The following is a 131,389-nucleotide window of genomic DNA, read 5'->3' on the forward strand; positions in this document are numbered from 1 at the left end:
ACCTTCGGGTCTCATGCGGGTGCTAGTCCCTTCCGGGCTGGTACGACCATGGCGGGCTCTATGCCCAACATGAATGGTGGGGGCTCTATGCCCAACCATGTTGTTGGCTCCTTCGGGGGCAACGGAATTGGTTCCTTCCAAGGACCAACTGCGGCACCTTTGGCACCAAGAATGATGCCACCTGCCGAGAAACCACCAAAGTTTGGAGGATCTGACTTCAAGCGGTGGTACCAGAAGATGTTGTTCTACTTGACAACATTGGGCGTCGCCAACTTCCTCACGGAGAACGAGCCGCCCGCACCAAGCGACCAAGAGACTAGGCTCGAAGTCATGGCAGATTATGAAGCTTGGAGGAAAGGAGATTACCTTTGTAAAAATTTCATTCTAAGTGCTTTAGATGATAGTTTGTACAATGTATACTCCAATGTAACCACATCTAAACAAATGTGGGAAAACCTAGAAAAGAAGTATAGCATAGATAATGCTGCTGGGACGGAACAAGTTGTAGCATCCAAGTTTATGGACTACAAAATGGTCGACTCTCGACCCGTCATGGAGCAAGTCCAAGAGCTCCAAATGATCATCCACTCATTAGTGGCTGAAGGGATGACCTTGCCCGATAAATTCCTAAGGTGCACGATCATTGACAAGCTCCCTCCAAGTTGGAAGGACTTCAAGAGTTATCTCAAGCACAAGCGAAAGTAGATGACCCTTGAAGACTTGATCGTGAAGTTGCGCATTGAGGCCGACGTGCGCAAAAGTGATCAAAAGGCTAAGGGTTTCACCCCAAATGAAGCCAAAGCCAACCTGTTGGAGCGGGGCGGTCCCTCCAACAAACGCCCTCGCCCAAACCGTCCAAACGACAAAGGGAAGGGAAAGCAGCCTTCAAAGAAGTTTGAAGGCGACTGCTACAAGTGTGGCAAACCAGGCCACTTTGCTAAAGACTGCCGCAGCAAGAAGAAGAAGCCGGCAGCCCACGTCGTTGAGAAGGAGTTCAAGGACTGGGATGAGAACGACCTCATTGCAGTGGTCACTGAAGAGGTTAACCTTGTTGATAACAAGGGAGGCTGGTACATCGACACCGGCGCTACTGCTCATGTTTGCTCCGACAGGAGCAAGTTTGCCTCCTACACTGCTGTTGAAGGGAGGAAGATCAACATGGGGAATCAAGCATCGTCCGAAGTCCTCGGCGTTGGCAACGTGATTCTCATGATGACGTCTGGCCTAACTATCACTTTGAAGGATGTGCTGCATGTCCCGGACATCCGCAAGAACCTAGTGTCAGGATCAATACTAGTTAATAAAGGGTTTAAACTTGTATTTGAGTCCGATAGGTTTGTCTTGTATAAGTTTGGAAAATCCATCGGAAAAGGTTATGTAACCGATGGGCTTTTCAAGCTTAGTGTAGCAACTCGAAGTGTTGCGAAGCCATTGGCCAATAAGAATAAAGCATCTACTTCCTCTTATTTGATTGAGTCTTCAAATTTGTGGCATTGTAGATTGGGACATGTAAATTCAAAAGCCATTAAAAGATTAGTAAATTTAGATTTACTAAAGGCTAATGAATTGGATATCCAAGATAAATGTGAAATTTGTCTTGAAGCAAAAATGACTAAGTTGTCGTTTCACTCGGTTGAACGAAGCACAAAACCCCTTGAATTAATTCACACGGATGTATGTGATTTAAAGATGGTGCAAACTAGAGGTGGTAAAAAGTACTTTATCACTTTCATAGATGATTGCACAAGATATTGCTACATTTATCTTTTAAGAAGCAAAGATGAAGCAATAGAGGCGTTCAAAAATTATAAGAACGAAGTTGAGTATCAACTTGGTTGTAAAATCAAAATGATTCGAAGCAATAGAGGAGGCGAATATGTAGCCCCGTTTGAGGAGTTATGCAACGCAAGTGGTATAATTCATCAAACAACTGCTCCATATTCACCACAATCTAATGGTGTTGCAGAACGCAAGAATCGAACTCTAAAAGAGATGATGAATGCACTGCTACTCAGTTCAGGATTACCACATAACATGTGGGGGGAAGCTGTTTTGACAGCAAACTATATCTTGAATAAAATCCCTCTCAAAGGAAAAGATGTTACTCCTTATGAGTTGTGGAAGGGAAGGAAGCCATCCTACAAATACCTCAAAGTGTGGGGGTGTTTGGCAAAGGTGATGGTTCCTCCGCCCAAAGAAGTTACAATCGGACCTAAGACGGTTGATTGCATCTTCATTGGATATGCACTTAACAGTAGTGCATATCGATTTGTTGTTCACAAGTCTGAAATATCGACTATCACAGTAGGAACAACAATTGAGTCGAGGAATGCTGTATTTCTCGAAAATACCTTTCCTTGCAAAGATAAGGAAAAGGTATCAACCAATTCTGAGACAAGAATTGAAGAAGCCACTAGTTCTAAACAAGTGGAAGAAGAAGCCACTAGTTCTAAATCAACAGATGCGGAACCTGAATCGCGCAAGCGTGCAAGGCCCGATCCAAAAGATACAGTACTAAGACGTGGTAATAGAGTCAGAACACCAAAAACTTTTGGTCCTGACTACATTGCTTTCATGTTGGATGAAGAACCAACATCGATAAAAGTAGCCTTTGCTGGCCCAGACGGGCTGCATTGGAGAGAAGCTGTTCAAAGCGAAATTGATTCAATTTTGCTAAACCACACATGGGTGTTGGTTGATTTGCCCGAAGGTGCTAAACCTTTAGGATGCAAATGGGTTCTTAAAAGAAAGTTTAAGGCCGATGGAACAGTTGATAAGTATAAAGCCCGATTAGTAGTAAAGGGTTTTAAACAAAAAGAAGGACATGACTTCTTCGATACCTATTCACCTGTAACAAGGATTACATCTATCCGGGTGCTTCTCGCTATTGCTGCATTGCACAATCTCGAGATTCATCAAATGGATGTAAAGACCGCGTTTCTGAATGGTGAACTAGAAGACGAAATCTACATGGAACAACCCGAAGGGTTTGTAGTACCTGGACAAGAGAAAAAGGTATGCAAGCTCGTGAAATCCCTATATGGATTGAAACAAGCGCCATTGCAATGGCACTTGAAGTTTGATAATGTGATGTTATCAAATGGGTTTAAAATCAACGAGTGCGACAAATGTGTCTACATCAAGAGCACTAATAACGGTCATGTTATAGTGTGTCTCTACGTTGATGATATGTTAATCTTGGGTAGCAACACTCAAGTAATTAACGATACAAAGGCCATGTTAAAGAGAAACTTTGACATGAAAGACATGGGTCTAGCCGATGTAATTCTTGGAATGAAGATTCTAAGAACGAATGATGGAATCATCTTAACACAATCACATTATGTTGAGAAGATATTGAATAAATTCAAAGCCTATGATGGCGCGCCGGTTAAGACTCCAATTGAACTCGACGTTCACTTGAGCAAAAACAAAGGCGAGCCCGTTGCACAAGAAGAGTATGCACGGGTCATCGGGTGCATTATGTACTTGACTAATTGCACTCGACCTGACATTGCTTGTGCCGTGAACAAGTTAAGTCGTTACACGAGCAATCCAAGCAAAGAGCATTGGAGAGCTCTTGTGAGGGTTTTGAGATATTTAAAACACACTCAAAATCTTGGGCTACACTTCTCGAGATACCCCCCGGTGCTTGAAGGGTACTGTGATGCCAATTGGATATCCGATAATAGAGACTCACTTTCAACAAGTGGATATGTCTTTACTATTGGGGGTGGTGCTGTATCGTGGAAATCCACAAAACAGACCTGTATAGCCCGATCAACAATGGAATCGGAGTTCATTGCCTTGGATAAGGCTGGTGAGGAAGCCGAGTGGCTTAAGAACTTCCTTGAAGACATTCCATGTTGGTCTAAGCCAGTGCCACCAGTGCTGATTCACTGCGATAGCCAAGCGGCTATTGGAAGGGCAAACAATGGTTTCTATAACGGTAAGTCTCGACATATACGTCGACGACATAACACCGTGAGACATTTGATCACAACAGGGGTGATTACAATTGACTATGTGAAGTCAATAGATAATCTAGCGGATCCGCTAACCAAAGGGTTAAACCGTGATCAAATGAATAAGTTGCTAGAGGGAATGGGTTTGAAATCCACAAACTAAAGAATTGTCATAGTGGTAACCCAACCATGATGACTGGAGATCCCAAGAACTTGGTTCAAAGGGACAACTAAGCTATGAGAGTTCATGGAAAAACACTCAAACTATATCTATTCCCTAGAGAGCAATAGAGTGTTGGAGAACTTGCCTCGTGGTAAAGGCTAAGTCTATGACTTTTAATGGTTCTTAAGGATCTCAAAGAGATGGAATTCTCAAATAGACCAAGTATGGCAAGGTACTTGACTAAGAATCACCTACGTAAGTGCGAAGTGTGGTCGCTTCATAAAAAACGCACTTATGAATCCAAAGTGGTGTCCAAGACCGCAATGGACACAAAACGTGAGAACGGATGAGGTTGAGGTGTTTAAGTGTTAACACCATTGTCTCGGTGCACGCCGTGGGGGATTAGTTCAAAGCATCGCGCTACTAAGCCGCCTGTGTATCCGATGGTGTCGACTATGGAGGGTTCAAAGTCAACAACTACCTATCCTTATGCTTATATACCTCGCGAGGGTTGAGCTTGTGTCTGCATGCATATGCATTCGGCTATTTCCACTCATGTGGGGGATTGTAAAAAATCATGGATTAAATATGCCCGGTCAATGGATTTTGACCAAATAATAAATGTGACGAGACATTTAATTTTGTGAAATTAAATGACATAGCGTCGATCTACATTTTACGTAGGTAAATGTAATATATTCACTTTCTCAAATCCGATTTCCGGTGAGTGAGAAATAGTGGATTAAAGTTGGGCATAATTAGCTTTTAATTAAAGCTTGGAGATGGAGCTTAGGGAATAATTAACTAGTGTTAATTATCCCACATTGGAGGATTAACACATCTTTAATGTGTATAAATTAAGTGACTTTATGTTACTTAATAATTATAGTGGACCAAGATGGGTGAAAGAGCCCACACGCGCGCACACGCGCGCGCCGCCGCCGCCGCCCGCCCGCCCGAGCCCGAGCCCGTGCCCGTGCTCGCGCTCGCGCTCGCGGGCCTCGGGCCTCGGGCCCGATCCCGATCCCGATCCCGATCTTGATCTTGATCTTGATCTTGGACTTGGATCTTGGATCTTGGTCTTTGGGTGGTCTTTGGGCTTGGTGCTTGGCCCAAACTATTCTTTTTGGACCACCAAGCGAGGCACAGTCACGGGTGCCACGTGAGAAATCCACACGCTCCACACACGGATGGCACACTCCTGCCACACGTCTGTAACCGACGTCGGTTACGAATTGCCATGATGACAGCCATCATGGCTGTTGACCCCCTGCAGTGGACTGAGCCTATAAATAGGCCAGCCATTCCATGCATCACTACACAATTCAAAAAGCATTCTGCATCATAAGCTCTCTCCCTCTCCCTGCATAGTTTTTCTGTCGAAGCTCTGCCCTCTCCTCCATCCAGTTCGCCGGAGCTCTGTTGATTGCGGTGCTGCATCAATAGAGACGTAGCCGTTTTACCTTTGGGGACGACACGCCAAACCGAAGAGCACTACCGGGGCGTATCTCGTCTTGCGGGAAGAGGCCTCCTCGACTCGGCTAATCACACTGGTTTAGTAGTTTCGATTATACGTTGTATTTTTAAGTTCAGTTCTTCCTTTCCTTTCTTTTGGGTTGTATTACGCCCGATAGTTATCTTGTAATCCCAGAAACCAACATGAATCTCATGTATAAGTTTTCACTATTTGACAATATCATCACTACAAGGATAACAATAAAGAAAATTCATTGGAAACTTGTACTAACAGGTTGATAAATGCTCCTACGTACATCCTATGCATGTGAAGTAGGATGCCATCTGTCTTCTGCACAATTAGACTAGCTAAAACTCTACTAATTCTGTCTAAATAATAGTACCAAACAACATTAATACACCAAACTCTATTGTTTTATGATTAGAAGAATCCCTACAAATAAATTGGTCCCCTGCAACTGTTCTCCTCACTCTTCAGCTCACTTAACATGATGCCTTTTGTTTCTGTGTTCACTTCCTTTGTCCTTTCTCTTCTCCTCACCGCCAACGCCACCCTTGCAACCTACCCACCACCGGCGCAAGCCCCTCACCCGTCTCCTTCACCACACCACCATCACCCCCCTGCCCCGGCCCCGGCCCCGTCTCACCCTCCAGTGAGGAAGATGGTGGCTATTCAAGGCGTCGTCTACTGCAAGTCCTGCAAGTATAGAGGAGTCGACACTCTCATCGGAGCCACTCCTCTTGCTGGTACCTTTCACTACACAGGCTTATCTTATAAGGACACAAAATTCGATATGCAATTACTCACGTTGAAAATTTTCAAAAAATAACCAAATTTGAGGGTGCAAAGAAAAATGTCCTTAAGTTAAAAGGACATATATTATCCACTAAATCTTAAGCTCATGCTTTATTAAGATACTTTCGTTTGTGTCCCTTAATTTTAATTGATACGGAGTAGTATTTTTTTTAAAGCATAGATGCTGTATTACAATAATGTCCTTACACCTTAGACATTCATTCTTAAAAACACACCAAAAGGCAAAACTCCACCTTGATTTATGTTTATGGTTTAGGTGCTGTGGTGAAGCTGCAATGCAACAACTCGAAGACGAGCATGGAGGAGAAGAAGACGAGTGATAAGAACGGCTACTTCTTCTTCATGCCGCAGAAGCTGACCACCTCTGGGTCCCACAAGTGCAAGGTCTTCCTCATCTCCTCTCCCTCCGCGGCCTGTAACGTCCCCACCAACCTCCACGGTGGCGCCCTCGGAGCACTCCTCCGCAAGCCGGTGGAGGCCCCGCCAAAGCCGCTGCCGTTTGAGCTCTTTACGGTTGGACCCTTCGCCTTTGAAGCCGCCAAGAAACTGCCATGTCACTACTAGTAATTTTTTGTACATTTTCTATTGGTATGTGCCTGTGTTAATGTTCTGTTAGTACGTCGTCGTTTCGTGCTTTAGTATGCTTCTTGTTCTTGTATTTGTATAATAATAGTACTAATGTTGCGTTTGGATTTGCATGGCTACGTTAAGTCGTTAATAAAGTGTAATTAGTATTTAGAACCTTTACAGTGGGTTTAGTTATGAGATCAATAATAGAATGGCTATATTAAAGCAGACATAGTTGCATGATTTATGATTATATATGTAATGGGTTCGAGGGTTTTGTTCTTATGTTTTTAAGTACTGTACTGAGTAAGGACATCCACAATGGGGCACCCTATGGCGCCACGTCATCAGTTTTATCCTCCTACCCCCACCTGTAATGGGGCGCCCTAAGGCGCGCCCTATGCATTTTCTTTTATTTGAATATTTAAATAACTAAAAAAATTGGGAAAAAACTTAATTTCATATATAATAATTAATACATTACAATACGAATTAAAAAATACGCAAACTCAGCGACGACGGTTACGGGCTCACACTTCTTCAATCATGTCGTTCATGAGTTGAGCATGGTCTTGTTGGTTGCACATTGAGGCCTGTCCAAATAGAACCTCATTGAAGCCTAGCGGTAATCCTCCAGCGGGGGTCTCGGTCGCCATGCTGAACGAGCTAGATGCACTGTCATCATCGTTCCACTCGGTGATGCTCTCACCTTCATGCTCGACTATCATGTTGTGCATGATTATGCACGCATACATGACATCGGCGATGACTTCCTTGAACCAGAGACGATCCGGCACTTTCACAATTGCCCACCGTGATCGGAGCACACCAAATGCCCGCTCGACATCCTTCCGCGCCGACTCCTGCTTTTGCTCAAATAAAACCCTCTTCTCACCCATTGGGCAGCTGATCGTCTTCAGAAAAACATGCCACCGTGGGTATATGCCATCGGCCAAGTTGTACCCCATGTGGTATCGGCGCCTGTTGGCAGTGAACTCGATGGCCGGGCCATTGTCGTTGCATTGCTCGGCAAAGAGGGTGGATGAGTTGATGTCGTTGTTGGACCCGGCTATGCCGAAGTACGCATGCCAGATCCAGAGCCGATGGTCAGCAACGACTTCGAGGATCAAAGTCGGGTGGCTGCCCTTGTATCCACTAGTGAATTGGCCTCTCCACGCCATCGGACAATTCTTCCATTCCCAGTGCATACAGTCGATACTCCCTAGCATCCCAGGAAAGCCGTGCGCCTACTCGTGCATCTTCATCAGGCCCAGGCAATCAGTGGCAGTCGGCTTGCGCAAATATGTGTCGTCGTAGGCCTCCACAACTCCCCTACAAAATCTCTTCAGGCACTCCAGGCCTGTTGTATCCCCGACGTAGAGGTACTCGTCGAAAATGTCCGTCGTGGTGCCGTAGGCCAACTAACGGAGTGCAGCCGTGCACTTTTGCAACGGTGTAAGGCCGGGTCTGCCGACGCCGTCTTCCCGATACGTGAAGTATTCATCACATGACGACAACGTCTGGACAATGCTGAGAAATAGGTAACGCGACATTCTAAACCGGCGGTGGAAAACAGTCGGTCCCCACCGTGGTTGATCGGCAAAATAGTCTTCAACCAGACGTTGGTGAGCTGCCAGGTGGTCGCGTCGGACAGACGTCCGACGTCGAATAGACCTGTGGATCTGCTCCGCCGCCGCCTCCTCACGCTGCATTTCGACTAAGCATTCCGCCATGGCCTCTTCAACGGCTGCATCTAAGGCTTCCGAGGTCGAACTACCCGACTCCGAGGAGCTAGAACTCATGGTGTCATCGTCGTGGTTCATTTTGGTATGTGAGAGAGGTAGAAATGTGAGAGATGAGCGAAATGAGAGAGGCGAGATGTTCGTATGAATAAGTGAATGAGAAACGAGGTTTAAATAGATAAAAAAATCAAAAACGCGTGTCATCGTCCGCCGATCCCACAATGGGCGCCCGATGGCGCGGAAGATAGCCCATCGTCCGCCGAGCCTACAATGGGGCGGACGATGGCGCGGACGATAGGCCATCTTCCGCGCTTCTTCCGCGGACGATGCATCGGGCATTGGCGTAGGGCGCGGACGATGGCGGGCACCCACAATGGAGGCATCGTCCGGGCCAGAGGACGATGGCCGCCATCGGGCGCCCCATTGTGGGTGCCCTAAAATCCCACGTATTACAAAAAATAAAGAAATTATCTTTATAATATTATTAATCATCATAGTAAATCAATATAATTAATTATCAAGTATAAAGACTTATTAAATGTAAGTGGAACGATAAAAATGCCATAATTTAATTTATATTCTATATAATTGAAAATTTGAAATGACACTTTTACTAGACTTAAAAAAAATAAAGTACTTATTCAAAAATGAAGAGAGTATATGTAGCATAAATGCCTTTTTCATGTTATTTTCTCTCTTATTAATCGCTTCTTTGAGAGGATGTGTCATTATGGTACTTTCAAGTTTATTTCTTTGGAATTCACGCAAGCAGACAAGGTGTAATAACAATATATTTATTATTTTATTTGTTTATAATATATCGATTATTTTTCATTTAATGTGAAGTGGGAACGAAACACTTTAATATCTGTGAAACGGGTGGGTAATTAATTCTGCAGAAAGCCAGAAACAGTACAGTTATACTAGTAGAAGTTATAATTGCCATACGTGGATACTGAAATATACGCTTTGTGTTTCAATAATACAATTAGCGGTTGCGAAATGGTTACCCGCGGTTATCCGCTTCCGATAAGTCGGGTACTCGTACTTAATTTTAGTCAAATTTATTGTCCCAATATCCGCCCCGCAACATATCGGGATTACCCTATACCCGTGTCGGGTTTCCCGTACCCGACATTGCGGGTACCCGTACCCGATCCAAACCCTGATAGAAATTTTGAAAACTCTAATAACCGACAATGTTCCCTAATTTACTGTATTAATATCAATGGTAAGCTTCGAATATATTGAGAATAAAAGTGAGAGGACACTCGATAGCTAATTCCGATGAGTTTTCAATTGTATGTTCGTTGGAATATAAAAATGTTTCAAAAGAACTCTTAGATTCTATAAAGTATTAAAAGATGGTATATGTCTAATACTAATTATACCAGTATTATTGGAATCAACGGGTATACCCGCTACCCGCAAAACTCTAAAACACACTACCAGATCCCTCCCTGTTTCCCGTTATCGTCGGTTAATGAATACCCAATGAGTCGATATGAGAATTACCCATTACCCGTTACCCATTTTGCCACTCCTAAATACAATAGATAGTCACTCTAAGAGTGTCCACAATAGACCGCCACGGAGGTCTATTGCAAGGCGGGAGGGAGCCGCGGCGGGGGAGGAACAGCTGCATACGCGGCGGTTGACTGGGCAGCGGCTGCCGTACCCATTTTTTTATTATTTTTAAAATTTTATTAATTAATTATGTGATTAATAATGTAATTTTATTTTGTGAGTGTGTTGACTGAGGGGACAAATTTTTTTTGGTTATAATAACTAGACAGACAAATACTATTAAGATTTGGAAATTGGGAGCCCAATATCGTCAAAAGTAGTTATCTGATGGGCAGTAGGAGTTGCAAGAGATAGAAAACTGTGGCGAGAGATAAATAATAGTAAAATAATGAGTGATGAAATTAGGTATGGGTATGATGTTATCATTAAAATTGCACGTTTAAAAGTTTTTTTTTCCAAAGTGTGTACAGAAAGTGTGCGTGAAACAAAAATTTAATAGTGTAAGTAAATCAGAAAATAAAATTGAGAATAAATTAGAAAATAATAGTAAAAATCATGTATGTAAAAAAAATGGAAGTAAAATGGATATAAAATAAAAATGGAGGTAAAATTAAAGCAGGATTCTAAAATAGTAAAAATAAGAGAAAAATAAAATCATGTCAAAGTATATTAATAAAAAAATATATAAGCAAATAAATATAAGAAAAAATTGGATATGTAAATAAAAAGCGTGTAAAACAAAAAAAAAACAAAAACAAAAGCGAGTGTAAGTAAAGATAAATTGAGAGTAAATTACATAATAAGAGTAAAAATAAAAGTGAAAGTCGTGTATTTAAATAAAATTAAAGATAGAAAAATAAAAAATTGCAAGGATTTATGTCAAGGATTTAAGTCATCGCGGGAAAGGTAGGAAATCATTATTGATCTTGTTTTTAAAAAAACTAATAATCATAAAAGTAGAAATATGGAATACTCCGTATTAATTATACCTAAATATCCTTTATTATTTATTTTACCAATAATTTAAAGTGTAAAATTTATATTTATAAAATAACTGAAATTAGCTTATGCCAGTGCCACTAAATAAGCATCACAGGCAAGTCGTCACATCAAAAAATGAAATATACTTTTCTTGTCCGTGTAAAAATTTTAAATCTTGTGACTAATTTCTCAATTGCATATTTGTATCTTATTCTCCCAAAAAAATTTAGTTGATCCCATCTCCGTTCACGCTATTAATAAAACTGGACTAAGAAGACCATATAGGCCTATACCAAACAAATCCCTCAATTCTTTAGCCCATTACATATTCATTGTTTTTGGGCATATAATTGGCCTCGATTCATAATAGTAGTAATAAGCAATTTCCCAACCACCTCTTCTCCAACGTCATTAAAATTGTTTTAAAATCAGATGATTGGTTGGGGTAGTAAAATTAGGGGATGCATCCCATTCCTTATAAGTGTTTTCAATTATAAATCATGAAAGAGTATCTCATTCTTGAGGCTAAAACTTTGCTATAAATAAACAAGGAGTACTGATTTATATTAAAACAAAGAATTAATATTACATAATTGAAAAACAAAAATTACATAATTAATAACTACATATATAACTACGGTGTATTATTCGACCACCTGGAAGTCAATGACAATTGCACATTGGCTTTAGTGATCTCATATCTAAATAGATCGAAAAATTTCACTCAACATTCGGAGAGTATTCAAAAGTAGAAAAAATTAAAATAGATACTATTATGGGATAAAGTGAAAGAAGTAGAATGTGAGTGTGCATGAATTAAGTGAGGAATAAGTGTATTATAGATGTGAAAAATCAAAACTAAACATTTAATTAAGTTAGATTGTTTATCACAAGTGAATATGTGTGTGACAAATTATTTATCACTAAGTTTAATTGCGCAAACCAAATATTTGATTAAGTTGAATTGTTTTATCAATCACGTGTTATTACTAGGGGAGCTTTAACAGTTCTCGGTTAACCGGAACCGATCAGTTAATTGAGGAACCGGGAACCGGAAAATTGGTTCCGGTTCCGGTACCGGTTCTATGTTTTTTTAAAAAATCGGTTCCGGTTCTATGTTTTTTTAGAATTCAATTTTATTTGTTTTATAATTTAATATACTAATAAATTTAACTTAATGAATTAATATTGAATTGTATTGAAACAATTTGAAACATTAAGTGATTTTTAGATTTAAAAAGTGTTAAATTTGCAAACCTTGTTTTATGAAGAATTTAAAATGTTTAAACCGTGACGCTTTGAATCAACATTATTTTCTCAATCCAATTTTGATGAACTAGCTACAAATACAATATCATTTCATATGATAGAAATTTAACTTTATAATAAATTTGATGTAACAATTCATTTAACATACACAATCTTAACATGTTTGTGAATATTTATTAATTGTTCCGTTTTAAACCCCAAAGTCACAACAAGAACAATTAGTATTGAAAATTCCATTGAATATTTGTTTAGCCAAAAAAAGGGAAAATGAAATTCAATTATAAAACTCCTTTTCTAAAAAAAATTGCTAAATTTTAGAACTCCTTTTAAAAAAAATGAATTGCCAATATAAATTAGTCTGACCTAATATTTGTTAATTCATTTGATGATTCTTTACATAATATTATTACTACACTTGGCATCATTCTTGTAATATCCTTAACTTTAAGGATTATATATATATGGGTATATATGATTAATATTAGAAAATAAGAAAATTGATTAATAAATGGATGGGTGGAAAGAAACGTGCATTGATGGGGAATTTTAGGAGAGAATTATAGTAACTATAATTACAAATGATAAAAGAGTTGGAAATTAGAATAAAGAAAAAGACATCCTCTTTCCTTCTCCTTCCCTCTCCCACGTATTCTCATCTCTCTTGAAAACCTTCACTGCCACTCTTACAGTCTCAAAAATAGTTCGAATCAAATGTTATATTTTTCCCCAAGTTCTTCAATCTTGTTTCTAAGAAGAGTATTGATGTTAAATTGAATGAATTCATGCCTAAGTTGAATAGGAAGAAAAGAACCAATTTTGCCTTATTGTTCAATCTTTAAAGTTTGGATTTCTGATTGAATATTGTGATGGAGTAGGCATGTATTAGAGTTTTCTAGCATAATTGAAGTGTGAAAATAGTTTGATTGGTGATTATGTTGGGACCAAAGTCTAGGGTTCTTGAATTGGGGATTTCAATTGTTGGAGATGAATCATAATTGGACTAAAACCATGTAATCTTGTTGTTGAACATGAAGTGTTTGGGGTAATTATCCAAGGACACACAAATAGAAAATAGCTTGTATGTAGGCGGTTCTGGTGCTGATGTACTGGCCATTTTCTGCCACCTTAACATGCTATAATTTATGTTCTAAAATTTTTTATGCATACTATCAGGTCTTGGGAAGATGTCTGAAACATTTCAGAGCATTTCATCAACGTTTGCTATTTTTAAAAATTCATGTTAAACAGTCGCCAGAATCTGTCACAAACTGGCAGGCTGTAGTAAAACGTTCATAACTCCCTAATCCCTTGGAATTTTGAGGATAACCTTTTTGTAATTAAAATAGATACCTAGAGGTTTATTTTGGTGTAGGGCTCGACCCCTAGTTATCTCCGAGCTAAGTCAGTTTATTGTATGAAGATGATGTAATGCAGTCAATATTTTTTTAAAGCTTTAAAAGTTAAGAATAGAGGTTTTTATGCTAAAAGGGAGATAGATAGATGTGATATTTTGGCTTCAATATTTGTGCTTTAAGTATTTATTTATGAAGTGTATATTTGGCTATTTTAAACCTAGATGAACACGGTGCAAGCACAAGTGCTAAAGGAAAGGAACAGGTCCAAGGTTGAGTAAACAAGTAAAAAGGTTTTTGTGACGTGTACAGGTAGTGTACGCGTACTCTAGAGTTTAAAGTCTTTAACTCCAGTAAATATTACTACGTAGTTATGTGGTGTGGATGTACGTGTGATATAGCTTTAGTATGATTGTGAGAATCATGAGATTGCTGGGTGTTATATCTCGAAATTGTGAATGGACATGTGTTATGCAAAGTGACTTACAGGTTTATATGTGATGATCAACATTAAAAGTGAAAAGTGATATGAGAAATATGTGTTTCCCCTGTTGCTTAAGTGAGTCACAGGGTATAGTTGGCATGCCATAGGATAGCAGTACTGTACACATGTTGACCATTCGGCTTCTGGATAACCGAAGCGATGGTCTATATGATATGTACCCTATACGGGTTATAGTGCTAGATGATGCCTTGTAATAGGCTACAGAAGAGATATAGAGTGCCAGGCGGATATATGTGTTACAGAAGCCCTTATCGGGCTATAGTGTCCGTGTACCGTGTCTTTCACTAAGCAATATTTGGGGCTAAAGGTGTTGTTTGTGAGTGATCGTTATATGTACTTGAAATAATTCAAATTGCTATAGATGACTATTGTTTATATGAAAGAAAGTGATAAGTTGACATGATTATATGATATAGAGTGTTATACGACGATGCATACGACTTTGGTTGACAGTTGGTATTTGATTTATGTGGTTATGTTGGTCGTGTGAAGTGATTGAATTATTTGGGGATGTTATATGAATTTGTATATTGATAACAGATATATTGTGAATAGATATGGTTGATACATTCCAGGTAATAAAGTGTAGTTTGTGATAGTAATATAGATGGAAGTTTTAGATATTCTATTCTGAAATGCGTTTACACTACGAGCTTGTCGAAGCTCAAACCCCCCTTTCGCCCCCCCCCCCCACTCCTTGCAGAGTATAGAAGGGAGTGTTATCGCTAGTTGGCAGCTGCGTGTGTCAAGTCACCACCCCTTTTTGCTGGTAATGTTGAAGTATACGTGGTATGCTGAGGTGGATTTTTGGGTTGTAAATTTTGGTTATGAAGTTGTAAGGTTATAACTCTCTTTTGATGGTGGGGTTGTAAATATCTATCGAAACACGTGAAGTTGTTTTGTTATGTATAGAAATTAAGAGTTGTTGTATCATACCAGGTTTAGTGTTTATATTATAGTATGTGTGAAGAATAGTTTCCGTTGGTTAAAAAAAATATAAGCAGTATTTGTATAGTTGTTAATCGAGCTGACCAGAAATGTGACACCACTTATTTGGTTAAGTCTAATCGAGTAAGGGGTGTTACAATTCTTACCCATCAATTAACAACATGAATATTGTTGTATTGTTGGTTTGTATGTTTTGTGTGTTTATTTGAATTTTTAGGTATTATTTGTTATATTTCTAGATATTAAGTAATTATTTTTTTAGTATTGAACTATTTAAAATTATAAATAAATTTGGATTAAAATACATTTCGGTTCCGATTCCAAACCGGAATCGACCGGTTCTTCCGGTACCTGTTCCAAGATTTATGAAAAATTAGAACCGGTTAACCGGTCAACCGGTCCGGTTAGAACCGGAACCGGCTGAATAAGCAGGCCTAGTTATTACTAAAACCGAACGTCCCCAATTTACAACACATTCGTAATTTTTAATTTACTTATAAAATAATATTGCAATCTTGATCCGTCGGAACAATCAACATAATATTCATTGATTTTTACTAACCCTTCAATAACACTGATTGCCATTGTGATTAATAATTTTAATCACACCCTAAATTATTAGTAGTCCGTGCGTTATAAAAGTTAAATTATTATTAGTCCGTGCTCAAAACCATCTTAATAATACACTAAAATCTAAAATAGATTAGACAATTAGATTCAATAAAATCAAAAAATTATCTTGTTTTTGTTTTTAAGTACTAATATATATCTATTTTTAGATTTAAACTAAAACAAACTCAAATCACTTTTCCACTTTTTCAAATTTGTGAGTAAGAAATGTACTACTCCCTTCATCCTAAAAAAATAGATAAAGTTGTGAATGACATGAATTTTAATGTATAATTGTTAAAGTAAGATAGAGAGAAGGAAAATGCAGTGAAAGTTGTAATAGTAGATTGTGAAGTCCGCATTATTACATTTAGTGGTGTGTAATTGGTTAGTAAATAAAAACTTTTCATATTAAGACTTGGTCTAATTTTGAGGTATGGTCCAAAATGATAAAATTAATTTATTTTTTAAGAACGAATGGAGTATAATATAAACAATATTCTTTTAAATTTGAATTCAGTATAAATAATTAGAATAAAATTACTACATGATGGGACATTTATACAAAATAAGTGAATTTATTATAAATACATACCTTAAAAGAGTCAATTACCTATTCCCAAATTAATATTAGTCCGTGCTCAAATAGTCAATGTTTACATTCCAATATTAGACCCCCAAATTAATATCGTGCCATAAAAAGTCAACGTTTATATATTCCCAACTTAGTATCTTATTCCAATCCTTCTGTGTGCATTATTAGTAGACGAAAAATAATACTGTGGTTTTTTTAAAAAAATGAACTGCGTCGTTAGTCTCTAATTTTTAGAATTCTTACATTATAAATCTTTAATAAAAAAAGAATAGGCAGATGACTCTAACCAAATATATAATCACGAATGATATTTTATCGGACTAAAACATCCCCACACCCTATAAGAGTATTTTTGTCACTCCATTGTATTACTGACATATGATTTCTGTCACATTTCTGTCAGCGACTTCTTATGTGATCTTCTAATAAGTTTAGTACTTCATATATGATTAAAGTTTTGTCATTATTATGCTTTCTAATTTTTTATAATATAAAGTTTATCGTAATCTGCATTAATTAATATGAAAATAATAAAATGAAATAATCTCTTCCTTATAAAACATATTTTCTAGTATTTTGATGTGTTTCTATTTAACCTAATTTTTTTTGTTTTTTTACCTTGATTTACTAATCAATTTAATTTATTATGAAACTATTCTAATATTTGTGGTATTAATTTATAAATTTATAGTCTCTTAATTTCACTTACTATTATTAATAAAATAAATTCTTCAAGGACTAAATAGCTAATATCAAATGCTTGAATATTTTCATAATATTACTCATGTTTCAATTTTATCATGAATAGCAAGAAGCTATGCTAATTTATATCTATTGATTGAATGTATATGGTGTAGAAAATTTCATATTGAGCTAGATTAAAACTCTCAATAACTTATCAATCATACAAAGTGTCTTAAAGTTAGGCTTAGAGTAACAAATTAGTTCGATTATATATAATGAAGATATATTTTAAATGTCAGTGTTTTCAAGAAAATAATTATTGTATTATTTAATTAAATGAGAAATAATTTTTTTTTGTTTTAGTTACTTTATTTTTTTATTTTCTTTCAATCTAATCTATAAATATATGTGGTTAATTAGCATATGTAAATATACATAATTATAAATTATCAAAAATAAAAGTAATTACTCAATCTGTTCACTAATAATCGTCTCGTTTTGGCATTTTCGTTCGTCCACCATTAAATGTCACATTTGCTTTTTTACTATTTTGGTAATGAACCACACATTCCACTAATTTTATCTCATTAACATTTGATTATAAAGTAATTTATTAAAGTGGGACCCACCTTTTACTAATCTTTTCAACCCACTTTTCTACTTTCTCCGTCTAATTCAAGATGTCCACATTTTTTAACGGTACGAGATTTTAGGTGGAATAGTTGTGTATAATAAAGTAGAGTGAAAAATGTGATTAAATATTTTAATGAGGAGATGGGAGAGATGAATATGTTTTTAAATATGGAAAGTTAACATCTTGAGTATGACAAACTAAGAAGGAAATATGGATATCTTGAATGAGATAGAGAGAGTACTATATTTCTTAAAACTCGTCTCTAGTCAAACAAGACCTTCTATTTGTAGACTGAGGGAGTAAAATATAAGATTGATCCATATATAATACTAATTTTGTCCCACACTACGTGACACACTTCTTTTTCATAGTTATTTAAAAAAAATAATTAATTAATATTTAAAATGATGAAAAAGTAAAGGAAAAGATATAATAATAAATAGAACGTATCAGTATCAAGTACTCCCTCTGTCGCACAAAGATTGTCTCATTTTACCATATTCGTCTGTTCCACAAAATTTGTCTCATTTCACTTTTTACCATTTTTTGTAATGGACCTCATATTCCATTAACTCATTCATACTCACATTTTATTATAAACTAATATATAAAAGTAAGACTCACATTCCGCTAACTTTTTCAACTCACTTTTCATTATATTTCTTAAAATCCGTGCCCGCTCAAAGTGAGACTGTCTTTATTGAACATACAGAGGGAGTACTATCGTAGAACAGATTGGAATAGAAGAGATGAGCTGTATATGCGATAGAGTCGTGTGTGGATTAGTAGAGAATTGGAGAAAAAAAATGTGAGTCGGCTAAGGTACGACTTAATTAAGGAACACCTATAGAAAAAATTGGTGACCCGTGACCGGTCCATGGAAGTTTAGAATCGAGTAGATATATGTAAAAAGACATTTTTTTCACTTTAGAAAAACTAAATTTTGAATTTATAAAATTTCACAAGAGTTTATGATATTCGAAATAAAGTACTACGCCTTTATAAGTTGTTTTCGACAAGATGAAAGGGATTCTTTTTTCTTGCTTTTCTTCTTTTTTATCTGGAACAATGCTTTTCTTTTTTCTGGAAAAGATATTTCTAGTATTTTATTTTATATACCTGTATTTCGAGTGTAATTACAGTATATTTAAAATTATATTTTTTATGTATTTCTCAGGTAATATAATAGGATGTTTAAGTATTCGTGATTAAAATAGACTCAAGATTATTCAGAGATACTTTTGAATCGAAATTACTCGAGATTAATTTTATCATAAGGAGAATGTCAAATCTGAAAAAAGTCTTACGCGACACTATTCCAATATTAAATACGAGGTCATCTTAACATAGCCAAACAATATTCATAAAATTCAATTATACGATCCATCCAAATACCATTCATGAAAGTCAATTATAGATCTTATCCCCGAAACAGTAAAACTCATAGAGTAACATGCTACTATATTACTACTTGAAGATTATTTAATCTTAGCTCCGTCCTACTCTAAGTGGAGTATTTCCTTTTCGACACAGAATTTTATGTAGTGTTATTTTGTGTGTTAAGTTGAGAGAATAAAGTAAAAGAGAGGGAAAAAGTAGAGACAAAGATGTTGCCATTTTTAGAAATGTGTCATTTAGAGTGAAACAATACAAAAGGGAAAATGTATCGCTTAGAGTGGGACAGATAAAGTAAGTAATTATTAATATTCCAGAAAATAAATTGGACACAGTATTATAGATAACCACATATACCAAGTAGACACATAGTTGAGAGTTGGATTATTTAAAATTTTTATCCGTGGTGACTGAGTGGTAAAGTAGGTCTTACGATTAAAATTATGACCGAGTAATAGAGAAGATAAATTGTTGAAAGGGACAGCAATTAATTAGTGCAGCATTGTATAACAGTGAGGCAAATGTAGTAGTCTTGACGGTCAGCATTGAAAGCACCATTTAGAGTCAATGACAAATTTTTTAAACTTGTTTTGACATTTTCCTTTCCTTCCAAATCTTTAATTATTGATTTTAGTGTCTTACTATTATTTCCCCATGACCTTTCTCTGAAATTCCATTTACTGCAAATAATACTCTGGCTCCAGTTGTATTTTCTGTGATTTTATCAATTTATTGCAATGTTTAAACATTTTATCAATAACTCTAAGAAAGTTCAATTTTCGATATTAAAACATCAATAAGTATTTCCCTTCTCCAACTTATCCTTGTTTTGCTCGTGAAGCAATATTTCCCCCTTCAATTACTTTTATAAAAAATATTGTTTGTGAATTGTGCCCGTATGTTTTTGTGCCCACCATTTAGTATTTCTAACTGAATTTAGGATAGATTGCTGGAAACAATCATGAATCATAGTCAAATCTATCATAATCTAAAGTGTCAAGTTTGATGAAAAGACAATGATATCCTTTTTGGAGGAAAAATGGAGAGATGAAGTGACTTTTATTTCTTTATTTTATTTTGAGTATTGTTCAATAAAATTCTAGCTTCTTGAGAAAGTTTTGAAACACTTTTAAATAGAGTCTGTCATTAGTTAAATCTACATTTATGTATCATGGACTAATTTTCTAATTTTCTGATTGCAAAATAGGGGGTGGTTCTGCTTGGAATCCGGAGATGGCTCTGGCGAGAACTCCGGCAATGGCTTTGGCAAAGGAACAAACATATCAAATTAGCAAAAATCTATGTAGAATCTTTCAATTTATATATTTCTGAAACTTTGAATAACTTAATATTGGTTTTAAATTCTATATTCTGAAACATGAAAAAGATACTTCATCGGGGATGATGCCAGCGACGGAGATGCATGGCCGGAAAGTAAAGGCAACGGCGGCAGAAGGGACGGAGGCAGCAGCGACGGCGGAAGGGATGTAGGTAGCAGCGGCGGCTGGAAGAGAACCATCCGGCGGAAGAGACGGAGGCAGCGACAGCGGTGCAGGAACTGCAACTCTGCAAGAGCCATCCGGCAACACCATGGCCGACCAAACAGACAGTTAAGCAGGATGGAAGGAAACCTGGCGAGCACAGCGGTGGGCATGGCGGCGTCGATTGGCAGAGAGAGGGAGGTGGCGAGGCAAGGCAACGAGAGGGAGGTGGCGAAGCCGATTGAGAGAGAGTGTGGAGGCGCAGGAGAGGAAGCGAGATGCGTGATTGGGAGAGAGATGGAGAATAGGGAGGCACAACTTTTATCGTAGGGTTGGTAGGGTTTATTTAGGTTTTTATTGAGTTGGATTTTTGGAAAATTTTATACTCCATTGATTGATTTTCTTTCTAATTGAATATAGTCATAAATTAGGTATTATTGTGTCTTAAAAGTTAGATTTAATTTGGACTATTAATTTATTGGATTTAGTATATACTTCATATATATTTTTCATTTTTTTTACAATTTAGTTATAAAAGTAGTAGTATATGTTAATTAGCCTTATATTTGGATTAAAATTGGAATTGTGCTATAGAGTTTAGTTTGTCTTCCATTTATTTAGGTTAAAATTGCAATTTAATCCTTTATTGTAATATTTTTTTTCTGAATTAATTCACAAGCTAAACGACAACACAAATATGTAATGTTTACAATTTTCATCCTATAATTACTCAATTAAAGTTTTCAGTTCATATATTTTAATTAGTCTCTAATTAATTAAATAATACTACTAAAGAGTTGTATAAATTACGGAATAAGATGAAATTATATATATATGTAAAATTAAATCTAACTTATAAAGTTTGTATAACTTCTAAATGTAAGAGTAGTGTAAATTTCATATTATTCAAAACAAATAAGATGCATAAAATATTATCGTTATTTTAAGTGGCAATTTACTTTTTATACGTGTATGTGGTGGGAAGTAAGAAATTTATTCTTTCCAATATTAACAACTCATGTAGTCTTTGGCCATATATGTCAAGTTATGCTACGGTCTGAAATTAAACGGAAGAAATAAATAGTCAACTAAAATGTGATTATCGGATAATACAAAATTTAGTATACATAATTCTACAGTTAATTCTACAGTTAAATTTAGTATACATAATTCTAATTGAGTTGATTTTATTTTATCTATTATAAATAATTACTATGTATTTAGTCTTTGGCCATACATCATAAGTTATGCTAAGTCATTAAAACCTATAGTGTTAAAGACCCATTTGGTACTTACTATTATAATATTTGTTGCGATTTAAGTATTTTTTTATTGAGACATTTAGTTTTTTTATAAGTTATTATTAAGATAGTATAACTATATAAAATTTTATTATAATTTTATTTTGGATGAAAGAAAAACAAATTCTCCAAACTTGCATAGTACATATATTTAAGAAATGTTAAAATATTAATTAAGTAAAATGATAGTGTTTGGGTGATGATATTCATAGGATGAGATTGTGATAAAATAATTTGTGTCATGAGATAAGATTGTGGACACTAAAGGTAGTATGAAAATGTACAATTTATTTGATTTTGATTTCTTTTATGAGATAAGATTTTGTTCTTTATAAATTTGATTCCTATTTCTCTTTTATGCTTCTTAAAATATTATATTTATGTACATTACTCTCTTCGTTCAATAAAAATATAGGCATATAATATGCTATGGAAATTAAGATAAAATTTGTAAAGTATGAGAGGGGGAGAGAAGAGTAGTTGAAGTAATGTTTTAATGGTAGTATAAATTATAAATAACTTGGTGTATATGGGTAATAAATTGGGATAACTTTCCATAAATGAAAATGACCATATTTTTGCGCGTACTAATGTAATAGTTAGGTGAAAGATATAGTCATACGTGGACCACAAGTGTAAAAATCATTTGGAAAACAGCAAAATTTTGATTTATTCACAATTATTCCAAAACGATTTTTTTTTCCTACATCCACCAAACATTTTCGCGGTGAAATGATTGAAAATCAATCCAAAATTTATATTTTTCCTAAACCGATTTTTAAAATTACGGAACATACCGAATTTAACCATGAATTTTTTATCCTGTTTTCAGAAATAGAAAAAAATACAAATCTTAAAGTTGACGCTGTAAGTACGGTTAGGGTTTGTTTGAAATGAGCGCAAAAAGGATTCTTACCAACCAGAAAAAGTTACAGTCCAGTGATGCAATAACACATAACCTAATCTCAAGTTAAATCCTTCTCTCTCACTCTCTCTCTCTCTCTCTCTCTCTGTTAAATATCTTCTTCTCCATAACAGAGTAACAGCAACCCCTCTCTCTCTCTGTAACCTAGGAAAATACAATTACAAACCCACTAGACTAGCTAAGCTAAAATGGAGAACTCTTCTCTAATTCAAGAATCCCCCAAAATCCACAGCCCCACCACCAATTCCTTCAGCCACCGCCTCTCTCCGCCCTCCATCCCCATCACAAGATCCGACCCCAACAACCCCTACCCAACCACCTTCGTCCAGGCCGACACCTCCTCCTTCAAGCAGGTCGTCCAAATGCTCACGGGCTCCACCGAATCAACCCGCCCCGAGCCCCTCCGCAGCCCGATTCCGCCCATGAAGACCGGCCCGAGAAAGGACAAATCCTCCTCCAAGCTGTACGAGCGCAGGAACAGCCTCAAGAACTTCAAGATCAGCCCGCTCGCCCCAGGCTTCCTAGCGGGCTCGCCCCGACCCGGAACGCCCGAATCCCTCTCCCCGAGCATCCTCGATTTCCCGTCGCTCAGGCTCAGCCCCGTCACGCCTCTCATACCCGACCCGTTCAATCGCGGGGCGAGTAACTTGAACACCGTGGCCGAGGACAAGGCAATCAAGGAAAAAGGCTTTTATTTCCACCCATCGCCCGTTAATACTCCTAGGGATTCGGAGCCCCGCCTTTTACCATTGTTTCCGGTCACTTCACCTAGAGTTGCCGATTCTTGAGTGAGTTCTTGTTTTTTCCAATCAATTTTCATTAAATTGGTAGTTGTGTTTTCCATTCATTCTCATGTTGTATAATCAATCACAAAGATTTGATTTTGGGATGAATCCATGGAAAAATTTGGAGCAAGAGTAAATTTAAATTAAACAACTCGATTGAGTCTCATCATGTATGATGTGTAATTAATTAATGGATTTTTCTTTCTTTCTTTCTTTCCTAATTAATTGCTTGCCCGCCTTTTTCAAACTTCTTTTATTCTCTCGATATATTAATTACGCTTATTTTTCTACGCATGTTCAAGAAAGTCGTCGAGGCGACTGACATTGTTGCTGATACGAAACTTTATTAGGGAATTAAAAATAAAAAAATAGGGCACATGATTAGAGGAAAAAGAAAGGGTATTTGTTGAGTGGGGTTTAACCAAAATGGATTAGCTGTCAGCGAAAGAGTGAAAGGAGGGGGAAAGGAATCTTGACTCTTCATTTGTTGCATCTCCTATGTGGGGTGGGACGAAGATGCCCATTTTGACATCGAGGTTTTATCATCAAAATGTTACTACTCCTTTGTCCTCTCTATCTCTCTGTAATTAATGAGACAATGATGCCAAGCTTCTTGACCTCTACTCATTTTTGGCCTACATTTTAAATTTCACGGCTAAAGTTGAAAATAAATTGGACAAATTATAGTAAGTTGACGATGATATCAACATAAAACGGTCTTTTAATTTGTTGTGGCATTCAATTTGAATTAATTACTTCCAATTGAATTCTTTGAAGCTTTCTTGGCCGTTGATGGAGAAATGCATGACTTTGGCTAATAAGGCTTTTTTTAGTAAAACATGCAAATTAAAGGGGTGATGGATGGTCCCAAAAATGTAGTTGATCGTTGAAATTGGGTAGGATACTTTAAATACAACTTTTGAAAAAAATGGAGTGGGGGAGAAGATGATGATGTTTCTTTATTTTTGTGTGTCCGAAACGCACTCAAGGATCTTTTTTGACTATAAGGGAGAGAGGGAGAGGTGATTAAATAGTGGGAGGGAGAAAAGTGTGACTTGTTGTGATGATTCAAGCCAAGAAATAGATCATCAAATAATTAAAAGGGACAGCCAGTTTGAATGTAGGAAAAGCAAGAAAACAAGGCGGTCTTTCTGTGTTTTTGCTTTCCTTGGTTTGTTGTGCTTGTGGGTCCACTTTTCTTTCTTGCTTCTTCAGCGATTTTACTAATCTAATCTGAGTGGAGTTTGGGATGTCACTAATTCTCCACACGATATTACTAATCCAAATAGTAGTAGTAGTAATTTTCTACTATCGATGGAGTTTGGGATGTCATTTTGGATAAGACTATAAGGGCATCAGCAGTGGGGCGCCCTAAGACGCTCCACGTCATCAGTTTTATCATCCTACCTCCCCACCTGCAGTGGGGCGTCCTAAGGCGCGTCACATCATCATTTTTTTAATATTTACAAAATCCATACGAATTTAAAAAAACTTAATAAATTAAAATATGAATTTCACAAACTTCATTTCATTTAATAAAAATTAAAACATTACAATGCGAATTAAGAAAACGCAAACTCAGCGACGGCGGTTACGAGCCCACACTTCTTCAATCATTTTAGTTGGATGTTGAGAGAGAATATATAAAGAGATAGTCGATATGTTCGTATGTACAAATGAATGAGAAACGAAATTTAAATAGAAAATAAAAAACACGTGCCATCGTCCGCGACCATCGTCCGCATAGCCCACAGTGGGGCGGACGATGGCGCGGCCGATGGTCTATCGTCCGCGTAGGCCGCAATGGCGCGGACGATGGATATTGTCCGCCCTTAGTATAGGGCGCGACGATCGTCCGCGGCCTATGTCACGCACCCGCAATAGAGCGGACGATGGCGGACGCGGACGATGCGCGCCATCGGGCGTGCCATCGTCCGCCCCATTGCGGATGACCTAATTGAAAATTTCTAATTTGATAAAATTTTAATTCGGTTAAAATTTCTGAATCCAAATCAATTGGTTCGTTGGATTAGGCACTATCGTCTCTTCTTCCGCCTTGTTTAGAAATTAATTTGATACTTTGATAAACTACAAAAAATAAGGTATAATTAACTTTCTAGTCTATATGTATATATATACACATTAATTTTTATTATTATAATAAATAATAAAAAAAATTGAAAATTTTAGTTCAGTATAAGAATTATTCTTAATTCCAAAAATATGTTTTGAAATTTATCGAAATATGTTTATATTTTTCAATTTAGTTTTACAAATTTTAAGTTGTAATCACCTATCTTTTAAAAATAACGGTTTTTAAAACGATATGAGTTTTAATGCACTATTGGTTAAGTAAGAGAGAGATTGGAAATAAAAGTGATTGAAATATTGTTATTGGAGAAATGATGTCTTACCTCATTAGAAAAGAAAAAAAAAATTCTTAAATAGAAAATGCATAATTTTAATGGACGGACCACCATAAAAATAGTTGTTAATTTTAAAGAACGGGAGGATTATTTTTTAACATGCAATATTCATTATAATTCTTATATATTAAATCGTATGATTACTGAATATAACTAACATTATTTTGATCATTTTGATCTAATGTCGTATTTTTTTAATTTTTATAATAGTAATACTTAAATGTGTTTAAGTTTATGTTTGTTTATATGATTAGTATATATATATTTTTTGTTATATATTACTACTATATAAAATTCTTAGTATGATTAGCATATTGGACTCCAAAATTGGTACGTTGAAAGTTAGGATTGTAAATATAATAAAATTTCAACCTAATTGGTGTACACCTAATTAATTTACAATTTGAGTATGACTGACCCAAAATCTGATAAGTTGTCTTGATTGATATGCCTATATAGGATAAAGTTTTATTAATATGACAGGATAAAACACAATAAATTCTTCCTTACTAATTACTGCTGCTATGGAATTTTGAATCACTCATTGAAGTTAAAACGAAATATCAATAGTGATATTCTTTTAAAAAGAAAATTAATACTCCTATTACTAAATATCAAAAGAAAAATATTCGTATGCGATAGTATGCGGATAACATTTGAGAAGCAAACTACTAAAATGAAAGTAAAATATGTAATTATCTGAATTAGAAGTTCTTAGGTTGCGTTGCAGAGAAAATGCCTAAGATTATTGATTGGCAATGAGGCAGGTCATTACTTTTATGGCATCCACAACCCCGTTCCCAAGTCCCTTCTACGTCATCATTTCCTTTATTTTTGCCACAACTCTATAACCCTGCATGCCCCAATCCAGGCCACAAACATTAAATTGCACTATTCACAACTGCTAACTATTTTAGTCGTAAAATTGAAAACGTTGAGCAATTATAATACGGAAAAATAGTTGTACAAAGATATTATGAAGTATCAATTTTCGAAAAATCCATATTGTAATGTGAGCGTTTTTTCCATCCAATTGAAAAGAAATTATGTGAATATAGGTCGAACATGACCCCAAAACTCATCTCAATATTTCTTATAACCTCGCTTCACACATATAGGTCGTGAGCACGGACACCGAGGGGCCGACGACTGATAGAAGATATTTTCCGGTGATTCTTGGGGATATGGATCCTCTGCTGTGCAATTTTGCACAGCAGGAGGTGCTGTTTCTAATACACAAATAAAATAATATATATTTATTTTATTTTATTTATTTAATTTATTTGATTTTTTTATTACTATGTGAGACACAGCACCTCCTGCTGTGCAAAATTGCACAGCAGAGGATCCATATCCGATTCTTGGAGGTCGACGGTGGGGTTATTCGGATTTAAAATCTTTAATGATTGGGATAAGCTTTGTAGTATGTACAAAGATTATTATAGAATAGGTTATGGTGAAGAAAAAGTTGAATCATGCATTGAGAATATTAGTTAAGGACAAAAAAGTTATAACCTAAAAAGAAGAAATCTTTAACTTTGCCACAAATATTATATAGATTCTCATTCAGAAGTGTTACTTACTAATAAATAGTACTGAGTTTTTATGAATGCAACTTCTATATTTTCAATAAATTTTGAGATATAATTTCTCAATGCACTCTCGATCAAAAATCATATGTTTCAATTTAATTTTATTTTAAAAAAATTATTCTATTTTAATTTTGGATATATGATTAATTGTGGAGAACATCCTACTAAATGCAAGTGTACGTTGAAGAAGACAAATATAGTTGACTTTGGTTTTAATGTTTGACTTCATTATTTAAATCTGGCGCCTTAGGCCATCCACTACGCTGTCTCTATACCGTCTCTTAACTACTATTTGAGCACTATTTGAGGGCCCACTGTCATTTTTTCCTCCATCCCTTAACTAAGGGACGGAACCTGCAACGCTCCGTCTCTTAACCGTCTCTATACCGTCCCTTAATTACTATTCAATCAATTTCATTTAGAATTTATTTTTCTACCCAATTCAATTTAAACAAACACACTTTATTAAAAACAACACTTTATTAAAAAACACACAAACTAAATAAACACACAAAATAAAAAAGACACAAAATAAAAAAACACACAAAATAAAAAAAAACTACTCCGCCGGCGAATCATCCTCTGGAGGCGGTCGAGGTTTAGGGGGTGTCGGAAGGTCAGTTGTGCTGCCATAGCAACAATTCCGTTCCACCAGGCCGTGAATTGGGCGTACGAGAAGTGGGAAGTGTCCGCCATTGTGGCGGTCATGTACGCCACCATAAGTGTGTCCGAGCCTCCCCGCGAGCCCGAGGCCGGCTGGCTTGATTCGCCTCGGCCCTTCCTTGCTCTAGCCGCTTTCGCCGCCTTCGTCCCTTGCGGCCGACGGCGGCCATGCGCGGATCCTCCAGCATCGCCGACCGTACCCGCAAACTCCCGGGATTCAGCCTCAGGTTGGCTGATGCCATCGGTGTCACCACCAGACGCACCACCAGACGAGTATTGGCCACTCGCCGTATGCTTCGTGCGCTTCGAGGTTGAGCCTGAGCTGGAGCGGAAACCTCCGGCTCACCGTTCCTCGTCCTTGACGGCCTGCCAAACATCAACAAATCTGAATTGATGACCCTCGTCCTGGTAGTAGGCGCGCAAAAGCGGACGTCAAAATGTCGGTGGCCGTCGCGCCGCTTTGGTAGCGCGCCTCTTCAGTCGAGTAGATGCCGCAGAATTTTTTGATCTGTCGGTCGACTCGGTCAAAGTGAGAGCGGAGCATTTTAACTTTGCGCTTGCGGGAGCCTTTCGGCTTTATCTGGTGGTAGACCTCGCAGACCTTTTCCCAGAAACACTTCCGGGTTTGTTGATTCCCGACGATGGGATCGTACGAGACCGTGATCCAGGCGTTGTACACCGCCATTGTTTCGAAGTTGTTGTACGAATGCCGGCCAAGATCCTCTTCTTCTTCTTCTTCTTCTTCTTCTTCTTCTTCTTCTTCTTCTTCTTCTTCTTCTTCTTCTTCTTCTTCTTCTTCTTCTTCGTCCTCGCCCGCCTGGGGTTGTACACCGCCAGTGCCACCTCCACCGCCTCCGCCACCTCCACTGCCAGTGCCACCTCCACCGCCTCGGCCACCTCCACCGCCAGTGCCACCGGGAAAATCCTCCCGGATCTGGGATAATCCCTGCGAATACCGCTTGGCGGAGGGACGGACATATGCATCAAGGTCAAAATTGGGTGGTTGGTACCCCCCGGCATCGCCGAACCCTGAGTCCCAGGGGTTGACGAACCGCCCAATGTCTTGATCATGGTCTCCCAATCGCCGAACGCGTTGAGATCCCACCCGCCGGAGCCGGAACCGCCGTAGTTGCCGTCGCCGTCGCCGGACATCTTGAGTTGGTTTATGAAAATTTGAGAGAAAATTTGAGAGAAAATTTAGATGATAGGAAGAATAGATGTGTAGTTGTGTGTGAAATGATGATGAGTTTAGGAGTATTTATAGAGTAAAAAAATTAATAAAAAATCAAAAAATTATAAAAAAAAACAAAAAAATGGTATTATTACCGTTACAAATATTTTTTTTTATTTAAATTCGATTTATTTTAAAAAAAATATTTATTGCGTCAGCACGTGACGACGCCCACTCGCGGGCCGGCGAGTGGGCGTCACGCACGACGCCGGGTTGCTCCACGTCGCCTCGGCGCGTGGCGAGACAGCCCGTCTCATGGCTCGCCGGGACGAGACGCGGGACGAGATGGAGGCTGCAACGCGTCGCGCCGGCGTCCCGTCTCGCCGGGACGAGACGCGAGACGCCGGCGAGACGCGTAGTGGATGGTCTTAGAGCGCCCACAACCGTGCTCTTGCCAGCGAGCACGGTTGTGGGTCCGACCCCACTTTTTTTGCCTGCTCTTAGGCAAGAGCACAACACCCACAACTTTGCTCTTCCGCAAGGACGAGCACAATTCAATTTAAATAAAAACATTTCCATAATATTAAAATTCATTAAAAAAGCTGAAATAATATTACAAATTACAAATAAAATAAAAAAGACATAATTAAAATTAGGGAGGTCAATCGGGCTGGCCCATTGGGTTTCGGGCCGGCCCTACTCGGGTTGCGGGTCAATCGGGTGTGGGCTAATCGGGTTGTGAATTCTTTCGGGTTGTAAAAGTTCAACCCTAACCCTAAAAGCTCGGGTTTCGGGCTAGCCCAGCGGGTTAATCGGGTTGCTACAGATAAGATTAACATGCGATCAATCCAATAAATAATGATGAAAATTAGTTATATTTATAAAATGTAAAATATTTAATTATGATAAATTTGATATATATGGTCAAACTCAATCAAAAGCATGATCAAATACTAAATTTTGAAATATTTCGTGAAATTTTAATGTATGTTTTAGAAATTTAAATATTTTTTAAGTGAATTTGAAGTTTTTAATGTATGTTTTAGAAGTTTAAATATTTTTTAAGTAAATTTAAATTTAAATATTTCGTGAAGTTTTCGGGCCAGCCCATCGGGTTTTCGGGTCTAGCCCTAACGGGTCGCGGGTTAATCGGGTGTGGGCTAATCGGGTTTTAATTTTATCGGGCTAGAAATTTCCAGCCCTAACCCTATAAATTTGGTGGGCTATTCGGGCCAGCCCACGGGTTGCGGGCTACATTGACATCCCTAATTAAAATCCAAAAAATTAAAAATTATATAATTAAAATCCTAAAAAATAAAAATTACATAATTAAAATCCTACAAATTAAAAATTACATAATTAAATTAGTAAAATTAAAAACGCCACTACGCGTTGCCGAATTTCTCCCACATGTGTTTGATTAGGTCTTCTTGTAGCTCAACGTGGGTTCGGGTATCGCGCATTGTGTGCCTTGTTTCGATCCTCTCACCCACCGTCGTATGTACACCTCGGCGTGGGGGAGAGCTCGCGCTTGGGCTTCCGGCTTCATCCTCGTCGTAGAAGCTAGCCACCCTCGGTCCTTCGTCGGCTATAATCATGTTGTGTAAGATAATACACGTGTACATGATGTCGGCGATTTTGTTCAAGTACCACAGCCGAGCCGGGGCCTTCACATGTTGAATCGGGCTTGAAGGACCTCAAAGGCTCTTTCGACGTCTTTTCGCGCGGACTCTTGACGCTGCGCAAAAAGAACCCGTCTCAGGTCTTGCGGGTTGCTGAGCGTCTTCACGAAAGTCGACCACCTTGGGTAGATACCATCGGCGAGATAGTAACCCATGTGGTATGTATTTCCGTTGACGGTGAAGTCGATCGCCGGTGCTATACCATTCAACACATCATTGAAGAGGGGTGAAGAATAGAGCACGTTCAAGTCGTTGTTGGATCCGGCAACACCTGGATCCGGCAACACCGAAATATGCATGCCAAATCCATAGGCGGTAGTCGGCGACCGCCTCTAGGATAAGTGTTGGGCCGCCGCCTTTGTGGCCGCTTAAGTATTGCCCCCTCCAAGCAGTCGGGCAATTCTTCCACATCCAATGCATGCAGTCAATGCTGCCAAGCATTCCGGGAAAGCCATGGACTGATTCGTGAAGACGAAGCAACCGTTGGCAATCATCGGTGGTGGGTGATCAAAGGAATTCATCACCGAAAGCTGTACGAACGCCCTCGCAAAAAAATTTTAGACAAAGGATTCCAGTGGACTCACCGACATGCAAATACTCGTCGAAGAGGTCGGCCGTTTGCCCAGTAGCGAGTTTTCGGATGGCACACGTACATTTCTGCAACGGCGTGATACTTTGCCGGCCGACTGCATCTGGACCTGTTTGGAAGAATTCAACACGGGTGGACAATGTGTTGACAATACGCATAAACAGGCGCTTTGACATGCGAAAACGGTGCCTGAAGTAATCCGCCGGAAACCGCTGCAGGTCGGCAAAATAGTCGGCAACGAGCCTTTCGTGGGCTCCCTCCCGGTCACGATGGATGTAGCGGCGAGTTGATCTAGTTGGTTGAAAAGGAGGGGCAAGGGTATTCGCTGCGACATATGCATCATAAGCGGCACGGTGTTGTTCGTAGTATTCTTGTTCTTCGCGCTCCGCTTCCGCAATAAGATGGGTGAAATCCATTTGAGGTTTTGAGTGAGAGATGAAGGTGTAGATAAGTTGTATGAAAAATATGAATGAGGGATGAATGAGAGATGATTTGATGTGGAAAATGGATGATAAATGTGTGTATTTATAGATGATTTTGGGGAAAAAAAATAAAAAAATACAGAAAAACGGGCAAAAAAACGGCCATTTTTTGGGATTGGGAAAATATTTTTTTTATTTTTAATCGGTTTTTATAATTAAAAACCGAATTTTTGAAAATAAAAAATAAAAAATATTCAAATGCAACAGCATAGTCGTCGCCCAATCAGCGCACGACACGTCACCTGCTCGCTGGCACGGACGTGCTCGATGCATCGAGCAGCGCCGTGCCAGCGGCGCGAGTGCAGCGGCGGACGACGTCTTCCGTGCCGCTGGCACGGACGGACGGACGTCGTCCGTCCACCGTTGCAGATGCTCTTAGGCCACTCGGCCAAACTGTCCTTATTTGTAGCAATGCATACTCTTGCATATAAGAACGTATTTTAACGCTTAATTTTGTCAAATATCCTACGTTGTAGCAAAAAAGGCAATTCCGTCGCCTTGGCGGCCCCCACACTCCGGCCCGACATCATGTAAGGGGGTTTAATCAGGGTACGCAGTAACCCGTTAAGAGGGAGGCCTTAACCCACTGGCTGCCAGAAGCCCATATCCCAAAGCCTCACACTTATGTCAAATATCCTACGTGTTGTTACCCGTTGAGGTTGAGGATTTTAATAAATAAATAAATAGAGTAGGTAATTTGGAATAAATCGCGCGGTACAAACTTTGTTGCATTTGTTAATTATAATTGTCATTCGTTTGAGGACGTCCACACTCCTTGCAACACTTTTCATAACAAACATAGTATACAACGTTCGATAATACAACATCACATTGTAGAAATATGATCAATGGAGTTAGCTGAGCACGATATTATTTCAAACAAGCCAGCTGGGGTCGAGGTACGCCCTTTCCCTCTAGTCGAATGGTTCAATGCGAGGGTCATGCTCGCTAGCCATTATCATCCCGGTGCAAAGGCAGGTGGGGCACATTACCTATAATCAAACCAAAAACTAATCAGTAGAAAAAAACTCACATCACTACATCAGTTCAATCTATCCAAGAATTCTAATTCTTTCACAAAGGTATACAACAATACAAAAGTGAATAAAAACCCAAACCACGCAAACTATCAGGGTTAAAAGAGAAACTACAGCAACCAATTTTTAATTATCCTAACTTCCATAACATTGAAACCATCAGGTTTTTTCCTGAGATTTGTTTGCATTGTGGTAACATTAGATATGGCATAGAAGGTCATTTCTATAGCATCAAAAGCTAAATCATTAAATACAAGTGAATTAGAACTAGCCGTGGATAAGGATATAATGTAAATCTTTTTCAGCCTATGGCAAAAGAGAGCGAAAGAGTCTCATGATATCCATCTAAAAAGAGTTCTTTTGCTTGATTTTATTCTTTGTTATTTTTTCCGAACTGCATAGATCATAAACCAGAGAGGTGATGCATATGATAGAATCACATAATTAAATACCTTTCCAGAACCAGAGCAATTTTGACACCTTCTAGTAGCTGGTGCATTCAACGAACGATCAGTAGCGCTTGTCACAATGGGTTCAATGGACACACACAAACCGCTTGCTGAACAGCAGGCACATGACAAGTACCCTATCCAAAAATATAAGAAAGGGTGTAACATTATCGATGAAATCAGTCAAGAAAAGGTTTGGACCACAAAACTTCAAGTATGCAAAAGATTACGAAGTAATGATGTAGTTTGAGTCTACAGATTTTTCAAAGTAGAAAATATCCGTTAGATCTGTAACTGTAATATAAGTAGTTATCTTCGAATTAGGCCAACCGGAGAGAAAAGATCTAAGGCCCAACTAGCATAAAGATAAACTGTTTCAACATTTCTTTATTAATTTCAAATGCAACAAGAGAAAGTCTTAAGATACCAAGTATTAGTGCACAAAGTTACATGATTTTGTTATGCTGGAATGTGTAGCATTAAGTATGGCACTAACAAGAAAGTCATGATTTAAGCGTTCCTAGTTTTGGGATTGATAATTTAATGTAAATAATTACCAGTTCCATGACAATATTTGCATCTTTTCTTCTCTTGCTGCTCGACATTGTTTATCTCTAGCAGCATCAAATTCTGAAATAACCCCCACCGCCCCACCTGAGAACGAGGCTACAATAGGATCTACCTCACTGGATAAACAAGAGCAATTGTTACATAATTCCATTCAAAATCAGATATAGTTCAAGAGTGACAATACTGTGATAACAAGAACAGTTTTGGTTTAAAATTTAAGCATTTGTGTACCTTAGTTGCATAGGCAAATGCATTTTGCTTATAAAGTCTTCATACGAAGTTCCTCCTATACCCAATTTTAGCTCAAGCTACAACGTAAAAAGATCTGATATTTTCAATTCATCCCTTTGAACAATACATAGTATCCCCATCATTTCTTGCATTGATCATAAGAGACAAAACAGGCAGAAACATTTACGGAATGCTGCTAACTTAGAAACTTACAGTTGGTGCAATGAGACCTCCAAATACAATAATTCCAGATATGAACGAAAAACTTGTCAAATAAGCTGCTTCTTTGGGGTCTATTTCAAGAGAATGGGTAACTATGTTAGGTACTACTGCACAAGACAAGATATTCAAAAATACGATGCAAAGCAACTGAATTGGTAAGATGTTTTCCTTTCGACCAACAGGTTGGGGATTCAAGTCACCTCAAAAAAAAGTAGAGAATATTTAGAAAATATGGTAACATTATGAAAAAGATAATGTAGAACGAAAATAACAATTGAACTGGGAAAAATATGAGTATGTTATAAATGGCTTGTGCCGCCGCGAAACGAAATCCCACAAGAAACAAGTAATTAAAGAATGAAGATGAGCTAAAGTTCAATAGTAATACAGTTACCAGATGAGGAAGAAAGGGAATTGATGATGGCATATCCGGCATCTCATTTTCATCATCAGGGGAGAAATGCATCAAGAACTAGATTGATTGGGGGAGCTTCCTTACTTCTTCCATAAGAAGAAAAATTTTATTGCGTTGGCTTTTAATGTTATCTTGGATCTCCTGCAGCTGCATCTGAACAAAATCCTGAACAGTCTCTGGCCCTTCTATAATGCAGAAACTGCTTCAGCTAAAAAAAATTAATCTTAGTCATACAACATCAGCCAATTGCAAGAATTATCCACTAATATACATAAACTATTAATATCCTCAAAGCAATTCAGAAATGAAATTCCGCAGAAACAATTCTCAACTGATGGAGTACGTACTAAACAAGCCCAACAGCAGTAAAGCCCATCAGCCTAAAGCCCAAGAAAGAGTATCAGTTCGGCATGACTAAAGAGTTTCAGTCCGGCATGACTAAAGAGTTCAGTTCGGCACAACCAAAGAGTTCGGCCCCAGCCTACAGCTCGGTAAAAGCCAACCAATCAAACTCTGCTCTCAGGTCGGCATCAAGCTCTACTCTCAGATCGGCAAAAGCTGCTCGGCAATAATTCAGCAGTTCGGTCTCAGTATTCGACCGAACTAGGAGATAGTGGACTCATGCAGGATTTCCACCTCCACTACACCCACGATCTATTTAGTGGTGTCAAGCAGTCATTAACTCATGCAGGATAGTGGACCCATGCAAGATCGCCACGATCTCCACGACATCCACTACCTAGTAAATGGTGCTGCATGCCACGATCTTGGTTCAATGTATAAATAGAACCTAGATCAGATAGATAGGGTTAAGTTCTGTTAAGCTCTCTAGAGATCAAAGATAAAATAGCAAGTCTGTATTGTAAGCTGTAGAAAACAGATCAAGCAATACAACTCTGCCCTCTTTTCTTCCCGTGGACGTAGATTTACCTCAGTAAATCGAACCACGTAAATCTCTGTGTCGTGATCTGTATTTTCCTGCATTCACTACCATCAAAAATTCGCCAAACCATCACTGGCGCCGTCTGTGGGAAACAGAGAACCAATTTTGTGATAAAGCGAATTTTTGATCTCATTCCCCCAAAAAAATGCATACCAGATCACATAACACCCATAATACCGTTCGTGATAACCGTGAGGAAGCTAGTCCAGCTCGCAGGTCTGAAAAACGGCCTCGGGAGACATCTACCTCCGGTTCTCACGAAGAAGGAACAAGCCACTCCAGGAGTCATCGCACCGAGTCTTCCCAGCAGCCCGATTTAAATGAAGCTGTCAAGCTGTTCTTGGCCGAGAAGCAGGAGGAGTTCTTAACCTTCCTGCAGAAGAGCCAACAGCCGGAGAAGACAACGGCGGATTCTCCCTCCTCATCCAGACATGAAAGTCACTACCGCAGTAGTGACGTGTCTTCCAGGAGAAAGAATCCTCAACCCCGACATGTTCCTGTTCCTCCTCGGTACCGGAACCACAGGAGAACTCCATCTCCTCCGTACCGAAGAGATGTCGGGTTCGCCATGTACGGAGCATTAAAGACTCCGTTCTCGGACGATATCACCCGAACTCCTTTGCCGCGGAACTACCGGACACCGTCAATGACTTATGACGGGCTAGTGGATCCTCATGACTTCTTGGGACGCTATCAATATAATATGGCGAACCAGGGTCTCAATGAGGTCCATATGTGCAAGCTGTTCCCCGAGCTGCTCATCGGGAACGCCAGAAGGTGGTTCGACAGCCTTCCTCAAGGCAGCATTAGATCCTACCGAGATCTAATGGATGCTTTCCACAGGAGGTTCTTTCAGAAAGCGGAAGCCCGGATCACTTCGGCTCAGCTGCTTTCTATACGTCAAGGTCGCGACGAAAAGATCAGCGACTTCATGACGAGATTCCACAAGGAATGCCTACAAGTAGATGATCTCAACGATCTACTTGTCATTTCGGCATTCCAAAATGGAATCCTGCCCGGAGCTCTCTACAGAAAGCTCGTGGAGTGCGGTCCGCAAACAGCTCAAGAAATGTGGGACATTGCGGACCAGTTTTCCCGTGCGGATGAGGCAGACCGTCGAAAACGGTCTTTAGACAGCTCATCCCGAGAAGAGAAAAAGAAGCCCGATCAAAGCGGCCAGGTGCTTCCTCGCCGAACTCCTTTTGAAAGAATTCAAAGGGCACCGGTACAAGGCAGATTGGGGCCACGTCTCAATCCTGAGAAGCCGCCCGCTCAGTTCGTACCATTAAACAAGTCAAGAGCGGAAATTTTCGAACTACATTCCGATATGTTCGAAAAACCAAAGCGGATGACGAAATCAGCCGCGCGGCGACCTCAGGATCAATATTGCTCCTTCCATCAAGCCCACGGTCACGATACCGAGGAGTGCCGAAATTTGGCTGCAGGTATTGATGTTCTTGTGAAAACAGGAACGTTAAAAAAATACCAAAGCAAGCAGCCGAAAAAGAACAAAAGGCAGAGAGGTGCGAACTGCAATCCTCAGGATCCGAAAAGGCATGAGGATCCCGAAGACGACGACGAGCCGCAATATGATGGAGTAATCCAGACTATTGATGCTCTCCCTGCCGGGAAGACTAAGTCGTCCCTAAAAGCAGAACGCAGAGGTTCCAATCAAGAGGAGCCAACACATAAAAGGCTGAAGAAAGACGAAGTGATTACATTTTCAGATGCCGATCCCGTCCCAGCCATCTCTCCTCACCAAGACGCTATTGTCATTCAAGCCGGAGTGGCAAACAAACTGATCCACAGAGTATTTGTGGATACAGGAGCGTCAGTCAGCATTCTTTTTAAAGAATGTTTCGATAAAATGGAAGTGGATCCAGCTCGGCTCAGTCCGGCTCCACTTCCTCTGAAAAGTTTCGCCCAGGAGGACACCCGCCCTGAAGGTATTATCAGCCTTCCGATCACGGTGGGAAAAGCGCCTACAAGCTCCAATACGATGATCGAGTTCTTTGTGGTGAAAGCTCGGTCCCCGTACAACATCATCCTGGGGAGAGACTGGCTCAACACAGTTCGGGCCGTTTGCTCTACTTATCACCTCACCATCAAGATCCCCACTAAAGGTGGGATAGCGGTCATCCGAGGTGATCAAAAGAGAGCAAAAGAATGTCTGCAGATTGCGCTTAAAAGTGCCGAGCAATCAGTTCGGCACCATCAAGCATAGCAATCACAGCAACCGGAGTCAGAGGAAAGCGAGATGACCGAAGTCACTTCAGAGCCGAACTCAATGACCGTTCAGTTATACGAAGATGATCCATCCAGAACGGTCAAGATCGGCTTCGCAGGAACGCCTCTACTCCGGAAAAAGACCATTCAGCTCCTCAAGGAGTACAAAGATATCTTTGCATGGTCTCCGTTGGACATGACCGGAGTGCCCCCCGAGGTAATCACTCATCGGTTAAATATTGATCCTTCAATCCGGCCAGTAAAACAGAAGCAAAGACTCTTTGCGGCAGAAAGAAGCCAAGTCATCCATGACGAAGTCCGCCAATTACTAAAAGCGGATGTACTATTCGAGGTGAAATATCCTTCTTGTGTGGCCAATCCTGTAATGATCAAGAAAAAAGAAGGAGGATGGCGGATGTGCATAGATTTTACCGATCTAAACAAGCACTGTCCTAAAGATTGCTATCCCCTTCCGAATATAGATAAAAAAGTAGAAGCTTTGATCGGCTTCGAAATTTTCTGTTTTCTTGACTTATACAAAGGATATCACCAAGTGTTGATGGATGAGAGTGACGCTCCGAAAACAGCTTTCATTACCGATTTCGGCATTTTCGCTTATAAAAAGATGCCATTCGGTTTAAAGAATGCCGGAGCCACTTATCAAAGGATGGTAGACAAGCTTTTTCGGCACCTAATCGGAAAACAGGTTGAAGTGTATGTCGACGACATAGTTGTCAAAAGCAAAAGCACTTCGGAGTACGAAGACAACCTCAAATCCACTCTCGACGTGCTCCGAAAAGCCAACCTCAAACTCAACCCCCAAAAATGTACCTTTTTGGTAGATTCGGGAAAATTTCTGGGTTGTTGGGTTTCAAAGGACGGACTCAAGGCAAATCCCTCAAAAGTTCAAGTTATTCAGAACATGGCGATGCCGAAGTCCATACACGATGTGCAAAGACTAACTGGATGTCTAGCCGCATTGAATAGATTCCTTTCCCAAGCAGCCGAAAAGCAACTGCCGTTCTTCAAAGTGTTAAAAAAGGCACCAAAGTTTGAGTGGGGAGCCGAGCAGAAAAAGGCTTTTGACGAGCTCAAAAGTTATTTAGCCGAGCTTCCAATTCTCTCTGCTCCAACAGATGCCGAAGTGATTTTCTTATACTTAGCGGCATCCGATCAAACCATTAGCGCGGTGCTTGTACGAGAAGAAGGCCTAAAGCAGTTTCCCATCTACTTTACAAGCCGAGCATTAAGAGGTCCAGAAACAAGGTATCAACCTCTGGAAAAAATTGCTCTGGCGTTAGTAAATGCAGCAAGGAGACTGCGGCCATACTTCTATGCTCACAAGGTATGCGTCTTAACCGATCTGCCTCTTCGGCAAGTTTTGACCAAGCCAGAAGCATCAGGCAGAATCGCCAAATGGGCCATAGAGCTGGGAGAACACTCAATCGATTACCTACCTCGAAAGGCCATCAAGGGACAAGCCTTGGCAGATTTTCTTGCAGAGGCCAAGTTCGATCAAGCAATCCCTGTCATTGCCGAACAGAAAAATTCTGCCAATGCCGAACTAGCACAGCCCTTGGAATCCGAAGAAGAGCCGCCGGACTGCTGGAGCGGATTTGTAGATGGAGCTTCGAATAAAACGGGAAGTGGAGCTGGTATTCTGCTTATCGCTCCCGATGGACACGAGGTAACCTATTCACTTCGGTTCTCATTCCCAACCACTAATAACGAAGCCGAATACGAAGCCCTCCTTGCCGGACTCCAGCTAGCGCAAAGTCTATGTATCAAGTCTCTCAAAATCCATTGTGATTCACAAGTCATAGTGAATCACATGTTGGGTACAAGTGAAGCCCGTGATGAGAGGATGAGGAAATATTTAGACAAAGCGCAAAGCATTAGCCGAAGTTTCTCTTATTTTCGGATAATCCGCATTTCCAGAGCAGAAAACAGCCGAGCAGATACTTTAAGTAAGTTAGCCGCATGTCCAAGCTCAAAGGTGGAGGAATTGATGCATCGAAGCATTGATGAAGCTGAGGTACATTCAGTAACCAGCTCGCCGAACTGGATGACGCCGATCTTACAGTATCTAGATCAAGGACAACTGCCCGAGGATAAGAGAGAAGCTCGGAAAATCACATGCCGAGCACTTCGGTACGAACTTCATGGAGGAGTCTTATACAGAAAGTCCTACCTTCAGCCGTTATTACGATGTATAGGGCCAGAAGAGACGGACTACATCCTCAGAGAAGTTCATGAAGGATCGTGCGGCAGCCACATCGGAGCTAGAGCTTTAGCTAAAAAAGTTCTAAGATGGGGATATTATTGGCCAACCTTGGTACAAGAAGCAGTGCAGCTCGTCAAGACATGCCCGAAGTGCCAAATCCATGCAAATATCCCAAGGATGCCGCAGACCGATCTATCCACTATGCAAAGCCCTTGGCCTTTTATGCAATGGGGTATAGACATAGTAGGACCACTACCACAAGCTCCTCGGCAAATAAAATTCCTAATCGTTGCCGTGGACTACTTTACGAAGTGGGTGGAAGCTGAACCATTAGCTACGATAACGAGCTCGAAGGCATTGGATTTCGTCTGGAAGAACATAGTGTGCCGATTTGGCATACCCCACATCCTCATCTCGGATAACGGGACTCAGTTCACCGACAAGACGTTCAAGAATTGGTGCCAAGAGCTGAATATTCAACAGCGGTTCACTTCGGTCTCTCATCCACAAGCAAACGGACAAACGGAGGTAACAAATCGTATCCTGGTGAAAGGGTTAAAAGCTCGGTTAGAACAAGCCAAAGGACAATGGGTAGAAAATCTCCCTCAAGTCCTATGGTCCTACCGAACTACACCCACAACTTCCAACGGTGAAACTCCGTACAGTCTTGTGTACGGCACTGAAGCCGTGATTCCGGTGGAGATCGGCATACCCAGTCCCCGAACTCTAAATTTCTCAGCAGAAATGAATGACGACGGACTGAGAGCCGAGCTAGATCTTGCCGAAGAAAGAAGAGAATTGGCATGCATAAAAGCAGCCAAGTACAAGGAGCAAGTAGCCCGGTATTACAACCAAAGGGTGAAGAAGCTGCAATTTCAAGTGGGAGATCTCGTCTTGAGAAACAACGAAGTAAGCCGAGCAGAAAAGCTGGGCAAGCTCGAACCCACATGGGAAGGTCCGTATCGGGTGTCAGAAGTCCTTGGCAAAGGGTCTTACAAATTGGCTCACATGTCAGGAGAACAGGTACCCCGAACATGGCACATTTCCAACCTCAAGAAGTTCCATTTGTAAGAGACAGTCCGGTCAGTCAGTCTTGAGTCCTGTTCGGTCAATGTGCTTTATTTGGTTTGCTTGGTCTTTGTTTGTCTCTGTGCGTTTTGTCTGTGTGTTTTGTCTGTCTCTATGCGTGTCGTCTCTTACAAATGTTACTGAGGTATCTTGTTCTTCGAAGGCTGATCCCCTTCTTAGAACATATACAAGCCAACGATTGTGAGTCAAAGCTTCTGAAGAGGATACAAGACCACAATTCAGCTTAAACAAGCAGTTCGTCTGAAACGAACTGCAATAAGCCAACGATTGTGAAGTCCAAGCTTCTAAAGAGGATACAAGACCACAATTCAGCTTAAGAATCAAGCACTTCGTCTGAAACGAACTGCAACAAAAGTCCGATTCACGCGATAAAACTTGCCTGAATTAGGACAAGGGAAAGTCCGATCCACGCGATAAAACTCGCCGAATTAGGACAAGGGAAAGTCCGATCCCCAAATTAGGACAATGGAAAGTCCGATCCGAGCGATAAAACTCGCCAAATTAGGACACAAACCAAGTCCGGTCAAAGAAGAGTTCACTTCATAAGACCGAGGACAAACATCAACTTACCCCGTACCTTTATCCAGAATGCCGAAGTGATTCACTTCGCTTTTCGGGGGGGTAGTGATGGAGTACGTACTAAACAAGCCCAACAGCAGTAAAGCCCATCAGCCTAAAGCCCAAGAAAGAGTATCAGTTCGGCATGACTAAAGAGTTTCAGTCCGGCATGACTAAAGAGTTCAGTTCGGCACAACCAAAGAGTTCGGCCCCAGCCTACAGCTCGGTAAAAGCCAACCAATCAAACTCTGCTCTCAGGTCGGCATCAAGCTCTACTCTCAGATCGGCAAAAGCTGCTCGGCAATAATTCAGCAGTTCGGTCTCAGTATTCGACCGAACTAGGAGATAGTGGACTCATGCAGGATTTCCACCTCCACTACACCCACGATCTATTTAGTGGTGTCAAGCAGTCATTAACTCATGCAGGATAGTGGACCCATGCAAGATCGCCACGATCTCCACGACATCCACTACCTAGTAAATGGTGCTGCATGCCACGATCTTGGTTCAATGTATAAATAGAACCTAGATCAGATAGATAGGGTTAAGTTCTGTTAAGCTCTCTAGAGATCAAAGATAAAATAGCAAGTCTGTATTGTAAGCTGTAGAAAACAGATCAAGCAATACAACTCTGCCCTCTTTTCTTCCCGTGGACGTAGATTTACCTCAGTAAATCGAACCACGTAAATCTCTGTGTCGTGATCTGTATTTTCCTGCATTCACTACCATCAAAAATTCGCCAAACCATCATCAACCCAATTGATAATATACAAAATTAAAAGAAGAATTGAGGAGAATTAACCTTGAGGCGCTGTCTCCAGGAGCGTTGGAGGCATCATTTGGAGAAGATGAAGATGCAATGAGCTTGGTTCTAGGGCAGGAGAAGAAGAGGCGTTTTGGATATGCGGAGAAGAGAAGATGAGAGGTTTGCCGGAAAAATTAAGCTTGTAAGGGAGTATAGAAAGAAGCCATACTGCTTTAGCAGCTCATCCAATTCTTAGATAGAGAAAGAGAGGTATGGGCGAGTTTGATCAATTTGTCTGAAACCAGTGAAGACGTTCATGGAATTCTTAAGGAATCTTTTAACTGGAAAAACCACTCGTCACCCTACCTCCTTCCTAAATCTCCATGTTTTAAATATTAGTAATATTTAAATCTCCATACTTTACATATTAACAATTATTTAGTTCCAATTCTTTGGACTCCAAATTTACAAATCAATTCAAAAGTTTGTTGTGACATTTTAACAGGAAGTGCAAATTAATTAAAATATAAGGTTTAGAAGTATTTTGAATATATCTATTTCTATTCTATTATGATTTGAGTATATTATCCAATAGGATGAACAGTTTTATTTTATCTCTCTGTAGTAAACATTTTTTTCATTTTGATTTCTTTATTGCATGAAGTGAAGTGTATGATTCAACTATTGTTTGGTTGATTATTGAAAATTTTGCTTCCATAAGTTGTTAGTGTTGTTGACAAACTTAGAGACCTTGATTGTTATTTTATTTAAAATTTGAAGTAACTGTATGCTAATCAAAATAAAGTGGTACGCTGTATATTCCTCCCAGCTATCATATGTCAAGAAAATCCAAAATGCTTCAGTAAATTTGACTCCAACCGACCACATATCCTTGAATAGTTAAGGCAAAACAACGAAATTTACTCATCTTATACAACACACTTACAAATTGGAGAGAAATATGCATGCATCAGTCACAAATTACTACTACAATATAATTGACAGTGAAAAGAGACAAAATGAGATATGCTACAAGAGGAAGAGTCTAAGCAAAGCATGGCATGTTCTTTCAGTGATAGAAATGCTGTTCACGTAGCTGAGAGACAGCAACACATTGTTAGACACGAGCATCCCGCCTACTAGAGATATTCTGCTTATGTTGTTGAATTATGTTTCCTCCAGTAACAGCAATTGACAGCCATTTTCTTGTCAATCATAGCAGGAAAGTCTTGAAGAGCAGACTTTGTTCGTGAATTGTTGAATTTGAAACAAAGAGCTGCATATTAATTCTTAGCCCCAAAGCCACGAGCACTAGCTCTTGCAGCTGAGTCTGAAACTCTTTTCTTTCTTCTTGCTGTGCCAGGGGGAGGCTGAAAGTTACGAGAAAAAGGACCACACACCACAAGAAATTAGAGCAACTTCGGAAATCAAAATTGACATGGCAAAATGGTCACAAGTAAAGCAAACAAAACATGATCACCTTCTGTTCTGCCCTCATGGCCTGCTCAAGGTTGCTCATTGAAGGAAGCGACCCACCTTCCATAATATTCATCAAGTTCTTCATTCGTACACGCATTTGGAAAATTTGAGCAACAAGTTCACTCACCTAAAAATGAATACAGACAGTCACAACACATATATGTACGGGAGAGAGAGTAATATCATTTCTAGCTATCAACTTATCCCTCCATATACACCTGCTGCTCTGTTTTTCCAGATTCGTGAGCGACTCGTTTCCTCCTTTCAGACGATTCTGCCAATAGTTCTGGTTTTTCCCTCTCCTCTGCATTGAGATGGACTAAAATCATATACACTCCTCCACCATAAGAGGCAGCATGCACCAGGAACTCAAAAATTCAATCAACGCCATTTATTTTAATAAAAGGTTGTTCAATGAAATCTAGCTTGATTAATGGGAGCAATAAGGGAATTTAGAAAGATGCTTAAGTTTCAATAATCTGGCCACTTAACATTCTTAGAAGACACATAAATCAGCCAAGATGCTCTATTCTTCCTTGTGATTGTGTAAAAGGAGAATTTTGGAAGAAAGAATGTAAACAATATTAAGTCTTTGTAAAAGGAAGAGGTAAATTACCTGGGGTCATTGCTTCTATCATAGACTCCATTAATTGCAAATTCTTTTCTGCATCTCGAATTTGTGCGGGAGTAACCTGTTTGAATACCATTATTTTGGAGATTGATTATGATACTAAAAAGCCTTATAGAAACTTATATTATGTCTAAACATCTCTTTGCATTTGATGAACATGGATATATATTTACTGGACTTGTGTCACTTGCTTCCTATTACCTTTCCCATGCCCGGAATCATTCCAATTACACGAGACATTGAGCCCATCCGTGCAACTGTACGAGTTTGCTTCAGGAAGTCATTGAAATCAAATTTTGCACTCATTATCTTCTTCTGCAAGTCTTCCGCCTCTTCTTGTCGCATCTACCCAATTCATCAGAAGCCGAGTAATGATTTTGCAGTATAAATAAGACATATATATATACACTTCAGATGATGGAGAATACGGTACTCACAACTTCTTGGGCTTTCTCCACAAAAGATAAAACATCACCCATTCCTAAGATACGTCCTGCCATGCGATCTGGATAGAAAGGTTCAAGGTCGTCCATACGCTCCCCCCTTCCTACTAGCTTAATTGGCTTCCCTGATACCTATATCAGGTCCAATTGCCCATTGGTAATTAAACTTTCAGACCAATAAAAAATCTCCAAGTACTCTTGCACCGGTGCATACAAAGTACTCAAAATTGAAATCAAGAACAACATCTCTAGACAACAAGTAGCAGAAATGAGGTTGGTAAAGTTGCATGGATTCAGCAATGGCTGTAAATCTATACATACAAGAACAACTTGCTCATATATGTAATCATAAGCAAAAAAACTCAAAATCGTCTACTTTAAAACTTCAATTCAAGGGGTTTTAATCCAAGACATGTCTATTATAAAACAAGAATTTACCACCAAAAACACTCTATATCGCAACAAAGCAAAATGTTACATCTCTTAGAAAGTTCAGTTAACCTTGCTTTACATATGTCAAATCCTCGAATGAGAATGAAAATGCAATATGGGAAAGGAAGCTACAAGAGTTAGAGATGTCTGACCTCTTTTACACTCAAGGCTGCGCCCCCTCTAGAATCCCCATCTAGCTTTGACAAAATGGCACCAGTAATTCCAATTTCAACATTGAATGTTGTGACCAATGCTAAATAACAGAAAGAAACTATAAGTAAAATAAATTTATCTTTCTTATTGTAACTGTCAAACCATGATTCTTAAAAATTATCAGCAGGATACGGAGAAAGCACATTCTATGATGGGAGTTCAAGAGGAAAGTTCAGATAGATAAGTACACAAAAGGTAGTGGTTGTAATATTTCTGTCAAGAAGCAAGAAACTCTAACCCTGAAACAGCTCGATTAATATAAATAAGGAGGATTATAAACGTAGAAGCACGCTTCTAATGGAAGGCCTGCTTCACTTTTTAACCAAACAATATATCCTGTTAAAAACTATGTGAAACATGTATACCAGCAGCTTCTTGCCCAGTCATTGCATCCACAACAAGCAAAACCTCGGTGGGATCTAGTACTTTTTTAACATCTTTCAGTTCATCCATCATAGCTTTATCTATCTGACAAGAAAAAAAGTTTTCTTATTGATTTAAAGAAGAATACTTTGTCATATGTTCAATTTATCATAGCTAATGAGCGGGAGCCTTACCTGAAGTCTTCCAGCAGTATCCATTATAACTACATCTACATTCTTCTTCCTAGCTTCTGCCAATCCTTGTCTTGCTATTTCGGCAGGTTTAATATCTGTTCCAGCTGCATAAACTGGAACTCCGACCTTTTCAAAACTTACACGTCAGTATTGAATCAAGTCAGGAGCATAACTATAAAGATAAGAGACAATAAATTAATTTACTTGAAGCTACATTATTGAATATAGCTAGCCAATATGTTACAGAGTATATTTCCAGTGATGTTATGACATATTTTTGCATACTTACATGTTCACCAAAGACACTCATTACAAACCAGAAAGACTCTCTCAGATGGCAGTGGTAGGCTTGTAATAGAGGCTTTGTGGGAAAGACTCTACAAACAGTTCATACTATTCTTTGTGGGGAAAAACTGGTCAAAATAAGATACTAACAAATATCTTCATGAATCATGCATGCCTAACTTCACTTTGATAAGCATGTAGTCCCATATCAAGCAACCATATATACACATTGAACCAAAGATTTAAGGGTAATGATTGTTGCTTAGCTGGTGAACTATATGGGACCAGCATTTATTTTTAAGTTTTCAGGTGGGATTGATGTGGTTAATCAGAGTCACAACTAATGAGATAATTGAATGTTTCAAGTTAACAAGAACTCGGACAGGATAAAAACACCGAGATGATCCAACTTAATTATTTATGTCACTCATCAAACCGCATTAAGCATATAAATGCCAACTTATCATGCGTAATCCATCATTGATATCTCATTTGGCAGTTTTAGTAAGTTATATATAGTCAAACATCCACATACCAGCTAGCTGTATCTTATTAGGCTATCTGATGTTCAAAGAATACAGGAGATATAATGCAATGATTAGAAAGGCCTATTCAAGATACACAAATGCATCCACATTATCACCTCAGCTTAATTTGACCTCATTCTCATTTCAGGATGTACTAACTTTATGTGAAAGGAGATGATAAAATATATTATTGACAAAGAATTTAACACTAACATTGGAATCTTAAACTCAGAAAGGAAGCTACCTGTTCGCCCAGAATAACCAGCTGGTCGATAGCAGCAGGTCTATATACATCCCCAGCAATTAGCATGCAACTCTTCCCCTGTTGATCATATCATTATAGCTCAAGCAAGGTCAGTTCAAAGCCAAACATAATTTAGACAGTAAAAACTTGGAGGGATGAGAAGTTGGTAGAAGAAATATGGATTCAAGATGATCACCAGCTTTTTCAGATATAAAGCTAGTTTTGCACTGATAGTTGTCTTTCCAACTCCTTGCAACCCAGCCAACAATATGACAGTTGGCTTGGTTTTTGAAAAGACCAGCTCAGAAACTTCTCCACCCATTAGTTTTACTAGCTCATCACTAACTATCTGCATAGGATACACAAATATGATGATCATTTAAGGGTATTGTTCAACATCATGAAATTTTCTCTATAATTTTCTTCAAATAAGATATAAATATCAACATACAAAGTCAACCAAAGCAAAGCCTATATACATATGAAAGTTCATAAAAAACCTACAATATGTATTTTGACTATAAAACTATGACTTTCCAATAAAAATAGCAAATGCACTTGAAAATGAAGAAATTAGAAATGACTAACTCAATATACTATTTAAGAACAACTATGGCAGTAATTAACACATATACCTTCACTAATTGTTGATCTGGTTTTACTCCTCGGATTAATCCAGTACCAACAGCTCGGTCGCTAACCGCCTGCACAAATCTTCTAACAACGGGAAGGCTGACCTGCCAACAATGAATAAAATGTATGTGGGACAGAGATTGGAAATCACAACGTAATTATCAAACAAAAAAATAAGTTTACATCTGCCTCCAGAAGAGCTCTTCTAATGTCTCTCATAGGTTCCACAATGTTTTCCTTGGTCAAGACTTCTGTATATGGAAAAGTTAGAAACAAAATTAGTTAAGTTTATAACTTCATATTTAGAATTGACAAAGCACAAAATTATCACTATCATAACATTAACAAAGTGGAGCTTGTTTCGGCTTGAGACCTTATGCACTAGTGCACTAGTTATAGCAGTTGCCTTGGTGATTAGAGCAACTCTAGTTGTTGTTATAGACTTGCTACTTGTGACCTAAGGTTTAATGCAAGAAACGTGGTGTGTATACTTATGCTTCTCATCAAAACTAGTTAAATAAGCTTAAGAAATAGCCTTAGGAAAGGAGTTGATGCCAATTGCAAAGCTCAAGCGATAAACATAGCATGGATTCCGCCATGTCTATACATAATTAGGTGATGAATATGTAAAAATAGCATGAAAAAATCATGAAAAATAGAAATAAGCGAGAAACCTTCTCCCTTGAGCTTGTTCCAAGCGGATTCTAGGCCGCTGGTGAGCTGCCCAAACATCTCCGCTCTCACAACGCCTCGCATTTCCTTTCTCTGAACAGCGCTGCTCCTAGAGTTTATGACACCCCACACCTCTCTCTACATCATCAAATATAAATAAATCAAGAGTCAACAAACAATGAGTAGATCGAGGAAGCAGCAAAACCCACCGCGAAGGAGTTGCCGGCGGAGAATGAGAGCGATTGCGGCGCACAGTAGCTCCTAGAGAATAGGGAGCTGCGGAGTGGCAATTGCGGGATTTGGAGTGAGGTTGAAGCCGGGAAATGGCGGGAAGCAACGCCAGAGATCACCTCCATGATTGCAGCTTCCAAGAGAGATTCTGTTATCCGCTATTTTATCTCATCTCATCTCTTTTTTTTTTTTAAGAATCTCATCTCATCTTATAATTTAGTATTATATAATCTGTTTATACTACTCAATAAATAAACAACCTTTAATTTTGCATTAAAGTAAATTTATATACCTCTTGTTATTTACAAAGTGCGTGCATATAATCTAAACTTATAGTCCAAAATCGAATGAATTAGAATCATAGCTAAAAAATTTCATCCCCAAATAGAGAGAGCCTGAAAGTAACACCAAAATATTTTAGTTTTACTCCCTCGTGTCCTCATTAAATGTCTCATATTTCCTTATTTGGATGGTCCTCAATAAATGTCTCATTTCACTTTTCTCATTTTTCGTAAATGGACGCAACATTCCATTAACTCATTCTAATCACAATTATTATAAAACTAGTATTATAGTATAAAAGTGAGGTCCACATTTCACTAACATTCCCTACCCACTTTATTTCACAAAGTCAAATAATTTTTTAAAATTCACACCGGTCAAATATGAAACATTTAAATGGGACTAGAGGGAATATATTTTATTTATTTATTGCATAAAATGAAATTGATAATATCAGTGCGTACCGTTGATACGAGTAGTAACGAACATTTTGCCAAAAGCTAGAATGTGCAGATAGTAACGACCATTTTGTCAAAAGCATATATGATATGATAATACAAATAAAATAACTTTTACAAAAACAAACTACTACCTTCTTTCCCCATTAATTGTCCACTTTTGTCATTTCCATTCTTTATTAATTATTCACTTACATTTTTGGTCTTATATTTCACTAGCTTATTCCACTCACATTTTATTATAAAATTAATAAAAATGATATTTATATTCCATTAACTTTTTAATCATACTTTTCTTTCTATTTCTTAAAATCCGTACCAGAACTAGATTTATTATAAGTGAATGTCAGCTAAAAAATTCTCCATTTAGTCTGTTTTAGAAAAGAAAAGAAATGAAGTGTTTTAAACGAGTAATCCAAAATTACGTTTTGATTGAGTTAGGAAATTGAAGAGATTGTGGCGGAGCTGCTGCGACATTTGGAGAGAGTCACGACCACTCCACCCGTTTGTTTGTGTAAATATTTCTCCGGACGCCTTTCGAATTTGTCCTTTTTGTCTTCTTCTAATTGAGAGAGGAAGAAGAACGACAGATTTTAGAGGGGAAAAGAGTTTTGAGGATTGTATTATTGAATTTTTATGGCCCGATGTATGGCCTTTTAATCAATTAAAACTACATTCTAAAATCATTAGGGAGTTTAAGACATTTTATTTACTAACCAGGTGTGAAAGCCTTTAATAGCATCCACTACGTTGTCCCCCCACCGTCCCCCCACCGTCCCTTAAACTACTATTTTAGGGCCCCGCAGTACTTTATTCCTCCATCCCTTAACTAAGGGACGGAACCTGCAACGCTCCGTCCCTTAACCGTCCCTTATTCCGTCCCTTAAATTACTGTTCATTCAATTTCATTTTTTATTTTTTTTCCAACCCAATTCAATTAAAACAAACACACTTTATTAAAAAACAAACATCATTAAAATTAAAACAACATTAAAATTCAAAAAAATAGAAAAAAGACATAATTAAAATCCTAAAAAAATATAAATGACATAATTTAATTTTCTCCGCCAAAGTTTTCCCAAATGTGCTCAATTAGATCCTCTTGGAGTTGACGCATTTGCTCAAAAGGATCCATTTGTTTGAGTTGATTTAAGATGAAATTGGAGTGGTTTATAGAGATGATTTGAGAGGAATAGATGTGTGTTTGTGTGTGAAATGAGTATGAAATAGGATTATTTATAGAGTAAATAAATAAATAAAAAATAAAAAATAAAGAAAATAAAAAATTGACGGTAACATTACCGTTTAAATTTTTTTTTATTAAAATTCGAATTTAAAAAAAAAATAATTATTGCGTCATCCGTGACGACGCCCACTCGCGGGCCAGCGAGTGGGCGTCACGCATGCATTGGGCGGGCGACACGTCGCCCGGGCGCGTGTCGGGACGGCGCGTCGCTTGTCTCGCGGCTACGGGCTACGAGACGGGCTGGAGACGGGCTCGGGACGGGACGAATGTTGCAACGCGTCCCGCGGCGGAACCGTCCCTCCAGAACGGAACGCGAGCCGCGCGCGGGATGCGTAGTGGATGCTCTAAGAATGGGTTTAAGTCCTTTTCCCATACAATATGCAAAACTTATAAGGGTTTAAGTCCTTTATTCCGTACTATGTGACATTCTAGATTAGGTATGCTTTCTTTTCTTTTTTTTTCTTATTGTGAGAGAATACAGATTTCTAAAGCATTGATCATTATAATCTTATATTCACATGTTTGAGGCTTGCACATAAATCAATTACATGAAAACAATTTCAACATTGGGAAATAATTGTCGATAACTTAAATGTAGCCAACACCAAACCCGTCTAATAGTAAGGTCTAATTCTTCCGACCGTTTAAGTTTTACAACCATTTTAGTTACATAATCTTTTGATATGAAAAAACGAGTTCCAAGTTCAAGTCCTATATAATTTAGTGATGTATAAAATAACAAATAGAAGAATTAATTCAAAATAATTCTCTCGACTGTTACTATTATAGTATGTGATTTGGTTGCGCTCTACCATTTTTCCAAGGTTTCTACGTGACACCATCCTATTTTCAACAATCACAGTAGATTAATAGAACACAACGAATATAAATACTTGAACAATTATTATTCATTACCAAATTATAAATTTGAAATAATGATATGTATATTATCAATAATTGATAACTTTATTTCATATATATCATGTATTTTGTAGATTGACTTGTGAAGGGATCTTTCTCTTGGGAGATAGCCCCTATGCCCTAGTCCACCTGATACTGATCTATACTAATTGTATGTACATGCATAGATTTCATTTCCAATCTGGAAGATGTGCTAATATTATGTAGTATATGTTGAACTTATATCTGGTTATTATATAGCAATTAATATGTAGATATTATCTAGGTTTAGATATCCATTATTCTCTATTATGCTATACCACTATTCTCTAGATATAAGTAACAGAATATCTAGATAATTTTAATAAAATTAGATAGATATAGAATTTTTTAAATATAGGTATTAGAGAATTTTGGAATAAGTAAAAAATATTTAATATACTTAATTATTTAAGAATATAAATTATTTTTATATTGATTTGTCACTTACTGCATTGACAAATTAACTAATAAACTCACTTACTGCGTTGCTAAGTATCTAATTAACCTTTGGATATAATTGAATTCCAAACCTCAATTACATGCACTGAAAAATACGGTAAAAGAGAGGTTAAATAAATAGAGGATGAGGATCCAAGATAGCATGTTAATATGCACGTGGCACCTCACAATACAGGTGTCCAACTGTAGCTCCGCCACCTTCCTCCGCCGTTGCACTTGCACCTTATAACTATCCCCCTCTACACCATTCTCCAACCCCAAATCAAGTTTGAAGTAAAATCAAATCAAACCAAACCAAACCAAACCAAACATGGCAGCATTGAAGAACGTTTTTCTTAGCCTCTCCAAGTCGTCGGAGCTCTCCCAATCCCTCCCCCTCCGCCCCACCGTCTCTCGCGTTTACTTCGCCGCCGCTTCCAGACACCAGCAGGTACTACTACACTCGCATTCTTCATTTATCAAATCCTTTCCTCCCTCTCCAACTCACGCGAAACCCCGTCTCAAGGGACGAAACATGGCCGGCAGCAGAGAGTACAGCCCCTACAACGACGAGGAGCCGCAGGACGAGGTGAGGGAGACCATGGACAAGGCCAAGGAAAAGACCCGAGAGATGAAGGACAGAGCCAAGGAGACCGCCGACTCAGTCAAGGAGAGGGCTCAGCAGATGAACGACAAAACCAAGGAAAACCTGGGATCCATGGCGGACAGGGCCTACGAGATGAGGGAGAAGACCGCCGACAAGACCAAGCGGCAGGCGCACGAGGCGACGGACAAGGTGAAGGGCGCCGCTGAAACGGCGGCGGATAAGACGAAGGGGTACGCGCAGGGGGCCAAGGAGACGACCAAGGGCGCCGCGGAGAAAGTGGCGGATGCGGCCAAGGAGACCACGCAGAAGATCAAGGAGACCACGCAGAAGATCAAGGAGACGGTGGTGGGGAAGTCGGATGACGATGATTTGGATGATTATATAGAGGAGCACGTGAAGAAGCCGGCCCGGGAGCACCGGGGTGAGAAGGTCATGGATGAGGATGTGGTGGATGCGAGGCGGCGTCGCGCGGACGAACACGACCGTGGCAAGCTTTAATTTTCGCGGCCTAATTTTCTGCTTAGAGCGACTATAAGCATCGAATAATTTTCTGTAAACGATCCATGTATGTTTCTTTTATAGATGCGGTCTAAGCGTCACAACTTAATATACTTTTTGGGTTAATAGTTTGAATAGCCTTAAAAATTCACAAAAATTGCTTGGTTTCTCTTGTGATAGAGTTGAGGTCACTCTTTTTTTAATGGTTAAATAAATTTAAATTTGGCCTTTTATTCCACGAAGGACTAAGAAACTTTAGGCCTGTTAATTTTATTTTTGGACTTAGAAACAGATACTTTTGGCCTGTTAATTTTTTTTTATTCTTGGCCAATTCACACACACACGCCAATCTTTTTATTATACTCATCTAGTAGTTTCGGTTTATACTCATCTAGTAGTTTCGGTATATTTATGAAAATGATGTTTTAAAGATTAAACTTTAGAAAATAATGAAGTGTTAAAAGGTTGAACTTCAGAAAATATGAGTAAAATATGAATAAATATTTCATGAGGAAAGAAAATGATTTAATTATCTTGAACACAATACAATTTTTTAGAAAATGTATCTTGAATACAATTCAATTTATCTTTAGAAAATCAAAATATTAGGGAGAACTAAAATATGAAAGAAAGAGCGCCAGTTCAATAATTTCTAGAAATATAGTATTAGGAAGAATAAATAAAAACATGGAGTATGAATTAGAATAAAGTATTTTTTGAAAAACAAAATGAAACTGTTTTGAAAATTCAATTATCTTTACAAATTAAAGATTTAATAAAATATTAGTAAAGATAAAAGTGTAATTTAAAAGAAATATAATTTAATTAAAATATAAGTAAGAATAAAGTATTTATTAAATAATAACTTAATTATTTTGGGATAATTTAAAAAGAATACAATTCAATTATCTTGAAATTTTTAATAGCAGCCAGATTAAAATAGTGAATCGGAACTCTTATTATTAGCATATGCAGGGAGTACATTTTATTTAAATCTCTTCATATATAGCTGATTTGTTCTTTAATGACCCAGTATTTTTCTTAAGACGGGATGTGAGCAAATATGAATTATGGTAAGTTGGTAACATAGAATTTACCTCTCTTTGTAATTGGTCCACTCCATATTGTGGGCTTCGTGGGCTTATAACTAGTCCAATTAGCTAACTTAAGCAAGCTCAAATTAAAAAGCAGACAAAATACAAGATGTTATAGTTGGAAAATAAAGTGTATATAGAATGTGGAGTAGGGATGTGAGCAAATATGACTTATCGGTTGGATGATTGGTCCAAATTTTTTTGGAAAGTTGGACCATTGGCTCAAATTTTAAGCCCAGATATATTGTTAAAGTGTATATAGAATGTGGAGTAGGGATGTGAGCAAATATGACTTATCGGTTGGATGATTGGTCCAATTTTTTTTGGAAAGTTGGACCATTGACTCAAATTTTAAGCCCAGATATATTGTTAAAGTGTATATAGAATGTGGAGTAGGGATGTGAGCAAATATGACTTATCGGTTGGATGATTGGTCCAATTTTTTTTGGAAAGTTGGACCATTGGCCCAAATTGTAAGCCCATATATATTGTTGGATCAGTCATTTTTTTGGTTTCAGTCTAGATATATTGCCGGATCAGTCATATTTTTAGCCCACAATCGGTGGGCTGTTCTGATATCATGATAGAAATCAATGGGTTCCATCCTAAAACCAATTGGTGAAAGGAGGAGTGGCCCATAGGATTTATATACTAGTTTCAGTTTTCTCTTGACACCGATATGGACAGTTATATGTAATTTTTTTAGTTTCAATTGCCAACACTTGTCGCCCCTCCGCCTTGCAATAGACAATGGTAAGATCATCTTTTCCGCACAAAGTGGTCCTCTCGACCTTATCGGTCACCTTTGCAAGTAACTTTTCCATCCCATTAATCTTTGCCTCCAATTTTTCACTTCCAAGGCAGCTGCCTCACTAGTTCGGCTTCTTTTCCATTGTGGATCATCGTATTCACGATTGGCCTCCACCAGCCTTTGAATCAAAGCTCTCATTCATTGACTCTTGAGGAGTTCATCAAAATGCTTGTTCTCGAAAGTCATTCCTTGATAGAAGGTTTGGAGCAACTCCACTCCCCCTTGCTTATCTTGTGGTTCGGGCAATCTGCAAGCATGTGGTTGAAGCACGGCCAGTACTCGCTCAAAGACTCTTTTGTGTCTTGCCGTATGCTGGTGATTGCTTTCTTCAACGCTGTTGTTTTGGTGCAAGGAAAGTAATACTTCAGAAATGCAGTTCTGAGCTCGGTCCATGTTGTAAGTAAGGGACCTTATCTCTCTAGCAACTCTCTATTTTGTATTAACCTTTAGCTATATAGCAAGTAACTATAATTGATTGTTAGTATTACTGAAAAATGCATCGATGGAGTGTGATATCAATGTTATAATTGTTGATATGTTAGCTATACTTTAATTGTCATCATCTAACGATATTGCACCGCTCGAACTCCCGAGTTTGCATTCTTTTATATATTAATTGATTTAAATTTAAATACATTAATTAAAGTTCAATATTCTAGAATGTAACTATGCTGTTTGTAACTAATATTTAAGCTGCAGTAAAATTAATTACATGGTATTAAATATTTATTTTAATCCATAAACTCCAGTGCTTTCGAATTTGAAGTTATAAGAGAAAAGCGGCATTAGCCTATAGCCCTATACTATTTTATTTATATATCTAGATTAATCGCCATAAGTAAAAGATACCTTAAGGTCTTAAATTTGTAAGAAACTGAGCATAAATGCAATTTTCATAAAATAGGAGAAAGTAAAACTTTATTAATTTTGGGGACCCAAGAAAACACAGTGTAAATTCTAGGGATTGCAATAGTCCGGTCCAAAATAATAAAGTCAAATTAGAACTATATTAATCCATATAAGATGAATTATACGCACTCACCAACGGGTAGTAGAGTAGTTGGCAGCGCGGAGCTGTGGTGACTTAGAGGTCACGGGTTCAAACTACGCCACCCGCTGGCAGACTTTCGACCTTACTTCGCAAACCTGGTCGAGCAGGATTAGTTGAATTTCGTCAAAGACGTCAAACCAAAAAAAAATTACACGAGTACTCAATTTTACAAACAAAAGTTCATGGATCGGTGAAAATAAATAACTTGAAAGTGCAATTACATTTTTATTGAAGAAAAGTTGCAATTTTACGGATATTGGTGAAAATTTTGATGATGACTCTAGTAGCATCTACAATTATTTACATTAAATTCAAATTCATTTTAATGTAATTCATATAAATATCGTTCAAATAATGATTGTACACCAATTATTTTACACTAAATTTAAATTTAAAAGAATATTTTTATCCATTTATTTTTATATTCCCAAAAATTTGAAAAAGTGAACTGGGTATTCTTTGTTCAAAAATCTAGAATGGCATAGGTTTTGTAGTATTATTATTTGCTTATTCTATTTTAGATATTAAAATACCAGAATATGGTCTAAACTACTATAGTTGTAAGGCATATTTATGTATTAGCGACACCTGAATCAGCTACAACGTAACATGGTTAATAGGGAGTTGCAAGAGAGATGAGTACTGCTATAATATTTTATTTTTCCACTTAATCACAACTGATATCAGGAATAATATTCTTTTAATAATAAATCTAGTCATCTTTAATTAGAAAACTCCACGTTGAAATTTTATATTGATAATAGATTATTTTTAGCATAAAAGGCATAGTTTTCAAATTAAATTACTGATATTCTATATTAATACCAATTCAATCAATTATGCAAATATTTGTTTTTTGAAATAAAAAAATAATATAAATATTGATTTTTAACATCACCAAAATTGCAAATTGATCTGACATGAACAATAAAAGATGCGATTTTTTTTTATTTTGGGACGTCTACCGAGAAAAGATACATTTACTTTATTATTTTATTAAGTAGCCTCAACACTACACTAATTCATTACACTCACATTTTACTATAACATTAATATATGAAAATGAGACCACATTCCACTATTTTTTACTTATTTCAAAATATTTCTTAAAACCGAGTCAAAATGTGTCTTTTATTAACGGACGAAGACAATATAATTTTTTAATAATAGAAATAAGGTTATTAATGTTATGCGAAAAAGTATGCGGCTCTAAGGAAAAAGTAGAAATGAGTCAATTAGAGTGTGCGTGAAAATAAGAAATTGTAATAAATAACGGAAAAAAGTGAAAATAACGTGAGATAAGACCGAATAAATCTCCCCAACTCATCCAAACTGCGACTAACGCGGTAAACAACTGCACCTCTATATTACTCCTATTTGCAAAATAATTTTTCAATTTGCCATTTCAGCACGCCCTGGTTTAGAATTTTGTTTTATTTATTTTTATTTTAAGTAAGTGGATTTCACACTCCACTGAAATATTATACTTAATTAAAAGTAAAATCTATACTATATTAATTTTTTTTCACACATTTTTTAAAACACGCATAAAATCAAAGTATATCTTTAAATTGTGGACTACTTCCTTAATTATAATATGCATGTATTATAATACCCACAATAAATTTAAATTATTGAATAACATGGGGCCCATGTTCCATAGTGTACATGTAATTTTATTGTTGAAAAAATTCCTACCACTTTTATCCGTAAAATAGTTGATACAGTTTGATGTGTTAAAAATTAAAGTAAAAGAAATAAAATATGAGAGTGAAAGAAAGAGTTACTAAATAAAATGTGAGAGTGAAAGAAATAAAAGAAATAAAAATTAAAGTAAAAGAATATTAATACTATTTCTCTATGTCCTAAATAAAAGTTATTCATATTTCTCTAACTCGTTTTCACTTACATTTTATTATAAAAAGTATGACTCACGTTCCACTAACCTTTTCATCCTACTTTCTATTATATTTCTTAATATCCGTGTCGAGTCAAAACGGGACATATATTGGGAAGGAAGGGAGTATTGCATTTTATAATTTTAGCTCATTCAAATAATAGAAACTTTAATTCAAATTATTATGAATATTAAGTAGTACTATATCTTATATTCCATGGATTCATTACATTTAAATTTCATTATTAAATTAATATAAAAATAACATTTATATTCTATACTGAGTATTTCTCAAAATTCATGCAAAAATAAATAAAATTCATATTATAGACGATGGTAAAAGTATGTAGATACAAAAGGTAGTCACCGGAAAAGTAATGTATACACGTTCATACCTCGCGATTTCATGTTCTACTTAGTTCATAAAGAAAATTTAGAGATCAAATTATGATAATTTTGATATATAATGAGAATCTCCAATATTCATATCCAACACATAACATTTGATAACAGGATATATTCGATACACATATTTAGTCCAAGGGGCGTCCACAAAATTAATTAATTAATTAAATTAGTCAGTTAATTTAGTTGAGAAGAAATTATCGGGAAAATTAGGAGAATTCCGACGAACCCAAGTGATGTCAGTACAATTGAATTTCAATACAAAAAGCTTAAAGTAAAGGATGAGAGAGAGCAGAGTTGATTAATTATCTTTAGACAATAAAGCTGACACAGCCACCACTCCGCCACCAAGGCAGCGGAGCCGCCGGCCGGCCGCAATCTCTCTGCAGGGTGGGTGGTCCTCTCTTCTTCCCCAACTGACATTCTGATCTGAGGTTAGTTAATTTCATGAATCCATCCAATTATCATCGCTCTTTCAATTGTTAACAAAATTATCCAATTTCATTTTATGAATATTGAATTATCAGTCTGTTTGAAAGAAAGAGGGAGACGTCCGTACAAAGGCGCCGTCTTTTATATTCTCTCCTTTTTCGTAAGTGTTAAGCTGAAGAGTAAAAAAAAAGAAGTGGTAAGTTTTTACTTTTTTACCTTATTGTGTCTCTAATGAGATTTCATTCCGGAGGAGACTGGAGATATAATGGAGAGAAAGAGAAATATTCATAAATTTGGTTTGCCCTTTCTATAGTAGAGGATAAGGTAAACCCTTGTCAGGTAGAGGAAGAATTAAACCTCATGCACGATTCTCCTAATCCCAACAAACAAATCAGGATTGAATTCATATCTCTTCCGTTGAATAATCTCCTCATGCACTCAATCCCATCTCTATATAATTCCCCTCACACACACTCACTGTTATTCACCCACAGTCAAATATGGAGGAGCAGCGCCAAAAACAGCCGGATCAGCCCCGCCTGAAGCCGCCGGAGATGCTGCCTCCCCCGCCGCAGAAGTGCCCGCGCTGCGACTCCACCAACACCAAATTCTGCTACTACAACAATTACAGCCTCTCCCAGCCGCGCTACTTCTGCAAGTCCTGCCGGCGGTACTGGACCCACGGCGGAACCCTAAGAAACGTCCCCGTCGGCGGCGGCTGCCGCAAGACCAAGCGCCCCCGCCCCTCCTCCTCCTCCCCAGCCGAGATTCAGCCGGTCTTGGCCGCGATCCCACCTCAAACCCTGGCGGCCTTGAGCGCGGCTCACATGCCGAGCATGAGGCCTTTCTCTCCGGCCGGGCCCACCTACTACAGAGGCCCCACCTTCCTCTCCACCCTCGCCGCCATGCAATCCGTTTCCCCCGGATTCAACCACGGCGCCGCGCGCGGCCAATACAATGCTGTCACTCTCAGACCCCCGGCGCCGCCGCTTCCGCCGCAGCCGCAGCAGCACCAATTCCCCCTTCAGAATAATCAGTACAACTTCCAACCGCAAGACAGCCTGACCAATCCAGCGCGCCCTCCTTGGCCTCAAACCTTCATCAATACCGCCGCGCCACCCACCACAACCACCCCCTCCCCCGGCACAAGCTTGAGTTTCTGGACGGGCGATGGCGACAGCGATGACCTGGCCGGGCCTTCCTTCGCCGCGGGGTTTGATCCATCCTCTCCGTGAATTTTGGATTCTATTGCATGCGGCGTGTCTTTCTATTTCGTTATATTTTCAAATTGAGTTTTTGGGTTTTATTTTTCTTGAAAAAAAAAAATAGATGGGTGTTTTAGGTTGCAAACATTTACTAGTAGCAAGAAATGTGAACCGGATTGGATGTTTCTTGATGCAGATGAGTATACAAAATGTTGTAATTCACCATCTTATAGAGATTCAGAATAAGTTGGGTTAGGTTTGCTTGTTCAACTTTTTGATCAAAAGTTTATTGAGTTTAATGGTAATGCCTTTTGCTTTTCCGTTGCTTTAATTCAGTTTTGACAATTTAGAATCCTACTTTATAACTTGGGAGAGCATGAAGGGGGTGAGATTATTGGTTTTGTACGAGTGCTTTATAATTTAAGTAGGTGTTGTTTCGTAGACTGTGTAAAGTCCAAAAAGGAAGTCATTTAAACCAAGATAAGAGAATAATGCATGAATGGATGAGCTCTATGTCAGTCTAAAGCTAAAGCTAACACCTAAAGCTGATTGATTAGATCGATTATTATGTAATGTCGCATGCATGCGCCTGCCCCTTAATTCCACCCACAAATTAACCTCATTCCCCCTAATTACTTGCTAATTTACTTTACATCGCTAGTATAATTGAGTTACTAATCTGATTAATTGATTACTCTGGAATGAGAGTGAACTTCTTGTTGGTGTTATTCTATTAATCGCATTCTCCAATTTGTGTTGCTCATTGTTGAATGAGTCAGGTTTAAGTTAGGTGAATATCCATATATACAATCGAAATACGAGAATAGAGTTATTTGTTGTAGCCTTGTTTAATTTGTATAGAATCAACCACTAGATGTGTTGTGTGTGTGCGCGCGCCTGTGTAAGCTTTCACATCTATGAGAGACGGTTTTTTTAAGTCAATTTGATGCCAAATTTAGGTGCAGTTAGAGGGGTGACCAACTTCATTATCGACCAATAAGGACCGGAAAACTCCATTAAATTTGGTTATTAGAGTTGTCGTTAATCTCACGCTATGGAACATTTGCCCCAACCCTTTAGCATTTGACTTCACTTATGTCCATTCGCCATCATTTACCCGTGACGTTTGTCGCACCACCTCTGTCTTCTGACATCGGCAACAACCTTTTTCACTATGTCTAAATCCATAAGCTCTATTTTCTGCTTCCAATATTAATTGGTCAAAAAGATACACGTTTTATAGCTCTATATATTCAAACATACGTCTACATCTGAACTGTACCATGGACTATAAGTATAGTTATTAATTAATAAGTTGGCAGTATTTGTATAATTTACAGAGGACTCATTCGTAATGTTGTTCACATATATGCCTTCTCTTCTCATTATTCCCACCTAATACACTAGAATTCAATGACGACAATGTTGGGACGGGTAGACACCTAAACCATTACAAACTTAATATATTAATCAAGTCCATCATCAAAACGTCACCTAAACCATTACAAACTTAATTTATTAATCAAGTCCATCATCAAAACGTCGAAGGTTTCATGCGTCCCATTTTTCAATTCTGGCAAATAATGACCGAGTAGAATTTAATGTTGGGCTCTGTTAATAGATAGTTGTGGATATTTTATTTATATCGGCGTTGCTGGGTTTAGAAATAGAGTTAAACAAAAAAATTTAAAATAAGGCTATAATGTGCGCTTAATCACGATGATGCTGAAGGAATGAAGGAATGGATTGGGGAGACTTATATATGTAGCAACTATTTTTCTATATTTCAATACATTCAATTATTCAATATATAATTGATTCTTGTGTGAGTCCGCACAAAAAATATAAGATTTTTGCAGATTTAAGAAAAATTCGATCAATTATATACTGTTAATATCGGTAGCGTATGTAGCTCACTTGACCACTTAAGTTAACTCACTGTTATTAAAATATGCAGAAGCTGATCTCCGCAAAATTGAATCTATATACCTCGAACATAATTTTGAACTTTATTAATGCACATAATTACAAATACAGGAACAAAATAAAATAAACCATTTCCCATCTTATACGACTTAATTAGAATATTAAACTGGGACCTGTTGCATCAGTCCATTAACGAAATAATTACTACAGGTATTGGAATGTTTCATGTGTATGTACGCATCATATTAATACCGTAAATTATAAAAGAGTCAAGTAGATTTCTATATGATTAGTGGAAAGAGAGAGAGATAGTTGTAGAAGTCTAAGTTCTATTATAATCCCTATATATAGAGAGAGGTGAAAATTATTGGTGGTGGAGAGAGCAATGAGAAGATGATATAGCCCATAGGAGCCAACAAGCTAAAATAATTAAAAAGGCAAATTAAAGCATGACATAGACATGATTGTGTGGGAAAATCTCTCTTTTTCATTAATTGCAACTTTAATTTTCTCTACTTTCCAAGGGATTGGTGACAAGTGCTCCAATGGAACAATCCATTGTCGACCTTTACCACTACCACTCCATCTACATTGCTACTTCGCATTGAGTTCTTGGCCATATTTTTTACTACTCCTTTCGTCTATCAATAAATGAGAGTCTTAACTCATTACGAATTTTAAGAAATATAATAAACTGAAATCTTTTGCTTTCAAGGACACTTTCGTTTGTGTTCTTTAATTTTAGTAGAGACACAGATTGAAGAAACTTTTAAAGCGTATATAGTGTATTTAGAAACACAAATTAGCATCCTGGCTAAAAATGTCCTTAAACAAACACACACAACATAACATAACATAAGTACAAGCATGTTCAAAGAACCAAATTTGAGAATAAAGCATTTCAATACAAAGTCATGTCCAAGATCCAAACAATGTTTGAAAGGCCAAAGGATGATGATAGAAACGAAGAAATGATAAAATGAGCATAATCGAAATGGGAATATATTGAATAGAGGTCGGAAAAGGGCTCCAGACGATCGAGGGAAGTGGAATCAATTGGGTGGGAGCCAAGAGACTCGTTATACTAAGGAGTCACATTAAGAGTTCTCCAACTGTCCAACACCACAGAATTAGCCAGCGCATGTTGTGCTCGCTAACCTTTGGCGCCATTGTATGCTAGGAAATTTGTGCCGCTACTTTTGTGCTCACTATAATGTGGAGTACATAATATTGCGAGCACATTTATGCTTGCAAATGTAGTGACCATATGTGCTCGGTATACTAGTCTTACTGGCACATTTACATGCATATCCGTGTTCGGTAATAATAATTTTTTTAAAAAGTTCGTTAATTTGTATATCTCATCATTAATTAGATTTTCCATTCGGAAAACATGAGAAAAGAATATATTAGAGACACAAATGGAGTGCATTTTTCATCTACATTTGTCCTATTTACGTTCGCTATAATCAAACTTTAATTCAAAGCGAACTTTCACCTGAAAATGACAAATCAAAATGATGAAGAGCACTATAATTTGGTCGTCGGTCTTTGGTCAATTTGATTCTGTTATATGATTATATACACTTTTTATTCAGCCAATCACATATAACCATTTTACACCAATTTTAAAAGTCTTTTTGAAGCCACACTGTTTTGTACTTTTTGGTCATGTGTGGTGCCGATCGATATGATTTTAATCCACTTGATATACCCACACACACTCATTTACACATAGTTTTGTGTAAATAATTGTCTGAATCATGCACTATATATCACCCCCTACGTGTCACGGCTTTCGAATTCTCTTCAACTTTAAGTAGTATTCAACTTCATCATTAATATCATCAATCAAGCTCATAATGTACTCAACTATCCTATGTATATAAACTATATTATGACAAGTTAATTTTCATTTCTTTTTAATTGTTGTGCTGAGCTATTTAGTTTCTTAAATTGTGCTCCTACTCTAAGAATTCTGAGATTCATTTGGTGCAATCCATACTTGGAATTGAATCACGAATTAATATTCAAATCGAAACATATTGTACATTATAATTTTCCCATTTAGTTGCGGCTGGCCTATTGTTAATCTTGAACTGATCTAACATTTTACTTCCTTTTCAAAAGTGATGGAGTGATTAAGGATTTGTGCTAGGAAGGTCATTAATTAATTATTATAATTGGAAAATCAGTGGGCCGGAGTTCTCATAATTAACTAATGCATTGCATTTTGTAGAATTATCAGAAAGATTTAGTGATTAAGGACATGTGGTAGTGGGGATGTTACGAGGATTAGCAAATCCAACGAAGCACGTCATCTTTAAGTCTCCTACCTTTTAAAAGTGCTGAATCATACATTGTCAAATTCAAGGGAAAAGTGTCACACATCTAGCAAGGTGTCTTTCTTTTGTGCTAATAGCATTCGATAATTTACATATTACTTGATCTATGGTAGGAAAATAATACTATAATTTATCGTTCTTCGAATTAAATATTTTTTTTATTCTTTATGCGTCTCAATATTCTGTATTTATTTATTAACAGTATTCATCTTTACTCCTCGAATCCAGATTTACATTCATCCAGAAAGAGAGATGTATCAACCAAATATCTTCAGTATTTAATGAGAGAAAATAAGAAAATATTTAGTTTGATCATCTCAATATATATAATCAGAATAAAATCAAATAAAACTTTTTAAATATAAGTCACGAACCAAACACTACAAAATAAGCGCTCATTTGCTATCACCGATTTGCTTGCCAAAATTTTCTTATAAACTGTGCAAATTTGAAATTATAAAACTACTATCACTTTGGAGATTCGAACTCAAGATCATAAATTCATTCAATAAGTTGATGAATCAATCATAGATATTCAAAATTTAATGAATAAGAAGATCTACGATGAAATTATCAGAGTGTTGGTTAAAATCTTAAAGATGACTAAATTTTCAATTCTCGGATTCATATAGTAATTTCCTAGCAAATTAATTCATGCTCCACAACAAATTCATGGTTTATAATTTATAATTTGAAAGTAAATTTTATGTTAGCTGCCCATACAAGTTCTTTATTAGTGGTTTACACTTTATAGTGCAATGTACAAATATTTGCCTTAAAAAGCAAAGTATGTAGAAGTGTAAGGCCGGCAATTGGACTCCACATATAGACTAGTAATAGTACTTTATTTTAGGCCCAGGCCCACCCAAACTAACAAAGTAAATCTAGTCACTCTAGTCTTGCATGCGTATTTCCTTTTTCTAAATATAGACCAAAAAGATTCATATATTGGAAAGACTATTGTTATGTTTTTCTTTTACATCACTTTCCTTTTACGTATTTGCCCATAAATTACCGAAAATATTCATACATATATGATTTTAGTTTCATTTGACAACTAATGTGGATGTGAATGGAATAGCATGATGGCCAAAAATGATGAAAAGGGAAGTTCCACTTGAATTCAGAATTTCAACATGACATTTCTCCAAAACTTGAGACTTTATATTTGATAATAATGATGGTATTGAAACTTTTATCTAATACGCATTGATAGTGCAGTTCCTACGCAGTAAAAATTAGTATTAAGTTAATTACTCTATATAAAAAAATAAACTTGAATAATTTTGATGAATATATAAATGAGGGGGTGTTTGGTTCAAGTTGGGGAAGAAGAACCAATCGAGAAAATTAAGAGTTGGATTTTTCTGATTCAGTTTATTTAGATTATCAAAGCTTAAATTGAGTTCACCACACTCGTATATATATATTACTATAACTTCATGGTTCCTTATTATTAATGCGTTTCACATACAGTAAATAATGGTGGTTTGGTAACTTGGTTTGCTGGAAAATATAATAGTGAGACATAATATGAAATATATAAGTTAAAATAGATTTGTTTAGGATTAAATTAGTTCTAAACGTCGATATTATGAGATGGTTAATCGTGACATATTTATCAAAGGATAAGCATTTGCAAAAAAACAACCAAAGCAAGAAAACGTAATCTTTAATCACAAGTAAGCATAACAACAAACGACCCCTAAATATATACATTATGCGTATTCACAAAGTGGAGCAAAAGTAACATACAAATGAAACATTAGTAAGTCTAATTGTCACTCTTACTTGAGCATCCTATATATATGGGTGCTACTACATGAGTTTTTTTTACTTAGATACAGTATTAGGTAAAAAGTTACATGGGCTTATTTAACTTTTTTTCCTCGAGTTAAAAGTGGTTGTAATTTTTTAATTAAAACATAATATATATAAATATCTTTACCACTTCAGTTTGTACTGCAGCCACATGACGACTACTAACTACATCAACTATATCTTATGACTGAGATTCATGGAATTAAACCAAATACATTAAATAGCTATGTATATAGTTCCACTAGTTATTTAAACAAGTATAACATCATTGTACTATCCAGAAAATTACAGTAAATCTCCAAAAAAGTTTAACTATGTGAACTACTAGGAAAGTTTGTGAATCAAAAGAATCCAAATATATGCGTTAGAACTGAAAACGAAATAACCACAATATCTCTCTTTCTTGTATACCACCTCGAAAGCCGAAAATAAACAAATTCTTGAAGAAATACAGACACTTTACCAATTGCTTCATCAAGATGTAGATATTTAAATCTATAGTAAACCCCAATTCTAAAAACATGTTGCATAAACTAAACACAAACACCAAAATGCAAAAAATGAAAAAAAAAGAACATGTCATGACTCATGATAACATATATACTAATAATTCAAGGTTCACCTATTCATGTGTTCGAATATGAGAAGAAGAGGATCCGAGGTTCCTCTCAGCGCAAAATAGCCTTCCATGTCAAAAATATATCAGGCTGAATTTTGTTGCTGCTGACATGATCCCTCCGATCCTAATATTCTCCACCCAACCAGTTAATGAATGATTAAAGGAAGCGCAATGGAAGCTTCTAGATCAGAGATGAAACCGAGTAGCCACCCATGGTTGAGGGGTCAAACCAAGCACCGGCGCTGCTTGTGCTTGTGCTTGTACTTGTGTTCCATACGTGATCAAAAGAATTAATCTGATCGATAGGGTTTGTGTTTAGGCTCGGGGTTTGGTTCGGGTTCCAAGCCAGTCTATCATCGTAATGGAGCAAAGATGCCATTGTTGAAGTCGTGGAGAAGGAGGAAGATCCGAAGAAGACAGAATTGTTTGCAGCTGATGTGAAAGGCGACGAAGAAGCCACTTGGATCGGCTTCGATGAAAACCCTAACCCGAGACCGTTGATTCGATCGAATCCGGAATCATCTGAAGAAACCCTAAAACTGAAAAGGGGAAAGTTGAGTTTGGGGGGATTAGCATTGAGGCCGTGAAACAAAGGGTTTTGGAGCTGGTTGGAAGGCGGCGGAGGCAGATTTCTGTGCTGCTGGGAGGAGGAGGAGTGGCGCTTGGGGCGCTTGTTTGTGCGGCATCCGCCGCCGACAGGGACGTTGCGGAGGGTGCCGCCTCTGGTCCAGTAGCGCTTGCAGGATTTGCAGAAGTGGCGAGGCTGAGAGAAGCTGTAGTTGTTGTAGTAGCAGAATTTGGTGTTGGAGGAATCGCAGCGAGGGCAGTTGAGAGGGTGGGGAATATTTGGCTTATCGGCCATTGCTTTATTTGGTGTGAAGCTTTTCTGATCATTCAATATTATCTGATTCTGACCAAATAAAGAGAAAGAAAGAGTTGGAGATGAGGAGGTTTTAGGGTAAATGTTAACTACAGAATACGGATATTCTTGGACAAAAGCTATAAAACAAAAGATGGGGTCGTTTTTGTTAGTGTAATAATTGAGACAATGAGAGAGAGAAGAAGGGAACCAACCTGTGGTTATTGATTAGTGGTGGGAGAAGAGCTGATCTTGTTGTCACGGTTTCCTACCATTGTTCTGAAAGGATATGGGCTAGATTAGATTAATATGGATTAAATAATTATAGTTGGGCTACAATTATAATTAGTCCATAAGCCCAACAATCATGAAACTCTAATGACTCTTTGTTTATATAATGGTTATTTATTCTCCATTGTGGGAGAAGAGAAATAGCGTAACATTAGAGAGAAAATACGTAAAGCTTTGTAGAGAGAATTCCTAGCTTTCTTCTACGGAGCAATTGTACCGAGGGATCGTTCCTGCATCGGATCAGAATACACGTGGACCTCGATAGTAGTGGATTCAACTTGCAGGACACAATCCTAGAAGAAAACACAACAACAAGTAAGATTTAGTTTCGTTGTGTATTACGTGCTCAACTTGCAATATGATTATGAATCTAGATCTGTTATTCTTGTCTGCAATTTCCGCTGCGCTCATTAGATGAATACAAGAATTCCTAACAGTGGTATCAGAGCTCGGGGCTTGATTCATAATTAATTTTGTTTCCTAATTATTTTGTGGATGATTTTAGAAATCAAAATTATGAAATAAGATTTCAAAATTCTTGCAATCGAATCCGATTTGATTTGATTCATTCAAAATTGGAATTTTCACGAAATTCAAACGAAATCTTCAACTTAGATTTCAAACTAATAAATTATTATTTTATCAAACGAAATCTTCAACTTAGATTTCAAACTAATAAATTATTATTTTATCATTATTTTGAATATTAATAATAAGTGTGTTTTTAATATTATTTTAGAATTAATATTAAATATCTGTTTATATTATTTTGGAATTGATATAGATCAGATAATAAATTTATTAATTGGATTAATGGATTAATGAGCAAGAATTTGTTAATATTATTATTTTGGAATAATAAATAATATGTGTGTGCTTGATGATGATTTGGAATTATCACTTGATTTACAAATTTATTAATTTAGAATTAATATAGATTGGATTAATTTCATTAATTAGATTAACAAATTGGGACATAGTTATCATGTGGAAATGATAATATATACTCCACAACACAATATTAATTTGGAATTAATATTAAATATATATAATTATATTAATTTAGAATTAATATAATTAAATCCACATTTAATTAGAGAATAAAATTTGATTTTATTTGTTGAGCATTATTTGATATCTTATGTGATAAGCATGCTATTTGATTTTATGCTTATTTTTTTAACTATAGTAGTTAGAGACCATTTTATTGTTTGGGTAGGCGGCGCCCAGTATGTGTAGTCCGTGTTATACTATGTCTGGGTAGGCGGCGCCCAGTAATTGTTTGAAGTTTAATATTGGATATTATATTCACAGAACTAGTATCACACTTTTCCCCACAAAGTATAAGTCTTGTTTTGAAACAAACGCGTCGTCCATCACAATTGTTTGATGTTCTTAGTCTTTTCGACCACGAGTTTTACGCCCTCGCGTTTACTCTAAATCTACAAGGTTTAGGCTCATTCATAGATGCATGGTTGGCATCGTGTGATGGGGTTGACTTGCTTAAATTATTTTGAGTAGCCCTCGCAACCAGAATAGTTTATGGACGTATATTAATTAGATTAATAAACCAAGAATTGTAAAATTGTTGTTACAATTGGCTTGGAGGCCTACCTGGTGATATTATTGTAGTCATCAGCCCTCGCAGAGGCTGCAATAATATAGACTTGGATCTTGGACCACTAAAATTTATATTAGATATAAATTCGTATTTTATGTTTGGAGGACATAATATATGTTAAAATTAGTGGAAGCTAATCAATACAATAAACCCTTGTTTGATTAGTGATGCGATTGTGATCTTTGTATGCTTTTCTAATTTGCTTTTCGTTTTATTTTCTGTTCAGATAATATGTCAAACTTATCTTATGAGTGTATGATGGAAACAAACAAATTGACTAGGTCAAATTTCACGGAGTGGCAGAGAGACTGCCCAAAACTCAAGGCACAAGGTGCAATGAGTGGGAGCTCAGCTATGTTTGTCATTGAGATAAATATGTCTATGAATAACTCACAATCCTGGGTATTGGATACCGCTTGTGGTTCACACATTTGTAATAATGTGCAAGGTTTAATTGACAGCAGGAAAGTGAGGCCTGGGGAAGTAGACCTACGTGTTGGAAATGGAGCAAAAGTTGTTGCCGAACGCGTGGGAACTTATAGATTAGATCTTCCCTCAGGACATAAACTAGATTTACATAATTGTTATTTCGTTCCAGTTATTTCAAAGAATATTATTTCCATTCCGATGTTGGACATCGAAGGTTTTTCCTTCCATTTTGCAAACAGCAGGTGCTCGTTTTCTAATAATGGATTATTTTATGGAAATGCCTCTTTAGAGAATGGATTATATATGCTTGAATGCAAACGGGATATTCTCAATGTGCAAAATAAAAGACTTAAGCTATGTAATACGGATAATGCTACTTATCTTTGGCATTGTAGACTTGGTCATATCAATGAGAAAAGGATAGCGAGATTGAGAAAGTTAGACTATCTAAATTCATTTGATTTTGAATCATATGGTGCTTGTGAATTCTGTCTCAAAGGAAAGATGACTAATAAGCCACTTTCTGGGAAAGGGGTGCGTGCTAATGATGTTCTAGAGTTGATCCACACAGATGTGTGCGGACCGTTTCCAACTCAAGCAAAAGGTGGTTATTCGTACTTCATTACTTTCACTGATGATTTGACAAGGTATGGATATGTGTATCTTATGAAACACAAATCTGAGGCCTTTGAGAAATTTATAGAGTTTAAGTGTGAAGTTGAGAAACAACTTGGGAAAGGTATAAAAACTCTTCGATCAGATCGAGGAGGGGAATACTTGAGCCGAGAATTTCTTGATTACTTGAAATCGCATGGAATTCAGTCGGACTGGACACCTCCTGGTACACCACAAATGAATGGAGTATCTGAAAGGAGAAACCGAACACTATTAGATATGGTTCGATCCATGATGAGTTTAGCTAGTCTTCCTTTATTTCTCTGGGGTCATGCTTTATTGACTGCTATTTACATTCTGAATAGAGTTCCATCTAATCAGTTGAGAAAACACCATATGAGTTATGGTATGGCAAAAAGCCTTGTCTTAACTATATGCGGACCTGGGGTTGTCCAGCTTTTGTTAAGAAACAAATGACTGATAAGTTGGAATCTAAAAGTGAGAAGTGTTACTTTGTGGGATATCCTAAACAAACTAGGGGATACGATTTCTACTGTCCTGAAAATCACAAGGTGATAACATCAAGGAATGTGACGTTCCTTGAAGACAGTTATGTCTGCAAGGAACAAGGTCAAAATACAGTAGATCTTGAAGAAATTCAAGAACCACAAGTTAACAATGAGGATGATGTATTGTCAAATGGTTTGAACAATAACTCAGTGGGAGTTTTTGATGATCTATTGGGAGGGGAAAATACTATTAGAGGAGACCTTAGATGGACTCTCGAAGAACCTCCTCAAGACAATGAGATGCATCAAATACAAGATGATACAATAGTTGCATCACCTCTACCTCAAGAAGATCATAGTGATATTCCTGGGCCTACTCACAATCAGAATGAACAGCCCGAGCCAGAAGGAAACCAACTCAATAGGCCTAGAAGGATTCGTCGTGCACCTGAGAGACTGAATCTAATGGTTGAGAACCAAGACGATGAAGTTGATTTAGATGATGATGAGCCTAAGACCTATACCGAGGCGGTGTCGGACACCGATCGAGAGAAGTGGCTTGAAGCCTTGATATCTGAAATGGACTCGATGTACTTCAACTTAGTCTGGGAACTAGTTGACTTGCCAGATGGGGTTTACCCCATAGGTTGCAAATGGATCTTCAAAAAAGAAGAGAGATGCAGATGGCAAAGTACAAACCTACAAGGCTAGGTTAGTGGAAAAGGGTTATAGTCAGCGCGAAGGCATTGACTATGATGAAACCTTTTCGCCAGTTGCTAAGATCAAGTCCATTAGGATATTACTTGCAATTGCTGCATACTACAATTTCGACATTTGGCAAATGGATGTCAAAACCGCATTTCTCAATGGAGAATTAGAAGACGATGTCTATATGACACAGCCAGAAGGTTTTGTATCGAAAGAAAGGCCGAATGCAGTGTGCAAGCTAAAGAAGTCCATCTATGGACTTAAGCAAGCTTCGAGGAGTTGGAATATTTGTTTTGACAGAACAATCAAATCGTTTGGTTTCGTCAGAAGCAAAGAGGATCCATGTGTTTATAGTAAACGCGAAAATGGAAACGTCGTATACCTTATCATATATGTTGATGACATCTTGATTATGGGAAGCGATCGTTCCATGATGCAATCCGTGAAAGAATGGTTGTCTAGTTCCTTTATGATGAAGGATCTGGGTGATGCTTCCTACATCCTTGGAATCAAGATCTATCGAGATAGACCGAATAGGATGTTGGGATTATCACAATCCAAGACATAGACAAGTTGCTAAGGCGCTTCTCAATGGATAATTCTAAGAAAGGTTTTCTTCCTATGGGACATGGCATTGTATTGTCAAAGAAGGATTGTCCTTCTAATGACAAAGAAAGAGACAACATGAAAAGGATTCTGTATGCTTCGGCAATAGGATCTATTATGTATGCCATGATTTCTACTAGGCCAGATGTGGCCTATGCGCTTAGCATGACAGGCAGATTTCAGCAAAATCCCGGTGAAGAACATTGGAAAACTGTTAAGACTATTCTTAAGTACCTTAGAAGGACTAAAGAATATTTCTTAGTCTATGGTGGACAACCAGAGTTATCAGTTACTGGGTACACTGATGCTAGTTTCCAAACAGACCATGACGACTATAAGTCTCAGTCTGGATATGTTTTTGTCCTCAATGGTGGAGCAGTGAGTTGGAATAGTTCCAAACAAGGTACAACTGCCGATTCCACCACTGAAGCCGAGTATATTGCTGCATTTGAAGCTGCCAAAGAAGTTGTTGCTTTGTTAGAGTTCGTTAAAGAACTGGGTGTCATTCCGAGTGCCAATAGTGCAATACCTTTGTATTGTGACAACACTGGTGCTATTGCGCAAGCAAAAGAACCCAGAGCTACGAACAGAAACAAGCATGTTCCCAGAAGATATCATCTGATCAGAGAAATAATTGAAAGAGGCGACATAAAATTAGAAAGAGTACCCACTGATGATAACTTGGCTGATCCTTTCACCAAACCGTTATGTATAGCAAAACACAACAAGCACTTTGAGAGCTTAGGTGTTATGCATGTTGGTAGATGGCTTTGAATCAGTGGGAGTTACAGTTTTATATGTCTTAGAAACATTTTGTGTTGAGACAATATTACTTGATCACATTATATGAAAATTTTATTTCCTATGGGTTTTGTGCACTTATTGGAATAATTGTTTTAAATGTTTGATTTTATTCTAAATATTTGTTCCCTTGAATTATGATTGTCGTTAATGGTGTGAGACATTAATGATATAGTATAATTCTAAAATAGCCCTAGCCAATGATCATCAAGAATGGGATATTGATGATATGTCATAGGTTAGCATGGGGTTTGCATCACATTCTTCGAGAATGTAGTTGTTCTCACAACTATGAGATATTAGATACTCGTGATGGACACATGGTATACTTTGGAGAGTATTGGTATACCCTACTATTAAACTGTTTTGTTAAGTGTCTACAGTTTATTAGTACATGAAGTATGTAATAGTCCTTGGATCTGAGGTCATTACGCATTTTGTTTGTTGAGTGGTGTGCTTTGACCTTGTACAACGCTTTGCCTCCCCTCGGAGGATTAAGACACGGACTTGTGTTGGGTACATCATAAGATAAATGGAAATGGTAGTTGAGCCAAGAATGAGATTCATTCCTCGATTAGAATTTCGAGAGAACACTCAAATTCTCTATATTACTTGACCATTAAGTCATTGGCCAATGCAAAGATATATTCAATTAAAGTAATTGAATATGATCGAATGGGTTATTTAATAAAGATGAGATAAAGTGATTGAGCTATTTGGATGACACATGACAAATCTTAGGCTCAATCGGGTGGTTCGTGAATGAAAGGATATTACTATAAATTTTGTGTAAAGGCTTGTTTACCGAATTCACGTAAACGTCCTTCATATATCGAGCTACGCTGCCAACGCAGTCTAGGAGTTTTGTGCAGACTTCGATTAGATCGTCGTCGATAATGAGGGCCTAAAGGGTCACACTATAAGTGTATTTTGATCCGCTCAAGGGTACAAAGTTGGAACTGCGTATTATATCTAATGCTAGTCCAAGTGGGAGACTGAAAGGATATGGGCTAGATTAGATTAATATGGATTAAATAATTATAGTTGGGCTACAATTATAATTAGTCCATAAGCCCAACAATCATGAAACCCTAATGACTCTTTGTTTATATAATGGTTATTATTGTGGGAGAAGAGAAATAGCGTAACATTAGAGAGAAAATACGTAAAGCTTTGTAGAGAGAATTCCTAGCTTTCTTCTACGGAGCAATTGTACCGAGGGATCGTTCCTGCATCGGATCAGAATACACATGGACCTCGATAGTAGTGGATTCAACTTGCAAGACACAATCCTAGAAGAAAACACAACAACAAGTAAGATTTAGTTTCGTTGTGTATTACGTGCTCAACTTGCAATATGATTATGAATCTAGATCTGTTATTCTTGTCTATAATTTCCGTTGCGCTCATTAGATGAATACAAGAATTCCTAACATGTTCATCTTTCACACAAAGTGGAATCTGGTTTTTAACCAAAGAGTAGCAATATCAAGACAAGGAGATGCTGAGGATGTTTTAATTTAAAGCCATGAATGCAAATTAGAGTTTAATTTGCTTCTTCAACTATTAGTTAATTAGTTTCACGTGAAGGGCAGCAAGAGCATCACTTCAATTACTTTTTGAGTTTTCACACATTTTATGTACGTTTGCCTTAGACGGTCTCGATCATCCACTTTTTAATACAATAAATTAGAATGTGTTAATTCTGCATTAAGGGATCTAAATATTCCCCCCAATTCTTTTTCGAAAAATGGCTAGAAGTCAAACTCATCCGGCGGTCTAATTTGAGAGGAGAATATAGTAGTAATTTTTTGTATTAATGAAAAGTAGGGATTTTTCGGTGTGGGTCACAAGCATATATAGTTGCAGCGCACTTCATAGCAAGATTTTATGCAATAAAACATTAACTTAGAATGGAAATAGACAGAATCACACCTCAAACACACACTTACAACGCGAAAATGAAGGCAGAGAAACGTTATTAAAGCAATGGAGTTAAGGAATTTATTAACCAACAACTCCGGCATTAAAGAAAAGTAGGAATACTTAATTTACTATAGGATTACAGGAAAGCAAGAAACAGCCATCTTCATAGAATGTTATGTAAACAAATAGACAAAAAAATATTCGGAGTTGTAATTCTAGATGTTGCTTGGAATAGACACAGATGATCAATGAAGGGATTAAGCACGAGTTATAAGTAGATGGAGGCCACTAATCCAGGTATATAATGGCTATAATTAGACTAATATGGGAATACGGGGACCACAAGCGATACGATTATATTATTATTATTATTATTATTATTATTATTTAATTAGTTAATTATGGATTTGCATATCTTTTTCATATCTTTTATCTTGCTCATTAAGTTAGTATCCACTATTATAAATAGTGGACATTGTTAGTCTTTTTGATCAATTCAAGAAATATCAATTATCCTTCTATTTTATCTTCTCTTACTCTCTTCCCTTTCAAACGTGCAAAATGCACAAAACCCTAATTTTGACGCCGGATTGATCGACGGGCAAAAGCTCCTGCGACGTTCGACGCAAAATCTACGAGTTAAGGAACTTCATCCTTAACAATTGGTGCTTTCATCGTGATCTCTTCCTCCGAATCGCTGTCTACATGTCGTATAGCTACACCGGATATCAACTCCGGCAGGCGGATTACCACCCATGGCAGCCCTTATCTCAACCCCTGCTCCATCCGATCAGAGCGTTAGATCAACAACCATCATATCCATATCCACAGGATGGGAGACTCCACCCACAACACCATCCCTACCAAGCATGTCAACCCACTTCCTGGGACCCGCCATGGCTGCGCCAGGAAACTGCGTATCAGCAACCATCGTCCTACGAGCCAGATTTGTACTCGCCACCACCGCCCTCTTGTTGGGACCCGCCAAGGTTGTGCACGCAGCATGGATACTCTCAGCCTTATCAACCGCCTCAGCAGCCACACCACACCGCGCTCAGACAACCCACTAGCTGGGATCCACCTGCCTACTGGGAGACACCGGGACAACGCCCCTTCCACGAGGTCTCGGCATACGATCATCCGCTGCCCCCCAACCATAACTCAGGATGGAATCAGCCCGCGCCACAGCCACCTTGTCCGGCCACCACCACGGCACATCCGACTCTCGCACAACTTCAACAATTGTTGGAAGCGTGCTACAGGATGGAGTCTCGCCTTGTTGCAGCCGACCGACGCATCGACAACATGCTTCCTCCCGAGCTGCCTGAACCTGCGCAGCCCTACGGCTCTCAAATTTTTGGGTTTGGGGACCTCGTTCAGCACCTTCCTCCATCAGGAAATAGCAAGGCTTCGCCGGGGCCGTCGGATTTAGTCCCCTACGACTCATTGGCTCCGCCGCAGCAGTCGAGTACAACGCCACCACCCTTTGCGTTGCTTCCCGATACCGCCCTCGAGCCGCCGTATGCTCTGTCCAAGACTTCAATTGGGAATGTTTTAGAGTGCAATAAGAAAGAGATTGTGATTCTTGACTGTGATCGAGTCGAGGAAGGATTTGATGATTCTTCAGAGAAGATTCTACATTCTTCTTCTCGTTTTAGTGGAGTTGAAAAGGTTGAGAAGATAGAGAAGTCCAGTCTGGATTCCGCACGCAAAGAGAAACCGGTTCACGGTTGCATCGAGATTCAGTGCGCGCGACAATTGAATGCTTCTCGATTCAAGATTCCCCAAGTCCAGATTGGTTTGGGTAGTTCCATTGTGGACAACGCATCGCTGAAATTATTGAGTGATTCATCTCATGTCAGGGTTGTCGCAAGTATGAATCATCGATCAACATCGCTCGACGCCGATGCCTGGTTGATTCCTCCGCAAAATGACACTCTATGCTTGAGCATTCATGGACGCATTGATACAGGGAGACGCTCAACTATTCGGTGTATGTTTGACCCAGGAGGATTCCTCGACACTCATCGTTGCTTCATGGTGCCCACCTTGAGGACAAGGTGGATTTCAACCGTGGGGGAGTTGATACGATTATTATTATTATTATTATTATTTAGTTAGTTAATTATGGATTTGCATATCTTTATCATATCGTTTATCTTGCTCATTAAGTTAGTATCGACTATTATAAATAGTGGACATTGTTAGTCATTTTGATCAATTCAAGAAATATCATTTATCCTTCTATTTTATCTGCTCTTACTCTCTTCCCTTTCAAACGTGCAAAACGCACAAAACCCTAATTTTGACGCCGGATTGATCGACGGGCAAAAGCTCCCACGACGTTCGACGCAAAATCTACGAGTTAAGGAACTTTATCCTTAACAACAAGTCTCTATCTTGGATTTGTGGTCCTTTGAATGATAGGACAATTGTACTACTATTTGATACGGAGTATAAAAAAACATTCAAATCATTTTGTTAAAGATTTGAACAATAACCAATTAGGAAATACGTATACAATATTGTACTCCCTCCATCCGCAAATAGGAGTCCCATTTTTCCATTTTAGTCCGTTCGTGAATAGGAGTCTTGTTTCACTTTTACCAAAAGTAGTAGCAATAGGGTTTTACATTCCACTCACATTTAATTTAAAACTAATATATACAAATGAGACTCATATTCCACTAATTTTTTCACTCACTTTTTTCCACACACATTTTTAAAAATTTCTTCAAACTCGTGCCACCAAGAAATGAGACTTCAGATGGCCGACGGAGGGAATAGTATATATTTATATCGCCTACAGCCCAAAGAGGAGGAATCTAGGTGGGCTGGTGGGTGGTGTCTAGGCCTAGGTAGATGCTATCACTATAAAGATGAGCTAAATCGCATTTGGCCCAAAGCTTTCCATCTAACCATGTGAATGGATACATCTTTCAATTTTGTGTAAGATGAAAAGAAAAGGCAAACACCAACTACAAAGGAAGGTAGCATTCCTTGGGTCAGTCACAGCATCCGGTTACTGGCGACAAGAACCAATTGAATATCGATTGACAGACCGGTACAGTTCAGTTATAACCTAACCGGTCAAATAAGCATTTTTAATGGTGCAATTAAACGTAAAGAAATGAGTAAAAATTTAAGTAAACAAGCTCGAAAAGTACCGCCCTATTAGGTAAGAGAAGCAACAAGGAAACAAAGAAAACACACCACCACTTAGAAGTTAGACATCAAATTCTGAATCCAAACTAGTAATATTTATGTGTCATGTTTATAACTTTGTTATCTATAATAGCAAATGTATCATTGCATATGGATTTGGATTCATAGTGGATGTGTTTTACACAAGACACTCAAAGAAGCAACATAGTCATACCAAATACTGAAGTGGGATTCATTACAATCAAATAAATTGTAAAACTTAACATTTCATTATTTCATGACTAAATCACATATACTCCCTCTATCCTATAAAGTTTGTCACATAGTTCCATTTCCGTTTGCCTCATTTCACTTTTATCATTTTTGACAGTGGACCACACATTTCACCAACTCATTCTCCCTCACATTTTATTATAAAACTAATATACAAAAGTAATACTCACATTCCGCTAACATTTTAACCCAGTTTTCATTACAATTCTTTAAATCGTATCTTGTTAAAATGTGGCAAACTTTACTAGACCAAGAGAGTAATAAAAGAGAAGACAATCATGCTTAGATTAGGCTAGACTCCTAAGATCCTGCCTACTTGAACAACTGACTCTAAAATGGCCAAGGCACGACCATACCCCAAAACTGTGGCCGTGTCGCCCAGTTGCGCAGCGGACACGAGCACCATACTCTCACAGTGTACATGCTGAACTCGCATCGCGTCGCCTCTGTTTTCCTGTGGGGCCCACTGCCTATTGATAAACCTGGCACCCAACCAAGAACCCGTAACTAAAATCCCCACTTTTTATCCTCCACCACAGTAATAAATCTTTGTTCGACAAAACAATGCAACTATTGCACCGTCCATCACAAGAAAAATCAAAGATTTGGACGTAGCACAAGCTAAACAGCTGTCCTTGTACAAATGTGGACCAAAACAAATACTCCACACAGTACCCACAACTTTATGACCTAACAAAACTTAATAATATATGTACCAAGACATTGAATTGAAACTCACTACTTTCACAACAAAAATAGCCAAGTCCCCACTTTGCTTCAAATTCATTGGCTCCCAGCATCCAAAACTTCATGTGGGAAAACACGTGTCTGGATATGAGTGGGGAGTAAAATATATAATTATTGAACTTCCCACTTTCCAGCCAAAGAACCTAACAATACAATGTGGGGAACCCTCTTGGACAACGACCACCAAAACAAATAATAATAATTTAACGCACAAGCTATTTTTCAGTACCATATTCATTTCTTATTTATACTAATCTAGGGTAATAACGAGGAAGAAACCGAGAGCTTGAAAATGATCCACAGAGTGACATGGTATTAATCGTGTGAGGTACACAATTTAACCGTCACAGATCAGAAAAGGCTATGGTATGAAAATACCTTAGAAACACCTCTGGAGTTGAACCGATTCATGATTGGCTAGGATAAACTTTACAAGAACAGAAAAACGTGATAAATACATGTATAGACAGATGAGTTGTACAGTCCAAGCTTTATATCAAGAAATTGATGTAGGGTCACATAAAAGAGTTTTATCGAAAGATTAAGAGTGGTCTCAAATTTATCTATCTTTTACATCAATAGGGTTGCAAATGACCCCTACCATCACTCACTTTAGCATGCTTTAACACCAAAATTTTTTGTACAAATTTAGACTACGCATTCAAGGAAAAAAGAAAAGGGAAAAGATGGCATCAGTACCTGTGGTCCTGGCCTATTTCTGCTCTCTCTTCAACCAGTCAAGCTTGACTTATTCACCTTGTTTCACTTTTGTCATCTGGTTACTATTCTCCGGGCATTCACTCTCCAGGATTCTACGCCTAAAGAATGGAAACCAACAAGGAAGTAGGGAAAAGGATCATCCAGGAAACTGAATTCGACGAGGACGGTGAAGATGACGAAGACATCGGAGAAGATAACAAGAAACAAGGAGCATTGACTCCCTCCAAAAGAAGAGTATCTAGTGCAGGAGGATCGACACAGCGTTCTTGTCAGGCAGAAGACTGCACTGCTGATATGACTGATGCCAAGCCTTATCATCGTCGACATAAAGTTTGTGAATTTCATGCCAAGGCTGCAGTGGTTCTTCTTTCTGGCATAAGACAGCGTTTCTGCCAACAGTGTAGCAGGTTTGTTCCTAAATTTGCAATTAAGTTGAGTTATATGCATACATGTACATATCATAAGGATAGAAAAACATGAGCTTTTGTTTCAGTTGTCCTGGTATGGATAGTGGCAAATCATGTACTGCTCAATTCGTACAATTGGATGCAGCACACTAGAGGAATATATGAAAAGAATCTAGGTAGTAAGACCACAGTTCTGCAGAGAAGAGTTATAATCATTTGAAGTGGTAGATTCAGCAAGACTTATTCTGTGCAGTAGAACTCAAAATCTAGCGCATCTAGCTGCGAAAGTTAACAGGCGTGTACTAAAGAAAAACTTTTGATTCAGAAAAACCTATAGATCATGCTACTTATAACAGTATATGTTTATCTAGGGTCATGCCGCCATGGTACCCTATATTCTATAATCCTCAGCTGTAAAAACAAACACCTCATGAATTGTCAAGGACAGTCTGATGCCAAACTTAGCCAGGATAGAAAAACATTTGTATGAAGAAAATAAGATACAATATGTGCATCCTATTCAGTATTCACTCTCTCACCATCATGTGCAGGTTTCACGAACTATCAGAGTTTGATGAAGCTAAAAGAAGTTGCCGCAGGCGTTTGGCAGGGCACAATGAGCGACGGCGCAAGAGTTCATATGATTCTCACTAAAAGGAGATGTAATCAAATAATTTAGTCTCTAGAGGACTGAAATTCACTCAATCCAGATTGATGAGGATGGCCTTATAATGGGCCCTACTCCTGAGGATTCAGTGTGCTCTCTATCTTCTGTCAATTGCTGGATTTCTTTCCATGAAGAACCAGCTCATTCTGTATGAGTCAAATATTTTGAAACCATTTCTTGCCCTTGTTGTTTGATTGGTATTGGCAACATATGTGCCATGCCACCCAAGGAAGCTTTATTTATCTTTACTTTGATCTTTTAGACCTATCAATTACCTAACTTCTACAGCCAATAAGTGATGTATGAGATCTAGAACTTATCATGTACATTCCTAAGCTTGGTTTCAGAAAATGAGTTGAGACATAGATCCTCAATATCAAACCAAGGACTTGATGTTATTAAGATTTCCCTGAGTGCTGTTATGCTTCTTCCAAAGGTGATGTCTGAAATAAGATATCATAACAAATCATACCTCAATGTCTTGGCAATAATCCAGGACAGAAATACTAGCAATCACATGTACCTGCCTGCAATCACAAGTAAATTACCTTCAAGCTGATACACCTTTTTCTCTAACTTATACCAGGCTTCCAATAGGATATATAAAATTATACTAATAGAAACATAATTTTAAATACAAGCACAAAATTAAGAAATTTAACAGGCAAGTGGGCAACTATTGCCATGGCGCCTCACTCGTGGCGGCAAATGGCGGTCGCCATTAAAAAGTTTCATGGCAGCTCTTGGCGATGGCATTTTGCCTGAAACCACCCGCCATGCAATGGCGCCAGATATTTAATAACATTGCAGGCAACTATTTTCTAGAACAGTGATAAGATTATATGAGCACAACCTGAATAAGAGATACAACCAATATTCATAATCACACCATCATAAGGACTCAGAAATACTTCCACACCCGCAAATCTTTTAAAGAATATATACTAGAATTAATCTTCATCAACAAAAGTACAGAGTATGCAAAAAGAATCAAGTAAAAGTGAAAATTTTGAAATCACATGCTCATAAAATCATATGGGCTGTGCTGCAATCTTCCCTTGTTCTTAACCACAGAATAATGCTGCTAAAAATAACTCCAATCCATGTGACAATATTTAAAGACTTTTAAACATTGAGCTGTGGTTAGTAATTCTTGATTGTTGGCCCTTCTTGACATAATTCTAGTAAGCACAGTTTAGCCCCAGCCATATAAGCATGAGTTAAGGACTGGGTTCCTGCCAAAAAGGCCTCCATATGCCGACCTCTGTTGCAATTATCCATGAAAATGGCTGAAACACATTATACCTTTTTCATTGTCCGTGCCTTTAAGCCTTATAGAAAATCTCATATATAACACATGAAAAAGTGTAGCTTGCACAAAATAATGTCCAGGAATTTGACAAAGTAGCAACTGTGTGCTTTGACTATCGAATCCATATGTTATCAACTGAAGAACACATTTTATACAAATGTTTAGAATGTCTGATTCACGTATGTCATAACATGGACAAGCGTAGAGTTCAAACTTCCAAGACAACCAAAAACATTAGTAACATTTAGAGAAGTTAATGGAAACACGGAGATTTGTTACGAAAATCCCTATCTTGAAAAGGCAAAGTATAAATGAGAGCAACTCCATAGTCCAACCAACAAGTTTTTGGTTAAAACGGATTTAAAAGACCATCTGATCTATCAAAATTTAGAGACTGCAATATGAAAGAATAAAAAGAAAATAATATGTTGAATTGAACACATCCAGAACAGAATTTGATATGCATTTGTCCATGATATATTCTTAGTCCTTTCTAGTACAAACTGATCCAACCAAAAAATGTCAAACAATCCAATACAACAAAATCAAGCTTCAATCATTGATAAGCCGAGTATAATTGGACCATAATAGATTTTGCATGTAAATTTTATCAGATGACTTTGACACTATTGTGCAATATTGGGAGTAATCTTGGTGGAATCACACTTAGTACCGATAAAAGAGTAGCACCATCTCTTTTAGAGTAACCAGAAATATAATCAGCAATTATGTCCTCAGAACGCACACCAGGCTTAATCATGCTTGATCCCCAGAATTTTCATAGCCAGTTCCCATGTGACAATAGCAGCAGCATTAGCGGGAAAGGCTCTAACGATTGTAGGACCAAGTCCTGTATAGCATCCTCTGATTCCAGATCTCCGATAAATCTATCAGTGTGAAAGAATTATACCTTTATTGCTAATGTACGGCCTACCTGAAACAGAACCTTGTTGCATAACTATAATAACTTGCATACCAATTCAAGAACCTGGACTGGATTTCTTGTATGGTTTTTGTCCGTTGAAGTTTGGATTATGGTCTTTGCAACATCTAACGGTAGAACAGCAGACCAACACTAACATTTGCAGAAATGATTAAAGAAGTTAGAAGCAAAATTGGATGGTGCAGATTAACATAGAAAAACATAAAAGTAAAGCCACAAAGTCAGAAAGAGCAATTAATTGGAACACTTACGGCTATCCCACCAAGCCCGCCACTAAAAATTCCAACTCCAACATCAATCACATGTGTTAGATCAGAGGAGGCATTCCTGAGTGGTTTATGCATGTAATAGCTCATGTACTCATAGGTGCTAAAGAAGACAGCATTTCCAATAAATTCTCTAAGAAACGTGGCACCTCCTCCACGGAAAATGCCTGTAAGCTGAGGTGAAATTATCTCAGCTAGAAAGTAATTCACTGTATTATATCAACTGAGTATCATGTTTCTCACCCCTTCGCTTTTCAGTTTTAAGGGCACAATCGATCGGACTGCTGTACCGACTTGTACTTTGAAGGAAAGAGTCAGCGCCTTGAACTTGCATTCTACACTGAAAATCCCACAATCACACCAATGATGTGACCATCTCATAAAGAAATGTCAAGCTTCTGACTTTCACTTACCTTTACCAGCTCGGATGGGCAGAGTATAAAGCTAACAACACCTCCAGCAAAAGCTCCTGAAGGAATTATGGCACGAAGCTGTGGCTTTCCACTTTGTGTTGTTGTACCCCAAAAATCAAAATGAAACATGCGAGAGAGTATTCATATAAGCAACCTGTAAAGTTGTAACTTAGCTACTTTTCAGCATCATCAGCAATTAAGCATCAGAGCACTCTAAAGCATGAATGGTGGTGGTGATGTCTGTAAGATTTGTTAATATAGTATATGAATTCTATCCCACATCGGTTATATAACATAGCCTAGCTTAGTTTCTTGTACTATATATATGTGGCCTATGTTTACTAATGATATATACAACTACTTTCTCCACTATCTCTATATTTTACTGTTTTACATGGTACCAGAGCAGATTCGATTCCGTCACTATGTTAAAAAAAATGAAAATTAGGGTTTCGAAATTTAGGTTTTTTTCCGCCTCCGTTGCTACTGCTGCTCTGTTCTGCCCCTTCTCCACTACTCTGCTATACTGCCTGCAACTGTTATCTGCTACTACTGCTGCTCAATTCTGTGTTATTTGCTACTGCTGCTCAATTCTGCTCCGGTTCTACTTGCTCAATTCTGCTCCGGCTCTACTGCCTGCAATTGTTATCTGTCTGCAATTGTTATCTTTGTTATCTGTCTGCTACTGTTGCTATCTGCATGCTGTAATTGCAATTGTTATTTGTTGCATGCTGTAATTGCAATTGTTATCTGTCTGCTACTGTTGCTCTGCTGCTTTGCTATCTGCCTGCTGCTCTACTACTACAGCTATTATTCTATTCCTCCTACTGCTGTTGTCCTCCTGCTACAGTCTCTTTTTATCATATCTGATTTTAGACCGCCTATCGAAACCACCATTAAGGCGCCAAGTTCTTCATCTACTACTGATGCTACCTCTGTAGCTGCGTTTGCTGTATCTCCTGGTAAGTCTTGGAGGTTGGATTCAGGTGCCTCTACCCATATTACTGGTACAAAGTTCTCAAAAATATTTTTCCTCAAACATCGGCAGCAATAGTAGTAGCCGAAACTATAGGGTAGTAGTAGTTGCAGCTGTTGCATAAGTAGAGCTGCAAGGCAGAGTAGTAGTTGTTGTTGATATCTTCACAAAACCGTTGCCTGTGAAGCGTTTCTCAGAACTTTGTACCAAGCTGGACTTGATCAATATATATGATCCAGCTTGAGGGGGAGTGTTAATATAGTATATGAATTCTATCCCACATCGGTTATGTAACATAGCCTAGCTTAGTTTCTTGTATTATATATATGTGGCCTATGTTTACTAATGATATATACAACTACTTTCTCAACTATGTCTCTATATTTTACTGTTCTACAAGATTCAACATATATTAGCATAACAAACCTGAAGAAAGTGTTTTGTCTGGGTATATATTCCAAAGGCTAGTGAACTTTCAAAGGCCATTCCCACAAAAGAAGACGTTGCGCCACGATAGAGCCCTTTCACCTGTCAAAATAAAAAGAATTGGCCATACAAAAAAGAAGCAAATACTAACCTAGACAACTTGCATCAAACCCATGAATCACCTAGAACATGATATGAGACCATGACATACCAAGCAGTGAAGTTGAAGCAATGAAATGAATTTGTGGTATTATGATAACAACAGGGTGCACTAAGAATTTTTATTGGGTGGACTAACTTTACTGCTTGAGATAACTCCGGTGAATAGGGGAATCAATACTAGAAAAATAAAGAGAATCTTCAGCCACATAGCATGCTAACTCAAAAATAAGTAAATAACTTTGAAATGTGTAAATCAAAAATAAAGGTCTCTCACAGGGATTCAAGAGGCATACTCCTTCCGTCTTCAATATTCTTGTAGTACAGTGCAAACCATTCTTGTACTTGATCCCATTAGCTTCAGTATTATGTTTTTGCAGCTTCACCTGCTAATACAGATCAACAAGGACAAAAAAAATAGGTACCAAATGATGGACTACCCTCAAGTTCTCCTAAATAATAGTGGTGCTTGTGCGATTCATAAAGTACCTCCAATCACTCATAAAAGGTAGTCAGAAAGGCATGTTAATTTAATTCACAACTAAGACAGTTTCTGTGATTGTTCTCGGCATAAATTGCTCAAAGGAATTGGCTGGCGGTATTGTATTTATCAGAAACACTACTGATATGAACACTTGATAGGAAGTATACAATATCAGGATAATGATTGTAGGCTATTGGTCAAGTAACACCAAAAACCATCCAATCAAGAAAAACAATAATGTGAGGATATATCCCGAATTAAATCCATCTATGACTGACTACAAGGCCAGTAAAAAAAATCCAAAGGTGAACTAACGGCAGCAAGAATGTGTATTTCAGCCAATTGAAAATAATCGAACTCCTAAATTTCGAACTCTGATTGTCATTAGTATTTTTGCAGGTTGAATACAAAGAACAACTGTGTATATTTTAAATGCTAACTCGTTCAAAGAGATCAATTCTCGGCAAACCAAGTATATTCAAAACTATTTCATTCAGCTTAGATATTATCTAATCTCTCTACTAAACAAAATTACTAAAGGATCAGTTCTCAACTAGCAAGTCATCACAAAATTGGGTCGCAAACACCAGGATGTTAATCCAGAAAGCAATCTCAAACGATTAAGAAATGTGCGTGTGCGTGTGCGTGAGGGAGAGAGGGACCTTGACAGTATCGAATGGATGACCAACAATGACAGTGGCAACTCCGGCCAGCATACCGGCAACATACTCCTTGTAACCCGACACAAAACCCGCATTCTCCCCCATTTCTGTATACTCTTATATGAACACTCTCTCATTCCAGAAACTCAAAATCTTGAGACTAATCTATGAGAAACCGCATTGGACAGTATCATCGTCTCGATTGTACTAACTACGTGATGGAGTACGTACTAAACAAGCCCATCAGCCTAAAGCCCAAGAAAGAGTATCAGTTCGGCATGACTAAAGAGTATCAGTCCGGCATGACTAAAGAGTTCAGTTCGGCACAACCAAAGAGTTCGGCCCCAGCCTACAGCTCGGTAAAAGCCAACCAATCAAACTCTGCTCTCAGGTCGGCATCAAGCTCTACTCTCAGATCGGCAAAAGCTGCTCGGCAATAATTCAGCAGTTCGGTCTCAGTATTCGACCGAACTAGGAGATAGTGGACTCATGCAGGATTTCCACCTCCACTACACCCACGATCTATTTAGTGGTGTCAAGCAGTCATTAACTCATGCAGGATAGTGGACCCATGCAAGATCGCCACGATCTCCACGACATCCACTACCTAGTAAATGGTGCTGCATGCCACGATCTGGTTCAATGTATAAATAGAACCTAGATCAGATAGATAGGGTTAGACTCTCTCGCTCTCTAGAGATCAAATATAAAATAGCAAGTCTGTATTGTAAGCTGTAGAAAACAGATCAAGCAATACAACTCTGCCCTCTTTTCTTCCCGTGGACGTAGATTTACCTCAGTAAATCGAACCACGTAAATTCATTGTGTCGTGATCTTTATTCTCTACCTGCATTTACTAACATCAGAAATTCGCGGATTCATCACTGGCGCCGTCTGTGGGAAACAGAGAACCAAATTTGTGATAAAGCGAATTTTTGACCCTTTTTCCACCCCAAAAAAATGTATACCAGATCACACACTACCCGTAATACCGTTCGTGATAACCGTGAGGAAGCTAGTCCAGCTCGCAGGTCTGAAAAACGGCCTCGGGAGACATCTACCTCCGGTTCTCACGAAGAAGGAACAAGCCACTCCAGGAGAGATCGCACCGAGTCTTCCCAGCAGCCCGATTTAAATGAAGCTGTCAAGCTGTTCTTAGCCGAGAAGCAGGAGGAGTTCTTAACCTTCCTGCAGAAGAGCCAACAGCCGGAGAAGACAACGGCGGATTCTCCCTCCTCATCCAGACATGAAAGTCACTACCGCAGTAGTGACGTGTCTTCCAGGAGAAAGAATCCTCAACCCCGACATGTTCCTGTTCCTCCTCGGTACCGGAACCACAGGAGAACTCCTTCTCCTCCATACCGAAGAGATGTCGGGTTCGCCATGTACGAAGCATTAAAGACTCCGTTCTCGGACGATATCACCCGAACTCCTTTGCCGCGGAACTACCGGACACCGTCAATGACTTATGACGGGCTAGTGGATCCTCATGACTTCTTGGGACGCTATCAGTATAATATGGCGAACCAGGGTCTCAATGAGGTCCATATGTGCAAGCTGTTCCCCGAGCTGCTCATCGGGAACGCCAGAAGGTGGTTCGACAGCCTTCCTCAAGGCAGCATTAGATCCTACCGAGATCTAATGGATGCTTTCCACAGGAGGTTCTTTCAGAAAGCGGAAGCCCGAATTACTTCGGCTCAGCTGCTTTCTATACGTCAAGGTCGCGACGAAAAGATCAGCGACTTCCTGACGAGATTCCATAAGGAATGCCTACAAGTAGATAATCTCAATGATCTACTTGTCATTTCGGCATTCCAAAATGGAATCCAGCCCGGAGCTCTCTACAGAAAGCTCGTGGAATGCAGTCCGCAAACAGCTCAAGAGATGTGGGACATTGCGGACCAGTTCTCCCGTGCCGATGAGGCAGACCGTCGAAAACGGTCTTTAGACAGCTCATCTAGAGGAGACGAAAAAAAGCCCGATCATAGCGATCAGAGGTTTCCTCGCCGAACTCCTTTTGAAAGAATTCAAAGGGCACCGGTACAAGGCAGATTGGGACCACGTCTCAATCCTGAGAAGCCGCCCGCTCAGTTCGTACCATTGAACAAGTCAAGAGCGGAAATTTTCGAACTGCATTCCGATATGTTCGAAAAGCCAAGGCGGATGACGAAATCGGCCGCGCGCCGACCTCAGGATCAATATTGCTCCTTCCATCAAGACTACGGTCACGATACCGAGGAGTGCCGACATTTGGCTGCAGGTATTGATGCCCTTGTGAAAGCAGGGACGTTAAAAAAATACCAAAGCAAGCAGCCGAAAAGGAACAAAAAGCAGGGAGGTGCGAACTGCGCTCCTCAGGATCCGAAAAGGCAACAGGATCCCGAAGACGATAACGAGCCGCAATATGATGGAGTAATCCTAACTATTGACGCTCTCCCTGCCGGGAAGACTAAATCATCTCTGAAGTCATAGAGCAGAAAAAGGCTTTTTGACGAGCTCAAAAGTTATTTAGCCGAGCTTCCTATTCTCTCTGCTCCAACAGATGCCGAAGTGATTTTCTTATACTTAGCGGCATCCGATCAAACCATTAGCGCGGTGCTTGTACGAGAAGAAGGCCTAAAGCAGTTTCCCATCTACTTTACAAGCCGAGCATTAAGAGGTCCAGAAACAAGGTATCAACCTCTGGAAAAAATTGCTCTGGCGTTAGTAAATGCAGCAAGGAGACTGCGGCCATACTTCTATGCTCACAAGGTATGCGTCTTAACCGATCTGCCTCTTCGGCAAGTTTTGACCAAACCAGAAGCATCAGGCAGAATCGCCAAATGGGCCATAGAGCTGGGAGAACACTCAATCGAGTACCTACCTCGAAAAGCCATCAAGGGACAAGCCTTGGCAGATTTTCTTGCAGAGGCCAAGTTCGATCAAGCAATCCCTGTCATTGCCGAACAGAAAAATTCTGCCAATGCCGAACTAGCACAGCCCTTGGAATCCGAAGAAGAGCCGCCGGACTGCTGGAGCGGATTCGTAGATGGAGCTTCGAATAAAACGGGAAGTGGAGCTGGTATTCTGCTTATCGCTCCCGACGGACACGAAGTAACCTACTCACTTCGGTTCCTATTCCCCACTACTAATAATGAAGCCGAGTACGAAGCCCTCCTGGCCGGACTCCAGTTAGCGCAAAGTCTGCTCGTCAAATCTCTCAAAGTCCATTGTGATTCACAAGTCATAGTAAATCACATGTTGGGTACAAGTGAAGCTCGTGACGAGAGAATGAAGAAGTATTTGGACAAAGCGCAAAGCATCAGCCGAAGTTTCTCCTATTTTCGAATAATCCGCATTCCCAGAGCGGAAAATAGCCGAGCAGATACCTTAAGTAAGTTGGCCTCAGATCCGAGCTCAAAGGCGGAAGAATTAATGCATCGAAGCATTGATGAAGCCGAGGTACATTCAGTATCCAGCTCGCCGAACTGGATGACGCCGATCTTACAGTATCTAGATCAAGGACAACTGCCCGAGGATAAGAGAGAAGCTCGGAAAATCACATGCCGAGCACTTCGGTACGAACTTCATGGAGGAATCTTATACATAAAGTCCTACCTTCAGCCGTTATTACGGTGCGTAGGACCAGAAGAGACGGACTACATCCTCAGAGAAGTTCATGAAGGATCGTGCGGTAGCCACATCGGAGCCAGAGCTTTAGCTAAAAAAGTTCTAAGATGGGGATATTATTGGCCAACCTTGGTACAAGAAGCAGTGCAGCTCGTCAAGACATGCCCGAAGTGCCAAATTCATGCAAATGTCCCAAAGATGCCGCAGACCGATCTATACACTATGCAAAGCCCTTGGCCTTTCATGCAATGGGGCATAGACATAGTGGGACCACTTCCTCAAGCTCCTCGGCAAATGAAATTCCTAATCGTTGCCGTGGACTACTTTACGAAGTGGGTGGAAGCTGAACCATTAGCTACGATAACGAGCTCGAAGGCATTGGATTTCGTCTGGAAGAACATAGTGTGCCGATTTGGCATACCCCACATCCTCATCTCGGATAACGGGACTCAGTTCACCGACAAGACGTTCAAGAATTGGTGCCAAGAGCTGAATATTCAACAGCGGTTCACTTCGGTCTCTCATCCACAAGCAAACGGACAAACGGAGGTAACAAATCGTATCCTGGTGAAAGGGTTAAAAGCTCGGTTAGAACAAGCCAAAGGACAATGGGTAGAAAATCTCCCTCAAGTCCTATGGTCCTACCGAACTACACCCACAACCTCCAACGGTGAAACTCCGTACAGTCTTGTGTACGGCACTGAAGCCGTGATTCCGGTGGAGATCGGCATACCCAGTCCCCGAACTCTAAATTTCTCAGCAGAAATGAATGACGACGGACTGAGAGCCGAGCTAGATCTTGCCGAAGAAAGAAGAGAATTGGCATGCATAAAAGCAGCCAAGTACAAGGAGCAAGTAGCCCGGTATTACAACCAAAGGGTGAAGAAGCTGCAATTTCAAGTGGGAGATCTCGTCTTGAGAAACAACGAAGTAAGCCGAGCAGAAAAGCTGGGCAAGCTCGAACCCACATGGGAAGGTTCGTATCGGGTGTCAGAAGTCCTCGGCAAAGGGTCTTACAAATTGGCTCACATGTCAGGAGAACAGGTACCCCGAACATGGCACATTTCCAACCTCAAGAAGTTCCATTTGTAAGAGACAGTCCGGTCAGTCAGTCTTGAGTCCTGTTCGGCCAATGTGCTTTATTTGGTTTGCTTGGTCTTTATTTGTCTCTGTGCGTTTTGTCTGTGTGTTTTGTCTGTCTCTGTGCGTGTCGTCTCTTACAAATGTTACTGAGGTATCTTGTTCTTCGAAGGCTGATCCCCTTCTTAGAACATATACAAGCCAACGATTGTGAGTCAAAGCTTCTAAAGAGGATACAAGACCACAATTCAGCTTAAACAAGCAGTTCGTCTAAAACGAGCTGCAATAAGCCAACGATTGTGAAGTCCAAGCTTCTAAAGAGGATACAAGACCACAATTCAGCTTAAGAATCAAGCACTTCGTCTGAAACGAACTGCAATAAGCCAACGATTGTGAAGTCCAAGCTTCTAAAGAGGATACAAGACCACAATTCGGCTTAAAAATCAAGCACTTCGTCTGAAACGAACTGCAACAAAAGTCCAATTCACGCGATAAAACTTGCCTGAATTAGGACAAGGGAAAGTCCGATCCACGCGATAAAACTCGCCGAATTAGGACAAGGGAAAGTCCGATCCCCAAATTAGGACAACGGAAAGTCCGATCCGAGCGATAAAACTCGCCAAATTAGGACACAAACCAAGTCCGGTCAAAGAAGAGTTCACTTCATCAGGCCGAGGACAAACATCAACTTACCCCGTACCTTTATCCAGAATGCCGAAGTGATTCACTTCGCTTTTCGGGGGGGGTAGTGATGGAGTACGTACTAAACAAGCCCATCAGCCTAAAGCCCAAGAAAGAGTATCAGTTCGGCATGACTAAAGAGTATCAGTCCGGCATGACTAAAGAGTTCAGTTCGGCACAACCAAAGAGTTCGGCCCCAGCCTACAGCTCGGTAAAAGCCAACCAATCAAACTCTGCTCTCAGGTCGGCATCAAGCTCTACTCTCAGATCGGCAAAAGCTGCTCGGCAATAATTCAGCAGTTCGGTCTCAGTATTCGACCGAACTAGGAGATAGTGGACTCATGCAGGATTTCCACCTCCACTACACCCACGATCTATTTAGTGGTGTCAAGCAGTCATTAACTCATGCAGGATAGTGGACCCATGCAAGATCGCCACGATCTCCACGACATCCACTACCTAGTAAATGGTGCTGCATGCCACGATCTGGTTCAATGTATAAATAGAACCTAGATCAGATAGATAGGGTTAGACTCTCTCGCTCTCTAGAGATCAAATATAAAATAGCAAGTCTGTATTGTAAGCTGTAGAAAACAGATCAAGCAATACAACTCTGCCCTCTTTTCTTCCCGTGGACGTAGATTTACCTCAGTAAATCGAACCACGTAAATTCATTGTGTCGTGATCTTTATTCTCTACCTGCATTTACTAACATCAGAAATTCGCGGATTCATCACTACGCAATCAAATTCTCACGGTTGATAAAACTCCTGCGGCGGAGGAGCGGCGGTGGAGATAGGTCGGCAGCTGAGAAAGAAGGTTAGCGCGCTTTAGTGGAATTGTGTTCGTGCCCTGATTATAAACGGTTAGCACGCTTTTGCTATAACTGATAGTATCAATAAGATTGATACTTTTGTGTGACTTAATAGGTTTTGGGTTCGAGCCCACGATGATACGACACGGTTTTTAAATTTAGATTTATCTGCGAACAAAGTTATTCTTTCCACCTGATATGGAATTACACCAATATCATGCGATTGTATATTAAGATTCCGGTGTAAGAACATCTGCAATAGCGGATGTCACAGCAGACGTCGGATCGGCGTGTCGGTCGTCCGCTATTGCGACGTTTGAGACGGACGCGGACGTCCCCGGTGGACATCAGGTATCCGCGGCTTTGCGCGAACGTCCGTCGTAACGTCCGCTATTGCGATGACACGACGGACGTCCCGATTTTTGAATTTTTTTTAAACTCTATATATATGGCTCGTTGCGGACTCTATATATACGGCTCGCGGCAAACTATACAGATTCTGATTCAAGGCATAACATATACTTTGTTTGAATCGTTTTTTTGTTTGAGATGGTTTTTTTTTGGTGAACTGTGTATTTTTTTTAATTTAAATATGTATACTTTTTTTTGAAATAAAATGGTTGCATTTTTCCCGTATTCGTGTCAAAATTTTAATTCCATGATTGTTAATTTGTGAATTTTTATTATTGTGCTGGTCCGTCGGAATGCCCTTGGGGATGTCCGCTATTATGCAGTGAGATGTCCTTATGACGTGGCAGGAAGTGTTTTTGTGGTATCCGCTGGGACATCCGTCCCTATTGTGGATGCTCTAACTCTAGTTGGCTGTAACACCCTCATTCATTGTTTTTCCTTCCTTCGCCTCTTAGACTGGAGAAACATGATGAGTACAGCGGTAGTGGTGGTTCTCCATGGCCGTCGTCTCTTCACTCTGGTATGATGCGATGGAGGCAATAATTTGGGATTAGATCTAGTAAAATTTATCTTTGGGTTCTGGTTAGTTTGAGGTTCTTCTCTTTGGTACAGTGACTTCAGTCCAACGTCTCTTCTCATGCTATTAATGTCGTCACCATTTCCCGGGATCTCATTCAAGTGATGATGAGCCGTTGATTTAGTAACCATTGGAGAAGGCAATCTTTTCTCTCCAGAGACCTCAAAAATGGATTCAAGTGAAGCATGTTTAGCTATAAATAGAGACCTCAAAATCTTTCTGTGGATCAAGCACAACAAATGACAATAACTGTTACATCAATCATCTAAATAGATCAACATTGCCACATACGAGTACTAATCCCAGTAAGTATGATCACCACAGCCGATGACAAACTTAACCATAATTTATCAATTACAATTTACAACAAATAAAGTTTCCAAATATTTGGCAATATTTATTGTTTCGATGAGAGTGTATAACATCTTTCATTGGCTGAAGAAGAGTCATTGAACGATTACAGCTTACTTGGTATAAGGTCAGTAGGTGGTACCCTGTGCTGTGCTGTCGTCTTCATTAACTCATTTCTGTCAGCTATAAATTTGGCAAAACGAGAACCCTTTATACCTTTACCCTTGTCCTCAGCAGGAAATTTCAGTATATCCTGTATAGGCTCTGGCTTGGGATATACAGGTGGCATCAACGCCCATATAGACGAAAGGTGCTCGTTAGGCTTGTCAAGTTCTTCTAAAACCGCAAAATTCTGCATATCTGGAAAAGAATAAGTAATGGGTTTTCATCAAATTCAATTCGTAACCTCATTTTTTAACAAGAAGCACAAAAGATGATCCAGGAAATAATAGCCTTTGATAGAGATTGTATACAGCAAGTAGGATCGCCCTAGCAATTTTTCTTCAATATCTACTGATTGGTTTGGATTGTTCATCACATTTTACCATTGCTGGTTTCTTAAATTGAATGAAGAATGCAAATTGGTACTACCAAATGTAGATAAAAAAATAACCTTCAGCCAACTTCAAGATGGGCTTTAGCGCTGCACATGGGATGCTGAAGTTCAAATGTGGTATGACAGTTCCTCCACCGTGCTTGGCATTGCTAGCAAAGAATTTAGTAATAAAATTTAGGGCCAACGATCTAAGATACAAACAACAACGTAAGCAAAGATAAAAAAGATCAGAGAAGGGGGGGGGGAGGAATAAAAGTATGATGAGGGCAATACAGACTTCAAACCAACTTCCACTCAACAAATATTGACAGTAGTCACATGCAGTAGCAATTGTAAAATGATTTAAACTTCATATCTCAAGAGAAAACGAAAAGAAGAAAGAGACCTATTCCGGATCCTTTGGCAGGTCATAAACATAGCTTGTTAGCTGGAGAAAAAGTGTCCCATTGACATACTAGTTGTCCATGAAGAACACATACCTAGTGACAAGACCAATCATGCAACCATTTGAGTTGACAACAGCACCGCCACTACTGCCAGGATGGACTGCTGCAGTTGTTTCAAGCATGGCCGGGAATCGCTCACATGAGTTCAGTTTACTGGATCTGGTCTCTGGAGATCTAGCAGCTTCAATTACTTTAGCTATCACACCAAGGCAAGCAGATGGAAGGAAATCTGAATTTTTTAAAAATTACCAAACCTTAACTGAGGGTAACAGGATGTAGAAGTGACACTGAGAATAAAAAAATACAGCACCAAATACTATAATGACTATTTACTTGCTACATAATGTGCTTCTAAATGTACCGCTGGGCTGTAACTCAACGCAGAAGATTGGCAGTACAGTCAATGAATAGGAAAAACAAAACATGCAAAGGGTATTATAAATTGTCTTAATCCAGAAAATGGAATAGGAAATTCTCATTTTAGCCTGTTGGGCTATGGAATTATTAGCAGGCAAGCCCACAGCTGATGATGCACCGGCCAGACTGGTGGTGATGAACATGCTGTGCTGTAAGTCAAGCTGTTCACCTTGTAAATAAGTGGGTAGCCCTTTCTTAACAAAAGCATAAAAAATTACCAGGTGCCAGGTGGCGCCCCGCACAATGAGCTTTTTCTCCTCATTGAGGACTGAGGAACGCTAACAGAGCTAACATAGCCAGCAACAAATTTAAATAAATATATTAATGATCTAGCACATAAAACTAGCCACAGGAGCCGTTAATGTGCCAACGTACAATTCACTTTCTCCACATAAACATCCAATTTATTTACTTAGGAAAACAAGGCCAAAGATATCAAAACATATGAGGTATAGTTTTGTATAAGCATCAATCAGATAGTTAATAGGAAAGCACAGGTGGGGAAGAAATATTACCACAACGAGGCCCAAACAATCCATGCCCAATGACAAATGCCTCCGATCCAGATGAGGGGCAATCAACATCTAAGGAAATGGGACAAAGCTGATCAGGAGCTATCTCAAGCTGCAGTAGTGCAACATCTAAGGGGCCTTTGGAGACATAGACTATCGTAGCATCAGTCCAAATCCAGGGATCCATAAAGTCTAAGCGCACACGTATATTTCTGTGATTTATTTTGGCCAAGCTGAATCGAGAAAGTCCATCGTCATTTTTCAAAGAAATGTCTGCTGCTTTTAGATTTGTAGCAAGCAGATTCTGACTTGATTTTTCAATATTAATTGTCTCAAGCCTCGTATGAACATTTGGAATAATAGAAACCTCCGATCTCCTCTCCTTTCTGTCACTAGTCGAAGCTGCTTTTCCAAATCTCCATGGCTCAAGGAGATGAGCGTTTGTAAGTACGAGACCTTGTTTATTGAGCAAAACACCAGATGCCCATGATCCATCATCAGTGGTGATAAGACAAATCGAAGACATAGCCTTCTCAACTGGAGACAAAATCCGAGAACCAAATGGACTCAGCTCATGAGAATGATTAGGAAGTTCATAGTCTTTGGGTATTAAAGTTTCAACAGCATTGACTCTGTCTGAGGCACTATGAGGCTTCTGTAGCAGCAACTCACTGCATGCAGAGGCAATGGCTTCCCATGGAATCACCATCTGTTAAGTGTCAACCAAAGACATATATAGAAATAGTTACAGTATTCATACGATAGACATGGTTCATTCTAATTAAGAGGATGTTTGGCTGAGCCTATAAGCTCTTTAAACAACTTAAGTTGTTTGGGAGCTTATAAGCTCTTGGAAAGTGTTTGGCAAACTAAGCTCCTAAACCACTTATAAGCTGTAAAAGTAAACTCAAATAGCTTATAATCTCTCCAAAAGATAGTTCCTCAACCCCAACTTATTTTTGCATGACATTTACTTTACAAAACACCCCCTAAATATAAGTTCTTAGACCCAGCTTACTTTGTTTTGTTATTACAAACATATACCTTTCCAATTTCACGTATCTTCGATTTTCTCTCTAATTAAGATTTTCTCTCTATAATTAGGGCTTTTTCTCTCTAGCTTGTGAGTTCAACTATCCACACACTTAAACAACTTATAAGCACTTGAGATCTTACAACTTATAATATGTTGAAAAAATCTTATAAGTTGTTGCCAAACATCCCCTAAATCTTAGCCTGTACAAGGCACATCCTAAAAATGGTATCTTCCCCTAAGACTGACCAATACAAGTTCTGCACAAACAAGAGAAGAGAGATGATCCTGCACACCTGAACTTCAGTGCCACTAATCTTTTGCCGCAGTGGTCTTGTCAGAAGACCAATCAATTGCGCTTGTTCACTGAAAACTGGGCTACCTTCCATTCCTGAGATATTCAAGGTTAATGCTATCAGAATCAGAAAAATAAAAGAATCAAAGAACAACTTTGACGAGCTTGTTGCTCACACCAGGAAGACATCTAATATCAGCCATCAATAAAGAACTTGTTGAAGAACTGGGTGGGTAGCTGTTGCCAATCGACCCAACTGAAATACTGCACGCAGACAAAGATAGAGATTATATTTATAAGTTATAGCAATCAGGCACTCAATCACTACTTGAGAGTTGAGATTCAAAGTGTACTCTATCAATTACTAACCCTAAAGCTGAAGGTCGTCTACACATTGCACTATTATACATCCAACAAACAGAACCGTTTCACAGACATAATAGGGCCACAATTGTGCAGGAAAAATCATTCTTTAAGAAGATGCCACTCCAGGCAGGTATGAATTAATAGAATGGTATGGAAAGTCAAAGCACAATCATGGAGCAAGTATAAAAAGGAAGCAATAATTACTTGTTAAAGAAATGTAGAGGGGATAATATGCCAAAAGGAGATCCCATCGCCAGAAGAAGATCACCTCTCTTTGGAATAGATCTCTGCACCTTCAGGGAATTCTGGAAAAAACATATCAAGACCTTTACAATCAGAACTAGGAAATGGTTTTCAATGATACGATGGTGCAAAATGACCACTTAGCATTTGTACTGGGCATGCAATATTAATATGAAAGTATAAGAATAAAAATCATACAGCTGCAGAAAATTTGGAGGGAACTTCTAGCAGGGCAATTCTTGTAGCTGATTGACCCAAGAGATTAGGACTGCTTGATCCTATACTCCCAATGGGCAAATGGTTCTGGAAGGGTGATTGCTCAACCTGAAATCAGCAGTTGATAGTTCCTGTTACATAATACACCATCTATATTGTCAAATATCAATATGCTTTTCCCAGACAAGCACGCCAATCTTTCATTTTTAAGGTCCAGAAATTCAAAGAACAAAGTGACATTGTCAAAAACTTTCAGAATAGTCGATCTAAGCATGACAGAAAAGGATGGACTGGAAGCCCACAGGCATAAAGGTCTCGTGAGGCAAGATGCTCATCTTGTGGAAGCTTGCAGTGTTAATCAAGCATTATAACTAGCTTCATAAAACTAGACCCTCAAATGCATTGATTAAGCCAGTGTCAGTGGCTACACCAGTGGAAAACATGGCAAATAATTGGAATAACTAGCAATCTAGTATACAGAAAGGTTTCAACTGCAGGTTTTATACTTGCTTAGGTTAGAGTCCTACCTGCCCATGACAATGGAGTGGATATGAAGTTTATGAGCTTCATTATTGTTGCAGAAGAAGTCAAGGTATAGAATCTATTATGCATTTCAAGAGCTACATGGTTTGCAGCAAAAATCCAGAGATCAACTTGAAATGAGAATTGTAAACAATATGAAAGTGAAGTTCTGATCCATCAATTTCTTGTCTCAAAAACAATTTCAGGAGATCACTGTCCATATTGGTTTTTATCAAATACTATATGTTAACAGAAAGGTGAAGAAATCACCTGTTTGTGGGAGCTGTCAATATGTTGAGGACGGCTATGAGAGGCTAGAGACCAACCAACTTCCCAACTATGTTCCGGTGAACCGCAAGAAGCTTCAATTAGAGATTGGACAGCAGCAGATGCATGTGGAATGTCAAGCTTCAGAGGAATACGTACCACTTTTGTCAGGAATTCTTGTTGACGAATATTTAGATAAAACTAAGCACTAGTTATTGAGCATGAAAAGTCTGAAAAAAAGCAGCATCCTTGAAGAATGACTTATGCACTCAACTTGTTTTACTACTAAAAGATTATATATTGAATACCTTAGTAACTTATTGTTCCTAAGACCTTCAGAATATCTAACAACAAGTGTCCTAGATAATTGTGTACCATCTTTAGTAGTTGAGCTGGACGCCAGGGTAAAGACTCGACGTTGCCATCTACCATAGACTTTGCCTAATCATCAAAAAACCCATACAACTATGTCAGCTAAAATTGTACTACCATCTCATGATTGACTCAAAAATTATATCTCTAGTACAAAGTTGTGCACCTCCATTAGTATATCAATCTGAACACCTGGTATCAAACGAGGCTTCTTCTACAAAATTGAAAAATAACTGAGATAACCGAATGAACCAAGACACTAGTTGAAAATTTTGATATACCATAATTTCTGCACATATATATATGTGAATATATCAAACCTCTGAACTGCTTTCCTGGTATGACTGAGATACAAATGGTTCGACCACAGATGCAGCTGTCACGACCAAGATGCTCTCTGACAATTCCAAGTTACTGGATGCTGGAAAAACCATTCCAGAAGCTGATAGCATAGTTTTGCCAGAACTACAGAAATCGAAAACTTTGCTTCAAATTTCAATTAACAAGTCCACAGAAACACAACAGATATTACTTGAATTAGTTAATGCATATATCTAACTCTACATCAAGCATTCATGCATCGATACAAGTCAATTGAAACAATTCCACACCATAACAAGTTATGCAGCATTAATATGAATTGACTTGGAACTTACTTATACTGGTGGAAAGCATGATTTCGCATCTTCAGACCCTTCGGGTCCTGAGAGGAACCAAGGAACAAAAAAATATTATGACAACAAAAATCAAACAGTTTTGAGCAAAAATAATAAATTCGCAAAACTTGGAAACAACAAATGGCCGAATCTCAATATCAAAGGCAACAAAACCATAAAAAAAAAAAAGCGTTGACTTCAATGAAAGATTGAATGAATAATGGATATAATACACAGTGATATGTGTGTGAAGAATGGATTGAGAAACTCACGGGGCCTTGAACTCTGACCATCACAGCGAAGTTGCGAGCAAATTCAGCAACTTCAGGGAGACCCATGCCGACAACTTCAGAACCAAGGGTCTATCCGTGAAGTTGCATAAGACCACCGCGCCGCCTTCTTATCTAGGGATTTAAGTGATATTTAAAAAAACAATCAATCGGTAGTTTAGTTTGAGAGAGTGAATCGGTAGTTCGCATGCACGCAAATCACACGAGTTGACTGAATTGAATTGGGGAAAATTCCAATTCTCGAGGCATACCAGGAGCAGACGACGACGTTTGCCGGCCCGCCGCAATTCGCTGTTGCTTGGAAACTTTTCCTTCGCTTCTGCCCCTTTTTTCCCATAATCTGATATGAGACTGGGATTCTTGAAGTGAAGTACGGTAATATCACTCGTGAAAAAAAACTAACCACCACAAAAAAGGACTATAGTACGAGGGCATAGCTGAATTATAGATTAAAAAAAATGACTATGCTAAAAGGCCATATTATAGCTGGCCATAATCATATTTTATAATTAAATTTAATGCATTTAGAAAGTATCAAAATTTCTATAACTACTTTACCCTTTGGCTTAAATCTCCCATAAATGTTTGCTTAGCTTATATATACGCTCTATACTAGTAATCATTTCTTCTCTTATTTTCTCAGATTTTATCTCTTTTTAGTCCTAGTATTTGCTCTTGAAGGTGACTTAATATACATAAAGCAGTGGAAACGGAATGATACAATAGTGAGGCATTTCCAATTATACTACGGATTAATTTACTATTTAGTTATAGTGAATAATTTAATTTTAACCAGAACACATACTATAATATAATGTTAATAATTTGTCAAAATAAGTCAGATTTAATTATTTACTAAATTTTAAATTTTATAACTAATCTTGAATATAAAATACTAACATTGGTATTATATCACAACATGCTCAATATTAAGGAAATGTAATGCCACATAGATTCAAAAAATAATTTTACTCAAACCATTTACATCATTTTTAGTATATGTTTCACAAAAATTTTGTAGTAGATGTAGAAAAACATAAAAATGAGTTTGAGTTTACAGTATGATTCAGAAATTTTCTACATAAAAATGAGATTTAGTGTATGGTTGGAGATGGTTTAAGTTTAAAAACCATAATAAATAGAAGTTATAATTTTATAAGTTAAAAAATATATATGAACAAATTCTACTACTACTAAGTTATAGAAAAATGTTATTTTGTTTTATATTAATTTATTAAGTTATAGAAAAAAATGGACAAAATGAATTTTGATTTTTAAGCAAATTAGTGGAGTATAAAATTAATGAGTCCTTAATTTTTACCAATTCTATCTTTCATTCACTCAATTATTTTCTTTACATCTCTTATTAAGTCAATAGATTTTTAAAATAATTTTATAATTAATTTAATAATCATGAAATTTAATAAATTTTATATTTAATTGAATAATTTGATATTCAAATGGTAGATCCATACACAGTTGAAATAATTGGATGTTTCATTGATTTTATATTGAATTGATCATATCAATTAACCTTAAATTTGTTTGAAAAAATACAAAATTTGAAAAAGAAAATTAAAAACAATATTGTTAAAACTATATAATAAAGTATAATATAAATAGAAATAAAGTAGTAGTAGTAAAAAAAGTTAAGTGGTAAATTACGTTTAAAACTGGGATGGTATTGTGAATTAAAAAGAAGGGGTAATATAGTCAACTGAAATAAGCATTAAATGAGGCAATTATTTTATTAATATCTAAAAGTACCTATATTTACTGAAAGAGTAATGCTAAGCCGGCCACATTATGGCAGGCCATAATAGGATATTTTGATCATTATACATTAAAAAACAAATAATAAATTATTTAGTCCATTTAATGTTTACGTATCTTTACAGAATTGCCCTTTACTAATAAAATTAACATCGTATTAATGCCATGTTTGGTTGTCAGGAAAGTAAAGTTGACAAGGAAAATTATTCATGGGAAAATGAATCCCCAGAATATGATTCCCAATAACTTTACTTTTCTGCGTTTGGAAAATATCAAGATTTTAAATTTATATCTGATTTAAACATCAGACTAAAAATATACTTGTAATTATTTTATTTATAAAGAAGAATAATAATAAATTTTTGAATAAATTATTAATTACAAATAATAATTATTATATAATATTATATAATTATATTTATTATTATGGTGGATAGTTCAAATATGGATCATCCATCACAATATATAATAACACAATTATAATTATAGTTACATGAAATATTACAATAATAGATACTATTATTATTATAGTATTTACTGATATTATAATTAAATAAATTTTATAATTTTTAAAATATCTCTATGATTTTATTGATTAATTAGTAATTTATAAAATAGTAATTAATATTTATTATTATATAATTTATATTATAATTATCTTTTAATTATTTAATAAATTATTTATTTATTATGATAATAACAATTATATATAAATATTATAATAACATAGTTATAATTATGATAATTTTAATTATAGTTATTTATTATACTGAAATAAAGTATGATTTATAATTTTAAATTATTTTAAAAACATTATAATTAATAATAATATATTGCATTAAAGATTTAAGAATCCTAAAACTGAGAAAAAGAATACCTAAGAAAAGTTAGGATTCATAATCCTGGAAAGTTGTACTAACTTTCCTTGTTCTCAGGATTCTGATTACTTTACTAGTTTGATTAAAAACCAAACCAAACAAATAAATTTAAAATTTAAGGAATTAGATTACTTTCCTAGACAGAATCCTTGCAACCAAACATGGCCTAAATTCTTTAATAGAGTTGTGAGTTATGGGAATTCACTTTTGGGGAATAATGGGTCTTAGGAATGGCCGGAGTAGTTATAAAGTTTAATCTTTTACTTAACCTAATTTATTTCTTTTTAGGTACTTCCATTCCATTGTACCGTTTAAAGTAAAAATAACTTTGAAATTAAGTTATAATATTAGTGTAATCCGTATTTTATCATTATCAATTGTTTTAGAGATATATAAATATATCTTCATGGATTAACTAATATACTAGTACTAAGTATTTATATAGGTGTTTACGTGTGCATACTAGTATTTAGTATGAAAATTATAGTATAGTAGAGTATTATATTATTATTTAATATTTTAATATATTTAAATTTTTGTTTATATAATGAATTAGATATTAATCAAAATTCGCTCTTAAATTCTGATAAGGCTAATTTCATGCATAGGTCTAGGGCTTTAATTCGTGAAATTTCTGGGTCTAACACACGTTTTAAGCCAGGTGTGTGAAGATTTTCGCCAGGTCCAGCAAAGGAGGGAGACAGTTGCGTGGACCTAGGAAGAAGGCGAAAGAGTGGACATTATGCGGAAAATTGCTCGACGGAGGAAGCCTCGGAGTTGAAGGGTAGAATAGAGATTTCTACGAAGACTCTAGAAGGTTATGTCCGCGTCTATAAAAGGGAGAAGCATGCACGCTGGAGGGATCTTCTCGGTTGGAGACCTCGAGAACAGCTTGTAGCTTAGTTTACTTTTTCACACACTTGGGTTCTATCGTGGGGAGATTCAGGGCGTACTTGGGGTTCACCTCTAGTTTTCATACATTTCGATCTGGTCGTAACACCGTCCTTCTTTAGGGCGAAGAAACAATTTATTTTCCATTTTCGTTTCTGCTGAATTCGCCGAGCTTCACTGTTTCCTGAGTCTCTAAGCACTACTTCACGACTCCATCTTCGTGGGATCGACCCCACTTCCCTATACTAATCCATAGTATTCGGGTTGAGGGATTTAATTTTTGAAGGGGAGTCGAGTGTGTCCAACGACAAAAACACTCTGTGTTCTTTGAGTTCCTGGACCTAGTGATCCAGCGGATTTAGGAAACGCGGTGTCTTGACCAAGCACTTGCATAGTTTCCCTGTAAGCACACGAAGACACGATCCTACTTGTCCCACTTCAAATGGCGTCGTTGCCGGGGATGGAGGGCGTGCTTAGTGTTAGTGTTCAGAGTCTGCGGTGTAAATAATTTTTACTTGTTTTCTTTCTCTTTTGTTTGTAGTTTATGAGCATAGGCTCAGGATCTACCTACCGGAGCAACTCGTCTGGGAGGAAACACGGCCAGTTTAATCGGCGGGTTAAGGACACAGCCTCTACTGTGACCACCAGATCAGGGTTCACCACAGGAGATCCGTTTCCGAGTGAATTCACTAGCGACGAATCTTGGACGTCGTCAGGACGTGAAGATCCAGAGTCCCCACCCGAATCAGAAACAGAGTCAGAAACAGGGGAAGCAGAGGAAGTAGTCATGGCGCAGGTAGTAGATCCAGATCCAAAGATCGACTCTCTCACTGCCCACTTAGATGGAGAGCCAGCACAAGCCATAGTGATGAATCCACGCCAGAGAACTATTGAGATCAAGACAAACGTGCTCGGCATCTTGCCGACGTTCTCTGGGCGTAGAAATGAGTGTCCGTATGAGTTCTTAAATGAATTCCGTAAGTTGTGTGCTATTCAGAAGAGGCCGAATGATGCAACAGAGGAGGATTATCGCCTACGTGCGATTCTGTTTACCTTGAAGGGGGAAGCTAACACGTGGTTATTAAGGTTGCCCCCGGATTCTATCCGCACATGGAGGGATTTCAAATTGGAGTTCCTAGATTATTTCTTCCCATCCAACAAGACGAATGCACTGAAGAAAGAAATATTAGAGTGTAAGCAGGATTACGACGAATCCTTGAGTCAGTATTGGTCGAGATTTAAGGGGTTGTTGGATGCATGCCCGAACCACCGAATGATAGAGGCAGAGACATACTCTCTGTTTTACGAAGGAGCGACTCCTGAGTCAAAGGACTTAATGAATTCCTCGAATGGGGGAAATTTCACAAGAAAGAAGAGAAGTGAAGCAAGGGAAATCCTGGGAAAGTTGATCGACGCTAAGAAGGCGTACGATAACCCTAGGAATGCAGTAAGAAGAGGGTCGGTGCATGCCGTAAGAGAGCGAGAAGATGATAAAGTGGAGGCAAGGATTGATAGGCTCGAGAAGGCTCTTTTGAACGCGATTGAGAAGACGAATCCACTGACTTCACAAGGGAAGGAGAAATCTCCTGGTCCAGGAGATAGTCAAATTCAGCAATATTACGGGACCCAGGAAGGAGATTATCAGGCCCAGGTCAGTGCAATGGGTAGTTGGAATTCCGATGGGAGCTGGAATCCAGGAAGACAGAGAGATGCACCTTGGAGGAATCATCCGAATTTCAGATGGACTGACAATTAGCAGAATCAGCCAGCACCACAACAAAGTCAGCAGTTTGCACCTCAGCTTGAAAGGCAAGGTAACTGGCCAGGAAGGAATCAAGAGGGGCAGGGCAGCTGGATCAATCGGAACCAAGGAGACCACTCAAGCTGGGGAAACAGAAATCAGAATAATCAAGGGAACTCTTATGTGCCACCTCACCAAAGGAATTTTCAGAACAATTACCAGGCCAAGGAAATCAATACAACAACTCTTCAGACGGTCAAGGGAACGCTCGTCAGAATCAAGCAAGTGGACCGACTCTGAGTATAGGGCCAGGGTCCAGTCAACCACGAAAGTCACCAAAGAGTATCGATGATATGGTGCACGACCTCGTCAGTTCTCAGCAACATATGCAAAGCAACCTGCAATCGAACAATGACGTAGTGCACAAGCTTCAAGATGCTCAACAGGAGCAAAAGGCAGCCATGGATATGCTGACTAAACAATTGTCCCAGATAGCCACTTCTTTGAGTGATATGAGGGGAAATGAGGGAAAGATTCCCGCCACCGTAAGGCCACCAGATAGGGCGAATATAAGTCAGGTTACCTTGAGATCCGGGAAGGCATATGATGGGCCAATGGTAAGAACGAAGGAAGCGATAAGCCCCAAGGAAGGTAAGGAAGAGGATACAATTCCTAGAACTAGGGACTCGGAAGGAGAACGTTCCTTGGTCAAGGATGACCTTAAGATAGGAGATTTGGAGAAACCCTTGCCTAAGTCAACTGAACCATTCTTCCTCGATCCAGAACCAGTGTTTGAGAACGAGGCAGTAAGGGAAGAGACTGGAGAATTCTCAGCCGAAGGCTCTCCAGGAGCAGGAAAACGACTGAAGCCTTTCCCAAGCCGGGGGGAAGCCAAGAAGAAGAAGGAAGAGCCGGTGGATTTCATGGACATTTTTGGGAAACTAGAAATTAATCTACCATTCCTGCAGGCCTTGAAATTGCCGGTGTTTAGCAAGTTCATCAAGGAATTTATAGCTGGAAAGGCTAGACCCAGTGGGAAAATTTTGATAGGCGAGAATGTCTCGGCAGTGATTCAGAAGCGGAGGATGCCTTCAAAATGCAATGATCCAGGTATGTTTACCTTACCCATCTCTATTGGTGATGTGAAGATCGAGCATGCTATGTGTGATTTAGATGCGTCGATAAATGTGTTACCACTGTCTATATACAAGAAGTTAGTAGGGGTAGGCATGGTGGACACGAAAGTTGTGATCCAATTGGCAGACAGGTCATACATTTGTCCTGAAAGAGTGCTTGAGAATGTGATAGTGAAGGTACATGATTTCTTGTACCCAGCTGATTTCCATGTGATTAGGATGAGTGATAATGAGTCTGCAGAGTCTAGCGGAGTACTTCTAGGGAGACCTTTCCTGCGTACCGCTAAAACTATCATTGATGTTTTTGACGGTACTATCTGCCTTGATTACAATGGGGAGAAATATACATTCAGCATAGATGAGGCAATGAAAAAACCTCTTGACGTTGAAAATTTGCATGCTATAGATGTTATTAACCCCTTGGTCCAGGAATATCTTGAGACAGAGTTAATGCAGGAACATGTCGAGAATTCTGAGATGAGTCATGCCATTGATAGAGAAGTAGCCAGTTGGTGTCAAGCGATGAACACAAGTGAGTTATCGGATGAGGAACTAGCGGAAGCAATTCTGGAATTCTGTTCAAGTCCGGAGCTAGCTAGGTCAAGGAAGACACCTTATGTAGCGAGCATGGACAGTTCTACTGAGTCTAAGAAGGGAATGACAACAGAACAAAACCCCTTGCCCCAGGAAAAAGATGTCCCCAAGAAAGAATTGAAAACACTTCCACCTGGGCTCAAGTATGCGTATCTGGAGGAGAACGAAAACTTCCCGGTGATTATTAACAGCAGCTTGACCGAGGGACAAGAAGAGGAACTGCTGAATGTAATCAGGATAAACAAGAAAGCCATTGGGTGGACGCTCTCTGACTTGGTTGGAATCAGTCCAGATATGTGCATGCATCACATTCGTTTAGAAGAAGGAGAAAAGGCCTGTAGGGATCCGCAACGCAAGTTGAATCCGAACATGAGGGAATAAGTGCTGAAGGAAGTATTGAAGCTGCTATCCCTAGGAATCATATATTCCATACCAGACAGTGAATGGGTTAGTCCCGTACATATGGTACCCAAGAAGTCAGGTATACATGTAGTTAAGAACGATAAAAATGAATTGGTCCCCACTCGACTTGTTACTGGGTGGAGGATGTGTATTGACTACCGGAAGCTGAACGAGGCTACTAAGAAGGATCACTTCCCGTTACCTTTCATTGACGAGATGTTGGAGAGGCTGGCGGGCAAGCAATATTTCTGTTTCCTAGACGGATATAGTGGGTATTTTCAAATCTATGTGAATCTCGAGGATCAAGAGAAGACAACTTTCACGTGTCCCTTTGGAACGTATGCTTATAGGAGGATGCCGTTTGGTCTCTGCAATGTGCCAGGGCCTTTTCAGCGGTGTATGATGAGTACTGGTTGCTAAAGCATAGCACCATTGAGGTTCCGATAAACATGGCGCGGGAATTTTTCTCGACTTTCCAGTTTAAATCCACCACCGACTTGGATGCCGATTCCATCAACTTCAGGCTCTTTAATGAAGAGCATGTGATGAGCATCAGGGAGTGGACTCTACGGATGGGTCTGCTGACGCGTACAGAAGATGACGAAGGATTATGGAATGAGAGAATGGTCGGCCCACCCAAGCTCACACCAGGTTTCAAAGCGCAGAGCGCATGGGAGTTCTTGACTCACCCGAGGGTGGGTCAATTTAAAACTAGTTGCTCGAAGGCTCACCATATCGAAGACAGGGTTCTGAGGTTCGCCCAAACCTTCATTAGCTACAATCTGATGGGCACAGCCAACACCGCCTTGACAACCGCCGACTTATACTTTACCTGGTGCATGGCCACGGGTGTACGTGTCCACTTGGGTTACTGGTTAGCTCAAGCCTGCCACCAAGTAACTGCCAACCCCTCCCGGCATCTATACACATGCCACCTTCTGGGGGCTTATTTGCAGCGCAATGTGATCATGAAGATCCACAAGGCTTGCCGGGAAGTGAAGATGTGTCTACCCCCAGAGGTTTTCAATATGGAGTACTTCTTCAACAAGGGGCTGCTAATCATGCACAAGAGGGATGTCTGTTTTTACGAAGTTGGTAAGTCGGAGGCCCAGATCAAACAGGAACAAGAGGTGGCGGGAGTGAAGGACGTTGCTGACGTGGGTGAAGCCAGGAAGCCAGTCGTGGAAGTGGACGCAATGAGGAAGGAAGTCAGCTGGATGAGATCCGAGATTCAAAAGGTGTTGGAAGGGATAGTGGCCCTGCGGGGTAAAGGGAAGGACAGTGGTGAAGCTGAGAGAGTAAGGAAGGAAGTTGCCGGAGTACGAACGGAAATGGAAGGAATGAGAACGGAGGTTCGGAAAGTCAGGGAGGAAATGGTAGCCCTCAAGGGGCGCGTTTCTGATCTGGTGGTAATGTCGTCCCGATGTACTGAGAAGATGACGGAGGGTGTCGCGTTAATGATGACAATGATGAAGTGGTTGCGCGAGAAATTCCCGGACGCACCAATGTTACTTCCTGGACCTAGTGGCGGACCCAAGGCGCCAAGTCCAGGAGATCTATCTATCCGGAAGCAGCCACAAGTCACCAAGCCTCTAATCACCCCGTCCTCTACTAGACCCATGACCTTGAAGAAGACCGTACCCGGACAGACAGAAGAGAGGAAAGAGAAGTCGGAGTCGCCGGCAAGAAAGAAAGCTAAGGTGACCCAACAGGCCGTGCCGCCCAAGTCTGGCTCCCGAGGGGGTCAGGCACCGAATTAATCCTCCCAACCCAAGTAACTTTTACTTTTCTTCTTTCATTGCTTTCTGTTTTTACTTTCTGTTTTAATTTTCTGTGCCAGCATGCTTGTTCTGTACATATGCGTTACTACTTCCCACACTTAGCCCAATTCCTGGTCTAAGTGTGAGAAGGGGTTGAACTGTTTTGCATGTTTGGTTGTAGTTGTTGTGCTTTCTCCCACTTAGCCCGGTGTACGGTCTAAGTGTGAGAAGTTTGTTTGTTTTGGCATGTTGTTTGTCTGTTTTGTGTTCTGTTTTATGTGTTTGTACTTCCCTATTTCCCCCCTCCACTAGGATAGCTTGGGGACAAGCTTGAGTGGAGTGGGAGGGGAAGGGAATAGGTGCAGAATGTGAATGTGAGTCTTATAGTTTTTTTTTTTTGTCTGTGTGTTACGTGCTGCATGAGCTAGTGGATACAATAATGCAGAAAAATTCCCTTAGTAAGAGCGATTGAAGATAGGATACACGTCAACTTTGATGCCCTTTTCCTTAATAAACTTAAAACGGTTTGGATGAAGTGAGGACGATAGAGGATACCTTAGATAACCTAGCTGTGCAGCCCTACTATAAAGTGAGTTATAAGCCTAAACACTTTGAGCTAACTTGTAACAAATGGGCAACCACTTGATGCTTAGGGAGTAGAGTATAAAGGAGAAAAAATGGGTTATGAAGGAATAAGCTGGACAAAGTCCAGAACTGGTGGTATAAGCTGGACGAAGTCCAAGGGAGTAAAAAAAAAAGTAAAAAAAAGGGAGGTATAAGCTGGACGAAGTCCATGGGGAAAATAAAAAGAGGAAAAAAGAAGCTTAATTATCTAAGGGCAGGAAGTAAAAATTACCTGACCCAGGAAATATTTGCCTGACCCAAGAAAAAAGAGGAGATGATAAAAATGAGAAACTCTCATAACCCAACGCATCAGTGGTGTAACTTTAACTCTGGAGCGTTTTTTATCCTAACATCCCTGGTGAGGAATGAGTGATCGAGCGAACCTAACCGCTAGGGAATCCATAGGTTTCTTGACAAACTGACGAACCGTTTGGGGTGACGAAGGAAGAAGGAGGATTTGGAGACTGTAGACGATCCGAGAGAACTTAAGCTTGTGGGGACAGTCGCCTAAAAGTTGAAACTAGTGCATGTTTATGTGTTGTGTTTTGTGTTCTTTGTTTGTTATTTTCTTTTCTGAGTCTGTAAGTTTTCTAGGTCTAGGTTTTTGTTTTTGTTAGATCTTGTTTGTAGAGTCGTTCTTGGGAACCGTGCATTGAAATTCGCCTTATTTCATTTTCTTGTCTTTCATACTTGAGGACAAGCATGGTTTAAGTGTGAGCAGTTTGATAAGGCTAATTTCATGCATAGGTCTAGGGCTTTAATTCGTGAAATTTCTGGGTCTAACACACGTTTTAAGCCAGGTGTGTGAAGATTTTCGCCAGGTCCAGCAAAGGAGGGAGACAGTTGCGTGGACCTAGGAAGAAGGCGAAAGAGTGGACATTATGCGGAAAATTGCTCGACGGAGGAAGCCTCGGAGTTGAAGGGTAGAATAGAGATTTCTACGAAGACTCTAGAAGGTTATGTCCGCGTCTATAAAAGGGAGAAGCATGCACGCTGGAGGGATCTTCTCGGTTGGAGACCTCGAGAACAGCTTGTAGCTTAGTTCACTTTTTCACACACTTAGGTTCTATCGTGGGGAGATTCAGGGCGTACTTGGGGTTCACCTCTAGTTTTCATACATTTCGATCTAGTCGTAACACCGTCCTTCTTTAGGGCGAAGAAACAATTTATTTTCCATTTTCGTTTCTGCTGAATTCGCCGAGCTTCGCTGTTCGAAGCTCGGACCTCTTTGTTTTCTGGATATTTCTCTGTTTTTTATGCAAGTTTTGTTTTAGCTTATGCCGATTGTGTTGATCTTTGTTTGTTGATTATGTTTACTTGAATTCTGAGTTGGATTGTTGGAGTTGGTTGTTTTCGAGGTTGTTTTCTGAATTATTGCAGGTTCGTGGTTGGATCTGGGAGAATGGAGTTTGTTTGTGGATGAATCGGGTTTTTAATTTGCTGATGTTGTAAGGCTGTCTGTGATTGTTGGGATTTGGAGTTGATCTGAGCAGATCTGTGAGAATCGGAGTTATGGAGTTGATTTTGCTGGGTGTTGAGTTCGGATGGCTTGGATCCGGAGTGGATTAAGCATTCGACGTGAATCTGAGCCGTGTTGATTTAATTTTATGCCTAGCCTACGTGTTTTCATTTCATTTCGCCTAGTTTATATAGATCTGACGTACGTCCGATTCGTAGTAAGTTTCCGGCGTCCCGATTTCTATATTCTGTTCGAATCTAGGAGTATGCTCTGTTTTCTTCATTTACGCGTCTGAGTTGGTTAGGAAATTGCATGAGTTTGTTAGCTGCAGCTTTTTCCGTACTTACCTTATTTGAATGTCATGGTCCCCACTTTTTAATTCTCTCTGCCTAGTCATATTTAGTCAGTCATTTACACGGTCTACTGAGTAATTGTTTCTTTCGGCGTTGATGTCTGATTTTATAAGTGTTCTGTGTCCCAGGTTTAGCATTTAATTTCCGTGCCTAGGTCTAGTGGTAGTTTAAACCTCAACCCTTTTGCGTGGCAGCAGCCGCTTGTTTCCAGAGTCTCTAAGCACTACTTCACGACTCCATCTTCGTGGGATCGACCCCACTTCCCTATACTAATCCATAGTATTCGGGTTGAGGGATTTAATTTTTGAAGGGGAGTCGAGTGTGTCCAACGACAAAAACACTCTGTGTTCCTTGAGTTCCTGGACCTAGTGATCCAGCGGATTTAGGAAACGCGGTGTCTTGACCAAGCACTTGCATATTTTCCCTGTAAGCACACGAAGACACGATCCGACTTGTCCCACTTCAAATTCAAAAGCAGTTGAAATTAAAATTAATATTGAAAATTTACATTTGAATCTGTATCAATTGAGACCCCAAATGTGTTGAATAATCTAATAATATTAGGTTATTATATTTTTATATACAACCGTGTAAATGACACAACTTAGGTTTTCAAAGTATTATAACGATCATTATATTTTTATGTACAATTGAATTATAAATTGTAATATGTCTCAATGTACTGTAAATAGAGATATTTACATATATTTTTCTATTTACATTATTATGTTATATTGTAACGAGGTATGCTTATTCGGTCGATTCCAGTCAATCGGTTATAGATTTTCGCTCCATATTATTGAAGTCAAAATTGAATCTTAATCGGTTCCTACACTGGCTTATCGGTTGACAGCTGACTAATTAATATAGGAATCAAAATAATAAAAAAAACAAGTAGTAATATTCAATAATCAGCCGTTAGAATTCAATAATATACTATGGAATAATATACAATAATCCACACCTAAAAAACTAAAATAAATCAATAAAAACTTAGGAAAGATCATATAAAAATTACAATCGCATGGAAGATTAATTGAGATCTCCAATTGAATTAAAGATCAATCAAAGACTAATCATCGATTCAGCAAAAAATTAAAAATTATACTCCCTCCGTCCCACTTAAGTAATTGACATATTTTCGGCACGTGTTTTGTGAAAATAATAAATAGTTAAAATGGATAAAAAGTAAGGTAAGAGAGAGAATAATGTAGAAGAAGTCATCTTCTACATTATTATCCTTCTTATTTTACTTTCGATCCACTTTAACTATTTATTACTCCTATCATTTTTTCAAAACAACGATAAAAAAAAAGAAATCAATCAGGAACGGATAGAATACTTGAATTAATTTTCACATGGAAATATCATTGATCTTTGATTCAATTTTTGTAATTGTGAATTTCAATATATTATAGTATTATATATTATATATTCAACTGTATATAATATGGTATTATTGAGTTTGTTTATAACAATAAAGATTTGTTGCTTTTTAGGAGATTATTATATTATATGTACCTTTAAATTACAACTCACTTGGTATAATTTACTACTTACTACTACTACATCCGTCTAATGCTACTAATACTAGCACTTTCTTTTTCTCGGCTTGTCCCAAAATACTTGCACTATTACTATTTTAATAGAGTTAGTGTTTCCTTATTAAGTGTCCCCTTATTACACTTGAAATACGAATTTAATTGCGCTAATTACTCAATGTAATTTATAATAAAAAAGAAAAATGTGAGTAGCATGAGACATAGAGAGTATTTATTTTTAAAAATATTTTGATTTTTAAATAAAAATTTATATACTGTAGTATTTGTTGTGGTTTTGAACTTATGAATCTGATTTACAAATGTTTTAAAAGTTGTTCGACATAAATCAAAAGTGTGCACTAGCAAAAGTACACAAGGTATAAATGGTTATGTTTTGGTCTAATTGAATTTTTGATTGATTTTATTTTTTATTTGTTAGTTAAGTATCTCAACTGATCTTCAATTGAGGGTTCAAATTCAATAAAATTAAACAACTGAGAGTTAGTGTTGATTTTTTAGATTTAGTTAAAAATTATAAATTTATAATTGATCGTTTATTCAATTAATGATTTAATTAATTTTTTATTTAGTTGAATTATTGAGGATTTCAACCGATTTTTTTTCATTATGAACTACACAATAGTCCGTGTGTCAATTTCTTTTATGAACTATTCAATATTTCAATTTATTTTAAAGTTTTCGATTAATCTCCAACCATCAATTTTATAGTATATTATTTAATAATAATATATTTTCAATATATACTTTTAATATTGGAATAATATTTCCTCAAAAAGTTTAATTAATTTTATAGAAAATAATTTTATAGTATAGTATAATGTTTACATTTATTTTATCTATAAGTTATTTATGAATGTTAAATATAATATAGTTTAAATTATTTCATTTGTAAATGAATCTAAAATACACAATTGCCAATTATATAATTTTAATAACATGAAGATATTTATAATTTAATTTAAAAGTAGTTATATATTAAAAATTAAATAATAATATAGGAATATAAAACATAAATAAAAGTAAAAAACTAAAAAGAAAAACCGGAAAGAAATACTACGACACAAAAGAAACGTAATTAGTTACATACACACAGTTCAATGTTTCCAAGATTATTTGTTACTCTTTTAATTGTACTCTACTACTCCCTCCGTCCCATGACTCATTTTCTTTTTTAATTTGTCTCAACCAAGATGACCCATTACTTAAAATGATACACATTTATCTCAACTTTATCCCCTGTTTTTTACTTTACTCTCTCTCTTAACATACAAAATATAATTGCATAAAATCCGATGCCGCCCAAGGAATGGGTCATCTTCCTTGGAACGGGGGGAGTACTATTTGTGCAAGAGGGTAAATTAGTCTTAAAAATGGATACTTTTAAGGTGAAATAATATCAAGTAAATTAGCATGTACAAAATTTTATTAATATTTTATTTTTATGGCTCAGACATTTAGCATCACTCAAAAGTTGTTAATACAAATGTAATAACATGCTAGTGTATAGATTGACTATCTTTAATGACATCTTTTATAGAGGAAAATGTTAAATTCCAAAGAGTATAACATTTATAAGTTCCAAGTATGTAAAGTTGTATGCTCATTTATTGTATAAGATCAAGAGTCTCCAACAACCCTATAAATACATGGGGTTTGGATTCATAGATATAACACAAAAAAAATTCCCAGTCATGTCATATATAGTTTATTCCCTCTCTCGGCTATCACCATTCTAACATATGTAGTTGATGGATCCGCGAATTTCTGACGTTAGTAAATGCTGGTAGAAATGAAAATTACGACACAAAGAATTTACGTGGTTCGATTTACTGAGGTAAATCTACGTCCACGGGAAGAAGGGAGGGCAAGATTGTATTGCTTGATCTGGGATTACAGCTTACAACACAGACTTGCTATATGGTATTTTATCTCTAGAGAGCTTAACCTTCTTCTATCTGATCTAAGTTCTATTTATATATTGAACTAAGATCGTGGTTTGCAGCCCCACTAACAAGATCGTGGGTGAGCAATAACTGCTCAATAACTGCTTCGTACCCCTAAATAGATCGTGGGTATAGCGGAGGTCGTGGAGGCCTTTCATGAGTCCACTAACTCCTAGTTCGGTCGAATGCTGAGACCGAACTGCTGGACTTTACCGATCAGCTCTTGCCGATCTGAGAGGAGAGCTTGACTGGTCGGCTTTTACCGAGCTGTAGGCTGAGTCCGAACTCTTTGGTCGTGCCGAACTCTTTGGTGCCGAACAGATACTCTTTCTTGGGCTCTGGGCTGATGGGCCGTCACTATTATTGGGCTTGCCATTAGGGTTTAGTTCGTACCCCATCACTACCCCCCCCGAAAAGCGAAGTGAATCACTTCGGCGAGGTGAGTCACTTCGGCATTCTGGATAATGGTAAGGGGGAGGCTGACGTCAGGGGACGTGCCTTGCGCGTGCCTGCATTAAATGCGACAGTAAAATCCGGCCGTTGAATCCTGAAAAGGTGGGATTCGAAACGGCGCAACGATCTCGAAATCTTTCCCGAATCTGATAAAAATGCTCCTTTTTCCTCATTTGAACACCTTTGCTGTTGCGTCTTCTATACTCTCTCTTTCTCGAGAAATTTTCTTCCGCTTTCACGAGCTTCTTCAGACTTTCTTCACCTTCAAAAAGTAAGAAAAAATGTCTTCTTCTTCTTCGGAGTCGGGTAGCGGTAGGAAAGGGGATAAGGGGTCTTCTGGCCGGAAAGAGTCCGGGGAGAAGACCGTAGAGTATTTCCATAGTATTTTGAGTAAGGATACTGTGATATCCCTACCCGAAAAATACTTTTTTCCTGGGGGGAAGGCGGTGGTACCTGACGGTGATCATAGGGCTGACTCCCCGCCGGAGGGGTACGCCACCGTGTACGAGGCCTGCTTAGAATGCGGGCTTCGTTTCCCCCTCCCTTCCGCCTTTATAGATTTACTAGATTTTTTTCAGCTTCCTTTAGGCCAAGTGACTCCGAACTCTTGGAGGCACTTGTCGGCCTTCGCTGCCGAACTCCGTAGGTTAGGAAGGGATTTGTCTTTGAAGGCGATCCTTAAATTTTTTCAATTTAAGAGGAAGGGGTCTTGGTTTTACTTGATCCCTTTACAGCCCTTTAGGGCCTTTTGTAAAACGAAGTGGCCGAAGTGGCAAAATCGCTTCTTCTACTATGATAGGACCGCGGCTCCTAGTTTTCCCTGGAGAGGGCCGGAGTCCGTTATCCGTCACCCTCGGCCTGAACCGTTGGACGCGCTCGATGGCGAGCTCAACAAGATTCCCATAGTTAGGAAACAATACACGGAGTCTGAGCTCGTCAAGGGCGACGTCGTGTTCAACATCTCATCTTCGGACGAAGAGGCCGAGGGTGAGGATTTCTCTTTATCTTTATGCTCTACTGCTTTAACGAAGAAAATCTGACTTTGCTTTCTTGCTTTTTGGCAGTGTACATGCTGAGTAAGGCTAGCCGCAAATCTTCGGAGTCCAAGGAGCCGGAGAGGCCGAAAACCACCAGCTCGGCGTCTGATGCCGAGAGGACTCCGAAAAGGCAAAAAACCTCTTCGGATCCGAAGAAGCCGGAGTCGACTTCGGCAAAGGGGAGGGGGAAGGCCCAGAAGCCCTTCGGAACATATCTGTGAGCCGTTTTTATGGCCCACGGACTTCGCCGAGGTGAATTCTCTTCTTGATTTTCTGGCCTTGCTTTTTTCCTGTATTTTTTGTGGCCCCTTTGTTGACTTTTTTCTTTATTCATTTTCAGAGGAACGATATGCTCTCCAAGCTCGTCGCCGTCGAACTCTCCAAAGCGTCCAATGACTATGCCGAGATGCAGAGGAAGTTGGCGGCTGCTTGTCATCGGGCCGAACAGGCTGAAGCTAACTTTGAGAAGGCCAGAGCTGCTAGGATTTCGGCCCAGGATGAAGCTCAGTTTGCCAAAAACCAGCTCGTCATCCAGCGAGAGCAGACGAAGCGGAGCGATGCTGCTGCCGTGGTTGCCCAAGGGGAGGCTCTCCGTGTTTACACGGAGAAACTCTTTTTGAGCAGCCAGTTCTCGGCCTTTGTCGGTAGCCTGGTAAGGCTAATTGCCGATAAGGGCGAGCAGGGGGCCGACGTCGTGCTGCCTCTGTACAGCCGAGAGATAGCAGCTCGGCTTCAGAATCTGCCGCTCCTTGAGGAGCTCGCTTCATCCTCGGTCCTGCTTTCTGCAGACCGAGTCCGGAGTTGTCGAGCTGATCGGGACGAGAACCTGGAGGCTATCTTTGCCTCCGTGGGACCCGTTTCACCCGCTTCGACTTACAACGGAGAGGGTGAGGCCGAGCCGCTGGAGCTGGAGGCCGAAGTCGAGCGGGCCGGGCATCCGGAGAAGGAAGCCGATCAGGAGGCGGAGGCGAGGCCGGCAGGAGGCGAGGCCGAGGCTGAAGTAGCTCAGGAGAAAGAAGCTGAACCAGACCAAGGAGCCGGAGACGAAGCTGGTGGAGTATGATTTCGTCTCCCTTCTCTTAGTCTAGTTTCTTCCTTGTAAAATGGCCTTGAAGCCCTCCTAGTGTAAAAATTTTCTTTGTGAATGAAAAATTCTCTACACTTGTCTTCGTATAGCTTTTCGTACTCGCCTTTATTCCTGTTGTATTTTACTATCTGCTCGGTACAGCTGCCGAACTAATATAGCTGCTTTGTACTCAAGGAGATGGAGATACTTCACTGGAAACGGCTGTACTCTTCGGCTTTAGACGAAGCTGAGCAAAGAGCTATAGCCGATCAGACGAAGAATGACGAGCTTCTGGCTCGTTTAGTGAAGCTGGAGGCCGATAATAAGGACTTAGAGTCCGATAAGAAGGATCTGGAGGCCGAGCTGAATACGACCGTTGCTGAGAGGACTGCGTACGAGGATTACATCCGTGTGCGCGGGGGATTGACCATATCAGATGTTCAGAGTCGAGTTGACGAACTGTGGGAGGAATATCATGTACTCCGGAGGAACAATGCGCTGGAGAGCTCGGCTTGCCAACAAGTTGTGAAATCATTACGGCGCTGGGCCTCTCGGTACGACATTGTTCTTTCTCGGCGCCCCTCCATAGAAAGATTCCTTCGGCATGTCGTGCCAACAGATGCTCGCACTCCAGATCAAGCCTCTGGTTCCCTTGTTCAAAATCCTACTTCCAGTCAACAACGAACTCCGGAACAGCCGGAAACGTCAAGACGAGAACGGGCTCAGGAGCAACCGGAATCGTCAAGACAGGGACGGACTGAAATTCGCCGAGGAGTTGTGACTATGAGCGAGCAAGATCAGCAGATGATTATTGCAGAGACTCTTCATCGCCGAGGTGTTAGGACTTCTCGGGCTCGGGGAAGAGGCGTTGGGTCGAGGATAGCATCTCGTCGACCTGCTTATTCTTCATCCGCTCGGAACAACCGAACTCGGCTTCCAGAGGATTTTGCAGATAGGTGGCTTAACTTCAGCAACCCTGGACAGTAGAATAGTCCTTTGTAATAGCGTAACGCCATTTTGTAGGGTAGCTGAGTTGTATGCCGAACAAGATTTGAAAAATGAAATTTTGTTTTCGCTTCTAACACTGTATTTACAGCTTAGCGAAAAAATTTCATCGTACTTGTCCTCGGTCTTATGAAGTAAACTTCTTTGACCGAACTTGGTCCTTGGTCTTATGAAGTAAACTTCTTTGACCGGACTCGTCTTTGGTCTGATGAAATAAACATCTTTGACCGGACTCGTCTTTGGTCTGATGAAATAAACATCTTTGACCGGACTCGTCTTTGGTCTGATGAAATAAACATCTTTGACCGGACTCGTCTTTGGTCTGATGAAATAAACATCTTTGACCAGACTTGGTTTGTGTTCTAATTTGGCGATTTTTGTCGCCGGGATCGAACTTTCCCTTGTCCTAATTCGGCGAGTTTTATCGCGTGGATCGGACTTTCCCCGTTAACCGAAGTGGTCTTATGCAGTAAACCTCTTTGACCAGACATGGTCGTCCCCGGTCTTATGAGGTAAACTTCTTTGACCGAACTTGGTCGTCCTAATTCGGCGAGGTTTATCGCGTGGATCGGACTTTCCCTTATTGCAGTTCGTTTCAGACGAAGTGCTTGTTAAGCTGAATTGCGGTCTTGTATCCTCCTTGGAAGCTTGGACTCACAATCGTTGGCTTATTGCAGTTCGTTTCAGACGAAGTGCTTGTTAAGCTGAATTGCGGTCTTGTATCCTCCTTGGAAGCTTGGACTCACAATCGTTGGCTTATTGCAGTTCGTTTCAGACGGACTGCTTGTTAAGCTGACTTGTGGTCTTATATCCTCCTTAGAAGCTTGGACTCACAATAGTCTTTAATAATCGATCTAAAAAGGGGATCAGTCTTTAAAGAACGATATACCTTGGTACCATTTGTAAGAGACGACAAGCACATAGAGACAAAACACATAGGGAAAAAAAGAAAAAGACGAAAGAAAAAAACTTTAGACTTTTTATAAAACCACAAGTAAAAAGTACAAGTAAAAACAAACAAATAAAAACATGTACCCCTATGACCGAACTAGACACAAGACAGACTGACCGGACTTTGTCTCTTACAAGTGGAACTTCTTGAGGTTGGAGACGTGCCATGTTCGGGGTACTTGTTCTCCTGACATGTGAGTCAATTTATAAGACCCTTTGCCGAGGACTTCTGACACCCGATACGGACCCTCCCATGTGGGCTCGAGTTTGCCCAGCTTTTCTGCTCGGCTTACTTCGTTGTTTCTCAAGACGAGATCTCCCACTTGAAATTGAAGCTTTTTCACCCTTTGGTTATAATACCGGGCTACTTGCTCCTTATACTTGGCTGCTTTTATGCACGCCAATTCTCTTATTTCTTCGGCGAGATCTAGTTCTGCTCTCAGTCCGTCGTCATTCATTTCTGAGGAGAAATTTAGAGTTCGGGGACTGGGTACGCCGATCTCCACCGGAATTACGGCCTCAGTGCCGTACACCAGACTATACGGAGTTTCACCGTTGGAGGTTTTGGGTGTAGTTCGATAGGACCATAGGACTTGAGGGAGATTTTCTACCCATTGTCCTTTGGCTTGTTCTAACCGAGCTTTTAACCCTTTCACCAGAATCCGGTTCGTTACTTCCGTTTGTCCGTTTGCTTGGGGATGGGAGACCGAAGTGAACCGCTGTTGAATGTTCAGCTCTTGGCACCAATTCTTGAACGTCTTGTCGGTGAACTGAGTCCCATTATCCGAGATGAGGATGTGGGGTATGCCAAATCGGCACACTATGTTCTTCCAGACGAAGTCCAATGCCTTTGAGCTCGTTATCGTAGCTAATGGTTCCGCCTCCACCCACTTCGTGAAGTAGTCCACGGCAACGATAAGGAATTTCATTTGCCGAGGAGCTTGAGGAAGTGGTCCCACTATGTCTATGCCCCATTGCATGAAAGGCCAAGGGCTTTGCATAGTGTATAGATCGGTCTGCGGCATCCTTGGGACATTTGCATGAATTTGGCACTTCGTACACTTCTTGACGAGCTGCACTGCCTCTTGTACCATGGTTGGCCAATAATATCCCCATCTCAGAACTTTTTTAGCTAAAGCTCTGGCTCCGATGTGGCTACCGCACGATCCTTCATGAACTTCTCTGAGGATGTAGTCCGTCTCTTCTGGTCCTACGCACCGCAATAACGGCTGGAGGTAAGACTTTCTAAAGAGGACTCCTTCATGAAGTTCGTACCGAAGTGCTCGGCACGTAATCTTCCGAGCTTCTCTCTTATCCTCGGGCAATTGTCCTTGATTCAGATACTGCAAGATCGGCGTCATCCAGTTCGGCGAGCTGGATACTGAATGTACCTCGGCTTCATCAATGCTTCGATGCATTAATTCTTCCGCCTTTGAGCTCGGATCTGAGGCCAACTTACTTAAGGTATCTGCTCGGCTATTTTCCGCTCTGGGAATACGGATTATCCGAAAATAGGAGAAACTTCGGCTGATGCTTTGCGCTTTGTCCAAATACTTCTTCATTCTCTCGTCACGGGCTTCACTTGTACCCAACATGTGATTTACTATGACTTGTGAATCACAATGGACTTTGAGAGATTTGACGAGCAGACTTTGCGCTAACTGGAGTCCGGCCAGGAGGGCTTCGTACTCGGCTTCATTATTAGTAGTGGGGAATAGGAACCGAAGTGAGTAGGTTACCTCGTGTCCGTCGGGAGCGACAAGTAAAATACCAGCTCCACTTCCCATCTTGTTTGAAGCTCCATCTACGAATCCGCTCCAGCAGTCCGGCGGCTCTATTTCGGATTCCAAGGGCTGTGCTAGTTCGGCATTGGCAGAATTCTTCTGTTCGGCAATAACAGGAATTGCTTGATCGAACTTTGCTTCTGCAAGAAAATCTGCTAAGGCTTGTCCCTTGATGGCTTTCCGAGGTAGGTATTCAATTGTGTGCTCTCCCAACTCTATAGCCCACTTGGCGATTCTGCCTGATGCTTCTGGTTTGGTCAACACTTGCCGAAGTGGCAGATCAGTTAAGACGCATACCTTGTGAGCATAGAAGTATGGCCGCAGTCTCCTTGCTGCATTTACTAATGCCAGAGCAATTTTTTCCAGAGGTTGATACCTTGTTTCTGGACCTCTTAATGCTCGGCTTGTAAAGTAGATGGGAAGCTGCTTTAGGCCTTCTTCTCGTACAAGCACCGCGCTGATGGTTTGATCCGATGCCGCTAAGTATAAGAATATTACTTCGGCTTCGGTTGGAGCAGAGAGGATAGGAAGCTCGGCTAGATAACTTTTGAGCTCGTCAAAGGCCTTTTTCTGCTCGGCTCCCCACTCGAACTTTGGTGCCTTTTTCAACACCTTGAAGAACGGCAGTTGCTTTTCGGCTGCTTGGGAAAGGAATCGATTCAGTGCGGCTAGACATCCGGTTAGCCTTTGCACGTCATGTATGGACTTCGGCATTGCCATGTTCTGAACGATTTGAACTTTTGAGGGGTTTGCCTTGAGTCCGTCCTTTGAAACCCAACAACCCAGAAACTTTCCCGAATCTACCAAAAAGGTACACTTTTGGGGATTAAGTTTGAGGTTGGCTTTCTTGAGCACGTTGAGAGTGGACTTGAGGTTGTGCTCGTACTCCGAAGTGCTTTTGCTTTTGACGACTATATCGTCAACATACACTTCGACCTCCTTTCCAATCAGGTGCCGAAAAAGCTTGTCTACCATCCTCTGATAAGTGGCTCCGGCATTCTTTAAACCGAATGGCATCTTTTTATAAGCGAAAATGCCGAAATCAGTAATGAAGGCCGTTTTTGAAGCGTCAATCTCATCCATTAAAACTTGATGGTATCCTTTGTACAGATCAAGAAAACAAAAAATTTCAAAGCCTATCAAAGCTTCTACTTTTTTATCTATGTTCGGAAGGGGATAGCAATCTTTGGGACAGTGCTTATTTAGATCGGTGAAATCTATGCACATCCGCCATCCTCCTTCCTTTTTCTTGATCATGACAGGATTGGCCACCCACGAAGGATACTTCACTTCGAATAACACATCCGCCTTCAATAATTGACGGACTTCGTCATGGATGACTTGACTTCGTTCTGCCGCAAAGAGTCTTTGCTTCTGTTTTATCGGCCGGACTGAAGGATCAATATTTAACCGATGAGTGATTACCTCGGGGGGCACTCCGGTCATGTCCAACGGAGACCATGCAAAGACGTCTTTATACTCCTTGAGGAGCTGGATGGTTTTTTCCCGAAGTAGGGGCGTTCCCGCGAAGCCGATCTTAACCGTTCTGGATGGATCGTCTTCGTACAGCTGAACTGTCATCGAGTTCGGCTCCGGTATGACTTCGGTCATCGCCTCTGACTCCGGCTGCTGTGATTGCTATGCTTGGTGGTGCCGATCTGACTGCTCGGCACTTCTAAGCGCAATTTGCAGACATTCCTTTGCTCTCTTTTGGTCACCTCGGATGACCGCTATCCCTCCTTTAGTAGGGATCTTGATGGTGAGGTGATAGGTGGAGCAAACGGCCCGAACTGTGTTGAGCCAGTCTCTTCCCAGGATGACGTTGTACGGGGACCGAGCTTTCACCACGAAAAACTCAATCATCGTACTGGAGCTAGTAGGCGCTTTCCCCACCGTGATCGGAAGGCTGATAATACCTTCAGGGCGGGTGTCCTCCTGAGTGAAGCTCTTCAGGGGAAGCGGAGCCGGACTGAGCCGAGCTGGGTCCACTTCTAGTTTGTCGAAGCACTCTTTAAAAAGAATGCTAACCGACGCTCCTGTATCCACAAACACCCTGTGGATCAGTTTGTTTGCCACTCCGGCTTGGATGACAATGGCGTCTTGGTGAGGAGAGATGGCCGGGACGGGATCAGCAGCCGAGAACGTAATCACTTCGTCCTGCTTCAGCCTTTTATGCGTTGGCTCCTCTCGATTGGAGCCTCTGCGTTCTGACTTTAGGGACGACTTGGTCTTCCCGGCAGGGAGCGCGTCAATAGTCTGGATTACTCCATCATATTGCGGCTCGTCATCGTCTTCGGGATCCGGCTGCCTTTTCGGATCCTGAGGAGCGCAGTTCGCACCACTCTGCTTTTTATTCTTCTTTGACTGCTTGCTTTGGTATTTTTTCAATGTCCCTGCCCTCACAAGAACATCGATACCTGCAGCCAAGTTTCTGCACTCCTCGGTATCGTGACCGTGGTCTTGATGGTAGGAGCAGTAGTTATCCTGGGGTCGGCGCGCGGCTGATTTCGTCATCCGCTTTGGCTTTTCGAACAGGTCAGAGTGCAGTTCGAAAATTTCCGCTCTCGGCTTGTTCAGCGGTACGAACTGAGCGGGCGACTTCTCGGGATTGAGACGAGGTCCCAATCTGTCTTGCACCGGAGCCCTTTGAATTCTTTCAAATGGAGTCCGGCGAGGATGCCCCTGATCGCTATGATCGGGCTTCCTTCTGTCTCCTCGGGTCGATGAGCTGTCTAACGACCGTTTGCGACGGTCTGCCTCATCGGCCCGGGAGTACTGGTCCGCAATGTCCCACATTTCCTGAGCTGTCTGCGGACCGCACTCAACGAGCTTCCTGTAGAGAGCTCCGGGCAAGATTCCATTTTGGAATGCCGAGATGACAAGCAGATCGTTGAGATCGTCTACTTGCAGGCATTCCTTGTGGAATCTTGTCATAAAGTCGCTAATTTTTTCGTCGCGACCTTGACGAATGGAAAGCAGCTGAGCCGAAGTGATTCGGGCTTCCGCTTTCTGAAAGAACCTCCTGTGGAAGGCATCCATTAGATCTCGGTAAGATCTGATGCTGCCCTGGGGGAGGCTATCGAACCACCTTCTCGCGTTCCCGATGAGCAGCTCGGGAAACAGCTTGCACATGTGGACCTCGTTGAGACCCTGGTTCGCCATGTTATATTGATAGCGCCCCAAGAAATCGTGAGGGTCCACGAGCCCGTCGTAAGTCATCGACGGAGTTCGGTAGTTCTGTGGTAGGGGAGTTCGGGTGATGTCGTCCGAGAACGGAGTCTTCAGTGCTCCGTACACGGCGAATCCGATATCTCGTCGGTATGGAGGGGATTGAGTTCTCCTGTGATTCCGGTACCGAGGAGGAGCTGGAATATGTCGGGGTTGAGGATTCTTTCTCCTGGGAGATGCGACACTACTGCGGTAGTGACTTTCTTGTGCGGAGGGAGAAGGAGAATCCGTCGTTTTCGTCTCCGGCTGCTTTTGGCTTTTTCGCAGGAAGGTTAAGAATTCCTCCTGCTTTTCAGCCAAAAACTGCTTGACAGCCTCATTCAAATCGGGCTGCTGGGAAGACTCAGTGGGACGATTTTTGGAGCGGCTTGTTCCTTCGCCATGAGAACTGGTGGTGGATTTATCCCTAGGCTGTTTTCCCGACCTATGGGATGGATTGGCTTCCTCCTGGTTCTCACGGGCTGGAATACGGGTATTCTGCGATCTGGTATGCATTTTTTGGGTGGAAAAAATGGATCAAAAATTCGCTTTATCACAAATTTTGTTCTCTGCTTCCCACAGACGGCGCCAGTGATGGATCCGCGAATTTCTGACGTTAGTAAATGCTGGTAGAAATGAAAATTACGACACAAAGAATTTACGTGGTTCGATTTACTGAGGTAAATCTACGTCCACGGGAAGAAGGGAGGGCAAGATTGTATTGCTTGATCTGGGATTACAGCTTACAACACAGACTTGCTATATGGTATTTTATCTCTAGAGAGCTTAACCTTCTTCTATCTGATCTAAGTTCTATTTATATATTGAACTAAGATCGTGGTTTGCAGCCCCACTAACAAGATCGTGGGTGAGCAATAACTGCTCAATAACTGCTTCGTACCCCTAAATAGATCGTGGGTATAGCGGAGGTCGTGGAGGCCTTTCATGAGTCCACTAACTCCTAGTTCGGTCGAATGCTGAGACCGAACTGCTGGACTTTACCGATCAGCTCTTGCCGATCTGAGAGGAGAGCTTGACTGGTCGGCTTTTACCGAGCTGTAGGCTGAGTCCGAACTCTTTGGTCGTGCCGAACTCTTTGGTGCCGAACAGATACTCTTTCTTGGGCTCTGGGCTGATGGGCCGTCACTATTATTGGGCTTGCCATTAGGGTTTAGTTCGTACCCCATCAGTAGTATTAGGCTATATTTCTAGTAGTGATAACTGATACCATGAAGATTAAGAACTTCCAATTTTGCTTTCTGATGAATGTGCCAATTTACAGATGGAAAATAGATGTTGAGTAAGTAGGGGGGCTACAATCTACAGATGGAGGATTATTGGATTAAAACAAATTTGCAAACCACGCTTACATCAGCATATTCACTGACATTAGCTGCATATTGTACATCTTTCACACGTATCTGAATTGCCATGCAAATTATGAAGACTGACTATATGATGAAGCTTACAATAATTAAATATTCATATTTACATAAAATTATACAACTATATTATAATTGAGAACAATAAATTAAATACATAGAGCATGTAACTTTCAAATACCTTCTCGGACACACTCAAGAAGGGGTAGGGCTTAAGCCCTTACCAAAAATGATATTTTTATGCTATTTCTACTTCTATTTTTTTTAAATAAATAATTGTCTTAAGCCCTTATGTGAATGCTTTTGAAGATCAAATTATTAAAAAATAAAAGAGTAGAGAGGCTGAACTTAATTTGAAATTAAAAAAAAATCAAATTAGTATTATATTATAAATACTCCTTTTAAAGGTGTTGAGTACTTAAACTTTAAAAAGCGTGCCGAGTAGACATGCCCACCGGTTCCGGTTCCGGCGGTTAACCGCCGAACCGGAACCGGCGGTTCCGGAACCGGAACCGGAACCGGCGCAATATTCCCGAACCAGAACCGTCGCAATTCGGTTCGCGGTCCGGTTCAGGTTCAAGATATTTCGAACCGGAACCGTCACCAAACCGGCGGTTCGGGACGGTTCGGAACCGGCGGTTAACCGTGGAACCGCCGGTTCCGGCGCTTAAATCGAGGCAGGGGGATGGGGGCCGGTGGTGATCTTCAAAACCGGTCGAAACCGCCGGTTTTTCAGCGGTTAACCGGCGGTTAACCGCCGGTTTAGTGGCTTTCGAGGCGGCGCGGAGCACGAGGCGACAATGGAGCAGCTTTTGCAGACGGTTCGTTGACCGAACCGGCGGTTTTATTTCGGAAACCGGCGGTTTTGGCCCGGAAACCGGCGGTTCCGCCGGTTCCGGCGGTTTTCCGCCAAAACCGCCGGTTTTGTGAAAATTCATATTTTTTTTTTTTAAAATTTCAAATTCGAATTCTTCCATTTTCCCCCTCATTTTTTTCTATAAATACCCCCCTCTATCCTCATTTACATTCACCCCACTCTTGTGTTAATAAGAGTTTCTCTCTTCAATCTCTCAATTCTCTCTCTTTGTCTCCAATTTCTCATTTGTGCTATTGTGCTTCCATTTAATTACGCAATTGCTACTCTTATTACGCATTGTTATACACTTATACAGTTATACTTGTTCCCGTAGTTCTATAAGTTGTCTTTCTTTCTCAATTACTAAAACAAAAAAAACTATATTATTCCATATTTCTACATTTCTACATACCATTCCAATATGTCTTCATATTGAGCTCAAGCCCTTTTCAATTTTTTTTTTCCCCCTATTTCATAGATCATTCAGGATGCGGCTATGTTGTACTTGAAGATCATTAAAATATATTCCCCATTTGATAAATATCAAATGCGGAATATATTTTAATGATCTTCAAGTACAACTTAGCCGCATCCTGAATGATCTATGAAATCTTACCTTGGAATCAACCTTTTTTTCTTGCAAAATGTTGCCCATTTTCTAAGCAAACACATATCAGCACGCTATATACACATTGCTGCATTTCTAATAGGGGCAATTTGATCTTCCAAAGCAATCAATGCATCTCGAACACACATAGTCAGAACATTATTCAAGCATCTAGCATGGAAAAAATCAGAACAAACTATCTATTAGTACTAATTTTTTCCATGCTAGATGCTTGAATAATATTCTGACTATGTGTGTTCGAGATGCATTGATTGCTTTGGAAGATCAAATTGCCCCTATTAGAAATGCAGCAATGTGTATATAGCGTGTTGATATGTGTTTGCTTAGAAAATGGGCAACATTTTGCAAGAAAAAAGGGTTGATCCCAAGGTAAGAGAACTACGTGGGCTTTGATTCCTCAATAAAATTGTGGATACGTAGGCAACTCAACTTAAATTTGAAAAGTTTAACTTTGAAAGTTTAAGTTGATCTCAAGCCCTTTTCAATTTTTCCTTTTTCCCCCCCATTTCATTTTTTTTAAAATTTACCTTCCGAGTCCGACGAGGCGACGAGCCGACGCCCGACGACACTTGTAAATTATATTACATTGTTGTATGTTGTTGTATTGTATACTTATGTATTGTAAATTGTAATGTATCGTTGTCCGTTACAACTCAAAATCAATAAAATTTATTTCATTTTCTCCTTATTCGTCTTATTTGTGCTTGAATTATGCATTGTCTTGTTCCGATTTGTTGTATAAAGCCAAATTTCAAATTTAAAAAAAAAAAAAAAAAATTGAACCGGCGAAACCGCCGGTTCAAAAACCGGAACCGGAACCGGAACCGCCCGGTTTTCGAACCGGAACCGGAACCGCCCGGTTTTCGAACCGGAACCGGAACCGTGAAATAGCCTCACGGTCCGGTTCCGGTTCCGCTTCCGCCAAAACCGGAACCGGCGGTTCCGAACCGGAACCGCCGGTTTTCGAACCGTGGGCATCTCTAGTGCCGAGTATTTAAAAGTGCCGAAATGCTATCATTTATAAATGTTAAAATGCTTTGATTAAATTAAAAGTGTTGCGTTAAAAGAGTTATGTAATTTTCGTAAGCAAATTTAAATTCATTACTTAATTTTCCATAAAACAAATTCTAAGGGTTTATTTGCAAAAGAACTTTCTTCACATAAAATATTACAGTATTTAAAAAGTTACACATTAAATTCCACACAAACTCAATAACTTGGACTATTTGACAGTATTAATGCATAAGATAAAGTTTTTCTCTCCTTATTATTCTTTTCTTTTTAGTTCAATAATGCAAATACTTGTTTTTTTTACAATAATTCATTGTATTGAGAAAATGAAACTATGCAAAAAAATGATTGAATTTTGCGATAAAATGATCGAATTTTGTTGTTCTATTTGAGTTTAATATATTTGGAGTAGAGAATTTTTTTGTTGAAGTTTGAGTTTGAACTGTTCGAGTTAAATAGTTTGAATTTGTTTACAGTGCTATTTATCCGCTTCTATAGTTATCGCATGATATTATTTTAATTTATGTATTGGTTTAGTTTTATGTATAAAATATTTATGCTTTTTTATAGTTGTTGTGTTTGTGATTTTTTTGCATAATTACTATTTTTAATATCTATATAATGCAATATATTAAAAAAAATTTATATATAGTGGAGCCCTTACCGAAAAAATTTTCTGCGTCCGCCCCTGCTTCTCGTCATAAATTCATAGTCGTAGATACACACAAGCATGAATTCGACGATACTAGTAGGAATGTGGTACGAAAACTGGATCACTGGCATTGTGAACGGAAATGAATTGTTCTACTAGAGTCTAGAAGAAGAAGAGCTCGAAGAGATTGACGAAGAGGGAGGATTATTCAGTGAATTGAAAAATACCATAACAAAAATTGAAGGACTCAATCCCTATTTATCACTATTTTTATAATTTATGTGGAAAATACAAAAAATTAGTGCAAAGTTTATGATTTTAAGAATAAATATTCCTAGAGTAAAAGATGGATCCTTCCGTCCCACCGTAAGCGAATCACTTCTTTCTTGCACTCGTTTTTTAAAAAAATATGTAAAATAGTTAAAATAGAGAAAATGTAAAGTAAGAGAGAGAATAATGCAAAGAATAGTCATAACTGCATTATTCTCTTTTATACTTTATATTATCTTCACTTTAACTATTTATAAATACTTATCATTTTTTTCAAAATGAGTGCAAAAATGACACGCTTCACTCATGGTTACAATTTTGTACTATAACTATATGCTATAAGCCATTATAAAGCATGACCTTTTAGATATAACTTGTACTACATCCCTCCTTAAAAATAGAAACTTTTGAAACGACACGAGTTTTAATGCACAATTGATAAAATAAGAATTGATAAAGTAAGAGAGAGAAAATGATAAATAGGTAAAGTAAGAGAGAGAAAAAAAAGTAATGGAAATAGTGTTAGAGCATCCACAATGGTTTTCGCCCAGCCATAGCCTAGCCACAAACTCCTCCGGCCACATCATCAGCACTAAAAATCCTCCTACCACATCATCAAGACAAGCAAATAGCCCAGCAATAGCCTAGCCATAGCCTAGCCACATCACTCAAAATTATATAAAACAAATAATAAACAATCACACAAAATACGGAATTAAATTTACGCCACAGATACGGGAAACTGCAATAATTTTATTTAAATTTTAAAAAAGTACATTTTAAAAAATTACATAATTAAAAAAAAACTAACTC

At 39.0% G+C, this 131,389-nt stretch overlaps 8 protein-coding genes, 1 long non-coding RNA gene and 2 pseudogenes across 12 annotated transcripts; 5 read left to right on the forward strand and 6 right to left on the reverse strand.

The window, feature by feature from the left end:
- Window positions 1–6,061: 6,061 nt before the first annotated feature.
- LOC121741059 (pistil-specific extensin-like protein) lies at window positions 6,062–7,166 on the forward strand. The gene is made up of 2 exons (XM_042133755.1): window positions 6,062–6,351; window positions 6,678–7,166. The coding sequence occupies exons 1-2, from the start codon at window positions 6,093–6,095 to the stop codon at window positions 6,983–6,985; spliced, it is 567 nt and encodes a 188-aa protein (XP_041989689.1). The 5' UTR covers window positions 6,062–6,092; the 3' UTR covers window positions 6,986–7,166.
- A 15,802-nt stretch (window positions 7,167–22,968) lies between these two features.
- On the forward strand, window positions 22,969–23,942 carry LOC121810296 (VQ motif-containing protein 4-like). Its single transcript, XM_042211094.1, has one exon. It carries the CDS (start codon window positions 23,125–23,127, stop codon window positions 23,722–23,724), a length of 600 nt encoding a protein of 199 aa, XP_042067028.1. The 5' UTR covers window positions 22,969–23,124; the 3' UTR covers window positions 23,725–23,942.
- Window positions 23,943–33,022: 9,080 nt separating this feature from the next.
- Window positions 33,023–39,889, reverse strand: LOC121810746 (annotated as a pseudogene).
- Window positions 39,890–43,935: 4,046 nt separating this feature from the next.
- Window positions 43,936–49,581, reverse strand: LOC121811256 (signal recognition particle 54 kDa protein, chloroplastic-like). Its single transcript, XM_042212079.1, has 15 exons — window positions 49,361–49,581; window positions 49,154–49,289; window positions 48,663–48,730; window positions 48,482–48,583; window positions 48,043–48,195; window positions 47,847–47,924; window positions 46,791–46,916; window positions 46,599–46,701; window positions 46,173–46,273; window positions 45,583–45,720; window positions 45,347–45,490; window positions 45,131–45,206; window positions 44,733–44,818; window positions 44,516–44,641; window positions 43,936–44,405 (listed from the first exon to the last, which is right to left on the reverse strand). Exons 1-15 carry the CDS (start codon window positions 49,505–49,507, stop codon window positions 44,319–44,321), a joined length of 1,671 nt encoding a protein of 556 aa, XP_042068013.1. The 5' UTR covers window positions 49,508–49,581; the 3' UTR covers window positions 43,936–44,318.
- A 3,498-nt stretch (window positions 49,582–53,079) lies between these two features.
- LOC121810747 (late embryogenesis abundant protein At3g53040-like) lies at window positions 53,080–53,853 on the forward strand. Its single transcript, XM_042211489.1, has one exon. It carries the CDS (start codon window positions 53,080–53,082, stop codon window positions 53,851–53,853), a length of 774 nt encoding a protein of 257 aa, XP_042067423.1.
- Window positions 53,854–59,053: 5,200 nt separating this feature from the next.
- LOC121742608 (dof zinc finger protein DOF5.6-like) lies at window positions 59,054–61,079 on the forward strand. Of its 3 annotated transcripts, XM_042135802.1 has the most exons (3): window positions 59,054–59,545; window positions 59,639–59,739; window positions 60,038–61,079. In XM_042135802.1, the coding sequence occupies exon 3, from the start codon at window positions 60,044–60,046 to the stop codon at window positions 60,776–60,778; it is 735 nt and encodes a 244-aa protein (XP_041991736.1). In that variant the 5' UTR covers window positions 59,054–59,545; window positions 59,639–59,739; window positions 60,038–60,043; the 3' UTR covers window positions 60,779–61,079. The 3 variants fall into 3 exon arrangements, with proteins under 3 accessions (XP_041991736.1, XP_041991735.1, XP_041991737.1); XM_042135801.1 differs by having other exon boundaries at window positions 59,054–59,739; XM_042135803.1 differs by lacking the exon at window positions 59,639–59,739.
- Window positions 61,080–67,222: 6,143 nt separating this feature from the next.
- On the reverse strand, window positions 67,223–68,477 carry LOC121810932 (dof zinc finger protein DOF1.4-like). The gene has a single exon (XM_042211673.1). It carries the CDS (start codon window positions 68,319–68,321, stop codon window positions 67,641–67,643), a length of 681 nt encoding a protein of 226 aa, XP_042067607.1. The 5' UTR covers window positions 68,322–68,477; the 3' UTR covers window positions 67,223–67,640.
- Window positions 68,478–79,377: 10,900 nt separating this feature from the next.
- LOC121741905 lies at window positions 79,378–80,843 on the reverse strand. Its single transcript, XR_006037947.1, has 2 exons — window positions 80,709–80,843; window positions 79,378–79,744 (listed from the first exon to the last, which is right to left on the reverse strand). It is a non-coding gene; the product is annotated as an uncharacterized LOC121741905 (long non-coding RNA).
- LOC121741902 (squamosa promoter-binding protein 1-like) lies at window positions 80,518–82,051 on the forward strand. The gene is made up of 2 exons (XM_042134855.1): window positions 80,518–81,136; window positions 81,688–82,051. Exons 1-2 carry the CDS (start codon window positions 80,835–80,837, stop codon window positions 81,788–81,790), a joined length of 405 nt encoding a protein of 134 aa, XP_041990789.1. The 5' UTR covers window positions 80,518–80,834; the 3' UTR covers window positions 81,791–82,051.
- On the reverse strand, window positions 81,998–87,595 carry LOC121741904 (annotated as a pseudogene).
- A 7,261-nt stretch (window positions 87,596–94,856) lies between these two features.
- LOC121741890 (glyoxysomal processing protease, glyoxysomal-like) lies at window positions 94,857–101,559 on the reverse strand. Of its 2 annotated transcripts, XM_042134826.1 has the most exons (15): window positions 101,410–101,559; window positions 101,141–101,272; window positions 100,869–100,915; window positions 100,533–100,677; window positions 100,379–100,426; window positions 100,216–100,281; window positions 99,844–99,981; window positions 99,034–99,159; window positions 98,797–98,897; window positions 98,405–98,490; window positions 98,228–98,322; window positions 96,902–97,607; window positions 96,003–96,198; window positions 95,581–95,672; window positions 94,857–95,327 (listed from the first exon to the last, which is right to left on the reverse strand). In XM_042134826.1, the coding sequence occupies exons 2-15, from the start codon at window positions 101,204–101,206 to the stop codon at window positions 95,074–95,076; spliced, it is 2,166 nt and encodes a 721-aa protein (XP_041990760.1). In that variant the 5' UTR covers window positions 101,207–101,272; window positions 101,410–101,559; the 3' UTR covers window positions 94,857–95,073. The 2 variants fall into 2 exon arrangements, with proteins under 2 accessions (XP_041990760.1, XP_041990761.1); XM_042134827.1 differs by lacking the exons at window positions 100,216–100,281; window positions 100,379–100,426.
- Window positions 101,560–131,389: the final 29,830 nt, after the last annotated feature.

The sequence above is a fragment of the Salvia splendens genome, chromosome 7 (assembly GCF_004379255.2).
Source record: "Salvia splendens isolate huo1 chromosome 7, SspV2, whole genome shotgun sequence".
Classification (NCBI taxonomy): domain Eukaryota; kingdom Viridiplantae; phylum Streptophyta; class Magnoliopsida; order Lamiales; family Lamiaceae; genus Salvia; species Salvia splendens.

Bases quoted from the DNA above. Each gene is read 5' to 3' on its own strand.
- LOC121810747 (XM_042211489.1), top strand. From the start codon at position 53,080: ATGGCAGCATTGAAGAACGTTTTTCTTAGCCTCTCCAAGTCGTCGGAG.
- LOC121810296 (XM_042211094.1), top strand. From the start codon at position 23,125: ATGGAGAACTCTTCTCTAATTCAAGAATCCCCCAAAATCCACAGCCCC.
- LOC121741902 (XM_042134855.1), top strand. From the start codon at position 80,835: ATGGAAACCAACAAGGAAGTAGGGAAAAGGATCATCCAGGAAACTGAA. The intron at 81,137-81,687 runs GTTTGTTCCTAA...CATCATGTGCAG, and splicing joins TTCTGCCAACAGTGTAGCAG to GTTTCACGAACTATCAGAGT.
- LOC121811256 (XM_042212079.1), bottom strand. From the start codon at position 49,507: ATGGAGGTGATCTCTGGCGTTGCTTCCCGCCATTTCCCGGCTTCAACC. The intron at 45,491-45,582 runs GTGAGTACCGTA...TGAATTGGGTAG, and splicing joins TGGAGAAAGCCCAAGAAGTT to ATGCGACAAGAAGAGGCGGA. The intron at 45,207-45,346 runs GTAATAGGAAGC...GTATTCAAACAG, and splicing joins TGATTCCGGGCATGGGAAAG to GTTACTCCCGCACAAATTCG.
- LOC121741890 (XM_042134826.1), bottom strand. From the start codon at position 101,206: ATGGGTCTCCCTGAAGTTGCTGAATTTGCTCGCAACTTCGCTGTGATG. The intron at 100,427-100,532 runs GTTTGATATATT...TCAATTTTGTAG, and splicing joins ACCAGGAAAGCAGTTCAGAG to AAGAAGCCTCGTTTGATACC. The intron at 98,898-99,033 runs GTATGATTTTTA...TGTTTTTTCCAG, and splicing joins CCTCCAAATTTTCTGCAGCT to AATTCCCTGAAGGTGCAGAG.
- LOC121741059 (XM_042133755.1), top strand. From the start codon at position 6,093: ATGATGCCTTTTGTTTCTGTGTTCACTTCCTTTGTCCTTTCTCTTCTC. The intron at 6,352-6,677 runs GTACCTTTCACT...TTTATGGTTTAG, and splicing joins CGGAGCCACTCCTCTTGCTG to GTGCTGTGGTGAAGCTGCAA.
- LOC121742608 (XM_042135801.1), top strand. From the start codon at position 59,620: ATGAATATTGAATTATCAGTCTGTTTGAAAGAAAGAGGGAGACGTCCG. The intron at 59,740-60,037 runs GTAAGTTTTTAC...ATTCACCCACAG, and splicing joins AGAGTAAAAAAAAAGAAGTG to TCAAATATGGAGGAGCAGCG.
- LOC121810932 (XM_042211673.1), bottom strand. From the start codon at position 68,321: ATGGCCGATAAGCCAAATATTCCCCACCCTCTCAACTGCCCTCGCTGC.